General features: G+C 41.5%; 1 protein-coding gene across 1 annotated transcript; it reads left to right on the forward strand.

Annotated features, from left to right (window-relative positions):
• Positions 1-7,069: 7,069 nt before the first annotated feature.
• On the forward strand, positions 7,070-73,246 carry SLC6A2 (solute carrier family 6 member 2; the record flags this gene model as incomplete). The annotated part of the gene is made up of 14 exons (XM_082769713.1): positions 7,070-7,346; positions 27,574-27,705; positions 31,470-31,707; positions 43,796-43,934; positions 44,775-44,909; positions 49,030-49,133; positions 50,875-50,999; positions 51,724-51,836; positions 55,140-55,268; positions 57,417-57,516; positions 63,997-64,097; positions 67,487-67,654; positions 70,209-70,280; positions 71,926-73,246. The coding sequence occupies 14 exons, from the start codon at positions 7,070-7,072 to the stop codon at positions 71,947-71,949; spliced, it is 1,857 nt and encodes a 618-aa protein (XP_082625839.1). The 3' UTR covers positions 71,950-73,246.
• Between the last annotated feature and the right edge of the window lie 49,149 nt (positions 73,247-122,395).

Genomic DNA, 122,395 nt, shown 5'->3' on the forward strand with positions numbered 1-122,395 from the left:
GTTGTTTTTTGTTGTTGTTGTTGTTGTTGATTTCCTCTCCTCTTTCCCCCACTTAGAAAATATGTCCCTTTTGCAGGGCTGGGCCATTTGGTGCCCTGTCCTCTGCTCTCCCCAGCATCCCACTGCTTTGGAAACTCACAGCCAGTGCACGTACAGAGCCCAGGTGGGACTCACAGTCCCTGCCACATTTAGGACCTAAAAGTTAACTTGTTTCACCTAGACTTGCTTTTTCCCATGTCCACCTTCCTTCAATTCAGCTTCTTGCTTCTAACCTTTCAGCTTATCAGCATTGATTTATTTAATACAAAGTAGTGAGGTTACCTTAGATCAATTATACCTTTTTTCTGTGCAATTTCCAATGCTTAATACATCTGTTACTGCTCAGCCGCAGGGACAACTTGTCCAGCTGGATCCTAAATTATTTCGATCCTTAATTCAATTGTATTTTTGCCACAGCCCAGCCAATGAGCATAATTCTTTTATGGCTAAGAAGCCTCTTTAGAAATAATCCAATAGCCCATATTAAAATATAGGTCATTGTGAAAACTGCCAAGTGCCTGACTTGTCATAACTTCGAAGAGAGGCTCCGAGTCTCCTTCGGCATTGTTGATTCTTTCGGTGCTCGGAGGCTTAATTTTAAAACAATCAGCTCAACAAAAACAATTTACTTATAACTGTCCAAACTAGTCAATGTTAGCTGGGGAGCTAATCTGCTACTTGGTGCTGCGCCTGGATAAATGCTACAACTGAGGGCAACCGGAGGTTTCCGAGTACTCAATCAGTTCACAGCTCAAAGGATTTACACGGACCTGTTGCTGTAGAACTGCAAAGGCTTTGAACAGTAAAAATAAGTAAAATCCACTCAAACCTACACAAGATGGCCATGTGAAATCACCTGCAAAACCAATGTGTAAACTCACATAACGCCAAATATATAAACATTGTTTATTTATAAACATTCTTAAACATTGAGAAGAAATTGTTTTTGGCTCTTCAGCTAACACCCATGACGAGATTTGGGTCCTTTTCAGCATGTATATTTATACAGATTGACTTTGCTTTCAAAAGAAATAAAGAACTGGTCTCATTCGGGGTTTAGGAGGAGACTACCTTCAATTATCTATTGTTTTTTTCTCCTGCCTCACAGACAGGGAACCAGAACATACCAAGGAAAGCTTAAGGAAATCAGTGGCTTGTCTATGAGTACCCTTAGGAAAAAAATAAAAATAATTAAAAAAAAATGACAAAATGACAAGTGGAATTTGGATAAGTGAGGCTTTCATTTTCCAAAATCTCCACTCCAAATCCGTGCACACATTCCATTATCACCGGCCACAAAGGAAGTACTGGTTCTATACCAAAGAAAATAATTTTGTCCCAAATGTTAATATTAGGGCTAAGAGAAAGCTCCACCATCGAATAACTGAAATGTCCTCGCTGTTTGGTTGGGCTTTAGTGCAATCAGTGCAATCAGATGTTATGCGTTTGGAAAAAGAATGACCTGTCTGTCCTATTGTGCCTTCAGATACAGCTGCACGAGGACTTAAAACGAGTGAGGTTATGTAAAGACTGGCTTAGAATGCCTCCAATAATCACTGCGGTACACAATAAACTTAAGATCAGAAACCAACATTAAGGTGCCTATTTCTAATTAAGCGAGATATCAGTGCTCATTCTCAGCCTTTTTTGCAGCCTGCACGAATGGGCACATTTTACGAGCTGTACAAGCAGAGATAGCAGCGAGAGACTGGCACCAGGAGAAGGGACAGGTTCTCCCAGCACGCAAGGACAGATTGCTTCTGGGTTTTTGTTTAGTCTTCTCCACAGGAGAAAAATAATATCCAGCACCTTGTCATTACCAGTACAGTAAAAAAAACTCTAGCCTTAGGGTCAGCTGAAATTCAAGGAGTTTTCATTAGCAGGATATATTTTGGGCCACCTCTCAGTATGGCTTTGGACATTGAGCGAGGTGTCTCATCCAGGCACTGCAAGAAACTGACCTTATGATGTATTTTTATGAAAGCCTTGATTTAGGGAGATGCAATAATCTCCCAAAAATTAGGAAGGTGCACGTGGAGTTCCCGCTATTCCTACAATTAAGCGGTTAAAACCCTCTTCACATCCGCAGGCATATAAAACCAGAAGAGTTGGACAAGCAAAATGAGCTTCCCAAGGGAAGGCAGATTAATCTGGTATCTTATTCTGATAACTGCCTTTATAAAGGCAGGGAAAAGGGGGTAGATATTAATCTCTCATCAACTCAGAAAAGCAGATGCTACGGTGACACTTGTAATTGTAAACCTCAGCAGAGGAGATAGGATAAATAAAAGAATTGTTAAGACAGGAAAGGAAGTAACTAAAGAGGAAATAATAGTGTTGTACTGTAAGTATAATTATCAGCTTGGAATGAGGTTACACAGCCCGAAATATTTGCATTTATAATACGCACACATAAAAGTTAGTGTTTGCTAATGAAATGTGGAGATGATGAAGTTGGCAGGCAATATTAAAACACAGAATGGGACTCACTCAGGAAAAAAGGATGTTCTTAAATCCTTGAGATACAGAAATGGGATGGAAGTGAACAGGATAAAATGTTAAACTTGGAATGAAGCTGGGAGCGCTCCCACTTTCACCCAGCTTTGCAAATTGCTCTGACACAACCATCTCCAAGACAGAGTAAAGCAGAGGTTAAAGCAGCAGCAAGAGCTAGCCTAGAGATTCAAAACAGGTAACGACAAAGAACATCCTTGAAGGTGAGACAACTAATTCTGGTTTGAAAAGCCCTAAAGCAGATTTATAATATGAAAAAGAAAGTAAGTGCTAGTAAACTGGAAAGGGAGTGAAGTCAGGTGAAGATGGTGTGCCCATACAGTGTTGAATTGTGAGGGCTAAACCCAAAACTCCTCACCATCATCCTCTACACATGCACGTACTTTATGTGGAGGCTCCGACCACCTGATTTTGGACCCCTGTCATGGGTTTTCTCCACAGAGTCCCCACCTGGACCCAGCCAATACTTCTAAAATGAAAAAGATGCCCCAGGGTACCTTGCTCAGGTCACCCTGGTGCTCCCTTGAAGAAGGCAACCTGATGCCATGGGTAGCAGATCTCAGGTAAGCAGCTTGGGAGGCGCGTGGTGGTGCCAATCTCAAGCAGCTTGGTCAGGAGGAAACAAATACTGCCATTGTAAGAAATAGGGAGAAGAGGCCTTGTCTTCCCACAGAGCTTGGCTTTCTTGTGTGAATGGAATATCAACACATCATGGAGAGCTTTAGTAGTACCTGGTTGCAGCGTGCAGGCGGTTTGTAGCACGGCAGGCTGTCAGACTGCTGGCTTGGACCAACCTGAACGGGCCCTCTCGTGGAGATGTGTTTCTTCGGCTCTAGGGAAGAGATACTGTGAGAACAGCCTCCTAAACACAACCCAAAGCTTTAAATACTAAGTAAATGCTACATTTGGAATAGCGACGTGGTTTTAGAGATATTATAAAGCAAAACTGCCCAACTCACTCCTAACAACCCAAGGAGCTGGAGCTGACACATCTGCTGTCATCAGATGTCATCAGTCTGGTACAACACGGTGTCCTTTCCCTGCTAACCGAGAAAGATGGGCACCCCTGCCACTGCCATGTTCCTAGCACCAGGAAATTGCTTTAACATTGATTGGGCAAGAAGGCTGTCATCTACTTTGCTCCCAGTTCCTACAGCAACTGCCTGGTGCCCGAGTTTCTTTTGTCACGGACTGACCAAAGCTAACTGCCTTCAGCTTCTGCAGTCCGTGTGAAAAACACGGAGTCTTTCACTGCTGGTCAGCCCCACGGCTAAACGAGCTTAGAGCTTCTGTGGATATACCAGGATGTGAAATTACGGAGGTGGTTTATATATCCCCTGCCTCTTTTTAATCTTCTTATATGTGTTGGATTACAAGGAAGTGTTGTCCTGGGCCTTGGAGCCCAAAGCCCAGTTCTCACAGGCAACTTTACCATACAACCTCGTTTGTAAAACAACATCCTAAAGCAGCAACATCCCTCTTTAGTTCCAACCATACTCCCTGCTCTGATAGTTAGCACTCTTCTCTTTTTCCAGCTAAATTTATATTTTTTTTCGTTTGCACTTTGGTTGAATGCTGCTGTTCTGCTGTTCGTTTTCTGGTGACATTTGCCTCCCTTTATCACGCAGCCATATCCCTTCAGTCACTGTTTTGCTTGGCTCACGTGCCGAGCTCTCCCACCAGGAGCTCAGAATCAGCACTAAGCAAGACCTTTTCCAAAAGCACCAGGTTCTGCACCCTTGGACACGGTTCCCTAGGGCCCTCCTCCGCAGGTGCTTTGTAGGACGCCGGGCAGCCAGCGCCTGCAGTTCTGTGGGCCGGGTGGCAGAGGGCTGTGCTGTGCTGCTGAAGGCTGCGAACACAAGCCCTGCTGCCAGCGAGCACAGCCAGCCTTCGCACCAGCAGCTAGTGCAGGGCTGAGCTGGTGGTCTTTGGGGTTTTTTCCTTCGTAGACACTAAGGTATGAGAGTGACAATCCCAGCGTGCTACTATAGCACAGAGGGGATTCTCCCGTACCTTGCAAAGAGAGCGATAGATGTGAATTTGAGTGGTTGGTGACTAACCCAGCAACACCGGACGAGTTTCTGAAGATACTGCCTGTCTCCCAGCCAACTGTGGGACAGCACTGACGGCCTGCCATCTTGCCTGGCTCCATTGAGGTTTCGAAACACAATATTCCCTTCCCCGCCTGCCACTCTACCCGCTGTCAGGCTCCATTAGGCGTAACGAGATCCAGACAGATTCAAGATTAAGCAACTTTTTTATAAAATCCAATTGAGGACTTTCTTACCTTGAGGGTGCAGCAGATATTACATTAACCAGATTGTGCACACTTTCCATGCAAGAACTAAAGGCAAATATATATATATATATGCACAGTGATTTAATTCTCTTCGGAAATAAGCTGGGGCTTTCTAGATTCCTCCCACCACCGACATGATCAAGCTCGGCTAATTGAGACCGTTGTGGGGAAAGGGTGTTCCTTAGCGAGGCCTTATTTTCCATAAGCAATCTGTGAGCACTGCTGTCTAGCATAGGAAGTCCGTGCAGATTAAGACAGTGATAGTCACGTGGAGAGAGGGGAGCCAGGTTTAAAAAGCTCCTTAGTGCATAGGCTACAGCTTCAGCTCCCAGCGAGGCTGCAATCCCGGAGCGGTGGAAGAAGGAATCCCCCTCCAGTCACCTGCCCCTGCCCGTAGGTGCCAGGGAATGGGACAGAAACACCCCCAGTGCTACCTGGTGAGTCCCCCGGGAAGGTGGCTTTGGGGCTCGGGGCAGGGAGAGGGGCTGTCCCGGGGCCAGGCACAGTGCCCATCCTTGGTTTGCCATGCAAGCTCACTGAAAGGCAGGGGAGCGCAGGCACGCTCAAGGACACCACATGCACCTGGAAATGGTGTGTTTGTGTGTGCATTTAGGGGAGGTGACTGAGGGGTGCTGTGAGGAGCAGTCAGCAGTGCATGGGGGTAGAAACATGGGCACAGGCAAACCCCGGGTGTTCACAGAGCGCCGTGCAATGACCGTGCGCAGAAGTATTTGCAGCATGCAAGGCCTGAAGTGTCAAAGGGATACAGAAAATGGCTTTCCGTGGTGTATTTGGAGACGCATGAAACCGTGGAATGACGGAAGGAGAGCAGAAGCCACGTGTTCTGAGCATGCAATTGCTCTGAAACAGTCTAGACGCTGCTCAGATGGTTTTTCCAGACAAGGGCTTTGGGAACCAAGTTGCAGCTGAGGAGCATGAGAAACCCAGTAACGCCAAGAGCTTGTTGTGAAGGCAGAAAATCCCCAAATTATCAATAGCTGTCTCAGTAGCACCTTCACAGTCTGTGCTCTGGAGAGGAGGGGAAGGTGCTGATTTAGGAGCTTAAGTCTCAGCTGAGACTCTTCTTCACACTGCAAATCTGCAGGGGAACAGGGGATTCCTTGCAAACTCTGCCTAGCACCTTTGCACCCGTTAGGGTTATAACAGCAGAGTTTCAGTCCCAGCAGAGCGAGATCATCAGGCTGTTAAGGGACTTTTCTGCAAGCTGACCTGTTCTCCCTGATGCCGGGCAGAAGAGAAGCTATTTGGTACCGCTGGTGGGGAGCTGCCTGGTTCTGCCTTCTGTGCTCAAATTGCATTGCTTAGCGAGCAGCCAAGGGACAGTTTCTGCTCACAGCTGTAACAGGAGGGGCCCCGAAAGCCTCCTTCTGCAGCTGTATTTAGCCAGCTTTTGGCACCAGGCACTGTTGATCTGCTAGCTAATTATTTGCTCATTTTACACCTAAAAGAGCCGGGTCCCATTTGGAACAGCAGTAAATACTTAACGCCCTGCAGATACCACAACCTGACAGCTGAACGCTACCAGCCCGCTGCTTTCCAGGAAAGAAAGAAAAGAAAAAGAAAGCAAGCGCCGGGCATCCACCAGCTCTGGCGCGGGACGCCCAGCAGCGTCCAGCCCCTCCGGGTTGCGACCCCCAAAGCCAAATTGTAGCGTTTAACCCGAGGCAGGCAGGGGAGCGCAGGCTCCCTCCCGGAGCGGAGCAGGAAGGGGAGGATGAGGCAGAGCCGGGCGGCACCTGCCGGGGCTGCGCCTTGCACGGCACGGGCAGGCAGCGCTCCGAGCGCCCCGAGGGCTCCGGCAGGATGAGTGCCGGCGGGGACGGGGACAGGGATAGGGATGGGGACGGGGCCAGCAGCAGGACACGGCCAGAGGCAGGACAGGAGCGCAGTGAGCCCGGGCAGAGCCGCCCCAGGTGCGCCGCTCCCCGCGGCGGAAGGGCGCGGGCACCGCCGCTCCCCGGGGGCTCCCCGGTTCCCCCCCTTCTCCCCCGCCCCGGTCCCCCCCTTCTCCCCCGCCCCATTTGCACGGCCCCTTATTATTCCGGCTCTGCCGCCGGCCGGGCCTCGCTCCTGCCTCTCTGCAAGCGCGGAGCCGCCTCCAGCGGGCTGAGCTCTCCCCCCCCTCCTTCCTTTTTTTTTTTTTTTTTTTTTTTCCCCCCCCGATCCTCCTCTCCGTGCCCGTTCCAGGCGAGGATGAACAAACAGAGCCAGCCCGAGCGCAAAGTGTCGGTGGTGGCCCCCTTGGCGGAGCGGCCGGGGCCGCGGAAGGACGTGGAGCTGCTGCTGGTGAAGGAGCACAACGGGGTGCAGTACACGGCCAGCACCATCCTGCCCGCCGCCCCCCGCTACGGCGGCCCCGAGCGGGAGACGTGGGGCAAGAAGATCGATTTCCTCCTCTCCGTCATCGGCTTCGCCGTGGACCTGGCCAACGTCTGGAGGTTCCCCTACCTCTGCTACAAAAATGGAGGGGGTAAGCCGCCCGCCGCGCCCCGACCCCAAAAGCCGCAGCCCCCCTGCCCCAGCCCCAGCCCAGCGCCGGGCGGGTCGGGGGCTTCGCCTTCCCCTCCCTGTCCGCTCCACGGGGCTTTTCGGTGGCAAAGTGCCGTGTAGGAAAGAAAAAAAAAAAAAAAAGAAAAAGAAAAAGACAAAAAAAACTTGAGCGGTGTAAAACAGCATCTAGAAAAGTTAGCGCCGGGCTAGGGAAAGGTGGATCTGCGGTGATTGCAATGGGGGATTGGGATGCGCGCACTTCGGGGGCTCTTTCCCCTCCTTTGGGTAGGCAGGGGACTTGTTGCCGACAAAGCCTCACCCCCTGCACGCCTGGGCACCGCCGGCCACAAAAAAAAGCTGGCCCCGGATACCCAGAATTATCCCAGCTCGGGGCCCTGCGCTCCTGCAGCCCCTCAGCCCCTGCAGGCAGGGCCCCAGGGAAGGGCAGGTGCCAGGAGCAGGGGTGGGCAGGAGCCCCCCAGAGCCCCCCAAAATGGAGAGCCCCCGGTGAGCCCTGCGTGGTGCGGATGGAAGCTGCCGGGTGGCGAGCGGGTGCTGTAGGGTGGCCGGGTAGGGCTTGAGAGCGTGGTTGCCTGGTGATAAAGGCTGAGGGTTCATGCTTGTAGCATGGGAGACTTGCTGCCCAGGGAAAGAGGAGGGTGGGATGGGAAAATCCCTGGCAAGCAGGGTTACGCCGGTCCTCAACTTAACGGGGTGCGAGACGGGGCTGGTGCTGCAGCACTCGGGCTGAGCTGGGACCTCCAAACTTCTGAGGAGGGGCAGAAAATCTCTGCTCACCACCCAGACAGGCTGCAGGCGGTCAGTACCGACACAAACCCTCTCCTTAGTTCATTATGTCCAAAAATAATTCCAGCAGCTCACGGTGCAGCAGCACAACACAGCATGAAGCCGGCAGGCTTCCCTGTCAAGCACAGGTGGAGCAGGAGCATCCCTCACACAGCTCCGTGCACACACACCCCTCTGAGCTCCCTCTTGCAAAGTTTAGGGACACGGATATGGTGCCTATATAGAAGTGACGCTCACGGTGCTCAGACTTCCTATCATTCTGGGTCACTTTTAATCACAGTCCTAGCCTGCTTCCTTTGTAATCTGCTGCTAGCTCAGGCACAGGAGGTGACAGTCTGCATTTTGTCCATGCATTATGTCAGTTCAGCTAGAGAAACTGGGATATCCATATCCACTCGCCTCTTTAATCTCAACACTTCCGAAGGGAGGTGGATAGCAAGCCACCTACTTCACACCTGCAAGAGGCACCTTTCTCCTTTGCACCCATTATTCCATACTGTCAAAGGGAAATCAGGCCCTTTACTAGCAAAGGTAGAGGGGCCCTGTGCTATCAAAGTCTACACAATGACCGAGAACTGGCTATTGGTGCAGATTATAAACGCTTTCATTTAATCTGTTCGTCAACAGAGAACAAACAGCAGCAGGAAGCATCACAATCAGTACCTAGGATGTCATTCTTGAGCACACAGATAACGTAACAACACCCTTTGCTAGCACTTAAGAAGACTTTTTTCAGTATAAAATAAAAGGTGGGATAACCCTGATGGTCACAAGTCAGCAGCAACAAATGAGGTCAGGAAGACAGAATGAAGACACATTAGCTATGGCTATTTAAGGACAAACTAACTTTTACAGTTAGCTTGTGTTTGGCTTAATGAAGTTTAATCATATTGAGATTGTTTTTTCCTTTTCCTATCTATTTGATAGACCATGGCCACCACCACCTCAGTATTTAATTAGGACAATTTCCAGGCCAGACCCTGAGCTGAGAAGTAGGGAATGCAGATACAGGCAGGGTCACTGACTCCCTTCTCTCTTTACAAGACTTGTCTCTATGCTACCTTGAACGTCTCCCATCCACTGCCTCCATGCTGTAGGCATATATCAGTTTCATTTAGCAGAAACTCCTGTAGGAGATTCAGCCTTTAAAAGTGCTTTACTACATGCCATAAAAACAAAGGCACTACCAGACATGGAGAAAATTTAATTACATCGTCTTAGTACTTTTGTTAGTAAACTTTGTCAACTCAAGCTAGTCGAGGATGGGGTACAAACTTGTGTGTCTTCGACAGATTGACACAAAAAAGGCAGTGAAAAGGAAGCATCTTGTGATGCCACAAGTTCTAAACCACGAAGATATTTTAACACTTTTGTTTTCAGCATAGCTGGTGCTATCTAGTAAAAAAAAAAAAAAAAAAAAAAAAAAAAAAAAAAAAAAAGAAAGTGTTATCCTTCCAAAATCTACACCCACCGAGGTTCTACAACTGCTTTTAAATATTAAATACGAGTGTTTAAGGACACTGAAGTGGTAGAAAAGGGCATCTCCCTCTACATCTGAAAAAAGTGACATGTGGACTGCTATGTTCCTAAGACCAGCTATGATTAATTAGGGATGCCAGCAGACACACACACACTAAGGGCCTTTCTATGCTTGTAAAAATAGGTGGTTCTCAATCAAGCGTGAGAACTTGCAGGACCTCAGAAGGAAGGTATAAATACACACTGCATTCCCTCAAAGTTGAATTTTACAAGGAGATAGACGCATATACACACCCACGTCTTACTAGCCAAATCCTCGAGTTTCTTTCTTTGGTAAACTCCAGGGAAGTTTCCTGACTAAAAACTAGAGACAGAGGCTTTTGTGTTAGATCCTGAAGTCCCACACAAACAAAACTCCCATTAGTTCACTGAGTTTTACTGACACAAGGCATACACTGCCCAGTGGTACCTTTATAGACATTTTTATGGTATATAACTTCAGAGACAACGCTGGTTATGGTTAAAAATATATAAATATGTATTTGTATTTTAACAAAAACAACTGTTTGTGGCTCCCAGTAACAAAAGCTAGAGAGTAGGAAGCATCCAGCAGCAGTAACCGCTGAATGAATAGCCAGAAACATCTGTGTTTTGGGAGTTGCCTGCTGGGACACCCCAATGGGACTTGTGCACAAAGATAGATGGCAGAATGTAACCCTTCTGTGAATGACTGGGATTTTTGGAAACAGTCTTCAGCTATTAAGAAAAATAATCCCAAATCTTAAGTAAGATTTAAGAAGCTAGAGTGTTTATCCTTTGTATCAGCTACCTCCTTCCATAGGAGTTGCCTGCCTTACCGGGGCAGGCACAGATCCAGTGGCTGTACTGTAACATGAAGCCACAGGAAACTTCCAGGACAGTTTTGTATGAACCAACTGGACGAGACCTTGCCCTCACGGACTACTTGGAAGCAGGATATGCCCACTGTGTATCCTGAGAGACCTTATAAAATGACAGGGAGGCTCCGTACAGGAGGTGAATTTCTGCAAGCTCTCATTAAGCAGATAAGGGGATACTCCAGAAAGGGGGGAGAGTCTCAAACATTGCCTTGTCAGTTTGGCAGATGACCAAACACCACATCTGACACATATTCCAGCACCCCTCACAAGACAAAGGAAAAGCACCCTTTGTGGCAGATCAAGGACTTGTTGTGCAGTCCAGTCCTGAGAGTTCAGAGCAGCAGGGCATGTCGCTGGAGAAATCAGCAGCCACGGCTGTTTCTGCTGCCTGTTCTCACAAGTGCTCTTCCCTCATTATAAGTCATTTCTGGCAACAGCCCCTTTGCGGTTTGTGTGGTTTTTGTTGGTTTCAGTAACAACGACAAAAAAAAGATTCCCTAGCTCTATGAATCTGTTTGTAAGTGGACAACATAAATGCACTCAAGACAACTCCTTTATAGCATGTCCAACCTCATGAGTGTTCCCCCGATCAGTACGAGGCGATGCTGAAGCACAGAAGAAGAGCATTAAAATTAGACTCGTGGCAGTTTAGGGAAAGATTTATCTCGGTAATTTGGATTACATCTAAAACGGTACTGATGCCAAGTGAAGTTGAGTAATGCCTGGTATGATTAACTGATGTGCTCCCTGTGGGGGAGGATGATGCTCAGCCTTAGGTAACCACGCTATTGTCGATTCCATACCAGATACTCTTAGCATTAACATTCTTCATTTTCCTTCATGGTCATAAAAAAAATAATATTTCCCACTGAAATTTAGGGAAAAAGAATTTACCAACATAAAATAGTCCTTTTTGTGAGCCAAAGTATTTGCAGTCATGTTCAGACTACTCATTAGGAAGCATGTAATTGTCGGATTAGTCACCAGAGACTTATTGTATCATAAGAATCAGATTAAGCTTTTCATGAATTTACAAACAGCTGCAGATAAATATTTTAACAGTTCTCTAGCTGTCATAATATACACTTTTAATCTCCTCTGAGATGTTATTTTCTTAAACGTTTTTAGACCACATTATTTCTAGGAGAAATCGTTTGCTTCAAAGAACAGCTCACCAGCAATCAATGCACTTCAGAAGAGAGGTATCTTACAACTTATCCTAACGCTCTGTTGCTTATCCATACTTCCACAAGCTCTAGTGCGGGACTTAGCAATCCACAAGCACAGGTAGCACAGACAGCATACAACCAAATCCAAATATCCCCTACTGTACAGATTTTATATGTATATATAAATAAGTATGGCTAGTGCACCATTTGACCAAAAGCAAGATCTGATGCTGACCTGCAGCACCTTGCTTTTCAACCAGGCTCTGCTCCCTGCCTTACACCAAGTGTCTGCCAGTAAATTTAATCACTAATTTGAGAAAGAATACAATCTGGCACTTTACCTTTCAAAGGTGGCTGACCTTTGCCTTGTAATACCACTGTTTACATTACAAAATAGCATTGATGATGGTAATAAGTGAACTTTGAAGCAATCTCACAGCAAGGACTATGCCAAGAGTATGAGTCATTAATCAATCAAAGCATCGATGCAAATTGAGCGATTCTGGTTTCCTAATTCGGGTTTTCAATTCCCATTATCGCATCGAACCAGGGACCTCAGACAGGTCTTGAACTATTACACTGACCCCCATACCGTGGCTAAGAGCTTTGTGCTGCAGGGCTTCGTGTGACATTTGGGACAAACTCTGCTGTGCCATGTGACAGTCCCTTCCTCCCACATTCAGTGGCCAGCTCACAGTTGCTCTCTCCTTTTCGCACATGACTTCATCACTCCTCTTTCTTCCCCATGACAATCATTTCTCAGCTGGTACATACAGAGCATGGCTTCAGTGAGGCTCACCAGTGCCATAGCTCACATGCCAGCAGCTTCTCTGAAATTCCCTCTTCTCCCTCACTTGTCCATCAGGCTTGCTGGCTCTACAAAATAATTCTTCAAAACTGTAATTTCCCCAGGGCTACAAGCTACTGTATTTTACACCTACTGCATATGAAGCATCATGAACACTTGACAAGGAAAAACTGAGTATTTCTTACCCACATCTTTTATCAATTCTAAAATTGTGGTTTCTGGCTCTGGGGTAAGATACCGTGAACCAGCGTACAATTGGTGCACTGTATGCACCCCCAGCTAAATACCTGGCTTAACAGGAGTTCTCTGTCCCTGAGCAATTCTAACAACCCTTAGCTTGACAATTTTACAAAGGTTCTAGAGCAGGTTGCTTGTATTTAGCTTGAGGTCAGACCACATGAGGACCATCCTGTGGTTAGTGCAGGGCAAGCGTTCAGAACTGACCTAAGAGATGCTCTGATCAAACTGGTGTTCCAGCTTCGCTCCTCCTTCTGACCAAGCCGATACAAGAAGCTGGTGTGACCCAAATGAGCTGGTTTTCTGACAAAAGCAAAGCCTTTTTCTCACCACGAGGAATGAACACACTTTGATTACCACTCAGAACTATTTTACTCTGAACTAAGAGGAAGAAAAGGCATCAAGTAGCAAACTGCTATCTTAGTCCAGTTGTTTGGGAATCTAAAATCTGCTTAGGGTTTTTTCTTCCCCTCCATTTCTGGTGCCCTTCTCAATTATGCTAAGCAGCTGAAGTTGTGAAATACCCCTGGAAAGCCATTCTGCCAGGACAGGTATCCTTCCAAAACAAGTTCTCTAAGTCACGTTAGCAAGCTTTCAATGTTCCTATTAACAGATCCACGAGTTTCTTATAGTTTGCCCAGGGATACTCAATCAAGCTGAGACAGCAGGCATCCAAGCTTCATCTGTTCCTAGGCTGTTTCTCACTGACATCTTTTTAAGCTCCTTACTGACTTCACTAGAAGCAAAGGAAAACAGCAAGGCCATATCAGGAGAGCAGCAGCCAACAACCCGTCTTTACCAAAGAACCCAAAATGTCACCTGTTCGGTGAAAATGTGAATGCAGCTACAGCAGCCTAAAGAGAGTTATTTCAAGGCAGATTACTTTCCTTTCCAGACTTAAGTATGAAATATGCAACAGGATGCTAACAGAACTACTTACACGTAAGATGAGAGGGAACATACAGTTTTAGCAAGTGTTTAGATATGCTACGAGGGAAATTATGATTAAAATCAGTCCACAAATTACTGAACCTCTTGCTGTGAATTGAAATGGAAACAAATAGTTTAGGGAAATCGGAGCAGTTCTGAGCACCAACATCAAATAGCCCATGCCTGCAGTTCTGCTGTGTGTAGGGGGAGTCTCTTCAGCTGTGCTCAGCTCTGAAGCCTTTGTCCCAGGTTCACCAACCGATTAAAGTTAACTGTAGGGTGCGTCTCTATTACATTTGTACTGTGAGTTCCATAGCATTTAAATATTACAATTACTAGATGACATTGTACCTAATTGCTCTCAGCGATGTTATAAAATAATAAAGCACCACTCTATACTTAGAGATATATTTATATTAACATACTGTAATTCAGGAGGCAGGAGACAAGTTTAAATGGAGTCTTGGTGTAAGGCAGCTCCAGATCTTTTAGTCCTACCTCACTCTTTGTATTTCCCAGCTGCACTGTACATATCCATCATACAGAATATACAGAACCGTGGTACTGGGCTTCAGGGAATCTCACACTGACAAACAGCTGTTGTGATTAATTTGCAGCTAACTCTTGTCTTCTCAACTTGAAATGTGACAAGAAATTTTTATTATTATTATTGAAGTTGAAATAAGTTCATTCACAACAACTCCCCCGCCTCAATCCAGTTTCAGTGAAGATGATGTAAAGTTTCTGGGATAATCACACATACTGTAAACCTTCGGTTTCCCTTTCTCAGGACGTTTGGAGGCAAAGCATCCATGTCAGCAGCTTTACGCATATCTTGACAACCAATTATTCCCTCCTCCAACTCCTTAATCTTCCCCTTTGCTGCCTCTGAGTTGTCTTGGACATGGCACGGCAGGAGTTCATCCTAATTGTGTACATCTTGTGCACTGGTGCCCAGCTGAGAATAGTTTCCTATGAAAGGCTCTCCTGCCACTCAAAACTCTACTTCCTAAAGATGGACATCTGGGTCTGTTGGGAAACTAGCACCAAAAGTGCCCAGCCCAGCCCAGTTTTCGTGGAAGTCCTAGAGAGAGAACTGTTGTATAATTCAGCATCTCAGCTTCTGTAGGGATTCACCATACTTTGTTTAAGCCTTGCTGATTTTGAAACTTTTATTTCATAAAGGTGGGGAAAGGGGATAGTTGGAAAGGAAAGGAAACAGTTAAGGTCCTTGCACTGTGACATGTTCTTCATGATGACCATAGGAAAAACAAAACTCTAAATTACTTCTCAAGGGTATCCTTTGTTTTACTCTCACTCCTCCTTCTCCTTTCCCCTATTCTGTATTTAAACAAGTTTTGCAATCTCCCTCTAAAGCATGACAAAGGTGACAGCACTGACTCCGAGTTGAGAACTAGGATCTCCCATTCAAAACCAGAAACTGTCAGCAGGGACTCCTGGCTACACCAGCCACACGTTTCTTTGCACCCATATTCATCCACAGCAAACTCCCAAGTTTCCAGCACAGAACTCCGTGATAACCCGTTAATAAACACAACTCAGACAGGAGCGGGCAGGCAGTTGTCTCTTGCCAGTCCATAAATGCTTTCTGTGACTAGCGTCCTGACTGCTGGTACGCAGTAAAACAAGCTGCCCTTATTATACAGGAACACTTTTTATAGAAGATTGTAATTTTTCCAGTGCTCCTGCCCTTTAAGGCTTTATGAGCACCATCACTCACTTCCAAAGGCACAATTAAGTGCAGAAGCTGGGCTATTAATGTAGACATTAACTGGCTGCTATTATCTGACTATCTCTATTGTTTAAGAATACATGCTAATTTAAGCATCCAAAACAGGATCCAGTGCTATCAGACTGGTGCTGCCAGACTACGCAAATATGGAGCCTTTCTTGGTTTGTTTGGCTATGAAGTGCTTCCCTAGAACACGCGCCTCACACTGGCCTGGCAAACAGCAGCAGAGGAGCAGGGCTTGGTCCCACCCCACCGAAGTACACAGGAGTTGTGATTCCAGCAGCAGCATATCGCTCTTTCACAGTTTTATTTCAGAGCTGGAGAAAAAAAAGTGTGATTTCCAAGCACTGCAGTTAGTGACAGAGCGAGCAAAAAGCCACGTCTTGCTACAGTGCTCGTGCTAGTTGGAGAACCAGCTTTTGTGGAAGGATCAGGGCCGGGCTGTTGCATGGCATCTGCCTCTGCTGAAGGCTGCAGAAGGGTGGGAAGCGAGCAGCGGGTTTCTGGCCGCGGGCAGCAGGCAGGAGGACAGGCTGCCTGCCTGCCTCGCTGACCGTACAAACAAGCTGTTACCAAGGGCCCAGCATATGCACTGAAATACGCAGCCGAGTGCTGGGTATCTTATTTTGGGCTATTTATAATTTATTCTGCACCTTCTGAACTATGCATACTAAGTAGCACTCCTCACTGATTTAACTTTTGTTTCTCCTTCTCCCTTTCTCTCCTCTGTAATCCAACTCCTCTTGCAATGCCTGTCCTTAAGTACACCAGAGATGTCAGCCCGTTAAGATCTGCATTTCTTGAGGGAACTACCATACTGATGTCAAATTCCAGTTTAATTTTAAAAAGAGAGAGAGAGAAAGAGAGAGAAGCTGGACTTTTTCTGGCTGGACTTTTTCACTTTGCGTAGCACAATGACACAAACTTTCTTCAGACCACAAGGTGGAGCAGTAGACCCTTACAGACCTTAGTAGATCCAAACCTGCCAATTCACCTGAAGGCAACCTACTGCATTTGTAGGAAGGAAAATGACCGGAGGACCTAACAGGGTGCTTTGTGACTTTCAGATACAGAGCTGCCCAGTACCAGCAACGATCACTCCAAGCAGATCCTTCTTGGATGTCCTGATCCATTTCATTTAGCACGCAGTTAATAGGAGTGGCTTTTAGTGATGCCTGATGCACACCCAGGGGTTGCCCTGTCAGCACAGCCATGGAGATGGCAAGGAGAGTCCAAGGAGCAAGGAGAGAAATGAATGCAACATTAAAACAGAGATACTATCCATTCCCTCCCAGGAATGCTACAGGAGAAAACAATCTCTCCAAGTTTAGGGGGCTGTTTGTTCTTTGCAGTACCCCCACACGATTTAGCTTTGTAAAACCACCAGGCTCCACACAGGCTGTCACTGCAGTAAGAGCTGGTTTGGGTTTTCTGTTCTAGTATTAATGTAACACGCCTGCCAGCAGGTCTCAGTGCCTTGCCTTCTTGGTAGAAGTATTTCAATAGCAGTAACAGAAAGCACAGAACAGTATATTGGAATAACTATGATATTACAAAGTTTAAGGCCAAGCGTTAAAAAACACTTATCAAAACATCAAGATCACAGGTCAGGACTACTCAAACAGCTGCTATCAGGATGCAGGACTGTCTGTCCACTGATAACCAACGAGGCTGATGCTAGAGAAAGCTCAGAAGTTCGTGCCCCCGGCCAAGGAGCCATTCTATACGCACACGGGCATCCTATTTACTGGGTTTATCACAACACTGAGGACTAGCTCATGCTGGGGAGTGCTTTTGTCTCCTCTCTAAAGAGAAATGCAGATGTGTCAATGAGATCATGAGGCAGGTGTTGGCGAGACCAGAGACACTCCAGGATTTTGTTTTGGGGAAGAGTTTGATCATTTGCTCCTTTTCTGCAGTTTGTTTCTCATTTACGTATAGTTCCCCAGCCTTAGTTAAAATCAATAGATTTGTAAACCACAAGGGAGAAATCCTGACCCAGCTGAAGTCAATGGGTGGTTTTTTTCCATTGACGTCACCAGAGCCAGGATTTCAACCCAAATAACAGACGTCTCTCTCTTAAGGACTCCTAAGTAGACAGAATTTCCAGACTAAGAATTATGTGAGAAGAAAAACAGAGGAAAGCAATAAAAAACTATTCCAACTAAACTGATACAGGAGACTTCCACTGACCAGTAGCCGATCTGCGCTCAGTGCAGCAGTACAGCACTTCAGCAGGCATGCAGAACGTCAGGGCTTCCATAGATGATGGTCATTAATACACAAAGCAAATTTACTCTGAGACTGAGACTGTGACCTCGACATTCTCCTGCACAGTGCTCCAGCAGTAAAAATGCACTATTTTAAGAAGTGCTTTTTACTCACAGTTTCATAGAGATAAATGATTAGGCAGGAATCTTTTTCTAGCTCTTGCAGCTGAGAAGAAGAGCTGGGAAAACACAAAGCAAGCATGAGACTCTGATAGACAGAAGGCAAACAAAAGGACTGGACTAGAAGACCTTACATTTTAAGATACTTTGACCTATTCTGTAGCCTAATGCATGGTGTGGGAATTTTTTGATTACCAGCTGTAGGAATAGAACTGGCATTGGTTACTCTCTCCCTCTGCTCTTCCCTAAAACAAAGTGACAGAAAAGTGTCCAGGCTATCTTTAAATTGCAGCGTGACCCTTCACCGGTGCATATAGAAGCTGCTGACAAAATCCCTGTCTCTAACTCAAAATTAAGATATTTGGACATCTTCAAGATCACCAAGTTTCCCTCCTAAATTCTGTTTTACGATCGTGGGGTATTACGTGTTCAAAAGCTGTTTAGAAACATGAAAAAAAAATAGAGCTGTGATCCATCCAAACCACCAAACTCTGCCACGCTGATCTCTCATGAGGTCTGTGTAACCGGTGAACAAGATTGTCCCCCAGCCTGCAGTGACAAAACAAGAAGGATTTTGCTTCAAACTGTTCCTAAGCCTCTGCTTCACCTGGGCAGCGAGCTGTGATGGGTCTCAAGGTCATGCTCGCCCTCTCCCCCAGCATTTCAGCCAGGCCCACGCAGGACGGTAGTGTTGGAGTGCCCACTGCACTGCTTGGCCTGAGGGGGAAACTTACTTTGCTGCTTGGTCCTATGTCAGGAGCATAGGCCCTTAAATGAGAACCACCCTAAAGCTTACATTTCCAACTTAAATAAAAACTTTAGTATGATTGACGGCCACAGAAGAGGGAGAGTTCTGGGACAGAAAACGAAGGATGTGGCTAGCCAGTACAGCAGGACTGATGTAGCAGTGTGGTTTGGTAGTGGTTCCCTTTCAGAGCAAGGGAACATCTAGGGAAGCAGTTCCTACCATCCTCCTGTTGCAGTGATGTTACTGAAAAGCTTTGCTTTGTGCCCGCAATGCCCAGATTCTCAGAGAGGCCGCTTGCTGGCCATGCCTTGCATCTGGAGTATTACCAGCATTGCCTGAGACCAAATGCAGTGTGCTTTTTGGTTTTTCCCCCAGATGGAGAGGTTTCCCATAAAGAATGTTGTGACACAGCTTGTGTTTGTCACTGCTTACAGCAGGTACCAAGTAACGAAACCGCAGCCACTAGAGAGCCACCCTCATCTAGGCCTCCCGAAATGTTAGCGCAATCTGATAGCAACCAAAATTTTGGTAAGAGGGCAGAGGTCTTGCGTTGCTCGTGGCAATTATGCAGTAGCATCCATCACTGTAATGGTAAATATACCCAAATATTCAAAGCATCACACCCCCATAAAGGTTTACAAATAGTGATGCAGCACAGAGCTTACAAACAAAGAAATATTATTTATGGCTAGACAGCACACTGCGTCATTTCAAGGCTGGCTGTGTGAAATACACAGTTTTACACTGCATACAGCATGCCTAGTAACTATGTACCAGCAAACTGTAGGTAAAATAAACACCTCCCAGTAGTGCTGACAGAAAACATAGGTGGGTTTAAATACAACACAGAGAACAACTTTGTACTGTATGGAACTGCGTTCGCCTTCTACTTTCAAGCCCTGTGTCAATATGCATTATAAATAGTTTACAGTAAGTTATTCCGCTTCCTCTAGAGGCGTGAGGAAGAGCATTGATCCTGAAGGCTTTGTTTGTAATGGCTGAGAGTAAAGCTTGGATTGATTAGATTTCTTAGAGATAGGAACGCACAGTGCTGCTATACCTCTGCTTTATTGACAAGGAGAATTTAGCAGATTCTGTTATGCAAGAGTTCATAAAAGGTGAGATAGCACAGAAAGTATTAACAATAATAAAAAGTATTCTAAATAAATCTCTAATGAAGCCGAGAAGGAAAAGAGCACTTTGCTTTGGTCATTGTGCCCCAGCGAATTGGATTTACAACCTCAGATTGGATTAATCACTAAGCGGTACAGCAAGTTTTAAGCGTACCTCAAGATGTTTATATTTGATTCTTCTCTAGCAGAATTTTGAAGCATTTACCTCCTGTTGATTCACACATTAATCCTCTCGAAAGCTGCCTGGCACTTGTCTAGAGCTGATTTAAGATGTCTTAAGCATTTTGTTTCACCTTGGCACAGTTAGGAGTCTCATGGTGCCTAAAACAGGTACTGCATCCCCTCCAGAGGGTGCTTAACCTGGGGCTGGTTTTTATTTTGATGACTAAAGGCAACCTGCAAAAGAGAAGCAGCCTGAGAGGAACACCCCACATTTGAGGTTGTGCTATGAACCACACACTGTACTGCTACCCATGTAGAGCAAAGTACACTGAAGATACCCCATCCCACGGTGTACATCAACTACTGCTATGGCTCTAATCACCGTGGCTCTAACTAGCACACTGGAGAAGTCCTGTCACCTCCCAGCAGGCACCCAGTGCAGGTGCCATAGGCAGGAGATGAGTCTCCCTTTATACACCCCATAAAATGTACCCCAAAGCAAGCAGCTCCCACAAGGGCATTTGTTGGCTGGGTCTTGACTCCAGACTGGAAAGACCAAAGCAAGGACTAACAGCGCCTAACCGAGGGGCTGGAATCCAGCGGCTTCATCCCAGGCTCTGGAAGCAGGAGGCACATCTCAGGGATGTAATTTGGCACATGTGCAGCTCAGAAAGTGGGGAGGTAACGTGGGTACAGGTGCCCACCTAACTCTTCACCCTGTCAATACGCAAACCTGCTACACCAAGAAACACCTCTAAGTAAGGAGGGAAATTTAGACAGAAAAGCAAAACAAAAACATCCATGACATTAATTCATCAGCTTAGTTTACTCGGTCTGTTCAGACAATGAGAAGGCTGCAATGCTTGGATGCAGCACTTGCACACCTTCACAGGATGAAAACAAAGTAATTAGGTTAGATGTTAGGAAGAACTTCTTCACTGAAAGGGTTGTGAGGCATTGGAACAGGCTGCCCAGGGAAGTGGTGGAGTCACCATCCCTGGAAGTCTTCAAAAGACGTTTAGATGTAGAGCTTAGGGATATGGTTTAGTGGGGACTGCTAGCGTTAGGTCAGAGGTTGGACTCGATGATCTTGAGGACTCTTCCAACCTAGAAATTCTGTGATTCTGTAATGCAGGGCGTTTTAATTTCTCAGGGAAAGCACAGGTAGAATCAAATGTCATATATAAAATAGAAATATTATTTTATTTTTTTTAACCACCAAAGGTGAAGCAATAAAAGGATCTGCCTGGTGTCTTCCAGTCAAAACTGTACGTTTCTCTGCATGAAGGTGGCTTATGTTTTTCAGGAAGTTGTATCAAAGTACCTAACAATCCCTTCCAGAACCAAAATCGGATCCGTGGATACTGAAAACATTCATTTCAGTATACAGCACACTGAAACAAAACAAACAAAAATGAACATAGAAGTTCATCAAGGAGGGAGAAAAAACCATGACTAAGCCCGTATCTGAACCAAAGTAAAACAGTAGTTGCCAAAACCTCCCTGGCACCAAGCAAGGCCTTCCCTACACTTAAAAGAGACAGGTAAAGCTGAGGAAGTATTTCCTCTCCTGCACATGCCTGTATTCTGCACATTACAGAAAATTCAGCACGTTTCAAGGACAACTTGTCACATGGGGTTATGTTATTAGGGATTTTCCAGTGCAGGAATCAAGCAAAACCTGCTGATCTTGACCTATAAACTCACAGCAAATAGCTTCTGATGTCTTCAGTCAAAAATACTCTTAGCCAAGGATGTTCTGCTACTGATAAATCAGAGTACATTTTGACAAACACTTTGATTTTCTACATCTCGAGTACAGCCTACACCTTACAAGGGTGGTTTTGTTGATATGATTCAGTTGCAGGTGAATATATCCTTGTGTCACACCTAATAACTGCAAAGTTAGGAAAAACTGCCAGCAGTGGAAAGCCAGTAAAATGACAGATAATTTGTCTCTTGATTTAGCACCTCTTAAGCTTCTAGTCATGCCTGTTACGAAGTAGTGTCCCTCTCTAGCTGGGCATCTGCAGGCTGACCCAGCAGCTCCCCTGACCGGCACCATCTGCCCAGCCTGGGAACAAAACCCCCATGTTTGCACCTCCTGCAGTCACACTCCTGGCAGATGGCAATGGCCAAATCCTCTTCCCAAGCCAGCAGCAGTGAAGGTCAGCAGCAGAAATCCCCTCCCAGAGCCACCCTGGACCAGCCTGACTTGCACTGTCCCAGCCCCATCTTGTTTCTTTATTGATTCTTTCGCTTCCCATCCAAGAGCACAGGCCAGGGGTCTGTTCTTATACGTCCCTGTGATTATCTTTGAACTACACCCTGTTGTAAATGTGATCATTTCATTAATTTATGTAAATAGGACCTTAGCCAAGGTCTTGGGTGTAATTTATGAATGAATCATGCTGCTCTGAGTGGCTGGGTATATTTAACTCTCATTAATTTGTTCAAAATAGCTACTAATGGGTTTCTTGAGCTCATTACTCTTGTAACAGAAGCCAAAGAGATGACTGGGTTTGCATGGAATAGTGCGGGTAACCCTTTCTGTTACATCCCAGTGACCAGCTTATAAATAGACTGCACTTCAAGTTGCTTCAAGTGTTTTCAAGGCAGCAGCAGGTTAACAGCTCAAGACAAAAATAAATAAATAAATAAAAGCAGGCTTCAGTTGACATCAGCCCGTGAACAGCATTGAACCATTTCTGGAAACTATTTGTTTTCGTTTTCTTTGAGTGAAAGGAACACTATTAAAATTGGAATTATGGAAAAACTGAAGGGTCTGAGTCCAAACAGAGCAGGAATATAAATAAGATCAGATCTAGCAATGGTTTTTGTTAGAGGGAGTAGCTAAATATAAGGGCTTCAACAGAAACATGCCACTCACCATGGTATAGCTCCACTGGTTTTATGGTGCAGAAATACTTCCCATAAAAATGTTGCATACTTGAAGATTTTATATGTGCAAAGTGCTGCTGAAGTTTTTATAGCATGCCATGCGATCTGTTTTGCAGAAAATTGTTATTTTTGACTACTATCATCTACCACTGGCAGGGCTCAACATCATCATACAGCTGCTGTTAAAATCATATTCTTGGCTTTGACACAGGGGTTACGTCATGCTCCTCCGCATCTCTGGCTTCTCTCTGTTGTGCTGTGCAAACCCTTTTTGCTTTTACTCCGGTCAGTAAACACTTGGGTCTGCCTGCCCACCCCCGGGAAGAAAGGGGCAGGCAGCAGCAGCCCCCGCCAGGGCTCAGACTTCAGCTGCGACAAATCCCAGCCTGCTGCACGCTGACCTCCCCCGGGGTGCTCTCTGTGGCTGTGCTAGCCAGCTGGCAACTGGTCCCAAGACCCAGAAGTAATGTTTGTGTGCTCAGAAATGCCTACAGTTACCTTGTTTTTCCATCTCTGGTGGTCTTGTACAACCTAGATTTCGAGATCTCTGCACTGGGGACTTCCTATTTTATTCACAAGAGGCTGCACGGATTAGCTGCCACCCACCTTGATGTTGTCCAAGCAAGCTTACTGCACTGTCAGCTGTTGGCTGATGTTGTTCCAGTTCTGTTTACTTACAGGTTGAAAAAAGCAAGCGGGGTTGATACAGAGATTAGCTTGTATTTGAATTCACCAACTGGAAGATCTTTGTTTTTAGACTCTATTCTTGCAGAAATGCTGGCAACTCTCCTATCTGAAAATATACTGCGATACTTGCCCAAAGTTTGTTGTTTTAGCAGACATCCCTGCCAGTTAACGTTTTGACTCAAATATCCATGGTAACAAAGGCAGAAGGCTAATAACAGCCTGGCATGAATAGTTCAAGATTGTTTCAGCTAACCCTGGCCCGGCCTCCTTCTTGTATGGGCATCGGCAAGTCCTTTTAGGACAACAGCAGCTGTTTGAGTTACTAATGATTTAAAAAAATCATTTTGTGCTGCTTCCTTTCTGGTATTCGGGAGTGAGATGAGTCCTTGTAGGACAGAGGAGCGTTTAGGGCTGTCCTCCTCTCTGCTCACTCTTTAAGGAGGTTGCAAAGAACAGAGGGAGGAGACAAACTCTTCAGGTGGGTTCTGTTCTATCCAAATGAAGAAGTCCATTTGGCACTGAACTCAAGAATGCAAAGCCTGTCTTGTAATTTGTTAATGAAATATAATAGATTTTAAAAAAAAAAAAAAAAAAAAAAGCAAACTTGTGCAGCTTTCCACACGAAGTTTCACACTGATGGTTTTGTAGAAGTGGGGAGTTTCATCTCATCTAGTTTTGCCTGAGACATATGGTTTTCTAACTCCATATATACACTGGTACCTTATGGGAATGAAGCACATGGATCTCGTGACATCTGCTAACAGAGACGTAGCGATGTGCAGCACTCAGAGGCCCATGTGTGGCTTTTGGGCTGCACGTGACTCAGTAGCAAGTCAAATACAGCTCTCATGCCAGAGCTGTACCACAGATGTCACTTACTCCAGATTTTTAGCTGGGAGGGGAAACCAGGACCCTTTAGGGATTGCTGAGAGCAGTATTGCTTCCTGGGGTGCAGCTGTGTGCTCAGCCCCGTGCCATCACACCGTGGAGGAGTGCAATCCCCTCGAGCACTATCAGCACCTTGCTGCCAGTGCAGCAGCCCCACAGCTCTGTTCCCCCAGCTCAGAGGTAGGTAGGCAGCTCTTGGCAAGCTACTCAGCTTGTCTGAAGTGTCAGCCAAACCGTGCACCCCTCAGGAGCTCGGCCTTCTGGGCTATGCGAACCTGCCCGGCCTTGGACTCACGGAGATCAGAGCGCAGCAGTTCCCATGGCCAGGGGCACAGGCAGGGGTTGGCATCACGTCACCCTGACGTGCTTTGGCTTCACAGCCCAGGCAGGTGTTAACTCCTTTGGAGAAGTCTGGTTTGATGCCCCAATTCACAGCCGTGTACCTACAGCAGGAGACCCACCAGGACGCTGGTCTGCCTCTGCAACGCCTGCGGGATGCCAGAAACAAGCATGCAGGGTGGTACAAAGCCTCCTTTCAGAACAGTAGATGAAGTCAAATGAGAAGAGCAAATATCAAGATATTGACAAAATATCTGACTTCTGGTATTTGTTACCTAGTGAGAAGCAGCTAAACAAAAAAGGTCCAGAAATCTCTGAAACGTTTTTGAGTCGACTTATGTCAATAAGAACCCTTACTTGGGGTGCTTTTTATCTCTAATCTTTTTATCTCTAATCTATCTCAATTTCAAAATACTTCACTCACCATCCTAGTCCCCTGAAGGACAACCCCAGCTACCGACCTGTGCAACTGCTCCATGCTGAAAACTGCACCACACCTTGGTAATCCCTTCTGGGGGAGGGAAGGAAAGGCAAAAAGAAAAACCTCCTTTAACTAAAGCCCGGGATGATTTGGAGCCAAATATATGATGTTTAAGCAAGCATGCGTAAGTACAGTACACTTCACAGTTCATCACGCTATTAGTCATACTGAGAGAACACATATTTTAAACTACCATTTCATATGCGTGTCCGCTACACATCTCCACAATTATCTCATACGCAAATTTCCCTATTCAATTGGTGGCATCATTTTTTCCACGGCCTCTCGATATTAAAGCTGCTCTCTGCACCAACTCTGATACATCCCAAATGCAACATGCTAGGTTTGTGAGTCAGCTCTGCACGCTGTAATATTATTGAAGCAAGACAAGGGAGGCACTTAAAAGGCTGTCACTTACAAGACCTACAAAGTAAGCCCACCTAAAATCGTTTTTCTGGATATTGCATTTAACAAAAACAATACGGGCTCTCCCAGCTTGAATTAGCTGAGTGTTTCAACACTGACCATAGCTCAGAACAACGGAGTATCAAGTACGTTGAAAAACAAATACTTTTTCCTCTACAGTATTTAAACAGTTCAAGCAGTGCAATAATAGAAGAAGGCGTATGTGTTACACTGAAATGTTATTGAAGCACGCACCGTTTGTACTGTAGCAGCTCCTGTGGGTGCAGGTTGCAGTCACACTACGCTCCTTATAAACAGCACAAAAAAAAGAAGGTTCCTGCCCCCCTCAAATGATACAACCAATCTATTTCAGCTTTTTGACTACATTTGCCAAGTTCTATGCTACTCTTTATTTCTGGTGATACATTGCGTCACTGTTTCATGGCAAGATTTCAGCTTTCAAATACCCGAACTTCACTGAATGGTGAACTCGTCTTTACCATTAGGTTACAGGACGTTACTTTTAGAACGTGGATTTGTGGTATGAAGGGAACAGAGCTCGGTTTTGCATTCTTATTCTCCAGCGTGTACTCCACATTCCCTCTCTGAACAGTCACGCTGGGCAGCTCACACTAGGAACATCTGTGAAAAGCAGAGCTGACAGGTAGAGGAGCACCAACTGTTTGGACAGCATGGCAGTAAGTTCAGAAGTAATTTTATAATGCCATTCATTCTGCTTACTGGCCTCGTGTAGATAGCTACAGTCAAACTTAGCTTTTATAGACTACGCATACCTTCTCTAAGTTTAGAAGCAGGGCAACTTAATTTCCTTTTGCAAGGAAAGTTTTCAAATTACTAAACCACTACAGCACACTTTAAAGGTTTGCGCAGGCTCCTACTACTTGCTGCTAGGAGAAAGGGAAAGACAGCTGCTGCTGTTTCGTTTCTCTTTTTTTGATTTGTTTCTTTTGCTGAACGATTTTAACTAGGATTTACACCTAGTTTCTTTTCAATAAGTAACCCCAAGGAGACCAACCAGTCATTTACAATAACTATTCCTTCAGCTCCTCATTCATCACAACAATCCAGTCATTTTAAACAGACATGATACGTGAACTTAACTCTTCAGAACCAAGTAAACTGTAATAAAGCATAAAACTACAGTTTTGAAGAACCTTAAGACAAAGGACTGACCAAGTAACCAGTTAATCAGCACAACACCAACTGTGATAATTTCTATCATCATATACAGTCCTGCGTTTTGGGGGAGTCCTCTATCTGTGACTTGGATTGTATAAAACAGCTAAGACATTCTCAGATAATTTCTGCATTAGGTGATCCTTCTGCATTTCACTTGGCACAAGTGTTCACTAGGTTGGAGAACAGGTGTGTTGTCTAATGCATTTCATAAAAAGAAGGGAATTTATTGTACCACCAACCCAAATATGCCACAGAAGCTCCATATGGTGGACCAGCAGAGATTTATTTTCGAGCCAGAGGTGCCAGCAGACAGCTTACACAGCATGATTTAAACTGCACTTAGTGGAGCTTGCATGGCATTTTCTTCTCCATTGCTGGCCTCCATATTCTGTCCCTTTTCAACATACTGTGCTAAAAGAAATTTAACAGATTTTTTCCTTGTCCCTTTCCCTTGTAGCTCTGCAGGTGTGTTCTGCATCACTTCTTCAGTTAAGGACTCATTTTCAGGGGCAGTTTTTTTCTCTTTGTAGTCAAAATGAAGAGGGAAAATTGGGGGGAAATAGGAGGCACACTGTACAGCTTTGTTCAGGGACGCTACCTCTGTGACTTTAAAAAACGTACAGAAGGACAAGAGAACAGGGGTTCTGCTTTCCTGATATTTCCCTTCTAGCTCCCAAAAGCAGTGGCTTTGTCTTTAGCCAGTTAGAAGCAAGCAATGGATAAAACTTTACTTAGAGAAAGTAAAATATACCCAAAATCCAGCCTACAATGTCTAATCACTCTGTTTCCAGGTGCTTTCCTTATTCCCTACATCCTCTTCCTAATCATTGCTGGGATGCCCCTCTTCTATATGGAATTAGCCCTGGGACAGTACAACCGAGAAGGAGCTGCCACCGTGTGGAAAATCTGCCCGGTGTTCAAAGGTAGGTGTCACTCTGCTCGGGGGAAAGGCACCCAAAGGTAAGTGTCCCTCTGCCCAGGGGAAAGGCACCCAATACGTGCTCCTCTGCTCAGGGGAAAGGCAGAGCCAGGGTGCCACACGCCTGCACCAGCAACAGAAAGGTCTCTCTCATCTCGCCCCAGACAGCCTGGTATTTGCTGACCTTTCCCCAACCCTTGGAGTCAAGAGCCTTTTTGTTATCACACGTGGAGCAGAAAATGAGAAAAAGCCAGAGAAATCATTGTCAAGGTTATTGCTGAAGAGCACAGTGAGCAGGAGGAGCAGCTCAGCCCTGTGCCCCTTTCCCCTGCCTAACAGGGATGGGGGCAAATGGCTTTACCTAGGGGGAGGGAAGGGCTGGCAGTGCAAAGATTAGAAATATCAAATACCACCCAGGTCAGTCCTGTGCTGTCTCCCTACGACGCACAGCCACTGACCCTGTTCAGCTCATTTTGTGGAGCTTTCTCTGCCAGAGCGCGAGTTGAGGCAGGCTGAAACACTGAAACGGAGCTGTGAAGGCTTCAGTTCGGCCACTAGACCTGTGGCACTGAAGCTTGGCTTTCCTGGCTATGAAATGAGGGCAATGATTATGATAGCTTTTTTAAACTGGTTTTCAAATCCAGCAACGAGAAGCATTTATTAAAACCTGAGCATTATCGCTACCAAGTGCTTTCCTCTAGCATTAACTCCCCAGCATCACTGAAGTGATGCTGCGCAGTGCTGCCTTGTGCGCCGAGCTGCAGTTGTTGTGCAAGGAATAGCTGGGGCTAGGTGTCCGGGGGCACCGAGCTGGGGTAAAGGGATGTCTCTGGGTGAAAGAAACCGTATATGCTTTCTGTACATGAAACGTATCCTTTAAAGAGCCTCAAGATTTTTCTTAAGCATTGCTTACCAGCAGAACTCGTGAGCTACCCCTCTACCAGATCATATGTAAAATCATAAGCAAAATCTTTGACACGGAGCTCTCTGAAATAGCTGGAATGAAACCACTCAAGCTTGCCTGATCCTAGAAGCTTAAAATTCAGATCATGTTCATCCCGTGACTGACAAAAGCTGAAGAGCTTAACAATGGCAATCCAAACTTGGCCGATCCGGTGCATGGATATAGGTTACACTGAGTAAATGTTAGACTTCCTCAAAATAAAGCTTTTCTCTTCCAGGAGGCTAGCTCTGCACAACAGGAGAACTGCATTTTTTTTTCATATCAGTCAAACCCCAAAACATTAAATTAGAGATATAATAAAAGATAGATAGGCAAGCTAAAAAAAATATGTGCCCGTAAATTTACAAATGAATTCACCTAGGTTTACCTAACCCTTCTGTAATGTCTTCATGGGAGCCAAAATTCATCCCAGCTCCCAGGAACATGCAGCCCCTTGCTCAAAGCTCCTGGGGGTGTTGGTTAATACTTTTGGATAGCAACAAGGATTTTGAAAACCTAACTACAAAAATTAGACCACAAGAATCTCAAAGTGTTTGAAAAAGAAAAGCACTGTGCTCAGAAGTAGTCAGTCTGTTGACTTCAGGACTGAAAAGATGAAGAGAAAGGAGAATAAAGTGCATTGCACGTGTAGCCTTGTTGACATTCCGGCTGTGTTTTTAAGCGGACGTATTCAAGGTAGACTAAACATACCTCACTGAGAGCTTTCAATGGTCTTCAGAGGATATAGAATAGCATCAGGTATTTGACTCCTTAAGTGTTGAATCCTATCTGCATCTCAGCACTAGTATAAACTCAGTACTGTTAAAAGCTCTGGTCAAATCTGATAAATCGCAAATATGTTCTACTGCTAAATTCTACTGCTTTTGTATTTTTTCTGGTTTAATTCAAAAAGCAAGCACAGTCTACGCAAATTTGTAACACCTTCTCTAAAAGAACAGCACTGTAGTGCTAATTTTAAATATGAATATTATTGCTGTGAACTCTAAGGACTCAACTACTGCTCTCCTAATGCATGCAATTAAAAATATACCCTGTAACCTTTGCAGCAGTGTTTTCATCTCTGCGTTTTTCCAAGGCCTATTTTAGAGTGTGGGTGGTGCAGCACTACTTTAAAATAAAAGTTCATTCCTGAATATTCTTATGATTTCAAAGAAGTGACATTTAAGATACAGTTGATCCTGTATTTTTGAATCTTGATATCAAATATCCATCATTGTCCTCCTGAACAGGAAGAATTTCAGCAATACTTTCTTACACAGATCATCCAATTTCAGTGCAACATACAATATTCACACTTCATATTTTACCATTCATGTTAATATTTAAGAATTACCCTCTGGGGTGATTTTTTTTCCCTATTGTTATCTATCCCTAGAGTTTGAGTGTTACCCCACCGGCTTCATTTAACCACCAAAAATTTCAAGATACATTTTCATCTTTATTTATGCCATCTTTTCCCAATATTAGGGATGAGCAAGCTGGTGTATCTATTAAAAAACTCCCAAAGAGTTGGTGTATAGAAGTCTCTGAACCCTTTCAGGGTCAGCATCTGTTTCTTACACAAATTGCAGCCCGAGGACTAATAGACAGTGTGTGCTGTTTATTTGTTCTATTAGGGAACACAAAAGCCTAATAACACCCAACTGTTAGGCCCCCAGTGCAGTATTTCTGCATATCTAAAATGGAGAAAAACAAAAATAAAGGTTTACACTAAGGTGCCGTGACAGTGCAGGGGTGATAGCCATAAAGCAGATGTAGTCTCTACCTGTAACACCAAATACAAATAACTTTGGGACAGGATTCAGGGATCAATGCTGCTCACACATTAATAATAGAACGCATTCAGACAGGGTAAAACAAGCTTCCCCAAAAAATCTGGCAATAAACTTTTATTCTGTTCTAGCATTAGTATCAAAACTTCCTCCCAAACTATTTTAAAATGCACATTTTATGAGGAGAACGTGCACTCTCTGGGATTCTTTCACTTAAGGGGCGCTCCGAGCACACCTCACAGCATGCAAAAACACAAAGCAGATGCTCAAAGCCAATGGAGAATGCTTACGGGGGATTCACCAAGTGTGCCACCCAGCATTTACTAACCCTAAACCCATGTTTAGGGTTACATTTTGCGATTATTTCAACTCTGTAATCCTGGGGAGGCAATGAATTGATCTGAGGGTCCATGCACAGCTTAGCCCCAAGCCTGATATTCACTAGGATTTACTGGCAAGCTCCTAACCCATTGGAGCCCCTCAGTGGAACAGCAGAGGCTGTTCTGGGCATGTTTTGAACGTAGTCACAAGCTGACGGACGCCAATCTGGACACTAACAGTGGGAACGAGGCGGGAGAAGGATTGGTGCCTGTTCCAAACTAGCTCGGGGTAGGAGCATGAGGCACAGGGAAACCTCTCGTGCCTTCAGCTTTACTTTCCAAGGCAAGTTGCCAAGGACTCTGACATTATGAAGATGAAGCAAGTTTCACTCCTAACATGGGCTTGCAGTTCTGTGCATTGGAAGAAAAACAGCAACGGAGTTGTACAAGAGCAAATTTTGACATTGAGCTGCTTCATTTCTTTCTCTGGCAAACACAATTGGATTTCCTAACGGCTGCTCATTTTCCAGCCTCGTTCATGTAATTATTTGGTTTAAGGTCAATGACTCGTGTATGTAAATGACAAAAAAAAAAATGTTTTATTTGTCTGAAAACTTTGCAACTATGTGTGTGTGAGTACTCCACTAGTTGTGTTTGCATGTGCTGTTGCATGTAAAATGCAATGTATAATCTACTTCTCCTTTGTCTTTAGGTGTAGGCTACGCAGTGATACTCATAGCTCTTTACGTGGGTTTCTACTACAACGTTATCATAGCTTGGTCTCTGTATTATCTATTTTCATCATTCACATTTGAGCTCCCCTGGACGAACTGCGACAACAGCTGGAACAGCCCAAACTGTACAGATCCCAAACTCTTCAACGCATCAGTGCTCGGCAATGGCACCAAATACTCAAAGTACAAGCTCACTCCTGCTGCTGAATTTTATGAGTAAGTGTTGACTTGACTTTACTATTTATTTAAAATTCTGTGTCTCAGTGTGTTTCCTCTGGAAGGTAAAAAAGGATAGCGTCCAGCCTCTAAAACAAGCATCAGAACTAATCCACTAAGGTTAAAATGCAGCTGTAATGTTCATTTGTATTCCTGTGTGATTAAGCCCCCTGCCTCTGCAAGCTTTAGTTTCCCTGGTACAAATGCAGCATTGGCCACTGAGCAGTGTGGGGTTCCTACAGGAACCACAAATCAAGTTTGCCAGGGCAAGGAAACAGCAATATTGTGAAGACCACTGAGTGCCAAACAGAGCTGGCTCTCAGGCTTTAAAATAATGATTCATTCAATAGACTTTGCCTGGTTCTCCACTTACAAAACACCTCAGAGCAGACCTGTTTGCTCAGCTGCCTCGGCAGTTCAATGAAGTGAGATGCAGCACTGAGCAGACGGGAGAGCACCACAGTTAGAAAAAGCCAGGCTTCTTCTAAATCCTGAGTGAAAGAGCATCCTGCAATATGGGCCAAGACAGGCAAAGACACGCTCAAATCAAACATTCGAAATCAAAAGCAAAAAGGTATACGAATAAGTGTAAAACAGTAATATTCTGTGTATAAATAACTGCACTGTGGGTCCCCAGAGAAAGGCAGCATTTGGTTAGGAGAAAGAAATGAGGGTGGGCATCAGGCTAACTGAATCAGCTGTTGAATAAATCCCAATAATCACTATTTCAGTGTGGGGAATGGAAGGCTATCAGGGCACACATCTGCTGAGCAATGAGCCCTGCCTTGCAGGAACAAAGGGACACCGCTGTTACCATAAACGTGGGATTCAGCAGGGAACTTAAGGTCTGAGTTCAGAACTGTGAAACGCTTGTGGCTGCTTGCTCTTTGCTGGACACAGCACAGTCCTCAGGAGCGGGACACAACCTGTTGGCCAGGCCTTGGGTAAACTAAATTACGTGCTTTGAAAACAGTTAATAAGGGGATTTGAGTTTAAAGGAACTCCCCAGAAGGACAAATAATGACTGCTAAAAAAAGTCTACTGCCCTTACAAAGACAATGTATGTGCTCATAAACCAAATGTAAAGAGAGCACTTAGAGCAAGAGGCGGTGTTGTGTATGGACAAAGAACATGACTTTGAAGTGAATTATAAAAAATTCTTCAAAAAAGTAACTATTATTAGAGAACTTTCATGTGAATGGCTTTTTTTTTAAAAAAAAAGGTTTTCTTTACAGTTTTCTTGTGATTAAGCTTTTTTTAAAGCAAAATGCAATCCTCATTGTCTCGCTTTGCTCATTTACTCTTTAAAGTGGTTCTCTGCATTTTCAGTTATCACATCATGCTTGGGGGACAATATTGTGTTTGTACTGGGTGGGGTGGTGGTGGAAACTATGCCCAGCATTTTAAGTTCCACTGATCTGGGAACAGCCCAGTCTGGGATTCTGCCTCCGCACCAACACTTGAAATATCAGGGTTCTTTCCTTACCATGAAATAGATTCAAGGTGCAGTTTTTAGAAGGTTAAAATAAAAAGGGAGTCTGATGTTTCATTATGATTTGATCCCTGAATTTTGGGGCAGTTCTTAATTCCCTAGGCCCCATACTCATAAGCAACTAGATTACATAGCAAAAATGAGAATAAACACCCAAGTAATGCAATCTATGACATCTGCTTCCCCATCTGTAAAAACAGGGAATCACAAGGGGCATTATGCTCACTTTTCCAATATTTGGATTAGCTCATCAAGTCCAGCTGTAAAGCTCAGGTGTGGACCCAAACACGCAAAGTTTGTGTGTTCAGATCGACCCTGAGAAAGCCAGCCCAATTCAGAAAACAGCGTTTCATCTCTTCTATCAAATAACTGCACTCACTCCCGTCATCTTTTTACAAAAGGGAGAGCAGAATCTTCCCATTGCAAAGCTTCATATTACACACAACAGGGTCAGGAAGTAGGAGCGATGATGTACATGTTAAATTTGCATCAATACAGCAGGCTTACAGAACGCTGCACCATTTCTAGATGCAGTAGATAAATAACTGATCCTTCCTCAATAATACTGTGGACGTGTAAGAGGTTTTGTTTGTTTGTGTTTTAAATAACAGCATCATGAAGACACTGCTTTCTAAATCATAGAATTGTGTTTACTTTCTTAATGTCCATCCTGCTATCCAGTCTTGTAGGATGTAAGCAAGAGCAGAAACAATTACTTTGGGGGCAATAGATTTAACAAGGCAGATTTCAGAATTTGAGTTTTTAGTAGCTACATAGAGAAACAAGGAAACAGAACAGCTCCTTTTATACCAGAGGGAAATCATGACAAACTATGCCCCGTGAAACATCAGTGGGATACCTGTGGAAGCCTGGCCTCTGCCCCCACACAACACAGCACGATAGCCAGAAATACCAAAACAGGACTCAAAACCAGCAATAGCACTGGTGCCCAGAGTGAAAATGGCAGAGAAAAGGAGTGATTTTGTCCATGGGTGTGAAAATACTGGTCTGTTACTTTTCTCGGTATTACCCAGGTATATGGGAGACCCCCCAGCTGGGAGCATTCAGGGGTATGTTTTCAGCTGTAGCAAGCAGCAGAATAAGAGCACGCTGCTCTGTCTTAGAGGGATGCACCACAGCCTGTGGGAATCGATATGGAAAAATTGTTAAGGATGCTAGATGCTCAGGCACTTAAACCTTCAGCCTCAAGACTTCATGGGAAGGGGCACAGCTTGAACCTGTTTCTTTAGGTTGTGTGCTTACATCAGGAATATATGCAGAGTGATGTAAACAGGGCGATCTGAAACACTAGCCATCTATTTTGCAGTGGGAGGTCCTTCCAAAACAAGCCCCACGCAGACAGCTGGTGTGGTTTCACTTACAGGGAAACAGAGACTTGTTCTCTCTTTGGGACTTGAGTCCGTCACAACACAAAGCTGTTCTGACCGCAGAAACAGAGTAGATGACTTCCTAAAACCACGCAGCTGCCAGGGCTGTCTCTCCTTCTCTACCTCCACTGGTGCAGGAAAAAACTGTAGGAAGAGGTGGGAGTGCTGTGATACAGCGTTTCATCCAGTGCTTCAAGAAAAGCACCTCTAAGTTCAACAGGCACACGCTGATTCTCACCGCTTGTATTGAGGGAGAGAAGGGAAAACTTGCTAAGGAGCGAGGCCAGACCTCTCAGCTGTCCCGTGTTTGGCAGGGAGGGAGAGCAGGGAGAAGCCTCTAAGCCTCAGACTTGGAAGAAACCACTCCAAATTGTAATTTCCGTGTCAAGGCATGACAGAAGCACTCTGGAAAATGCGTCTGGATTTTGTTTTCAAGCCGTACGAGTTGGGCAATAATTCGGGTCGAAGCGGTTCTACCCATATGCTTTCTAGAGAGCATTTCGTTCCCCTGTCTGGTTTCAGTCACTTGGGCTCTCTCCAGGCCAAGATGCCATTGACGTCAGTGGGCAGTTGCTTCAAGCAGGAGCACAGGATGCAACAGGACCTCTCCAATACCTCATCAGGGACCGTTAAAATCAATTACAAAGTATTTGCACACTGCAAACTTAGCAAAGCAAAAACTCCAAAATCTGATAAAACCTGGTGCCCTTCTACTCATAACACTCAGTCATAACAAAGACCCAGCTAGGACCGAAATGCCAATTCCACGTTTCTTTGAGATGCACGTTAATTACTCCCCCCTTTCGTGGTTTGGAACTAAACACACACAACGCTAAAGACATCCTATCCATTCAGTACATGTTAAAGTAATTCATAAAAAAACATTTTTGGGAAAACCGAAAGCCCATCACTCAAAAAACCATTCCTCTATCTGTTCCTTATCTCTCCTGTGTAAGTATTTGATCTGAATATTGGCATACTTTATATTTGTTCTCCATTCTTGTGCCAAGGAAGATTTTGTTACCATCTTGCTTTCATGTATGCAATCAAACAACGCCAATCTGGAGGAACAAAAGCACTATTCTGCTCACGAGGCACTGTGCCTGTTAAAAACCCGTCATCTGTTGCAGGAATGAATCCGGACAGTTTCTTAAACAAAATATTAAAGTAATCACCAAATGCATTGAGCTACAGCTATTTTCCTCTGACAGGACTTTTTCTCAGCACTGTAATCCATTCCTCCTGCGTAAGAAATAAAACATTTTTATAGGGAAATTTTCCTGCCAGACTCAGTAAAGGAAATTAGCAGAACTCACAAATGTGCCCAGATGTGAGTAATTGCAAAAAAGCTATCTAAGAACAAGGAACAGACATTTAGTCACAGCAGTCGTATCATTTATAAACATTAATTTCTGGGGAGCGTGTGAACCAAGAATCCCTGCAAAGATCCGCACTGTGTCCAGCAAAGGTTACTTTTAGAGACCTTGAGCTTTGTGCTTTGGGGCACCAGTCTTCCCAGGGACCACCACCACCGGCCAGCCGTCACTCAGTGCTCCAGTGGCAGACGCAGACATCTCCCTGTATTAACTGGGGGACAACTGCTCCAAATGAGAGAAAACACCAGTTCAAGAGCAAACATAAACAATTCTGCTTAAAATAAGAACTGAATCAAGGAAGACCTAATGACAGTGGGTAGCCCTGTATCCTACTAATGATGTCTGGTAAAGAAAGACAAGCTTGTGCTAAACCTGACCAGCAATTCTCAGTGACGTACTGCTTCCCAGGACACCAAACCTCCTCTGACTACATCTGTCAGCTCCTTTAGGAGGTTTTTCAGGCAGCACCCACACCCTATAGACATGTCTGAGAGCTTCGGTAAGCAATGAGAAAGTAAGAACCTCTGCAGCCATCTAGGCTTACTCATCTTTTGAACCTTAATTGCAAGAAAAGAGTCATCAGATGTTTCTAATCTCTGAGTAGCAGTCATTTGTTTACTTTTTCTCTGAGATCACGCAATCCAAGGCTAATGATAATTCTAGCCAGGCTCTGGGCATTCACCCTCAAAAATCCCCTGAACGTAACTGAAGAGCTCCTCTGATTTCACCAGGCTTAGAATCAGTTACACGTAGGCAATACATGAGCCCATCACTAAAACAGCAATGGACAAACTACTTTAGATATTAGTGTATTAGTACTAAGTTAATTTCACAGGTATACTTAGGAGGTGTTTGAGTGCCTCGTTTATATGTCCGTAGTCTGAGACTAACACCCGTGCATCCCTGCACATCATGTATTTGCTTTTTGGCTGTAGATGTTTTTGGACTCAGCTAAGTAACTCAGCAATCTTTCTCTTTTTGACTCAGTATACAGAAATTTCTGGTGCAAGTATTTATGCAAAAAAAAGGCTTATGAAAAAAAGGCTATTCCAAAAATATTTACATGTGCAGCTTTGAAATTTGCTTTTCATGTACGCTCACATCTTCTCCATTTGTTGACCATTTACTTACACAAAGAGAAAAGAAATGAAATGTGAGAACAATGGGAGTCAATCCGTGTAAGTGTGTACACATGTTCTTAGGCTTTGGACAGCTTTATGGAAATGATTCCTAAACCACAACAAGCCTTTTTACAACAAGTCCGGAAGACTGGAGGAATAATAACTTTGCCAACTTACATTTCCAGAGAGTTTTCTTGAGATATTGCAAACGTCAGGAGCAGCACTTTGTGCTGCATGCAACCGGCTTGCTTTGTGCTAGTTTGTAGGAGGATTTCTAACAGCTCATCTGCACACAGAGAACCCGATACAGCTTGGTGGGGGTACCAGACTCTGAGCAATGGCAGCTGAGGACACTGCTGCAGCACCTCTCCCCTAGATTACCTTGCATTTGACATCCTGGCAAGCAGAGGCAGAGCCTGTGGAATATTTCCATCCCCGTGTGTGTTGCTCAAGGCAAAGGCAGCAGAGGTGTCTCCTCCAGCATCCTACATTTTGCTGTCTGTAGGGGAACAGAAATGCTGAACCTGCCAGTTAGGGACTCTGGCAGCTGGGGGAGCATGAGTGCTCTGCTTTGCCTATAACCTCAAACAACAAACATTTTTTTCAGGAGTTTTGCACTTGCTGGAGCTAGTAAGGGGTAAAATTCAAGCCTTTCCATTCTTTCTGCAAATCTTAATATAATGGGTAGGTTTTGGAAACCCCTTCTTCAGAGCACTGTGCGGACTTCAATGTGCTGAGCTGTGGCACAAACAGCAGGGGAGGTCGCTATCATTAGGTTAATGGGAGAATTAGGCAGAGTAAAGGCTTCAATGAGTGGAGATAAACATTCTCAGGGAATGAGAAGTTTAGTCCTGGTGGCCATTTATAATTTCAGAAGTATGGTGATTCAAGAAGAATCACAGTTCCATTCAGTTCGAATCACAATGGGCCAACGAGGGTTCCACTGGCAAATTATTTGTTGTAAGTGATTCCCCAAACCTAGCTTGAAGTCCACCATAAAGCTCCATTCTCCAACACAAGAGGGAGCTGAAATATCTTGAGGCTTTGCTGTTGGGCTTTGCTGACTTCACGTGGAGCCATTCAGCTCTCCCTGCACCGCACTGTAGAAGTGCAGCCCGCAAACACCCCGTGTTCAACCTGGATGAAGCCAGCTGAGGCCAGCTGAGGTTGTAGCAGAAGCTCAGCCCCACACAGCTGCAGATGTCTGCCTTGTGGATGCAAACTGCAGCAGAAACTGTACAGCTGAACTTAAGCAGTGCTGTACTTGAAGTTGTAACACCAAGAGCCTGGCTAACTTTGTGCAAAAAGAATGCCATCCAAGGCTGCTTCCGATAGCCTTCCACAGACAGAAGGAAAACCTGTATTTTATACTCTGAAGGAAACTGGCAGCAATGATGATTGAACCATGGTCGCACAAATATATAAAATGCAAGAGATGTATGTAGGAGAGCCTTCTAAATGAGCCAATTACCATGCCTCAAATTGCTTTCTAAATCGAGTATGTATTTTAATTTCTATAGATTGCACACCGTATACACTGTCAGTCCTTCTGGAATCTTCAGTCTATAAATTTGCATTAAGTTTTAAATCATTAAAACTAGCCTACCTACTGGAATAGAGAACAGAGCTCACGAGATCAGGACTGTATCTATTTATAGCTCAGCCAATTTTCTGCTATTTATTCTATGCAAGCCATTTGGGTTTGATCCCTCAAAAGTGACTGCTAGCTTGTAAAAGTACTTGGCCAACTCCCTGCGTTTTATTTTTGAAAGCTATAGCCCATTTATTTTGCATTCACAGGTGTTCATGTCCAAAATGTTCTCATCTAAAATTGTGGGCTAGCAGCCATTTCTGAGACAACCCTGCACTCAGAAATGATGTCTACAAACACTAAAACCAAAAGATTTCGTTTCTAATCAAAGTTTTCTGTTGGAAGAATCTCAGTTTGCCAGACTGTAAAGTAAATCTGTAACTTAACTTACTGATTTACTGATAAATCAATGAAGTTTTTCCAGCTAAAATCTGATACAACACATTTAGAACTTGTTTGGATGAATGACACTTCTATTGATCCCATCCAATTTATGCAAATAATTTTTACATTAACTTTAAAAAGAAAGAATGACCCTATAGAATTGTGCAATCATATTTGTATTGAAACCTAAAATTATATTTGATTTGGGATCAGAAGAAGGCTTACTCCAAGACCTTTAACTTGACCTGTTTGTATAAAACCTTTTAAATTTCCACAACAGTCATGGAAGTCTCCCCAGGGATGAATTACATAAAAGGCTCCTTAGAAAATCCTTAGAAAGAATCAATCTGACAAAGTAATGTAGGAAAATGCAACATCCAAAGCTCTTACCCTGTTTTCTGGCTATGGATTGCATGTTTTGGAGTGAACAACACAGAGGAGTTTTCAGATCAAGACCCTTAGCATTTCTTTTTCCTTTGTGTGGTTCCTTGTCGATACTTAACATTCACCATTTCCATATGGAATAAATTCTAAATTGCTGAGAGTGGAGACAAAATGAAGGATTGTTATAATCCTCATTCTATAGAAGGGAACACCAAGACATGGGGAAGAAGTGGTTTGCTCCTAGTCAGACATTATTGTAGCTATGATTCCATCAGTTACCGAGTCCCTCTGAGCAACTGCCCGCTGCCTCCTTGATGATTTGCCTTTTGTAGGGTTTATATGTGAATACCCCACAGCTGTTGGCTCTCTGGCATCTGACACCAGACTAAAGAGGAACCAAGCTCTGCACAAAGACAAAACAGAAGACAGGGATCCAGCAAACAACCTGCCATTTGCTGATTTCAGCAGAGGTGAACTACTTCCCTTTGGCTGAACGTGGTGTGAAAGGAACGCAAGAACTGGTGCCAGAGCTGTGAGCTGGCTTGGGGAGCCTTCCCAGCAGGGAGCACTGGGCAAGAGAGGACCAGAATAAATCTCCCAAAGAGAGAAGCCAGAATGCAGCTTCAATCTGAAATGCCTTCACATTCATGCTCCTCTTGCAGATAGGCAGACAGACTCTTGGGACCTATATTTACAGTGATGTACAGTCTCAAAGTCATTGCAAATGTAATTTACACTGCCTTACAGGGAAAGTGGTCTTAGCATAAATCAGGCTCCTATGCACAAATGCCTGATTAAAAATTAAAAAAAAAAAAAAGTTTGTTTCTTACTAGCTCCTCTTTTCTTTTGCTCAGCACTGTACGTCCCTGTTCTGTTTTCATCAGCTCATCTGTTAGTGGCTGTTCTCCATCCTTCCCCCTTGTAATATTTTTTGTCCTTTTTTGCATATATGTCTCATCTACTTTCATTCTTCTTCTCAACAATGAAAATCTGCAGGCAAAATACTAATTCTAGGTACCTTACTGCCTCTGTTTTTGCTTTTTCTCTGATTCAGAATTACTCTAAATTCACAGATTCTGTGAATTACGAGTTTATTTTGTTAGCAGATGTGGATAAACTCTCTACGAAACAAGAATCTTTACAGCACTGGGTAATGGCACAATCCTGCAGTAAGACAAGCTCAGTTCAGGAATGGACACTGGCCGCCTTGCACCATTCTGCTGTAATACCAAAAGGCTGAAATCTCGGGTGTTTTGAGCTCAGAGCTTCAGGAATGGAGAACCTTGCAGTATCCCTCACTGCCACTGTCCTCTTTGGGGCCAGTACAGGGGAAGTGCCTGAGTACAATCCGAAGGAGCCTGCCAGGGATCTATAACTCCACCTGCCCTAGCAGAGACAGGGCAAAAGCAGCTTCAGCTGCTCCTGAGATAAAGTACTACTTGACGTGAAACAAGAATAACTGTAGCATATCTGAGCTGCTGACTGGATTTTCTCTAACATCACTGATATCCAGTAACTGATGAACATGATGAATGCTAAGCTCTTTTCCAATTTGTCCTCCTCAAAAACAAACAAACAAAAAACCCCACTGTTTTTCAAAGAACATTACAGAGCTATCCTTCAAGCCAAGAAGGTTTAGTCTAGTAGTTTGCTGCTTCTCTCCTCAGTCTCTTCAGATGTCAGCACACCTTAACCCAAATCACAGTCCAGCACCAGACTTCTTTGCTTTATGGAGCAACTGGAACACAAATGTAGCCTCTAATGGGTAAGCACTCATGAACTACTTCCCAGCAATTCTCAAAAAAGGCAGCTTTCAGAGGTCACAAGGGAAAAAAAAAAAAAAAAAAAAAAAAAAAAAAAAAAAGGAAGAGGAAGCAAAACCTGCCAGGATTAGAGCTCAGACACAGCAATTGTTTATGAAGATTCCCTTGCTTAGCTGCTCAGTTACACAGCTGTTTTGACTGGTTACGAAAGTATTTTTCTCTTCTTTTTTTATGATCCCTTACCCTGATTACGGGAGCAGACCTCTTATTTTGGAGATTCTCCTGAAAATCCTGGGAATCCCACACTGGAAATGGCAGTTCTGGCAAGTGTTCCGAACAGCAAGACAGAGCGCTAGCTGCTTCTTGGAAAGCAAACAGAAGGAAGCAGGCTTCTTTACGAATCCAGAAAAATATTTGGGCAAGAAGAATAAAAAGCTAAATGGGCACAAAGTATGCAAGTGCAGATTCAGTTTTTCTGAGGGTACATCTACAAAGTGTAAGCCAAAGGACTTTCTTTACAACCTCCAACTGTAATAGTGATAACGGTGTGGCTGTGGTAGCAGATTGCCAAATCCCTCCGAAGACTCTGGACAAATGATCTTATGTGAGGTCTGTGAAGCTTTTCCCAGCTTCACATATTGTTGCCAGCCTGGTTAAATGTAAAATGGAATCAGGCATCTGTGCCCAGAACCCATTTACACCTCTGCATCCCCCATGAAAATACACCCTGCTAGTAGAACCACAGGTAGCTTCTGTTCATACTAAGGAAAAGCTGAGCAACGTCCACCTACTTATTTACATGTAAAGATACAGGTTTCTGGGTGAGATACCAAAAAGCCTGGCTCTCTCACTGTTTTACGGTTTCCACAGGTACCAGTTGGTGACAGCTGCAGTGTTGTACGAGTTAAACTGCTCTCATACCTTCTAACCAGGAAGGTTCTTTGACTGGATGCCGCAGACACATGGTCATTACCCTTTTAAAGCCTCACGTGTTATTAGCCTTACAATGCAACAGAAACATATCAGCTGCCTAATTTAGGAGGATGCTTTCTAAAAGCATCTCTTATTCAACTGGGGATAAATAATAGAAACAGCCCAAGAATACAGCATTCCTTATTAAATGTCAAAAACTACAGAACCAGAACTGTTACAGTTCTTAGCTGATCGTACCTTGATACCTTAGGGATGAAACAGGAATCACACACAACTACTTCATATTACTAGATGGATGGCACCAATAGGCCTTTATTTTCCTAGTGTGTTTCTACAGTTTCAGTAGTACAGAAACATTTTTGCGTTTTTCCCACTTAAGTTGACACAGGTTTGGCTCTATCTTAGAGCTCATTCAGCTCTATTTGACTCATCTCTGGCTTGGTAAGACAATTGCTTAAGTTAACTCTGAAGTACGTGGACAGCTAGTGGGGTGGGAACTCCTCAGGCTTTACTCTCTACGTGTCTGCAGTAATGCAGGGTGACTCCGTACTTCAGTTTCTCCAAACTGTAATTATCTTCATAAAATACACCGGAGTCCACTGCTGAGAAGGGAGTCTTTGACTTGTGTCGTCATAGTGCTAAGAGCAGCCAACAGAGTACAACTGTCTATTTTACCCAAGCAGTGCATGGCAAGTAAAGGTAACAGAGACAGGAGAGGAGCCAAGGTCACAATGATTTGTTCTGAATGGGCACTGAAACACTAGGGATTGCACCCCCAAGCCAACCTCAACTAGATGCCTATCAGAATTAGATTTGAATAAGCAGCAAGAAACCCTTCAAGTGCATAGAAGGGAGTTGAAGGGAGATCCACTCTAACATCCCACTCACACCCCTCAGCCTGTTGCACTCAATGTGTTTTGACATCTCTTGTAGATGTCACCAGCCCTCTGGAGAAATACTCCTTTCTACACTTCATTTCACACTTCATAGATCCCCAAAGAATTAGCCTGCCCTGGTAAGCAACAGAATTTCTTCTACTGTTGTTCCATTACCTCAGCAAACAGCACAGAGCACTAATACCAATTTTAGATTTACCAACTGTTGCTTTTCCTATCTGACCACTTCTCCCACTTGCAGCCTTACAACAGCCTATCCAAGACATTGAAAGTAACTTCAGAACTGCCCAAGGTGCAGAAAGCCAGCTGCTGCTTATCTAGAATCACAGAATATTTAGGTTGAAAGGGATCCGTAAGAGATTTCTAATACAACTCCTTACCCAAAGCAAGGTTAACTTCAAAACTGAAATTACTCTGCTCAGGGCCTTTACTGGCCAATTTCCAAGGGTGGAGAGCATCTCTTCTGCAGCCCCTCTGGGCATCTGTTTGGTGCTCAAGGAAAAAATAAAAATAAAAAACAGAACAAAAAAGAGAGTGACACTTCCAAAACGATGGTGCTAAGCAGACACTGATGTGCCAGTGATAACATAAAGGCAGCACAACACCTGGCTTCATAAAAGAGATTTCTCTAACTGCTAGCAGTGCCAGTAAGGCAGCTACTAACACAGTGCAGCAGCTATTTGCACTGCTCACAGGATGCGAGAGATAAAAGCTTTTTCCCCCAGTGACTTCGCTTTGTTTCTGTGTATCTGGTATGTAGGCGAGGAGTTCTGCACCTGCATGAAAGCCGTGGAATCCATGACCTTGGCTTGCCTCGCTGGCAACTTTCCCTCTGCCTCTTGGTGGTGGTAATCATTCTTTTCTTTAGTCTGTGGAAAGGCGTGAAGACTTCAGGAAAGGTAGAGATAACATTGTCCTTCTATCTCAACTACATTCTTTGTCTCCTTTAAGAAGTCTCCTTATTTTAGGAAGCAAGACACTAAATCACTGCATCTGAGGGATCCTCAGGAACTAAACCATGTGAGAGGCCTTGGTATATGTACAGTGTGAATACACAGTCCAGATTCAGCCTTTATTTTATCTACAAATTCTGGTTGCATGATGTTCTGACTGGGAATGTTATTAGCATGTTATTCTCAATTCAGCATTGGTGGTCTCATCTAGAAAATACTTGGGCAGACAAAGATGTTTTGCATCGTTTCTAACGTGCCTCCAATTCCTAGCCAATGTATTCTGTTATTCGTAGCTAATGGGATGTTTTGTTTGTTTAAGATGCTTTATTACATAAAATGCCGTGACCAGAAAAAAAAATATTACCTAAAGAAAGGAATTTGAAATTACTCTTTGACATCCCTCAGAAACCTCACCTCACCAGAAATTCTAGGGTTAGATAGCTGAGAGCTCTGTGTACAGTTTCATGAAAGTAGCACCTAACATCAGGCAATGACTGCATTATTTGGTAAACTAATAGATGGCTGAACAGCTAATGAGCAGTCTAACACACACTGGTAACATATAAGCACTCCAAGTCTTCTGCTAGTCAAAACCATCTCCTGCTGTAAACACAGATACGTAGACTCTTTGTTATACTTTTTGTTATATTTCCCCCAAGGCATCCTAAAAAGAGCTACTGCATAGAACTGAATGGACAAAACCAAGGAAGTCCCTGCTGTATTTTTCACTCATTCCTAAATCTTCTGTAACAGCTCATTAACCTCTGGGATCTCTGTTGTCTGCAGGTTGTGTGGATAACAGCCACTCTGCCTTATGTTGTACTATTTGTCTTGCTAATACACGGAATAACCCTGCCCGGTGCATACAACGGAATAAATGCATACCTGCACATAGATTTCAGAAGATTAAAAGAAGCCACAGTAAGTGTACTCTTCTGCTTTCGTTCCATGTTATTGTTAAACCTGTTACCCTTGTTATTAAAACTGAAATTATTAGAGCTAAGTTCTGAAGATATATAGCCACACTTACAGTTTTGCATAAGCACTAGCCCGCTGTCTCTGATAGCACAGATTTCCAATGCTCTCCATAACAGGAGTATCTCAGCCTGAACCCAGATTATCCTGATTGCTAAAAAAACTGTACGAGGGCAATGTCAGGTGTGCCAGTCCCTTAAAAAGTCCATGCTTTGACTGTGCCCCCTGTAAGTTACAGTATTGTTTGCACATGGAAATTGAGTCACATAAAAATTCAGCTCTCCAAAGGCTCAGAGTTACCTCAAGCAAAAAAAATCCTTTTTAAATCACTAAGCTAAACATTTACTTGGTAAACAAAATTCCAGGCCTATGAACACAGTAGTAAACATACTAAGCCAGGACCGTCTCCGTTCATCATTGTCCTTCATATGAACAACAATCTCAACACTATGGTGCTCTTACCTTCCTATCAAAGGCAGTGTACATTTCACCATGTCACGTAACATTGCAAGATATTCTCATGAAATCCATCCAAACCAACCCAATTTGTGGAGTACTCTGGAACTAAGGATTGAGTTATTTCATCCTTTGTAAAGCAAGACCTGTGAGTATAGGCATTACTCACAAAATCAGCAGCATTTCAGATCTACAAAGAACAGTGATGTGGTTAGTAGAGATAGATCGTACCATGGTTCTACTACAAAAACATCTCTGTCTTATAAACAACTCGTAGTATCTTTGTGGATAAGTCTCCAGACCATTCAAATAGATGCAAAACTGAAAAGCAAGGACACAGTTTTACAAGTATGACATGCATTCGTGAAAATTCGCAGCTTTCAGATATGCCTCTTTAGTCTGTACATCCTTGCACTACACGTTTCATATGCACATTCTAACTGGATCTTTCTAATTGTTCAGCAAAACCCACTTCAAACACTGGGCTGTGATCCCCCTTTGCCATAAAAGCAGCAGCCACCTCAGTTGCTCACATTTACGCACGTACATAAATAAATACAAAGACGTGAGGATGAACAAAGGAGCTGCTTAACTTTTTCTTATATGTTTTAAGTGCTGCTCAGAAAAAAACATCACATGTTCTGGACGTCCATGGAGCAGCGCCAGCTTGTATCAGCTCGGAGTCTAGGCCTCCATGCTCAGAGCTGCCTCTGGAAGGATACTTCTGTGCACTGCTGGTTCTTGGCTTAATGTTTCTGCAGCTGCTACTTGGCTGACCCTGAAGCTATTTGTTGCTAAGGCTACATTTTTCAGATTACTTTAATTTTTATTTTGTTTCTCTAGAATAATAAAAGTCAGAAGATCAATTATAAGAAGTTTCTCAACCTGCTTATCATGTCAGCCTTCCTCCTGCTCAGTACCTGGGCCACCTGCTGCTGCAATGGCTGCGTGTTTAATCTTTGTCTTCAGCCCCTACAGTTCCACGTCAGTGTCCCTGAATCTGATTTATTTCTTTCTCCCAAATGATTAATCTAACCAAAAAATGCCATAAGTCACAGTGATGACCTGCAGTGGGCTCTGCTAATGCTCTCATAAAAGGCATTAGAGCATCCTGATCAATGTGAAAGGTCCCCCATATTTTCTAAGGGCACGTACTGCACAGCTCTGAACAAGCCCTAAGGCACCTCAGTTTTCAGAGATACTCTTCCACAAAGGGTCCCTCTTCCAAAGAAGGGAGAAGGAAGGCGCTGGCTCCTTCACACGCCTTAACAAGTCTTCTGAAGATTATGTAACATCTAGGGGTGCACACGTTTCCTCTCCACACAGCGCAGAAATTCTTTAAATCTACATATGTGAGAAAGAATAGACACAGAAGATATAATGGTATAAACAGCCACTCAAAAAACCAGAAGGATTGCTGACAACAAACTGTAAAATGTTTGTTTCTTCATTTTAATGCATATAAAAAACAGTATCTAACAATATATTAGATTGTGTATTAACCAGAAGATGTTCAGCTGAAGAGAACAGAGAATATGGACGTAAACTGCAGAAGAGCCAGCCCCACTGACCATTTCCCATCGTGTTTTGTTACATCAAAGGGAATGCTTTGCATTTAATCTTAGTTCTAATGGAACTTCTGGTTTCTGCTCTTTTTTTCTTTATCTTCAACTTCCTAGGAGCTGATAAGGAAACAAATTATGAGCCAAGGCTCTTACTGAGCAGACACAGTCCAGGATCTTAGACTTAACAGATAGTTTAACATCCATGTAGCTCACTTGCTAGGCAGCAGGTGCTAAACCCTTACTTGAATCAACAGAATTTAGGCAGATACTTAACAGTGCTTGAATAGTAAGAGAGGGGAAGTATGAGTACAACTCCATTGGCAAGACACAGAAGAGCTAGAGAGCAACTAAAAACAAATGCCCTGTGATGGAAACGCACATTTATTTATAGTTCAGGCAATTTTATTTTTTTTTAAATCGTGTACTTTAGCAACACAACATAAGTTTTGTGGGTTTTGGTGGTGGTGGTCGTGGGTTTCGTTTTTTAAAGAAAAAATATAGGAGGTTTTACATTCCTCCTGAACTCTTATACATATAAAACACACTTCAGAGAGTAAAGCCCTATTTGATCTCCACTTTTGTATGGAAACAAGGATGTAGCTGGGTATAAGAGGAATGAACAAGGAACACAGTTTACAGAATTGCACTGCTATTTAGTAAAAAAAAAATCTGTGATCCTAAACTCTATTTGAACAGAAGCTTGAGAAAAAAACATATCCACCTATCCAGTGGTTTACAGTAGATTCTCTACAACTTGTTGTTCAGTTCATCTTTCAAATCATTGTCAACTCTAATAGTTCTCTCCAAATCCTGAGTTCAATAAAGAGTTCAATCTTCAGCAAGCATGAGTTGAAAGCATCTACATTGAGGAAAAATAGATCACCAGTATAAATGCTTTCATACATCATGTTAAAATGGGTTAAAACTCCCTTTCTTTGGAGTAGACCAAACACGAAAAGCTTAGCATTACCATTCCAAGGCAGGTGGAGCTTGCACCTTAGATCCCTTAGATCTAAGATCCCTTAGAGCCTCTGCTGATGCATTGGGGTCTGATTTTACAGAGATGGATGGCAATAAAATCCAATGCTTATTGTAGCCTCAAGCACTTGGGAGATTTTGCCAAAGCTGAAGATACCATTTTAAGAAAAGTTGAGGATTATTCACACCATTGACTGTTACCCTTGTGGAATTTAGAATGAAGACGTTTATTTAAATAAATACTTCTGTGTAACAACTGAATAAATGAAACCCTCATTAACCAGGGAGGACTATTTTCAGGCTTCTGATTCAGCAGACCAGCACCGTGGCATCGTTCCTGACTGCTGTCTGCACATTGTGAGTGGATGTTGGGCTGGAGAGTCACTTTAGAAAATGTTACAGCATTGAAGAAGTTTTCCCTAGTGGCCAATTCTTAAAATGACTGAGCTGCGTCTAAACTGACATTTAACAAAGTTTATCACAGGAATAACTCCTTCTCCAACTAAGGGGGAAAGAAGGTGACAAAGCTCGAATGGTTCTGTTCACAGCATGCAAGTCCTGCTTCAGCTTCTGAAGCAAGAAAGAATCGTATAAAGTGTAATTACAGTCCCATGAAGAAAGCTCTCTTATGGGAAAGAAAATGTCCTGTAACTCCTGACCTGCAAACTATTTTTAGGTTTTTGGTTGTGCATTCCAAACTAACTTGGAAAAAGAGCAAGTGGAAGTGTATTTCTGTCAGCCAGAAGAAAACTCGTGTAATCATTTCAGCACTCAACAGTTGCTCAGGAGTCCAGATCCAATCGGTATACCCCCCAGACGCAGCAGCACACATGCACTGCAGGCCTGTCCACCACTTTGGCCTTTCCCAGTTCCTGTTGAGTGATTTCAGCCCAGAAGCGTGCTCCATGCAACACTTCATGGGGGCTGCACAGCGCTTACACTCCCACAACCACGAGTACTGATCATTTATTTTCAAAAGCCAGTTTTGCCTTGTGCCATTCTCTCATTTCCCTGCTGTATCTTTTGGACTGAACTGACCCTCTGACAATGTTGGTGTCATTATGCAGGTATGGATTGATGCAGCCACTCAGATATTTTACTCCTTAGGAGCCGGGTTCGGTGTTTTAATTGCATTTGCCAGTTACAATAAGTTTGACAACAACTGCTACAGGTAAGACAGCGTAAGCTTTCATTACTGCTTCAGAATGATGCTATTTTACTCGATAAATGCAGCTGGAATAAGCAATACCTTTTTATCTTTGGTCGCTTATTAATGATGGCCAGTCTTGCGTAGACATAGCAACCAACCAAAACTTGAAACAGTCTTACTGAAATTTTGGCAACAGGAACCTGCCAAGATATCTGCTGCGCTGCAAAACAGAATGGGATTAGGCTTAGACTTTAGACAGCTGTGTAAACTCTGCTTGTGTTTGCCTTTCAAAAGTACCGTTAAGAGCAACAGTGAACATGGGATGAAAGCTTATTGGTCCAGGAACTAAAAGCAGAAGGATTCCAGTTTTTAGAACTGTTTTTGTGCTTTGGGCTTACGCTTCTGATATTTTATGTTGAGCTCCAATTTAGGAATGTATTTTAAATCAAGTTGGTTTATAACTGTTTTGCTGAATCACCGCCATGGAAATTCAACCACAGCCGCTCTGCACCTTCTGAGAACTTCCAACTTCCAGAAGGTTTGTTAACATAACGCTTTGGAATGAAAACACTTTTATTTATTTTTTTTAATTTCCCATGAAATATAAATTCAGAAAGTAAATGTAGTATAAATACATTGTGAACTGATGGATAGCAAAAATGTTCCAGTGAAAAGATGCAAGAAAACATTTAGATTTGAGCAGATTTAAATGGATCAAAAGCCAAAATCCTTGAATACTTCCTTCCACTGACTTGAGAGAACTTTGTACTCAACACAGAATGACTGCAGAGCCTCTGATTATTCACAGTAGGTGATGTTACTGGGTTTGAGAACTTAGAATGCTAACCCCAGCAATCTTCCAAAATAACATTTATTGTCTTCTGCAGATTTTGCATTAACCTGATATAGCAGCTTCCTGTATAAATGTTTCCTCAGTCTATATCCTCAGTAATTTTGCTCCAAAACGAAAAAAATACACTTGAAATCAAGAAAACGCCACAGACTATATGTGAAATGGTATTATTTAGTTCTTAGTTTACTGTATTTGTGCAGTGTTGCTTCACAAGACTTGCCCTCCCTGTAAGGCAAACTCTTCAGGGTTTTCAGATTGTGGCAGTATCCAGAGGAGGGTAAAGTTTGGCATATGGCACCTGTGGTTTTGGGTAGTAGAAACGATGAAAGGAAACATGCTTACTCTCTTTAAGCCAATTTGTCTTAAAAGGTTGTATTATGTAAAACGTGCATTTACAGTAACATTTGTAGAGACTGATAAAGTAGTATTTTTTTTTTTTCTGAAAAGCTGAGCCAGCTTCATAGATGAAGGAACCTCAGTACTGATTAATGTGTCATCCACTGCCATTACTGTGAATGGCTGCGCAGCTTGCTAAAACCACTCCTGGACCTATCTGAAAATATTCCTGAACACCTACGCATGTGAATTGCTCCTGACTAGTGTAAATACTCCTTAGTGAGGCTCTTTCTCTACAAGCCACTTCTTTGCTATGTTATGGGTACCAGGTTGATGACATCATTCCTTGATACCTTCATATAATTTTGTTCATCTTCTTTTTGAGCAGAATTTAGTTTTAAAGCAAATCAGTGAACAGAAGTAGGTCCTTTCCTAACGCGGTACGCTGATACGAGCTTTTGATCATCAGGATAACTGCAGAAATAGCATTTTCACAAGAATCTTCCTATCACTATAACAATCCCCACCATAATGCTCTTGTTTTAACCGGGCTGTTCTTCTTTACATCACTAGGGATGCTTTGCTGACTAGTACTATTAACTGTGTCACAAGCTTCATCTCAGGATTTGCAATTTTCTCCATATTGGGCTACATGGCTCATGAGCACAAAGTTAAAATTGAGGATGTAGCCACTGAAGGTAAGAAGCGAGTTTTATACTACTTTTACTCCTTTTCATTCATCATTTCCTTGCAAATATGCTTATATTTGTTTCAAACAACTGTTAAAAATTTCATGGAAGTGACCCGAATGAAATTCCTTGGAACTCAAACTACGTAAGAGGGCCCCGCTAAAATGTGAACTGTAAATTATATTGATTCATCTCAGCTCTTCTGACTCGAGATTCCCCAGCATCGTGCCCTGCACAAGTTCAGCCTCTGCAGCAAACAGGCGTTTACCACTGCCTAGTATCCTGGGGACGTGTTGCTTTTCAGTGCCATAGATAACTGTTTTGAATGCTCCTGGGGAGCCCAGCTGTAGTCCTTTCACTGGTAACAGGTGACCTGTGCTTTCAGTTCCTGTATCTCCCTTATCACATCCAAGAATTCTACTGCCAAACAGCAAAGTCCCTATCCACAGGGATCTTTCTTTACTACATAGCTGAAAAACAGCTAGAAAGATCATGAATACCATAAAAGATTATTTAAAGTGCAAAAGGATGTTATAGATTTTATATGCAAAACTTTCATGAGTACATTATTAAAGTATTTTGGGTGTATTTTTGGTATAATGCAATTTTTGTTCTAACAGCTACTCAGTGTGATGTGGACTGATGTAGGAGTCAACTTAGTCATAATCTATCTTATTAAAATACACACTTCTGTGAAACACCTTTCAGTATTACTTCTACTTTTCTATTTTAGGAGCTGGTTTAGTCTTCATCCTCTATCCAGAGGCAATTTCAACTCTTTCAGGATCTACGTTTTGGGCTGTGGTATTCTTCATCATGCTTCTTACCCTTGGCATCGACAGTTCTGTGAGTAGTTTTTCTTTCTAACTTTGACACTTTTCCTCAAGTGTTGCAAAATATAACTGGAGAAGTGTCAGCCTTAAATAAGGGTTTTGTTGCACTTCAAATAAACATTCTGTACACTCCCTGAATCTGTTTTCAGTCACAGCCAACATACCAACAGCGTTACTCCTTGCAGTGTATTTAATTAAAGACTCACAATATTTAAGAGGTTTAGGAAGAGATCAAATAATTTACAAGCCAGCAAACAATTACTCACCTCTTCTTTTTTATGACCTTAGGGAGGGGCTGTTCATCAACTTTTATTATTATTCCAAGGTATGACCCAACACCACTGCTATGAACAATTACTACTAGGAACCTGTGATAAGATTTCGGACCCAGCTTGCAAAACACAAGCCGCAGTACAGCACTCAGTAGAGGGGTTTTTAGAAGAGATTTTCACATGTGCTGAAATTCATTAATCTGTTCAAGATAATGTCTGATTATAGCCTGGCTTTTTTTCTTTTTTCCTACAGATAGTGAGAGAAAATTTCCTGTAAATTTAATTTATTAATTGCATCAGAATATTTCCATAGTCGTTTGATATTATATTACAATATAATTCCTAACTATACAAAATGAAGACTGGGAAATACTGAAACACCTCTGTTTTCACAATAAGGACGTAACAATTAAGAATGAGCAGTGCTGTGCTTCTCTCTGCAGCTAAACTCAGTATTAAGCTTGGCTTTTTGGCTGTTATTCAACACTAAAGGAGTGCATCTGGTATTTCTAGTGTGATGACTTGGTTTGTACCATGACATTCAGGATCACAGAAACTTCAGCCCTACAGAAAATATCCCAATGTCCCATAACAACACTTGCACTGCTTTGTTCTTGCCAAAGAGGTGAAGACATCCCATTATATTTAGCTTAAAAGTTTATTAATTTGGGGGAAAAACAAACAGGATCTTTGAAGAATAGTCAACAATGAACACTCATCATTTTTGATAGCGTGGGGGGTTCTGTCTAAGGCACAAAGCACTGCAGTTCTGAACATGCAGAGCTGATCTAGGAATTTACTGCTGGAAGTGACAAGTTCATTTTCAAGGACAAGAAAGGCAAAGAATGAACTCGCATGGAAAAGAGCAAAACTATGATGAGATTACAGAAGAAATCCATGATAATCATTGGCAAATAGCTGAATGAGATCTTATAAAGTGAGATCTGAGTTGTAAATGTCAGATTCCGGTCTAAATGTTTCTCAAGTGTGTGGATTTGAGAATTCCAGCTCAGGCTCAATGAAGTTTATCTTAACCTACACACTAAAATCTCCTTTCCTCTTTAAAAGTTTAAGGCAAGATTGCAGCTGGTTTTGTAGCTTGGACATTTTTCAACTATAAGCAAGCATGAAAGAAAGGAAAGCTTCAGCACAGTGGAAGGACATGAATGACCAGTAGAAACAGGGCAGTATTGAGAAAAATGCACATAAGAGTTTAGATCCAAGACTATTACCTGCACAACAGTAGTAAATTCAAGCAATGTTTAGAAACATTTGGGTGACAAAGATGAGGATTTAGATTGCAGAACACACTCTTCCTACAAGTGGAGAAAACTGTTTCTTGGGGAGATAATTAAAATACTAGATGCTGAAAACCTGTGGCCAAGTTAGCTGTGTCTTCCTAACAAACAGGTTGAGTAAAGAAGGAAGAGGAGGGATTTGCTTGTTCATACTTTGCTCTTTTTTTTTAATCATTTACCTAAGATAACTGGAGTCACGCAGTATCTGTTATGGGTGGTCTTCTCAACTCTCCCCCCACTTGACTGATCAAGCCCCTGAAGGGAAAATTAATTTTTTTAAACCTAAAAATCAAATAAGCCCAAGAGTAAAGACGAAGAATTACATACGACCACTTGTATTCATGTGCATAAACCTGCACAGGCACAGAAATGCAGACATCTATACAAAAATGTAGCTGTCCAAATGTTTAAGGAAAGAGAAATCCAATCATGTAAGCTTCAGCAAGCAACAATGAAAAGGACAGGAAATGGAAGAAATGTTTGCAAACACTTTTTGGAGTATATATCTAGCTTGACACGGGGAATTAACCAGTGGAATAAACAGTGGCACATAAAGAATTGGTTCTCAGCCAAAATTATCCAGACCATCTCTTTCCACTTCAACTTCTCCACTCTCATTAAAGTGTCAACACAGTAACAACATCTGAGCCCAGCAAGCAGTGGCTGGGCTTAACAGCACAGCGCTCCATTGTGCCCCCCATTCCCTCCCCGAGGACAGTAAGCACAAGCCCACGCTACGATTTGTGACCTTAGTTGTGAGCATTAGTTACCTTTAATAAAAAGTGCTCCACCGTCCCCAGCAACTTGGCTTTGAGTGGAATCATTCATATTCTATAGAGAAAACTCTGCTGCTGTTTGAACCAGAAATGCTCATTTCATCAGATTGTTATAGGAAACAGACACAATATGTCAGCACAGACTAACTCTCACATGGCACCAAGCACTCCAGGTTTTGCTATGATCTTTCAGCATCATGAAAAGCATTACCAAGTTTATTTACAAACAAACTTATCATGACAGGACACTGGGATTCATTCCCCCATGACTTTTTGGTTGAGAAGAATGCTTTCATTAGTAGAAAGAAATTAAAATTCATAGTAACCTATATATATATAATTCAGCAATTTCCATGGAAATTTGGAAAGTGCATTTCCTACATTAAAATACAACAAAACCAAATCAAAGCTAATATTCAGAATTGAATTCTACACAGGAACAAATTCTACAAAGAAACAAAAATTCTTTCATGCTGTCAACAGAAAAACGACATGAAGCTTGCTATGCAGTGAGGCTTCCAGGTCTGTAAAGATTTCTATCAAACTGGAGGTGGTTAACCCATGGCTAACCTGAATCTTTGTTCAGTAGATCTTCCCTGGGTGTGTGTGAAGTACGGTGTCTCTCTTTATACCTAAAGTCTCTTAGAGAGTTAAATTACTTCTGATAAGACTTCTTCCCGGATTTTATATGAATGGATGTTATCTTTCCCAACATACTGCCTTACTATCTCTCTGTCCTGGTGAGGCAGCAGAGGATACAGCAGTCAAACGACCATGGCTCTAGATGGCCAAATCCCTGCCTCAGTTCTGTACCAGGGGACAATCAGTTGTACCTCTGAACACGTACAGCTGAAATGTCAGCAGCCATGCAGTGGTTGGGAATGAATTACACAAGCTGCCTATATCCTTTGCTCTGTATGTAAAATATGTCAGCACGGTTTAACGAGAACTCCTGCCTTCCCTTCCTCAGATGGGCGGAATGGAGGCTGTCATCACTGGCTTGGCGGACGACTTCCAAATTCTGAAGCAGCACAGAAAGCTCTTCACCTTTGGTGTGTCATTTGGCACTTTCCTACTTGCCCTTTTTTGCATTACCAATGTAAGTACAACAAAAATTTCCATCACAAATACCTTTAAAATGCAGTTAACCTCATCAGCTGGAAATATCAAGGGGCTCAGGTGGCTCTTTTGGTTATAGAGAAATTTTAATTCTTAAACAACCTTATGGTCAGAATGTTACTTTCAGTCTTACCTACACGATGCTTCTCTGCTCTTTTTGGACAAGTTTATTAGCTACCATCTGAACCTACAAGCCTCTGTTTCAAAGAACTGTTTGTGTTCTTAGTGTTGGGGAAAGGTCATATTAAACAGAATTATGTTGAATACTTATTCCTCTGTGAGGAACTAAGGATTTTGCATGACCAGTCCATCAGACATCTGGCTATTTTCTTTGTGAAGCAAATAAGAAGCCTTTGCTTCAAGCGAAGGGACTTTAGAAAAATGATCTCCTCCCTCCATGTGTTTCTTAATGTTCCTAGATCTGATTTCTTATTCTGAACATCATAAAATGACACATAACTTACCCTGAACATCTAGTAAGCTGTTTTTTCACACCACCACTACCCTGAGATTTCTTCATCCTGAATGATTTGCCTCACCACGCTTTTGACAACTAACTGAAGGATGAGAACCACAGTCTACTAGGTTGGATGTCCTGCAGTAAGAGAACCTTCTGATTTTTACCAAAAAGCAAGAATTTCTGTAAGCAAAGATATCAAAACTGCCAGAGAACAAGGAAAACATGAGGTAGCCGCAATGAAAATAGATGTGCTAAACCTCTCTCCCTCCCTAGAAATGGTTTCCAGACATATTGAGGTTACTGAAATGGCATTAATTTAAGATAACAAAGCTCTACGTACACCAGAAGACTACCCCAATAATTTTACCCTCATTTTCTCAAACTGGAAAATATTGGAGACACTAAAAATACGTGCATTTCAAGTTTGTCCTTTTAAAGCCACGCCATCTCCATTGTTACCTAAAGACCTCAACATGCCCCTTCTTCATCCTCAGTTTTGATTGGAAAAAAAAATTTTTAAGCGCAATATCAGAACAACCTCAGTGGGTAAGAACCGAGGTGCCGATGGGTGCGATCCCAGTGCCTTCAGGCAGGCTGACGCGGTTCCAGCCAGCAGCCTGGCTGCAGCTTTCACATAACGGCACCTGTTTGGAATGAAGTCCCCCCGGCAGCTGGAATGCACTGAACTGCCCGCGCTCATCCAGATGTCCGGGTTCACGTGGCCGGAGAACATTTCTAATGTGCGCAAGTTACGAAGAAAGCCCCTTGTGATACCATCACATTAAATTGATTGATTTTGTGCTCTGAAAACTTGAGGCTGTATTTTCAAAACAAGTCTCTTACAAAAGCATACTTGTTGTTCGCTTCGCTAAGTTTTGATAGTGAAGGCATCCATTTAGAGCAGGTGTAGAACAAAAACAAGAGGTCAGGCCGAAATGCCATTGGATAAACAACATTTTCTTTCTCACACAACAACCCAAGTTCATTCAGTTTCCAGACAAGTCCCCACAGAATTAAAAACCTAGACAAAGCCTAAGCAGTGGTCTCTCCCATCTTGCAAATATGCACAGCTGTTTTGGAAAACCATGGTTTTAAACCAGGGAAAAAAGAAAACTGCAGAGCTTAAAACCACCTAAACAGCACACATGCTATTTATCCCATTGGGAATAGCATAGAAAAAATTCCTTTGTTCCCTCCCCTTCTGAACAGGCCTAGGCAAATTGAGTGTGGTTGTGAAAAAAAAGGATTTTAACTGAAATGTGCTGCAAATGCAAACATTTTTGTTGTTTACATGTGAAAAGCGTGGCTTGAAACACTTAATTCAGTTTCATTTTGAAACAAGTAAACAAACCATGCTTCTCCATTCCTCTGTAGCCTTCCATTGCCACAGAAAATACGGAGTGCTGAGAGCGCTCTTTAATCACACGGAGGTTTCTGTTTCCTCTTTCAGTTAGGGCAGGTGAAAAAGATTTGCCACCCTTCTGAAGAGCCTGGTTCCACTGTTTTGTGTGTACGTACAAACGTGTGTCTGCAGCACCGGTTCCGTATTAAAAGACTTGGGTAAAGCGATTTCAAGCGAAGCAGATTTCTGTTAACCTGATGCTGAACTGCTGACATGACTCCACTTCTAACTTGTTTCTGTTGCATCTCTCAACTCCCCCACGCTAGGGTGGAATTTACGTGCTCACACTGCTGGACACATTTGCAGCTGGGACGTCCATACTGTTTGCTGTTTTAATGGAGGCAATTGGAGTTTCCTGGTTTTATGGTAAGCAATTCCCTTCACACCTGCAGAGCCTTTGATACTCAGAGTGAGCTTGTGGCAGGCTCCCACATTGTCTTAAGGGGATTTAGTGCGGCACTGTATACATGAAGGCATGATAGGATGGGTTTTATGCAACAATTTTCACCTGATTTACAAATAGGGACGGGAATGCAGATGTTCAGTGGGCTAAATTTTGAAACTCCACCTAAATCCAAAGGAAATCACCTTGTGAAGGCTACTACAACAAAGTGAGAATGCAACCTCTCCTGGCAGTATTCTGTATCTGTTAAGGCAGACCATGGCTTGCAGTAGCATGCTTATATCTCATGCTTTCAAAGCAGATTAGATTAAATACAGATTCCCCCTGTTCCTGCTATCCACAATTTCCCCAGGGCCAACCCCAAGCCCCCAGGGCAATACTAACAAAGGTCGTTTGTCTTAAACTTGTAATAATTCCCACATTAGCCACTTCGGTCTGAGGCAACATTCTACTTAATTATAAAAACACCAGCAGTTTAGAAATTGTTTCTTTCACAGCATGGCATGGAATATCCAACATCCTAGAAATGGTTAAAAAAAAAAAAAATCAATGATTTATGCCACAGAAAGGGTGCGATAACTGGCTTTAACCTCAGTATGGCTGGCTCTAGGATAATTCACTTCATCTCCTGCACTAGGTTGGAATCTGTGTGTGCCAACGCTATCCGTTATCTCTTTCCAGACAAGATTTGTGAAATTATAAGGACTTCAAAAAGAGTAGCTTTTTTTTTTTTTTCCAAATAACAAAAAGGAACCTTCTAACTTGAAAAGACAAACTGTCAGCACAGCTGTCTTTGCAGCCTCACTGACCGTGTTTCCAGCCACCTTCACAGATAATGTAAGTTGTGAATACATGCTTCCAAATTATTTTCCCAAATTCAGTACTTATCTCTGACCACCAGTTACCATTAACAGCTAAGCTTATCCACTTTCAAAGCCAAATACACATTCAGGCTCCCTTTTGCAAGGCTTGCTTTTAAATTTGTTCCCTTGGTTCTACAAACTACTTTTCAGAAGACTGTTTGCTGTCAGCTCTGTCAGAGGCACTGTAAATGTTTTGGCAGTGTGATGCAGAAAAACCCCTCATCTTTTGGATGGGTAAGAGATAATCAGTTCAGCAATGCAATATTAATCACAAACCCGTGATTAGCTCAATCACCCATCTAGGGCTGAAAATCTTAGATCTTACACAAGTCACCTCACTGCAGCAGTCCAAGTTATCTTTGATATGTGAAATTGCTGGCTGCTGGATTAATCAACTTTCTTGAGCTGTTATTTTTCCTCCTGATCTCCCCTTAGTTCTCATGTCATACTTCCTGGTTTGCCACAACTCTTCATTGTTATTAGGGTTCAAAAGTCACAGTAGCCAGCATTATTTATTTTTACCCACTGAAGTCTGTATGGAAATAGCTGCCCTGATTCCCAATAAGGTTGTCTTACCCCTAAAGGACATTATCTTTCCTATTTAGAAATTATGCTTACAGCTGACATGATTCAGAAGGTTTCAGCCATCATCATCCTTACTGCCATTTACCTCCCTCAGTCAGTAATTTACCCACCCGTACTACGCCACCACATTCTTCTAGTCATTCTCTCAATTAAAAGCTAGTGATGAGCACATGAGGTGAAAGAATGTCATTCACGTGTAAAGCTGTTCAGCCTACTAAAGAAAAGGCTTTTAGCTTTAAACATCTCCATGCTGATGTTGGATGACAGAATTAGTAAGCAGCTCATATGCTGCTCTCAAAATATGTAGACGCACTAGATTTCAGAGGTTTTTAATCCCTGTAAAAGCTGAATGCAAAAGAGTTAGCTCAGCTTAGCAGCAGAGGCATGAAAGTATTCTTTGGTTAGTGAAGGCAAGTTATTATTTGCCCCTGTTAAAACAGGATTTACTGTGCTTTACAACAGCTAGGCTTTGGATGCAGTTCAGTCTAAACCAAGCTTAGCCAGACCTGAAGTGCTCCAACTACTGCCCTTCATCATCCTTTCCCTTCTCCCTCCTGCCTGCCCATAATCAAGAAACCATCTATTCATTGTCTTAAGCAGCTGACAGATGCTTCTACTGACACAGTATGACCTGCTGCTTTATAAAGAAGAACTTATTACAGCCCCAGGTGCTATTTATACTGCTTTGACTGATTCAATCTGGCATGGTCTTGCCTACCTTTTTCCTGATAGACCCCAGCTGCCTTAATGACCCAGCAGAACATTAAGCCAGCCTGAAGGCAAGCATTGACATTTTGGCACAGACCAAAAACGTGGCAGTTTTAGATTTAGTTCAAATTATGCTTATGCCCACTTACTGGGAAGTTTCTTCTTGCAAAGAAGAAACCTGAACATGCAAGGGAGGAGGGGAAGCAAGTTTGTTTTAACATATGGATCCATTTGGGTTGTGACTCACCATTTTGTCTTTATGCTACACTGACACCATTCCTCTGATGCATATTTTAAGAGAAGCCAGACACCTCTCCCTCTGACCCAAATCCAGAGGCTCTCAAAGAAAGAGCCAGGCTTTTCACTGAGGTACACAGTAGGAGAAGAGAAGACAGTGATCAAGTTGAGATTTTTTTTTCTATGTAAAGATAATTGCACACTGCAACAGATTGGTCAGAACCAGACAAAGCCATGAGAAAGCCGTTCTACACTGTGCTAGCCTTGCTTTGTGCAGGAGGTTGAACTGGAGACCTCTCAGGAACTACTCGAGCACGAACAATTCAATGATTCTGTGACTTACTGTAATTCCCATGGGCCAAAATATAGGATGGTTCAATGAAGCAATGTTACACCAACCCTTCATTTGCATGCAAACTGTGTTATCCCTTATAGTTCTGTAACTGGACAGTTACTAATATGAGGAGACAAAAGCACCATTTACACGGAAAGCGAATTTAGCTTAGAATAGGCTAAGTTGATTCAAAAGCCCTTTTTCTTACTGCTTTTTTTATTTCAGCATAGTTCACTTGATTTCTTGGATTCATTTAAATCAAATATATGGCATTCAGGGCATTATTATTAATCTTTACTTTCCAAAGTAAAAAATAATAATCCAAGCTTATGAAAGAATACTACACATCACATAGGCATACAGAGTTAAACAAGACAGGAGCGGAAAACACCAAATACAGGAAATGCCTCTAAGGCTCCAAATGGTCGTTGTAGCTATAACACTACTTTCTGGAAACATGCCCCTAAAATATTCCAGCTATGGCCAGTGAAGAGTTTCACCTCTGCAAATATGCACAGTCCTTAAGCCTGTATAGCCAAATGACTTCGAGGTCTAGCACTCAGGGAGTGCAGGAGGTACTGTCAACATGTACTCCAATTCTGTGTGAACTCAGATCTCTGCATTGCCAGGATGAAAGAAAACATCCTGTCCTAATGTTAGGAGGACATTAACAATGTTAACTTGCTTTTATAGTGAAATCTACTTTACAACTTCCACCTAATCTGAATTTTCACATTAATTCCCTTGACACCCCGATACTATGTACATGGAGAATGGGCCAAGTTTTCTACGCTGATTAGCAGGCAACTGCAGTGGAGACATTCCCAGGCAGCTACATAGTTTATTAGCTCAGAAATTACACTTAAATTCTCTTTAGTGTATTTAAGTATGGGGCCTGGTCACAAATTGTACATACATCCATCTTGTGTTTCAGTGAAAAGGCAAGGAAGTTATTTCTCTACTTGACCCCATGTCTCCAGCAAGTAATCAGGAGTTTGGTTTGTGGTACCAGTTCTGTCCTGTGACTGAAGGAATCACACCGTTTAGGTTTATTCTACTGAGTTGCCTATGTTATCCTACAGAATCACAAAAGAACACTGTTAATGCTTTCAAAAACTGCAAAAGAAAAAAAAAAAAGCCCTACAAGTACTGTCATAGATAGCTGTAGCTACATTCTACTTCACACATTGATTCTTTGAATAGTTATTTGAAGATGTATAGTACCCAAAAAGCATGCTGTTGAAAAAGCAGTCTGAGAACATGGACTATTTATCCCTTATTTTCAGTAGATATTGAACACAAAGCACTGTTTGAGCTGTGTCTGCCATCTACAAAACTTTTATTCAAAGGTTATCTAGTCCTTTGACCTTCTGCACAATGATAAATTTCACTCTCCGTATTCACAGCAGTTGAAATTCAGTCACTTTAAAGTTCACAGAAGACACAGCAAATAGAATCAGATTAAATTCAAAGAGCATTTACAGATCCTTTCTTAAATTTGGCTACTTTGCTTCACCTGTATGTAATACTGGGGGAAGAGGGAGCAGAATCAAAGTTCACATTCAAGTGTCCAGACCTTGTAAATACATTTCCTTGGCTCCATGCAAAGGGCAAACTTGAGCTGTCCTAATTATTTAAATTAAATAAACTCTACTGAATGGACCCACATGAAGAGGAACAATTCCGACAAACTATACAGCATCTCTAACAAACGTGCTGCAAAAGAGCTGCCTTTTTTGCTGTTTACCTATTGGGTTCAGGAATAAAATCAACCTTCTTGAAAACATTAAATAGAATTATCAACTACAAACCAGCAGTCTGCCCAGACAGATGGAGCTAGAGAGAAGTACTTATCTCTGAGCCGGTATCCTTAAGGCATGCAGTTAGAGACTGTTTCCTTCTTAAAAGACCACTCTGAAAAGATATTTTTCCCACTTTTTGATATCAGCAATAATCACCCCATTATAAAATCCATTGCTGCAAAGCATGGAAATGCCTTTGTAAATTACTCAAAATCTGTAGCCAGTTGAGGCTAATGCCACTCACAGAAAGCCCGCTGTACTCATGCAGTGCTAAGGTGTTCAGACATGGAGTGCAGAACACTTATGTAAACCTGTAAAACCCATACGGAGTTAGGAGGGGCTGAGTGAAATATCATTTCTTCCTTCCTCAGGACATACCCATTCTGTAACAGTGAGTAACCTAGGGTGGCAAATTTGTGGTTTTTGCTTTGGCCTGTGTTGAATGAGCTATTCCAGTTCTGAAGTCACTCTCTAGAGAGCATTTCTGAATGGGAGTCTGCAAAGTCAGGAGCTCATGTTTCTGTATTGCCTGCAGGAAGAGATTTCTACCACAGCTATTTGCATTGTATTTGTCCAAAGTAAGATTTCTGTTTACCATTCCAATTTATAGCTGTTAGTGCTTAGACTGTCAGAGGTACTAAGTGCCAACACACACGTGAAAAGTCTCAGACCATACAGATGCAAGAAACACTAAAGACTGAGAACCAGATACTTACAGCTCTTCTTCCCTCTGCTCAAGTTGCTGAGACTTTTTGTCTGGTACCTCCATTTCTCTACACTGTGGTGCAGTGAATCCCACTAGAGGTAGCTAACTTTAGTGATTTGAATGGAGTAGCATTATATAGTGTTGCTGGCAAGGAAAGCCTCATACACTATTTCTTGCATGCTTAATATACAAATGGGAATGGAAAATACAATGGAAATATTGTAGATTACTAATATCAAGGTCTTGATACTAAGCAAGCAAACAAGTCACCCCTTTTTCTAAATCCATATTATACATTTCTGGCATAATGAGCAAGACTAATTTTTGATCTCTCTTCATTTAATGATTTTCTTGGTATCCTCTGCTGCCTTAACTACTGGAATAGGTAGAAGTTCTGACTACTCATGGTTTGTACTCACACGAATAGATCATTTATCTTCTAGGGTATCCACAAAAGCTGTATGAAATTACTGAATATTTACATGCATAGAGGTAACAATTTCAGAAAATTCTAGATCATAGCGTTACTCACAAACTCACAGAGGATACTCTAAAACAGGCCAGCAGCACGTTGCTAGTTTATTTTGTACATATTTACAGTGAGCAGAAGCAGCACCTACCCCATTCCTTATATAAGTGATGAAAGATGAAATGACATTTGTCATAAATACAATGAATGTTCTGTGGTAATTAATGAAATGTGGAAAGACAAGTGAAGCATGCCAAGCAAAACAAATACAGCCGCCTTTGTAAACTTAGGAATCATATGAATCTATCTCATTATCAGAAGGAGTTTGTGTGAGTAAGGGTTTGGGTCTTCCTTTAATATACTCATAATGCTGCTGAGTAGTTAGGTTACAGTAGTCAAATATTAGAAGAACTGTACATCCAGTTTACAAATTAATTGCTAGGTATTTCTTCAGTGCCCCTACAAATTAATTGCTAGGTATGTGATTCTGTGATTCTGTATTTGTTAAGTGCCCCTTTCCAATGGTAAAGCTATTTGCAATAGATATCATGTGCTCACAGGTATTTAATTCTTGGATATAGCAATATCAAAGATGCACCTACTCATTGAAAGGAGATCAATTTTATCTTGTATTTTTTCTGATTCGGAAGTCTTTCTGAAAGAAGACCACATATTTTGGGATATGCCAGCATCTCATCAGTTTAGATTTATGCCGGTCTGATGTCCACATCCCTTCTAGGTGTGGACAGATTCAGCGAAGATATCCAACAAATGATGGGCTTCAAGCCAGGCCTCTACTGGAGATTGTGCTGGAAATTTGTTAGCCCTGCTTTTCTATTGGTAAGTGCTGATAATTATTTCATCATCAAAAGAATTCTAGCATGCCTTTCCTAGAATATGCCATCAAGTATCAAGGTATCAAGCAAGGTTGTCTTTGTTATGCCCAGTGTTGCCAGGATGACTAGAAGGCACTCCTATTTAATTCTTTTTCTCCTTCAATATCATAGGGGGGATTTTGTATAAAATATTTTGGTTGTGAAGGAGCAGCTAATTGTGGCAGAGATCATCTTCTGTTCCTTCACTTCTTCAAGATGTAAAGGAAAGCTTTTGTTAGGGAACACAAAGCATGGTTTCAGGCAGCGTCTTCCCAGCATCCTCCCAAGCATCAAACAAAAATCTTTCTGTTGGGAAAATAATCTAGCCAGGGATAAGAGTGTGCTGGAGAGAAAGGCCGAGTCTGTCTATGATTTAGCTGAACTCATCAATGGTGAAATTCCCTTACTACTAAAGCTTTGCTATCAATAGGAAATCAAATTACGTAAAGTGTATCTGAATGCATCAGGTTCACCATCCCTCACCATTCTCATTTTAACTGATATGGATTTCAGTTTAAAAACTGCCATATACTGTGGCTAACCTCATCTTTGAAACAGGAATAATACAGTAATTCAAAGAAAGTTTAATTTAGAAGGCCTTAAAACTGTACAAATAGGTTAATGAAAGTGAAAAACAAAGAAAGATTTCATGAACTAAAGGTCACCATTTTATATCAAGTCAGATCAGACACGTTATTTGGAATGCAACTCCTCACAGAACTCAAAATTACTTAATGAAATCATCATTATGTACCTGCCTTATACAAGCACACATCTTTGTTACCTAGACCTGACAACGGAAAAAAAAATAAATCACACACAGACTACATGTACCCATGTACCTGTGTAAACAGCAGACTGATCTAAAGACTTCGATCTTTACCTTGGTTACCTTGGAGCCATAAAATTATTCATTTAGAATAAATCATTAAAAGAAAAATTCACACTTAATTACAGCAACCAAATCCCAGGTCAACCTTTCCTAATTCCAGTAATTAGATGTTCTGCAGACTCCTGCTGGGGTTCCGTGGTTACAGAGAAACCACGTTCAATCCACTGCTCTGCAGTCTGGATCTGCTGCTTGTTACTGTGCATTTGATCTGCAGCTCCAAGGCTTACTCACCCTGATCTTACTAGTTGCCAAATCAAACTGTAAATAAAAGCTCTCTGCGTTTCCACAAAGACGTGCACTGGGCAGTGTTTCCAGATGCTCAGGTTGTTGAGGATTGCAGATATTTTTCTTGAAGACAACTAATACAGACTTTGCCTTCATGCACTGAATTAGCAGCATACTAGGATGGCTGACTGGTCCACATCCAACAGCATCCAGCAGATGTTTCTGCCAAGACTTGGAAGCATTTATGCAATGATTTACCCAGGAACGATTTTTTTCCCCTTTAGTACAAAATGTGAAAAGCAATTGAAAAGAATCAGTATGCGTTACATATTGTACTGTTTTTGTTTGTTTGTTTTTTTAAATCAGTCAAAAAAAAAAAAAAAAAAAAAAGCCAGAATTTCAATGTGAAAGTGAAGTGTTGGTTCCATCACTGCAATAGTACCACAGACACAACCGTATACACTTTTTTCTTCCCAACCTGATCTCTGGCTGCTGCAGGTCTTTCACTCTTCCAGTATCATACCAACAGCTCAACACCATGTGGCTGCTAATTATATCAAGCAGTTCATGAAGGCATTTTAGAAGTTACTACTTAGAACTTTAGAACTTACTACTAGATTTACCTTGTCCCTTTCTCTCAAAGCATATACTATGTATGCCACCTCTTGAGACATAACCTTTTACCTGTGTGCTTTGTCTCTGAACCCAGAAATTGCAACAACATCCTCAAGAGCATTACTTGATTAAAAATCATTGCATTTGTAACACATTTATTAGAACACACCTCCCACTAGTAATTCATTTTTTATTGGAGGACCCCAAGATGCCCAAATGGTAGAATGACAGCTTAGAGTAAGTAGCATGCAATTATACCCAGTAATTATGTGAAACACCAAACATGTATTAAATGTACCTTGTAAGCTGCCTGATCTGTAGTGAAGCACTTGTGTTTTTCATTTGGGAAAAAATCCCAAAGAGTGAGCACTGCTTTGTGTAAAGGTTAGATCCAGAACAAGACTACAGTTTTATATTGGGATCTTCTCCTACGCTTATTTGTAAATCAAAAGGTCAGGATGAATAATATGGAAATTGGACCTTGCTATGATTTTAGAAGACTTAATAGCATAAAAGCTGTGCATTCTTAAAGCAATACTTTTATACAAATAAAAATCTGATATCATTTTGTGATGTATGTAGTTTAGGATAATACAGAAAAGGCTATGCAATTGTCAGACTTCAGTATGACTATTCCTTTAACAATCCCGTATTCACCTAGCAGAGGTAGTCCTCATTTATGATGGGTGTTGTATTACAGCAGGTCCTAGCAGTAAACACAACTCTCTACAAGAAAGGCAAGTTGGGGTCATCCAGATATCTGGTGTTAGGAAACATCCCCATGAAGCTTTTCCTCTATGCTAACTGCTGCTGGGTACATCATGGCAAGATAACCTCTGAAGGAAAACAGTATTTGTCTGATGACTTCACACTGTCAATTTCCTTTAACCCACACCATTACTCTCCTTGCACACGTAGCCTTTGAAATCCTAAACTCAAAATACTACAATTTGGCATTGCTACGTGGAACAGAACATACAGGTCCAGAGAATCAAATATGGAATTCTGCAATCCATATGGAAATAGCAAGAAGCAAATAAGGTGGTACCTTACTCTTTCCTTCCTACCTCCAGTTCTAGATAGGGTAGCACCAGGAGGTAAAAAAAAAAAAAAAAAACAACTTTATTTTTCAGGCCTCAAGGCAGCACAACCTTTACTCAGTAGCTCTATTGTGCTGGAGTTTACAACATGCTTCTCATGGGGAAATGGGTATAGAACTCCTAAGGAAAGGAGGCCTAATGCCCCTGGGAAACAAAGATCCTGAATAAGTCTTTCTCAACTGCAGAATCTTTTTTTTTTTTTTTTTTTTTTTTTTTTTTTTTAATATCTCTAACACTAGTTTGAGTGAGACAGTGGCAGAAAACCACCTGAACTTCCCACCAAAATATCAAGTGCTCCATGGCCAGAGTAGCTGAAAGGAGACAGCTGTTAATACTGGTAAATGCATCAAGAACATCAACAGTTTAAGCAGTATGAGGCACACTATAAATAGGATGAAGGTAAATGGTAAAGCTGGGTTGAAATATTCCTTAGGGTGGCTGCCTAAGCAAACACACGAGATCTGTTTTCCAGCCAAGCTTCATGTCTCAAAACAATGATGCGTGTTATTTTCTCTTCCCTAGTTTGTTGTGATAGTCAGCATTATAAATTTCAAACCTCTGACCTACGATGACTACACCTTCCCTCTCTGGGCAAATCGCATTGGCTGGGGAATAGCGTTATCCTCCATGATACTCGTGCCTGCCTATATTATCTATAAATTTATGAATGTGCGTGGGACCTTTAAAGAAGTAAGTGAAATGCTAATAAAATGTCATGAAATGTTGCTATGAAATGAAACGGCTGGATCAAAGTTGGCAGTTTGCTTCTCTTGCTCCCCAAACTTATTACTTGTGAGTGACCTTTTGGATCCAACTGGCTGATGGGTTGGGGTTTTGAGGCAGAATTACTGCATCCTGTTCTACTTTCTAGAGAGAAATTAGCTTTCCAGAGAGCACCATAATCATTTTATAAACTGGTTTTTGATGCATGCAACTGATCTTATTTCTAAGATCTTGTCCTCCTTAACAAAAAACATACAAACCATGGTATCTTCATGTTCAGCTTTAACCGACAGTCTTCATGGTGCACTACCTAAACAAAGCCCCAAGTATGCTTCATCACTCTACAGGAGAGCGTTACAGACTTATGTACAAAGTTAATTCAGATCTGCTGTTGTAGCACTGCACCCATCTCTAAAAGCTACATCCAGGTGCTGGGAGGCAGGATGTGCCCCCAGCATAGCCCTGGGTTCAGGAGTGCCTTTGTTCATTTAATGAGTATCCAGCAAGGACAGAAGGAACGCTTCACTGGGTCAGAGCAATAGGTTCCATTTAGCCCAGCATTTTATCTTTAACAGCAGCCACTCAGTGTTTGAATTCCTCTGTCAAACACGTCCTTATCTATTATGGAATTACTCCAACCTTTTGCTAAGGATAGAATCAGTGCAGATCCTTCTACTGTATTCATCACTAAGACCAGAATGCTTGAAACTTTATATTCAAGAGAGACCAAAGTGCCGAAATAGATCTGAAAATCAAGAAGCACTCCTAATTCCTATAGTATGGGCACTGCCTATGGTCTCATCATCTGGACTCTTGCTTCTGTACTGCTGTAAGTGAGCCAGGGTACTAAGTAGCAGCATCCTTCGCCACATAAACCCATTTTACCCATAAAATACATGCTCTATGCACTGCATAAAGCAAAATTCCAAGGAGCAATAATTTGTGACCATCTTATTAAAAGCAGTAGTATAATAAGAAGGCAACGAATTAAAAAAAAAAAAAAAAAAAAAACTAATTCAAATGATTTTCATGACAGTAAAGAATTTGACAATGAAAGCTTAATAGTTTTTTTTAACTTCAGTTATGTTTACGTGCATTATACATTTAAAAGAAACCCTATTTCCATGTGAAAAATGCATTTATTTTTTTTTACAATTCATTCCCCCATACTTTTCTTAATTTATCAGTTCAGCATGGCATAGGACCCAGGTTCACTGATCATATCAATTTTACCATTGCTGTCATTTTAAATCCTTATCTATGGCCTTAAACCCTCTAGGCTAGAAAGTAGAACTCTTCACTGCAATACAGCATCAGTTTTTGTCTTTGTCCCCTCACAGGGCCATCATTTTATGACCCAGTCAAAGCTCAGACTTATAGCTAGCTCTAAGGCTTTCCTTTCCTATAGCTAGAGTTATGCAGTGCTGCAGCAGGACATCGAGGCTCTTAAACACCAAAACACCACTACACAGAGAATTCAGCAGAAAATAGCATCTCACCCTTTATCTGGGTAGGGCACATCCCCCTTGCATGGCCCTGACAGCCCCAAAGGGATAAGGCTTATTTCTGAAACACTACAGTCACCTCTTAATGTTCCCATCAGAAAGGCACCCCAAAGTGGGAACCCCTCTTGCCCTGCATCTCACTTACGTCACACATAATGTCTAGGTTTCATTACTGGCTATTTTATTAGCCCTTCAGTTCTTTCCATTTCTGTGTGTTTACAATTCTATTTTCTAATCATTTCTATAATATATATATAATATAAATATTTCTAATTATTCCACTGCGTAATTCATACTAGCCCAACAGGCTTTTGCCAGCTTGCACAAGCTTACTGACACCGGGATGCAGAAGCCAAAAACAGTGAAAAAAGAGCCTTCATTCATTTGGTAGTGTTCATAAATTTTTATTTTTACAGCTCTTGCAGATAGCAATTCTTCAGGCTCCTCATGAGAAATACGGCCAAAAGCTATTATATTACACCCAAGTGACTACCGTAATACCATAAGTAATACCCTAAATCACGGCTCAGAGCATGCACTTAGTCTAACGTGAAGTCCTTAGGTTAGTTGAAAGTTCCTGGTAAACCAAAATCTGCGTGTGATCCAAATGGCACAGCGGTGGGCAGATGAGGGAAATGAGCAGGGATAATACAGTCAGCACCTCCTGCCTCTCCCATGGGGCCTAGCCAACCCCATTTCAGCACTAACATCAGAAGTGTGACTTTCAGGGGATATAAGTCCTGTTTGTGGTGTTCTTTTCCATATGCTTTTGCTAAATATTTGGACTCAGTATTTGCATAAACTTTCTACTGTCGCTTCTTATATTAAATGCTAATATCAAGGGGCTTAAAAGGAGCTTGCTCTCTGTGACCGAGGTAAAGGCACGTAACAGTGATATTAAAGATTTAAGTTACTGTTTTAAATAAAGTTCACACTTCCCCGTTGTAGACTGGGGACTGCAGACATAATCCCGCTTCATACGTCTGATGTTTTCCTCTTCTTCCTCTCTGGTTTAGAGACTAGCTTACTGCATCACACCTGAAAACGAACACCAACTCGTGGCCCAAGGAAATGTCAGGCAGTTTAAGGTTTGTACTCCTTTCACCACGCTTTGTCTACTCATACCACCCCTTTCCTGCCTTCAGCAATAACTGCAGGTTTGCACTGATCTCAGAGAGGATCCCCCCAGGGCTGTGGTTCTTTATTCCTGCCAGCACGGCACCACACAGGAGGCTCAGTACTACATGCAGCAGGCTCAGGACGATGTGCGCTAACTGTGATGGAAGGCTTTGGCACCTTCCTTCCACCTCTGTAAGGGAATGACTAAGCAAAACAGACAATGCTGTACATCGCTTAAATCCGGTATCCTAGGTCATAATGTCTAATCACAGTGAGATCTCACCAAGAGATAAATGTATTTCCAGGCTATCGTGTGCATTTAAACAAGTCACATCCTCTCCCTCAGTTGTTAACAGCAATCCGAAGTCATATTTTCTACATTTCAAGTATGACAGGGTAAACAGCAACCAAAAATGTGGTGTCGGAGCTTAGACATAATAACCATAAGGAAATCCTGTGCTAGGCTGTGTGGAATAGGCTCTCCCCACAGGCCTACAGTTGACTGAAACACAGTTGGAGACTTCTTAAGCAGCCATGAAATATAAGCTACAGTTTTCCAAATGCTGCTTTCCTTTTAGCAAATAAAATGAGCTCATTGAAATAAAGTCCTTTCTGTAGAAGATAAAAAGGATGCAAATATGAAACTTGTTACTCTTATCAGCGTCCGTGCTGGACCACTTTCTGCCTTCAAAGTTGAAAGCAACTAGAATTATGCGCACCACCTCAAAACATGACCCAGATTTTATAGTGCTGGTTTGTACATTGGTATTGAAAACAGAAGTTTCCCTTTTGCTTACTCTGAAAAATACTAAGAAAAAAAAAAAAAAACTGTTTGAAGTATATATATTTTTTAATTTTAGATAAAATAATCCCAGTGCAGATTTATGGAGTGCAGAATGGAAGCAGGAAACAAGCTTCCTGTTCCATGACCACAGTTTATGTGATGTGGCCAAGATTCTGTAGTAACAAAGCACCTCTTTCTGCCTTCTCATTCCCCTATTCCTGCCCTCGGTTATCCAAAGATTTGTAATGCTGCAGCTGTAAGAAATAGTTTAATTTTTTCCAGAGTCAGATGTTCCTGTGTGACTGGGATATGCACAGCAATTCCTACATAGCACTGGTCTTCTGAACTCAAATCCATAATGGCAAAAAAGAAGCAAAACAGACGCCACTTAAATTAGAAATAAGGGCGTATATTGAAGCAAAACCCTAATGACCCCTCAAAATGTGTTAAACACAGGGCACATTATATTAATTTGTTGGTGCCTTCAGCAAGCAGCAAGAAATAGGTCTTATCACTAAAGTGTGGTTAGTGCTTTGTTATTCTTTAAGGTTGTAAGCAAAACACTGACCAAAATAACCAAGCAGGTACAAAAGTTTTCTTCACGTGTGTTTCCACAGCTCTGGATATTAAAACTAAGCTGAGGGCTGAATCAATAGCCTCTATATTCAGCGTGTTTCCCACTGCTAACTGGAATCCAATGAAATTTAGTTGTGATCTATCGGTTGTTCTGAGACCTCTTTGTAACTGAATTTGTCAAGCAATCTACTTTAAATCTCTCTAACCACCACCATCTAATTCAATGTTATTAAACTACTTCTGTTCCCTTACAGCTTCAACACTGGCTAACAATATGACAACCGACAGGTTGAGGAAAAAGCCAATAAATTAAGCTAAACTGGGAATACAGAAAAGTCAAGTTCAAAGCTCCCTCAATGACGCTTGGACCAGGCTGGCTCAGAGCTTACCTCCTGACTCTTTGAGGGAAGACATCTGCTCTCTGTTCTCAATGCCTCCCTTCTATCACTTGGCTTCAAATGATCTTTAAAGACTCCGTTTAATTTTTCTTATCTCCTTTGGTGCCATGAGACCCCTACATGACCAAAACTTGTGAGTTTTGCTATTAGCAGAAGTGGAGGAGGGGGGGAGCAGAGAAAAAAAAAAAAAAAAAAAAAAAAGCAATCAACATATGTTAAATGCTCTTTTACCATGAAGAAGCGAATTAAACTTTTCAGACAGTAATAATTACTTCTGATACTCATGCCACGACCTGCTTTAAACCAACACCACCTGAACATTCTTAGATCTAAGGAAAAAGTACATCTCAGTTATGAGGAAAGAGCAACTTTAACTATGTATTAATGTCACTAGCTTTCTTGCCATACTATCCTTTGGGATATGAGTTTGCATCCTTCTGAAATGAAGACACAGTGCTTCATTTTCAGTGGTTTGTTATTAGTTTCTTCTCTTGGTGAAGAAGGTTGTCTTTACTGTACATGTCTGCGCCATTTTCTGTCCATTTAATTCTACAAGCTGACAAGCAACAGGAACATAATTCCTGGTGTGGCTACTAAATACAGAATACGGATTATACCACACTGTGCTTACTCAAAAACATATTCCCTTCTGCCAACAACTAAAATAGCTTTATCACATGATCCATACTCTACAGACTTGTCCAGTTAATTGTAAAGAGTCACGTACCAATAGTCAGACTTTCATCTTTTTGTTATATGCCAAATAAAGAATGTACAATATATAAAATATATAGAAAATTATTTTTAGAATTATTTAATTTTCCCAGAGGCAACAAAATACCAAACTTTGGTTTTATTCTGCTATCATAAGCGTGCTATTATACTCTCACCTGGATTCACCTACCAAAACATAGTAAGATTGTGTTGAATGAATTAGACGGATGTTTTAGGCATACTCAGTTTCCTAACCCTGTTCCTGCTCTCCTCTTGGGTAGCATTATGCAAGCTACGAGATACAGAACAAACTCTGCATTTGGGTGCTGTTCTTACTCTCTGTGGTCACACACCACTCTAGTATCTTCCCAGTGATCACTAGATCTGGTAGCTTTGAGTTTTTTCCTGTAGGTATTTATCACTAGATCAATAAGAAGTAATTCTCAGAAGCAGTAGCTTCTGAGCTAAGAATCCAGCCTCGAGTTTACCTCTGGACCTTACCTCTGATTTTTTTCTTCTGTTTTCTTCTTTTTTATCTCTATATATTCAATTCAGCTCATTTTTTAAGTTTATGTAGAGCTTCTTTTTAAAGAGACCACTTACAAGGATGGGGCTTTTTATTCATAAAACAACTGTATTGTTTCCTCTTCCCTGTGTTCTCCCCCACCCACCCGCATTTTACATAATCCAATTCAAAAGTCCCAAGTGACGTTGGCCATTTTTGCTGAGCACTGCCAGAAAATTTCTTTCCTTTTTCTTCCTTTTCCTCCAGTGGAATCAATACTTCAGAACAAACCAAGTATTGTCCCATTTTCTTTAAAAGACGCTGTGACAAAGCTGTAGTTTTTATTTAAATAGGGCTTTAAACCCAAAGGACAGTCTTCTGATTATAAAGGCGGTCATATCTTCTGGTCCAGCTGATGGCCAATAGCCATTTAAACCCTGTTATTAAATATATTTCAATAGTAAAGTAGTTTCAAAGGTTACTGTTTTAGTTCTGTAATTACAGAAAAGTCCAAATGGTGACAATATGGTGAGTGTTTCAAAAAAATCCCACCAACTTTATAGCTAATCCCATTTTTATTGTTTCCATAACTACAGGAGAATCTTTTCATTGTTATAAAGCTTTTTTTTTTTTCAATAATACAGCTGCTTCAGTCACAGGTTTGGCACTGCTCAAAAGCTTCTTAGCATAGATATAATTACCAAGTTTTGAAACTCCTAGGGGCTTTTTGCTGGGGAGTTTTAACTGCTTGTCACGTTATATATTGCTTGGTTTGCTCATGTTTGTAAATGTTAGCAGCCTGCATCCACGTTCACTTATGAAACACCCCACCACCACCCGGGTAGCAAAACCCATGCAGGAAAAGGTGTTTCGTCACCACTCCGCTCTGAAATAAGGAGAAAGCTATCTTAACATGGGAGTGGAAACAGCTTTACCCAGCACATAAGGGTTTGATTGTATTTTAAATACCAACTCCCAAGGCAAAGACCCACAACATTATTTTTGTTACTGTTTAGCTTCTTAGGTTTAGTGTAATATTTATAGCTCAGGACTCCGCTGCACTTTTACCATCTTGTTCTGAGGTTTTACAGACAAAACGTGCAATCTACACAGAAGACAATTGGCAAATCAGAGATAGCAGGAATCTTATTACCAGGAATAGCCCTAATGAAAGAGATGATGCATGATTGCACAGCTGGGCTTTAAGTTCAAGACGTCGCCCAGAGGAAGTCTCCACAAAATAATATGACTTACTTCTGTCCCAGAAATGGAGAACGTGTCCTCAGTTCTCCACAGAATAAGATGCTCAACTACCTCATACCTCCTGGACGATAAATGATGCCATTAGCCTCAAATTAATGCCCTTTCAAGTAATAAAAACCCTTGTGAAGACAAGATTTTATTTCCAGTGTTATGGCATAGACAGTAATAAAAAAGCCACAGCTCTGGCACCCAGCTCCTTTTAGGCTCCCACTTTAAGCTCCCTAATGCATTTTCAGTATGGAAAATAGCAAATGCCACCAGGATCCTCATCCCCCTTCTGTTTGACCACTGCAGATAAACAGATTACCCAGTCAGGATCTTATCACCCAGGGGGTTTCTAACCTGCAAGTCTTCCTCTGTCTTGAATTTTCAGCCAAGAAGCAGCTCCCCCTTTCCCTCACCCACATCTACTGGGGGAGCAGAGCCACTCAGGGGACTGGTGCTCCCCCAGATCCCCCCTGCGATGACAACTATATGCTGACGGAGTAGACAGCCCGCTTCCAAAACCAAAAAAAATTTGGTTGCAAACTTATTCAAGATGCAGCATCATTAGCCTGCTAATTAAGTTGGCTGTTTCAGTAGCAAGCCAGTGGGGAAAATTAGGTGAAGTGATTAGGTTGCTTATTTCACAGTTCTAGAAAAACATGGTCTTGAAAGCCTTTTTTTAATCTGATAAAGGAAGCAGCTGTTGTACGTTAGCATCTCCCTTCTGGCCACCCCTACCTTCTTCTCTGTCACTGAAGACCACCTGCCTGTGACCCACGTTGTTTCATCAAGCCACAGAAAGATAACTAACACCAAAGAGAGGCTCTCCATTTTCCTTTGTACTCCCTCCGTACGCACTGCAGGAACATTATTCATCAGTTATTGTTCTATGGCTACATTACTAAAACTCCAGAGATCTATATTTCTACTGGAAAGACTAAGGGTCCTCCATGGGCAGCTGCCCAAAAAGCACTAGATGCATTTAGTGTTTGGCCTCTGTTTGAGTCAAACCTTTTCTGTTGGTCTTTCTTGTGCTCTGTCATGTCCCAAGGCACACACCCTGGCAACACTTGAAACGTATCTTACCCTAGTGAAGGAAATCCAGGATCAAACATGGTATTTTAAATAGAGATCGTAGGAGGAAAATTACGTGGCTGTTACTGTTGTACACGTCCCCTAACTGCACGTGCAATGTATGTTGTATGTAATTTTCCCAGAGGAAGTTCCCTATAATTGGCCATTTTTTCTCAGCAAAATGCCTTTTAAATGCTATTACTAAAACGTCAAGCCCAAACATCTTGTGTATACATCCACTCTCTACTCTATTGTTTTGACATGAATCAAGTTTATTTTATACTGCTAGGTTGTAGGAGGAGGGCACGTAGAAAGTTATTTTTCTTTCCATGTCTATTTTACAGTTCTTGTGATTCATACAGCAATCATTAACAGTTATTTGCTTTTGTGGGGGCAGGTAGCTGTCATTCACGTCCTGGACTGATTTCACTGAGCTTTACAAGGCATTGGCAAGCCTTAATCTCTTTCCTAAGACCCAGATTTAAACCTTCGATCAAGGATCTTGAAAGAGGCAAGACTTAAAAATAGATTCTTTGCTTCACCCAGTTAAAACTTTTTAAAACGGGCCTGAGGTCCTCAGACATAGCACAGTTATCATAGCTCAATAAGTGACAGCATGTATTAGTCTACCTGCAGGAATTGTGTGCATGTTCTGAGCCTCTCAGAGCAGTAAAATGTTTATTCCAACAGTTTTTTCAGGGCTGACATGGGTCAGCCAATGTGCAAGAGCTTGATCTCCCTACAGTAAAGGCCAACATGATGCTTCAGACTGGAACTTCGACAAACAAGCTTGGCTGTAGCAGTGGTAGACAGATCTTCTACAAAAACTTTTGGAAGCTTTCCTCAGAAAGAAAATGCTTTTTCAGCCTACCTTCCTCAGACTCACACCCATGTTCCTGTTGGGGACTGTGGCCTGACCTAGCAAAGCAGTGGCAAGCTAAGTTCTTAGATGAAGCTAAACAACTGGGAGTACACTGCAGAAGTCCAACAGGATCTTGATGTAACCTTACTAGGTTCATATCTATATACAAGCTGAGAGCTCACATACAAGCACATGAACTAGTTTAAGCAAAGCTGGCCAGATCTCACCATACAGGACTGAATTAGTGAGCTGCTTGGATGCAGGAATTGTTACAGACCTTCCTTTACCAAACTGATAGTGGTTGGTACATGAGAACAGTGTGAAATTGTTTGTATTTGCTCTGTGTCAGAAGACTAGCCAGCACATGCTAGCTTCCTTTAGGAAAAGGTTACACCCGTACAGGACATTGCAAAGCAGTCAAGAATTATTTTTTTTCAAAGTACTTGACATAAGTTAAGCAGTCAGTTAAGCCCTGTTACTTCGGTGACCTTGCATCACTGAGTTTCAGAGAGGATCAGATAAAGGAAATTGTTGTAGCTCAAGGGTCCATTTTGAGTATTTCTGTGCTATGGAAAATAGCTTTTTTGTTAAGCCATTTCAGTCCTTTTAACGCAGACTTCAACAGGAACAATTCTCCAAGCACCTGCTCCCCTCTAATTCATACTCCTGAAGGACAGTTTTTGCTGGCTGTCACCCAAGAGCACTCAATGACCAAGTAAGCACACACGCGTTCTTTAGCTGTGATTAGAAGTACAATTGCTCGTTTTTGCCTGCTTAAGCTTACCTGGGGAATGAGAAGCCCTGCACACCATGCCATGCATAGAGAAGCTTTTCCTAAGAGACAGTATTTCAGATATCTTGCACATTGTTCTAAATAAAAGTTCTATCTACCTAGGCCCAAGATCCTTAGCAGGTAATTGGTAGAGCAGTACTGTTCACTGCCTGACAACTAATTGAGATGCATCTACATGCATTGGATATTGACTGCTGCAGAGAACTAGACGGCAGGTGAGGACATGTCAGCCAGCAGAAGAATGTAACCAGCTGCATTTAGTGTCAGAATTTTATCAGTTTTCCTTTACCATCTAACACAGTACGTTTAGACAGCTTTTAACCACTGTATGATTGATCTAGTGGAAGCACATAGAGATTGAACTCTGAGTAACAGAAGTCCCAAGTACTGGGTGAAGCTGCCCTCCTTAGAGGGACGTGGAGATACCTGGATGCTAGCTTTTGGGGAGGAATGGGGTCAGGGAAAAGGAGAAACGGGCAGGGCAGGCCCACATAAAAGTTCAGCCTTCAAGTCAAGGCCCCATTACCACCAGCGGGCCTCCCCGTGCCTCAGCACCAACAGCAAGCCCAGGTGCTTTGCTCTCCTTCTTTCTAAAGGTGTTTCTTTTACTGCCATGCTGACCAAAAGTTGCTTAGTTTCCTTAACGAGGGTACAGAATAATTTCAGTGAACTAAGAAAATCACTAAGCCTTAAGCCAGCTCTCTTAAAGGTGTCATGGTTTCATGGTCACCAAGAGCCCTCCAACTTGCAGGTGACCTGCATTTGCAATGACTTACGGTGCACTCAGTGAGCTCATCTGCAAGACGTAGCCTTCATGCGCTATGTATGGATAGTGTCACTTGTAAAGGGAGAGTCTCCAACTAGTACATTTTGAAACTATCTCCTAATAGGCCTGATCAAGATTTGCCTTACAGATAAAAGCTTTATAGTGAGTGTTTACTTGGTTTACACCAGTGTTTTCCTTAATTTGTAATGCCTTTTTATAGCAGTGACTAGACGTTACCTTAGATAAGGGTATCTCTGTATAAGAAATATTTTAATATTTTTACCAGTTCTTTTTAATTTTCATAGAATATAAGTGTATATTGTAAGGCGAGAAACTCAACTTTGCTGTAACAAGGTTATCACACAGGACCTAATTCTCCATTATAGGATTTTGTAGTCAGCCAGTTTAGTTCCATAGCACATTGGCCTTTGAGTATAAATATAAACACGCAATCAAGGAGAATAAAACATTATCTACAGCTAATGCACATTGTAGCACAATATTCTCCATTGCTGCCTTAATATCATATGAACAAGTCGAATGTTTTTTTAATTTATATTGTAAAAGAAACAGAGCATCCTTTGGCTGCAATTTTGTGTTGTTAGACAACTTGACATTAAACCAAATTAGTGTCCAACAGGTCTACTTCCAAAGCAAGAGATCATATTGCAGTTTTCAGGAATAAGTTTACATAGGAGTTCAGAACTTGCCACTAGTAAAAATACTCTCCAAAGTGCCCCAGTGACCAAAAGTGTCCAAACACAGCCATGAAATTTCCACGCTCAATTCCATTAACTGTGCAATCTGCAGGTCTGTTCACCTCTTTTTTTTTCCCTGTATGTCTTTGGTTATCTGGGGAAATGGCATTTCAGTATTTTTTTTTTTATTATTATTTTTGAAAGGGAGACACCTACATGCCCATGTGTAATTAGAAACAACTACAATTCTTATAAATATGGATATGGATGTGTGTGACGTGTGCCGGTTAGCTATACTTAAAATGCTGATAAAGATGGTGAATGTAAAGTATTTGTCCTCATTCTTCTGTCTGTGATCAGTGTAAATAAGAACTGTTTTAAGCTGTGCATTAATGTAACAGATTATTCCAATATTGTGTATAAAATTATTTAAATAAAATCTGAGAAATATGCACATAAAAAAGAGTATAAAGGAAAACCTTATGTACCAAGAATTTACTTCTGGCAATCGATTAAAAGCTGAACTGAGAACTTTGCTCGTTGTCAGTCCTCCTCCCCGCTGTGATGGGCAAGATGCCCTTTGCACAACTCTAGCCCAAGCTTCCCAGCAGCTGCGGGGCACCGGTTCTGCAGCAGCCTCTGTGGAGGCAGAAGGTTGGCCTCGGAGGCCAGCAGGGCTGGAGCAGGAGACTTCGTAGCCCTGCACCAAAGGCCTCCACAAGTAAGGCTGCGCCTGGCTGTACAGCCTGGCAGCCACCTACAACCCAAAGCAGGAACTCGGTGCAGCTCTCAGCCTTCAGGAGGTGGGTCACAGCCTGGTAGTGCCCTGTGGGTAGTTTCACTTCCACAGGTGAATTCCCTTCAGGAACGTAAGTACAGCAAGGCAAATCAAAGTCTCACAACCAGACACTGGAAAGTAAAGAAAAAAAAAAAAGCCTTCAAAAAACACAAATCAGTCTAAATGCAGAGCACAACAGCTGTAATTTCCCTGAGGCTACATAGTTTCCCTTTTTCCTTCTGTTCATCCATTAACTTGCCATCACTAGCAATAGCCATAAGAGCATTATTCTTAATTTATGGATCAGCCAGGAAGAAAAAGCTACTCATCTGGCATGGAAAAAATGGATAACGATGATCTGTTGCTACAACTTAAACAATTCGCTTATTTTCCTGCATGGAACATCACAAATTGATGCGACTCTTGCAGTCAAATGGAACCTTCTCTTAAATAATCTGAATTACCTACACACAGATTTCCTAACTGTCAGGTACAGAGACTCATCTATTCCCCTCAGCTACTTTAAATACATCAGTGTTGTTAAGGTACAGCCTTCAATTGTCTATATTCCTCTATCTTTAAGCAAAAAAAAAATAAATTTAACACAGCTGAGAACTTGGAATAACAGAATTTGTACCAATTGTTAATGATGCAAAATATTTAAAACCAAAAATTAGTATTAAAATATTTCCAAGTTGCTTCATTAATATACAAGTACTTCACAATTTTTTCTTTAAACCAATTCTGCTGCTCAGCAAGTCTGTGTATGATATTTCCACTTTTGGCTACCCTGCGCCCTCACATTTACCACATTGCCATCTTGACCTCATTTCAGTCCTTTTGCAAGTCTGACTCAGCATTAGCACACTTTGGAAAATAAAATTAGGCAGGGCTCACTTAAAATAACAGAAACTTTGTCCCCTCTTCAAAGTACCATAGAAAACAAGTTTCTTGTCTGCATTTGGATAACATTAATATGAATTTTTCTAGTTATTTCTCTATTTTGCTCAAAAAAGAACCTAAATTATAGCCTTTTCCACCACACAGGAAAGCAACAGCACATCAGGTACCAATGACACTAATGGTAAAAACCACCAGGAACAGCAATACTACGCTTTCCTATCTCTGATTCTTCAACATCTGCTTTTCTTACAGCTAAACACAAGATTTCAGTTTGACCTCTTACCTGAATATTTACAACCTAAATTAACTTAAAATTCTTCTTAAAGCTTCTGCGCTTTATCTTTGGAGTGAATATTGGAGGCTGGGGAAAAGTCAGAATGCACCTAATTTTTCCTTTCAAAAGTAATAGCTACAACTAATAATCTTTTGTTTAAGGACTTTGAAGAGGAAACAATTCACCTTTATTTTTCTTAAACCACAAATATACTGCTATATTTGGGGAAGAACTAGAAACACTCACTTGCATAATCCAATGGATAATTAGAGCAATAAATCAGAAGTAATTCTTTGAGAATGGAAAGTCCCACTGCTTCCTCAGCAACAAAAACAGTGATAGTACAGCACAGCTATGGAAAGTTTTGCAAGACCTCAGAGCAGAGCAACGGCACACGCTTTGCATAAGAACTCTTCACTCAGTTATTAAAGCTCACTAAAACACCCAAAAAAGTGACTTAAAATTGCATTTAGGGAATGAGTGGCATTAAGCACAACTACCAGTTCTCTTATATCAAGATGATCTTTCATTATTTTATCATAATTTATTGCCTAACCATTTCCTCTAAAATCATCTTTAATGATTTTATTATATAAAGATAAAATGCTCTTGCTACTAAATTAACTCTTTGGTGTGGCAGAACAGGTCAGTGCCCAAGATGTTCCTTCAGAACACATGACTAACAGCACGCTGTACGTGTATGGAGATGTATGCCAGAGCAGCAGATCAATTCCAATTTTGATTACTGAAATTATTCTAGCTATATAAAATTATGTTTAACATGAGCGTTCTGAAGCATGGTTCTCCCAAAGTTCAGCTCCAAGTTCACAGTAAGCAGACAAGGAACCAACCTCCTGGCCTTATGAACAGCTCAGATTTAGCCAGCCAGCAGTGAAAGCTCTGATCCAGCACAGACCCAACAAAAGCAGCAACACCTATTCTGCTTTAGAATAAATCAAATTGTAAAGTTCACTATCATTTCAGGCAAAAATCTATGGTCAAACCATTGATTTCATTTTCAGTAAAGAGACTACATGGACAAAAATCAATTTTAACCCAAGTACATGATACCACATACATTTTCAGAAGATATCGATGCTGGTGGTTTATTACTTGTAGTCACTAAGACTGAGAAAAATGAAACACAGTTTAAGACACCTACATTAATAGTACAATAAATTGATTTCAGTTTAAGTGTTTTGTGATTTCCCTCCTTTCTGCCATAGCCATAAAATAATCAAGCAGGGTACAGTCAGACAAGACTTTTTTCCTCCTAAACTCCCGATCACAAACTGTTCACAGACTGGCCTGGAGTTCCAGTTGTCTCAGCTAATTGACACAGAATTCCAGTTCTTATGAGTTTGTGAAATTAATGCTCAGAATTTGGTTTTCAGCTTTATCCCCCCCCCCCCCGAAAAGTATTTGGTTCCAAAAATTCTAACATGAAAATTATTGCTTCTATTATTGCTTCTAGAGACATTCCTGCAAGCAACTATTTGCTACAATATTACCAAACGTGAACATAAAGGTTTGCAAACAGAGCAAAACTACAACTGACATTTTTGGTCCAAGCAGTTATTCATGAACAGTTCTGAGAAATATTTGCTCAGCTGTGCCCTGGCAGTTCACACAGCTTGGAGCATGACACCAGCCTGCTCAAAGCTTGAGTTTTGGTCCTTGTGATTGCATGCACAGTTGGGGTTGCGTTGCCAGTACCACAGAGGAGTGTTGCAGTCCCTTGAGATCTTCCACACTGCGTATGTCTGCACTTAAACGCTCCTTCACACATTTTGTAATGAAGTTGACTTTCATTACATGCTCCTTTTTTCCTCTAACACATACACTACCTTTTATTATTAAATGATTTGATGATGACTTGGTGTCCTACTCCTATCAAACCAAATACTCAGAGTTAAACCACTTCTGTAAAGTCACTTCTGCAATTCACTGATTCTGGGCAACTGAACAGCAGGGAAGGATTCAGAGTACCTTCACGTGGGGCCTTCATTCCGTGAACTCAGATGGAGACCAGGATTTTCCCAGCATCCAGCATTACTGACACGACCATCACTGTGTTCTCCAGGCCTGTTTGTAAAGAATGGAGAAGCCCAGTTGCTGCAACAATTCCTGTACACCACTCAAGAGTCTTCGAAACTGCTTACACCTCCTCTGTCTCTACATTGGTGAGCCTCAGAGAACATAAGGCAGGTAGAATTCAGGCCCCATTTGGCCTACTAGCTCCCAATTTTTCTGCTTCAAAGATTAAGAGTGGAGCGGTAACATGTTTAAACAGGTTTCCTTTTTAGCTCAGTGTAATTATTTCAGGAGAGAGAAGAGATCTATGACTGAGTTGAAGTCAGAAGGAAGGAACAGTCACAACATCAATGCTTCAATTCAGTAATTCCAACCCAGTTTGTGTGTCTTGGTAATATTTGGACATTAAAAAAGATGGATTTGCATAGAGAAGCTTGCATAAGAACCTGGCTTGCTACTTGACTCTAAAAAATAAATCCAGTTCACATCACTGCTTTGTATATTGTTTGAACAGCACAAAGGGAAAGGAGCATGTCTAAAGACGGGTTCGTAACAGCTTGCTTGTGTTACTTCCAGAAGATGATTACGCAGACGTTCATGACCCACACAAATCATTCTCTTACTGAAAGACGCACACCATCTACACGTTCACTACAATGACCTACTCGATCATTGTTCAACAAGTAAGTCATACACTTTTCTTGGCCATGAATAATAGTTCATCATATAGATGCCAGCAACGAGTGGCTTTTCATCAAGCCGTTCTCTGAAGCTGCAACAACCAATTCTGAGGTCCCAGGGGATATATAAACCTTGTGCAATAATCTGATGGCAAGACTGCTTACAAAGCTAATAGCTCTATTATGCTGCAACAGATGTTTTAACAAAAACAATCAGAATCTAAAAAGCAACAATCCTATTTGCCAAATGATCAATTAAGTTTCAGACCAGCAGTTTCATTTCCTTGCAAATACATAAGAATACCCAACACTAACATGTTTTTTTATCCAAAAACTATTTTCTGTTAAGTATACAAATCCCTTGAAAAGCAAAATCTTTAAGCACAGAGTTGAGAACACACGTGCCGTATGTCAGATGAATACTGAATCATCATGTACTGTTGTACAAGCAGTACCTCTCAATTATTTTTGATATTTAAAGTCTTACTTACCTGTTGGAAAGAGACCATGGCTTTGATACCCACAATGGACCACAACATGTGTTTGGAGCTCCAAGTTTGAGGAGTTACAGCTCTGGACACATGCCTGTGCCAAGCATTTCCACCTGGATGACAGCATTTTTGGAACCCACAAGTCCCCTACTCTTCCTCATGGATGAAATGCAGAATCCTCACTTCTGAGCAACAGAAATGAAACAGGCATCTCAAGTCTGTGCTTTGCAAAGTCTGACTTATAGGTTCTTCATTACGCCCTGTCCTTAATAATCACAGACATACCCAATACCAATACTGCACTGAACAATTATATTCCTAGGGAAGGACATGAAATATGAAACAAATTTTAAAGGTAATATACTTCCAATCCTCAAGATTTCCCCCCCCCCCCCCCCCAGATTTGTCTGAGCACCATCAAAAAGTATGCTTTAAAGGCAGCACCAAGCTATAAAGTGACCACCTTCTGAAAAAAATGCGACTATTCATCTTACTGACACCTCAGCTTGGCTCAAAGGAGACAGGGTAGAGGAAATTACCTTCTGCTGTTTCTGAGTGTGTGAGATGGGAAAAAAAGTCTGAACTCTGCGCACAGAATTCAGTGATGCTGTTGAGTTAGAAGCTCAACAGTAACTCCACATTTCTAGGTGCCAGATATTTAATCCAACAAGGTTGAGATCCCTGCAGTTCCATAAATTTAATTTCCAAAGGGATAGCTTGCTTGAGGTAGGTTTGATAAGCAGCGACAGTTGTGAACATGTGTCCAGAGCTGTCCACATTTTGTTTTCTGGATGGCATCTGGCAATCAACTGAAAGCAGATCTGACATGCACGCAAGGCACTGTTATAATGCAATCCAGAGGATAAGATTAGTGCATCAGTGGAAGAATGTACTTGGATATAGTCTAAACAACAACAGAACAGCAGTATACAACATGAAAAAGGAACGTATATCTGAAACAATATATGAGAATTATAAGTAAAACCCATGGGATGATAACATCAAGAGATGAGAAACAGGGAAATGAGAAGCATTTACCCATGTAAACAAATGCTCCTGTAATTGTAGACATGCATCTACAGTTAAACAACTCTCTACAAGTAATCTCCATATGGAAGTGAAGGTAGACACTGACATGAATGACAGTTCATATGCAGGTATATACATGGATTTAATAAAATACAAACTGGAAAAATATTGTTTTGATCCTTGAACAACAGGTTATGAGATAACAGGATTACAGTTGGATCCAAACTACACCAACCTTGTCACAGCCACTTAAGAAGCAACATTAAGGCAACCTGGTAAGAAAGATTACAAGAACAGAATTGTCACCTTCAGAAAGTTAGTAAGGAGCTTCTCACTAACTTTTCCAAATACCATAAAATAAAATTTAGGAGATCAAGGACATGAAAATAGCCTATTTAAGTGAACACAGAAAGGTAGTAAAATAGGTTAGTCATTAGTGCTTTTAGAATATTCCTTAGTTTCAGTTTTTCATGCACGTGCATACTTACAACACAAAGAACAGGCAGCCTTCCTCCCTGCAGCCAACTGATAGGCAGATGCTTAGTGCAGAATTCATTGGATCTAGCTTCAAATCCTATTCTAATTCAAGCAGACCTATTTTTATCTCACTTTCTTGCTGAAGTGGTTAGTCTAGCCATCTACAGAACATCATTCATTGTGACTCAGTGCCACAGGCTGGCTTTCAGCCCAAATATTACCATGAGCTGCTCCTGACCCTGTTCTGGTAGAGCAACTGTGCAGTTTAGGTTACTGATAATCTGTCTGTAACTTTGAGTGGAAATTCTATTTTCTTTGAAAGCTTCACCTACATCTACTCCACCAAATTGTATATTTTTTTTAATTTTGAGATTTGTTACCTTTTCCATAAACCTTTCCAGAGAGTTAAAGGAGAAATAAAGCATACAGGGAAAGCAAAATAAATAAATAAATCAAAGCTGTAATATCAAGCAAAGAAATAATACTACATTTCAAAGAAGAGGTGCTTGTCATTTCAATTTGTAGTTCATATGAAAGCAAATCTTAAGAAATTTCAGTATTTTGACATTCATCATGACTGAAAAGTCATCAGTTACAGCTACTGAATTGCTAAATTGAAAGCTTTGGAATCAATAGCACGTATTTCTTTGATTTGGAAAAGTGAAAAAAATCATAGACAAGCAAAAACTTCACAAACTAAAAAATGGTGTCTCTATTATAATCTCCATCCCCTGCAATGGATGAATTCTCTCTGACAGCCCCTTAGTGAGGGCTGCCAAGCTGAAACTGTCTGCAGAGAGGCTCAGATGCCATCACTCGACATAGAAGACATCTCCCAAAGATTCAAAAGATATAGGACAAAATATGGGACTAAATTCAACCATCTTTATAGTGTCTTCTTGCTCACAGCCTTAAATGTTTTGTATCTACCCAGACTTTACTTTGATATCTTATGGTTTGAAGAACCCTTACAAATTACAGAAGGAGATCATTCATATGTAGGATTCTATACAATAAGAACACTACCAATAATAAAAATGATATATTAACGGTCTTTTGTGCTGGTACTGTCAAAATTCTTCTCTCCCTTCTGACTGTAGGATACATGATGCTCCATTAAGCAGTGATTCTACTATTGTAACCCAAAGAGACAATTCTGTGAAACATCACAAGCCATTTGCTGTCACTTGCCATTAATACCGCCTCAGCCATCAATACCCCAAATACTATCACACAGCCTAAGCTTACTCACAGAATGGAATTATCAAGCAAGTTTTAATAATAAAAAGAACAAAACCCTACACATGGTGGCACAACCTTGCAGAAGGCTTGAAGCAGCTTACCTTCACAGGCTGCCTACTGCTGACCAAACTCAGTGTAAACCACCTATCATTCACTGTTTATCTGCATATAATTAACAATTATAATAGCTAATAATTTTAAGAACTGATTTGCAGATAGATGTGTCATTTTTGTCCTTGCCAAGCATCTTCCTTTTCTCATTAGTGCTTGCAGCTGAGCAGCTGTTGCTTATGAACAAAAGGCCACTTAAGAATATGAACTCATCTATCTTTAAACAAGCAAAACTTTACAGCTAAGGAGGCTAAACACCTGACAACAATTCTCTGGCTATTTTACTTCTGATCCTTTGCCACAACAGTTAAATAGTGATTGCCTAGGTATGAGTAGTTTAAGCATTTTTTTTTCCCCCCATCTAAAAGTCAATGCTTTTTTGCCCAAATGGTGGTTTTCGTTTTGACAGAAAGATGAAAATTCACAAAAAAAAAAAGCACAGTTTTTGCAAAAGATGTTTCGAGTCAGCAAGATGCAGTGGAAGATGCTGACAGTCTTCCAAGACAATTGTACCCATTGCCCAGTGCATATAAACACATACATGCGCATATATATGGATGGACAGAATGAACAGAAATTAGGAACTTTTACAAGGTCACGAGGTTCTAGAACATCATTATGACCATTAATCCCTCAAATCAACTTTTAAGTAATGAGCTTAACCAAAAAAATTCATCCTGTCATTTCACCCTGTGGGCAGACAGCTGACATGGAAGTAAAACCATGGTTCTTGCAAAGCTGCTACAGATGGATGAGCATCAGGCCCCACGAACTGGAATACAGCAAAGAATATTAGCTTCCTCCTAAAGAAAGGAGGTGACAAATCCAGCCCATAGGAAAGCAAGCCTTTTTCTCCAGTGCTGGTGGCTAGCTCACAAGCAAGGGGTGAGGGTCACAAACCTCCCAGGGCAGGTGGCATTTCATCAAGTGGCAAATGCAAGTGGGGAGTAAGCCAAAATTTTAAAAAATACTTTGAAATAGTGATGCTTTGTTTTTATATGGGAGAAATCAAAAAATCTGAATTAAGAACAAAGATCTCATTATGACTAGTAACCATGGTGTACAAGTCAGTCCTAGTACAAAAAAGCTACTGTTTATGGGGCAAGAATCAGGAAACCAAGAGAGGTTTGGGGCAGATCTCTAGGCACACCTGACTCGCAGGATATTCCACATGCACACAGCTGAGTTATACAGAAAGCTCATGTTCCTTCTCAATGTGAGCAATGAAATAGGGAAATCCATTCAGTATGCACTTAACAAAAGCTAATTTCTCCCTTCCCAAGAAGGGAGAAACTTAATTCAAAGCTTAAAGGAAATTTGGGTGATTTGCTGGCAACCAAACCTGTGTGTATCTAAACCATTCCCTCCTCCTTTCTAGAACACACACCGAAGAGCCACAGACCAAAATGTTTGAGCCTGAGGTGAAACAGGCACTGCAAGGTAATGGATCTTGTCCGGTGTGCAGTTCCTAGAACCAATTGATATTTCTGCCACCTGTCTTCATTAAAACTTTGGCCCACAGAGCTGAACATTAAGTCCTCCATGTTCTGCTAAGAGGTCACTCACAGCATCTATTCCCTACGCTTCTGTTTCCCAACCTTAAAGTTAATAAAACCCAATTGTAATGAGTACATTGGTTTAACTTCACAGCCTGTTCTCAGCTCTGTCACAATGCTTCCACCATCGATAATGAGAATTCTGAAGGGACAGAGGCATCATAGGGCTGCTACTGGGTGGTTTATACAGGGAAAGGACGGCCCTCTAAAGAACCTACAGCATTAGCGAAGGCCATGGCATACCTTGACCAGCACCAGTTCTGCTAGCTGACACCAATACTTACCCCAGCTGCACTGCACCATGGTACAGGTTACTGCCTCTCCTGCCATCTCCCGTTTGCTGGCTGTGCAACCTGCCTGTGGGTTTCCTAATCATCTCTACTCAAAATGCATTAAGCTGCTTACAGCATTTGTAGCTCATTTGGTTCAGGAAGGGAGCAGTCATTGACAGAAAAGTAACCTGCCGTCAGGTAAGAAGAGACCAGGAGACAGTTGTAACTGGAGAAGGATGTTTAAACTACCACAGAAAAATGCTTTTTGTTTTTACAGGTAAGATTAGTACTAAAGCTCACCTAGGACAAAAGAAAGATCACAGCATTCAAAGGTTGTGATAATTAAGCAAAAGGCGGTGAAGTGATTCTAGACTAAGAAACTCCCTGGAAATATACCAGAAGCTTGAGGAACTCAGGATCTGAAATACTGGTAATTTGAAATATTGATAATAATATTGGTAAAGCATCCCATGATCTGCAAAAGCACAGGTAAGGGTCTGCATTTGCAAACTGTAAAGCTTGAGTATTAAAAAGAGCTGGTCTGATTTTATTATGTGGTTATGAGATTTGGCTTCTGGTTTCAGTGGGCTTAGGCCCATTTCTAGTGGGATGGTAACAAGGCTGAGAACTTCAATTTCCCAGTTTTGTATGAGAACAAACTTTTTTTCATCCAGAAGAACTGCAAGAAAAGCTTGGGTGCACATTGGGTGTCAGTGCACCTCCCTAGAAAAGCCAGCAGCCCATCTCCTCACTCTAGCTTGAAAGGAACCTAGGAAGTTCCAACCCCATCTTTAAGCCACTATTTTGCTCTTTTGCTTTTTATTAAGTACGTGACAGAGCAAATAATTGAATGTATCTAGTGAGCTGACCCTACCTTCCTTGAACTACTTTGTTCTTCTTTTTTAAATCTATTTATTTAAAAGTTGAACCTGAAATATTAGTGTCCCTCCTAGGCATGTAGAATATTCTGTTATCTAAGAACAGAAAGAGCTGCTTTCTACTCCTGACTTGTTTTTGTTCTTGCAATATACCAGTTCAGTAGTTCACATTTTGCACTGACTTTTCAGTGCTTCCAAAGCCCAGATGGCATTACCCTTTAAGTACACAAGGCTGTTGTCATCCAGAAAGAGGCAGCACAAAAAGTCACTGCATACAAAGCTAAGGTACAGTGAAACAGATGAAAGAGAAGAAAGGGAAAGATCAACCAATTGTGCTCCCATTCACCCCTTCCGTGCAGAGCTATATTGGAGATATATCGGCTCTGACACAACTCACAACACAAATCAGGACAGCAGGCAAGTTCTGGGCAGAGAACCCACTTCAGGCCCTATTCTGTTCCCCTCCCCAGGAATTTCATGTGTGACAAAACTGCAGAGACACCCCACCACCTCTTACAGATGTTTTGCTTCAAGTCCTGAAGCATCTTTTCAGGCACCATCCCACAGAACTGGGACACAGTTGTTTCATGTTTTAAGGGGACACCTTTCATTTCTCTCTGCATTTGAGAAATAGCCTGCTACAAAGGAGATGTGGCTGCTTTTCATTAGCTATCATCAGCTTTCATTAGCTCTGCTCAGTAATAAATACCAGCTTAATTTCCAGGAGTATCTTCAACCCAGCTACAAGTATTGTAGGTACACCAGGATAGATTTTTTGGATTATTTTCATGTTTGTAACCTTAAACTTCGTAAAATTAAAATTAGGATTGAACAAGTGAGGGCCTTATAATTTAACAAAAACTGCTTAAGAGCTAGCTATTTTGAAAAACAAGCTGTATTCTTCGGCAATAAATTAAAGCTTTTGTCAAGAGAACTAAGTTAACCCTCCCGAAGTTGTTTCATTTATTTTATTTTATACAAAGCAAGAGACAGTTTACTGCTTTGTTTCACATCATTTTGCTGCAATTTCAGCAAAAAAAACATTTTATATGTATTTTACATATATCTGTTAGGGACATACAGAAGGTGGCTTTTAAGACCAGAAAAAACATTATACAGAGTAAACACGGATAATAGATGGAAAAAGTGATTTCATTGACAAGCTCCTGCATTCCTTCACTGATGCTACATTCCCATTTCTGAGCTTAAAATGAAATTGTGACTAATTAAATTTTTTATTAAATTGCAAATACAAAAGAAACTTTTCCATCTGGATTTTGATCCTGTACAGATCAGCAAGAATTTATTACTATTACACTTCACTGATTTTTCCACTATTTGTACACGTTTCAAACAACTCTGGAGTCACTCTGGGTTTGGACCATCCTTAAGGCAGATACAGAGATTTAAGTATTTGTCACTTGACTTAAAATGGAAGTAAGAGTTCCAGAGAAACTGTCAGACATTCCCATGAATTTCCTTCCTTTCTCTTTCTGCAGGATGTTATTTAACAGTTTTAGTATGCAAGCAGAGTAAGTAGTTATTAGCTAGGACAAAAGCATCAGGAGTACATCAAAGTATTCAGAGTAGCAGTTACCACCCACTATTTCTTAATTTTTTATTGCATGTTGTAAGTGAAGCCCTGCAAATTGTCAGGAACTAAGCACTAAAAATTAAAAAAAAAAAAAAAAAAAAAAAAAAAAAAAAAAAAACACTTTGGGAGTTTTCAAAGATTTTCTGCAGTTTTAATATAATCCATCTTCAATAATGATTATATGCTTGAGAAAATCTGACATTTCTTTAGCCAGTTGGTTTCCTTCCAAGCTCCTGCTGCTATCTGATGTTACAAAAGGTCAAACTTACAAAATTCCTTAAAATTTATTTAAATAAGAGTCAGTAAACTGGCCACAAACCACCACATAATTGCTGTGACTACAACAGTTTAATCCAATTCAGGAGGAAAAAAAATTTTTGTTAGCTGTCTGGTATCAAACACATTCAGACAATTTCAACTCTAATCTAATTCACAAAGCATTAATCTGTCTGGTTCCTGATCTAAAAGCTACAATTCTTAAAAATTTACATCTGATCTGATTTGAATGTTTTTGAACCGTGTAAAAACTGCCAAGCATCTTCCAGCAGGAAAAAGTTTGAGCAAACACTCATGTTTTCAATCTTGTACAAGCTTTCAGAAACATGCTCTGTGATTTTTAAACGTTAAATGTTAAGTAACATCCAAAACTTGAGGTAGATAGGAGATCTACCAAAATGCAAAGTAACTCCTGAAGCTGAAGTTCCTGCACTATTTCTTCTATATATAAATATCATCTACGCTATACATGTATATAGCTATCATTTATATTACAAATTTTGCAAATATTTATACAACAAAAAAAATATAATTGTCTGATGTTACGCAATGCCACGTGCCAATGTAGAAAAAGCTTCATTACCAGAGAATTTCCACAAAGCAATTTTGGAAAAGAAAAAACAACAACACATCACAGCCTCAGCTCCTGGTCCAGCTTTCGCCGTATCTCAGAACAGTCTATTCCAATCCTGTCCCTAGTACAACTCAAGTATGCAGAGCTACAGATTCCTTCTTATTTCTTGTTTATGTACTGTGTGTGCCTACCCAGTGGCAACTAGATTGATGCATGTTTACTCCGAGCGCAAATTCTTATATTAGACCTGGCTACAATAAACAAGAAGCTCATCCACTGGCCAGAATTAGGGTAATCCCTAGAGAAGGGACTTTCATTATTTTCTAAAATTTCCACAGCAGCAATACTTGCATGAAATAGCCACCCAGAAATATACCCAGACTGAACTGTGTGAACTAGCCCGTATCTGTCTTGCAAAAAGCCTCCAAAAATCTGCAGAGAATTCTGCTGTTTGGTGGATGACCAAGCTTGAATCTCCTCGGAAGTGTTTACAGACAAAACAGAGGACAGAGGAAATACAGGGGAACGCCTTGTATGTCCATATATTGGAATGCAACATGAAATTTTGAAGTGACAAGTCTCTGCAAACATGAAGAGGTTTTGCTTAAAACCCGAAAGCAGCTCCTGAGGGGCTGAATTCCATTCTGCCAGTAACACATGAAGCTCTTACAGAATAATTTATGACCACAAAGCTGTGCAACCAACAAGCTTAGATGACCATGTAGCTTTTCTTTGTTGTGTCATGTTTTACTTCAAAGCCATAGGAAAAAGATGTCTATTACTGAAAATGGTAATCAAGACCTTCTGGAGGCATGACCACAGAAGGTAACGTGCTGGAGACTGCGCCAAGATTGTTCCATGCAAGCCAAAATGTGAGGCCGTGTGTGTTAAAAGCACAGTCCTGACCTGAATTTAAATACTAATGTAAACACATATTTAGTCTTCCTCCACAACCAGAAAAAAAAGGCATCACCAAAGACCATTAAAGAATCAGATCTTTAAAGGACTCAATTGCTCTCTGGAATCTGTGTCTTTGCTCTTCATCAAGAAGTGTCTACAGAGCGAAGATCCTTTAATTATGAGCCTCAGTTAGGGTACGATGGGTTCACAGTTTATATGGAATAACATCCTGTTAACACCACGGTACAATCCCCCATGAAAGAGCTGGATGTGCAGGCAAGCACTGCTTCCAGGCACCACTGGATTTTAGACTTAGTTGTGTGTAGATTGGTTGTGGGTTGTTTTTTGTTTTTGTTTGTTTGTTTTGTTTTGTTTTTTAAAAGACTTCTGAATTATAAAACAGGTTTTACACAAATATGTGAAAGAGCAATCAATTCAAGAACACAACAATGAATTTCTGAACACTTAGTCTGGAACCACAGTTGCTCCTACAATTCCAGGCTAAGTGTGCCTGTATTCTGCAGTATTTTAACGTAAGCAAGCTTACATTGCTAGCTTGTCAGTTGAGGTAGTGGAACATCTGTAATTTATTCCATCCTTCAGTCAACTTCTGTACAGGCCTTGGAAGATAAGTGCACGAAAACGTTCTCCAAACATTCCTAAAGAATCACGGACCCTGTCTTCATTCCCTGAAGGAGACAGGACAATGCCCTTTCTCTGAGAAAAAACAACTGGGCTCTTGTGATCTCACAAACCAGAGAAAAAGCATACATAAGTTGCCAGAAAAAAGGCTTCTGGCACTTGCACAAGCATCAGGATGTTGACATGTAGTTGTGGTACCACGCAGACAAAAAAGTTCATCATAATTCTGGCAACAAGTAATTAAAAACCAATAATTTGGAAGAGCATTATTAGTATTCTAAAAGGGAGCTTTCCTTTCCCCATCTGAGTCATGTTAGACTGTGTTCTCTACTAAGAAAAAAATTGGTCATTTATAAATATTATTTACTACAGGGTATGCAATACAACTCCTATAAATAGTACTTTTCTTGTCAAATATCTATCAAAATACATTACCGAAGCATTATTAATCGTTCCCAAGTCACCAGATTAAAATATTTAAAGGGTTTAGAAACAGAGGAGGAAACGGTGCTCCTGCTATACATGGGCAAAGAATTCTAGACTTCTGTGACCTGGCAGGCCAACGTCTAAAGCACCAGAAAAGCTCCAACCTGTAAACCCAAGTGACCACTCCCTCCTGAATAAATACGACTTGTGTGCAGATGTAAGGACGACCACGTTACCAAGGGCTGTGCTGAGCTTTGCAGGCCTGTTAAGTAGCAAGGAAGGTTTTCCTGCCCCAAAAAGAAGCACTGGCAGTGTCTGTAAGATGGGTCACCATCACAAGTGGGGTGTAACTGACCTGGACCAAGACAGAAGCAGCGATCCCAGAGCCCTACAACCCCTACACACACAGCACTGTGTGATGTGCAAGATACGCAAGCATCGCGACTTGGGTCTCCCAGCACTGAGCACAGGTCCCTAAGAAGCACGCACACAAAAATAGCTCACGCTGTGCAATTCTGCTTCAGCTCCTACATCCCTTTCCCCAGGCCTTGCCAACTTCAAGCCAGCCACGTGTCATTTCCTACGCAGCAGGGTTTTTCAAAGTTGCAAGTGAACCAGAGGAGGGTTCCCAACTTTAGCGAGTCATTGCCAGAGAAGCTGGTATTTTTCCTAGAGGCAAGCAGATACACACATGCTTTTGGAACATAACATGACCATAAACAAAGCTCGCTCTATATATTTTCTGACTCACAGACCAGTACCATGCAATTAAATCATGTCAAATTAACTCGCATAGCAACTCCGAGGAGTTTTCACGTATTTGGAAAACAGAGCAATTGTTGTCTGTTACTAATTATTTAAGGCTGACTCATTTTCAGGGTTTCTTAGCACCATAGGGCTCCAAAGCGTTTTTGTCACTGCTTGGCTTTCATGAAGATAACACCAGAGAAAACTTAGGGACAGTGATGATAAACAAGCCTGGTGTGACTTAGTGGGGGTTAGTACAGAAACTATTTAGACAGTATGTAAAGGCAGAGGGGAACGCTTGAGAAACAGAGTATTACTTCTGAGCCTCAGGAAGCACGGAGTACTTTGCTTTTATAGCTTATCCCACCCATACCTAAATTTGGGGTTAGGAAAGAATAAAGATTATGAAATTTTAAATGCACATCTTATATCAAGTCTCTACATCACCAAGCTCCACAATATTACCCGATGGCTCATTCAGACCCACAGCATAAGTTCAGGTACCCCTGCCATGCCTTACTCCTTCCCTATCAGGGGAATGCTGTTGGTATTAAATTCCACCACAGAGCTGAGCTTACTTGTACAGGTTCTGTGAGCCCTCCAAAGGAAAAACAGTCGAAGTAATACACCCATGCAGCTCTTCTGGTTAACATACTATATACACAGTTGTGACTGTTCATACTGCACATTTCAGCTGTAGCCCTCTACTTGGGTAATATTGCTTCTCCCTCCCATATAAACTACCAAAGGCAACAACAAACATTACTATTTTCCATATCATTAACAAGCTTGGATTGCAAATATCTAATTTTTTTCCTGATGTAAGCCTACAAGATAGAGCCTAGCTCTACCTTCAGCACAACCACAGAAACACCAGCTAGCTCCAGAATTACAGAAATAAAACCAAAAAGCAGAATTAGGTCTAATGAAACCATACTCAGAAGCAATTAAATATATTAAGAAGTAGGTTTTACTTAACTATAATGCAAATAAAATAATAATATGTAATATTAATAATAATAAAACAATATATGTATATATTATATGCAATATATCCATAATGTAAAATGCCAATGTATAAACACATGAAATACACATTTAGCACTCCAGGAAAAACTTAGAAATAATCCAGATGTACACCATATTTTTTCCATGTGGAACAAGCTGATAACTACACAACTTCCAATAAGAAATAATTATTATGACTAATAGCTAATACTTTCTGAAAGCCAGTGGTGCTCATCTTCTGCAATTCCATCTGTGATCGATCCAGCTTGAGAACTACGCCTCAGATTCAGAGATTAAAAAGGAACAAAACACACAAAGCTTGAAGTCTCTGGATTTAGAGGAGTTCCATACAGGGTCAATGAATTTATATCCCACCCAAATCTAACAGACCTCTAGCACATCATAGCTGCTTCTCAATCACTTAGTATTTTCCCTTAGTAGGCTTCCAATGGAGTAGAATTATTTACTTAAAACCATAAACCATCATGCTTGCAGCAATTCAGACATATCCCTTAAGTTATAAATGAGGTCCAAGATGCGTATGCATGCACAAATAAATCATTCTTTCATTGAAAGTTGCCATAGAGGCACACAATTTAACTGTTGACTAGGATGGCAGCTTCTGTAAAAGTAAACAAGACAGAAGACTAGAAGATAACAGACCCTTAAATGCAAAAGCTACATCCCATTAATCTAGGCCTTTAATAAAACTCGTTAGTTACATAGGGAATAATTCAGGACTGAATAATCCTATGGGCTATCGTAACTCAGATTTCAATGGAGTTAGCTCGGGGATGAATTTGCCTCTCAGTTGTACTGAGGCTTTCAGTTCCTGACAAAGCTTATCTGCCACCATGCTGCTGACCAGGAGGACTGGGTCAATACCAAGCTATCTCCTAACTTAAACTGGAGTAGCAGCTCTCCTGGACTAAATGAGAATCCTCAGCAAAAGGTGTCAGAATGCTTCACTGTCAGAGCTGCTGGAAAAAGTAGGGACAGTTGTTAGAACTCATGAGTTCTATACAAAAGCCATTTTAATCACTCCTTGCAATTCAGCAGATGATTTTATACGTATGTATATATATACGCACTCATACAGCCTGTTACAGGCTTTAACTCCTAACTTTCAGTTCCTCACAAGTTCTTTGTTAGCTTTGCCAATAGCCTACATCTCTGTTCACGCTTCAGAGTGTTCTCGTGTTATCAATGCCTTCCCTCCTGGTGGATTCTTCAGAAGCCTTCCTCTGCCTGGCATTTCTGACACTATTTGGCTACAAAGCCAGCATCTTGAGGAAAACAAGACTAGATCAAGATCATTCTATTCAAAATAAAATCCACTCCCTCTAATAATGCAAGTGAGAAGCAAAAGCAAAAAGCAGAAAGCTAATTCACCGTCAGCTCAAAATCTACAGGTTTGATTCAGACTAGTAGGAGTCCTCATTTTAGTAAGGCATATGCTGATCATATCCAAGCCACAAAGAGGAGTTTCCTGCATGATTCTAGATAAACTTATTACAGAAGGAACACGCAACTTCAGAACAAAGTAGTATTTATCATCAGGCAGGTCACAACTTACCAGCTGGGTGAGAATAATGGTAGGACACCCTGGTCTTTCATACACATTAGGAAATTAACATATAAACAATGAAATAGGAGAGCGGGGACTAATCTGAACACCTATGGATCTACCACATCTCACTTCTGTTTTTTTTTCTGCTGCAGTGTTAGAAAGCAAGCCACCCTCCTCGGTATTTTTATACCAGGATAGCTGAGCCTTGAAAGCAAGGGAGAATCAAAGCGTGCATGTAACTAAGTCATTGTCTGCTTCCTTTTCCTTTCTGCACATCTATTCACTACCAGGGCAAATAGCATTAAGAGAATACCAGACAAGCATCAACATACTTCGCAGAAAATAGCCGTGACAGGACATCAAGCAAAGTTTCTCAGAACTCAGACACTGCTGAAAGAATCCACCTCCTCTGCCAACATTTGAAGGCCTTCTGAAGGTAGATGACTAAAGCAGCGGTTGATATAAAACAAATTTATTTTATTGTGTTGCTAACAGAAAAAAGCTGCCATAGCACCTCTAATACAAATAGAATTTCATTCTGAAAAATAACTGAACAGCCATGTCCATAAAGCATGACAACAAAATATGATTGAGTGCTGTCATAAGATTTGCAAAGACATTAAAAATGGACAATCCATATCCTTCAGATCTTTTGTAATACTTTTTGAATAAAGAAAGCTTTATTTGCTCTTATATTCTGATTTTAGTATGGAAATTACCATTACCAAAGCAATATTGCTATAATGCACAGAAAGCTAAGCAAAAACGTTGCTACTTCAGGCTGACTCTATCCAAACTGAAGTCAGAAGAATGAATAATGCAGGAAGATATGGGTTTAAACATCAGAAGTGCACCCTGAAATGGGAAGTTTTTCCAACATTCAGTCCTAGTGTGTTCAAACTTGCTTCAGTTTTAGGAGTCTGCGTAAACAGAGCTTGCTGAGTACTACATAGCAGCCAGAGCTGTAACTGGTAGTTCCCCCTTCTGAAAAAAGTCATTTATATGGTTATCTGTTAAACCACAGACTGTAAATAGTTTTGCTAGGGAAAGCCATTCTAGGGCAGTTTAAAAACACAGTAAGGTTTGTGACTAGTTCTTCCTGTCCTAGTAGATCATGGAGGTGTAAACATCATCAGGAGCTTGGCTTCAAGTGTCTTTGCTCCATTTCTAGATCTTACAACCAAAGACAAAACAAGTAAATAGGCATGTGTGACGCACTAGAGCTACAACAATAACCTTCCAACGTTAACTCCTTACTGAAAACCACACCACATCCGAGAGATGACCATAAAAGGCCATCTTTTTAGCCCCTAGGCATCACTGAGAAATCATGGCACTATTTACAGGATCCCGCAGGAAGATAATAGCTCATTAAATACAAAAAGAAGCTGGAGAACAACCTTATCTACCAGTTCCAAAAGTCATCGTGGGGCATGTGAGGTCAGTTTATAGCCTTATGTCATGTGTCTCGCAGCATTAATCTTTCCATGACACACGGAGACTAAAGCTGCTGGGAAAACCTGCAGGCACCACAGCGTCTCCAGCAGCGTTTCAAGGCCACTGACATGGCACAATTAATCAGTGTGTGCATAAGTGTGTGCCATAGGAGCTATTCTTCTCCATCTTTTACCTTATTTGTTCCCTTTATAACCACAAGACACCCACATCTACGATGCAGCACTGCTGTACTGGCTTCCAGACTGTTTGGAAAGGTGAGGAATAGCTGTATGAAGGGAGACACAGCATGAAGCAGATGCACAGCTACAGTTTTTCCTTTGAGAAATGGCCCTGAATGCCCTTCCTCCCAGGACACTGCACATGCACACTGCCCCTTGCTCACACACCAGCCTCTCTGCAGACTGCACAGAGGGCATGCCACAAGCTTTTCTTTCCTCCTCTTTTCCCTTCAAGAAGCACAGACTAGTTGAATTTGCTGCAAAGATACATAGCTCCCATTTCAAGAATCCTATGGTCAGTTATTTAATATTTCAAACAGAACTGCAAGAACTGTGACATGGCACCAGAACGTTGTGATCTCTAAATCTAAAATAGCCCCTTAAAAAGCTGTAGAGACAGAAACCACAGCACCACACTGTATATAAGAGGGAGGACACCAACTCAGCTCCCTTCTCTTGCAAAGGAATTAAAGGGTTGTTGTCAGGATTTGCTTCTGATCCTTTCCACCGATCTCATGCAGAGAAGTAGCTCACAGATGGCCAAGTCAGTCACCTGCCACACTCCTCTACTGCTCAATGCAGGTTCTCCCAACTGCCTCCTCTGGAGCACCCAGAACACTTGCCTCACCTCATTTTTCCTCACACACCTTTCAATTCAATTGTCTGGTGCAATATATAGTATGCCAGAGAACATAAAGGATTTCTAATCCTTTAGTTCATGGAATTGGAGATAGCTCACCTGGGCCCTTTATTAAATAGCATTCATCTCAGACAGAAAATAAATCTCAACTTTTAACTTCATGGGAAATATTCTGAAGGCTGAAATGTTTTAAGATCCAAGCTGAGCACAGTTCAAGAACTTCAGACTCCTCTCTGTAGGCATGGATGCTGGCAATTCCTCACCATACATTCTACTGAAAGAAAATCAGTGTATTTGGCAGCATCACTTCCACAAAGACTCCAAAAGCCTTAGAAAGCACTGGAAAAAAAAAACCTCTAGAATTGTAACAAAACAGAAAATCTCCATACCACATCCAAAAAAAACCATACTTTTAAGAAAAAAATAAGCCACTACATTTATATAAACTATAAACAGAATCTATTTGGGTTCTTCAACTATTTTTATAATCAAGAATTTTAACCAAGTAAATATATTTTTATAAGATTCACAGCTGACAACATCTCAGCTTTTGTTTAGCTGCAGTGCTGAATTTTGGGATTAAAACAGCAGTAGGCAATCTGTTTTCAGTTCATCACTATGGTATAGGGTCACAACGTTTTTATAATTAGCAGTAATAGCTTATGGTGTGGCTTATGATTAAAGCCAAGAATAAGATGACTAACATACACATACACTATGCATTGACTGCAATTTCTCATCCTACAGACAGAGCTGAAACACAGCAAATTTCACTAGAATAAGTATACTTTGGCAAGCTTCAAGTGCAGTTTGCTTCAGCCAAAAGGCATTCAATTGAACTTAGCTTCAATTCTCCATATAAAAGGGAGAATTTTGATTCCTTTTACTGTGCACGTGGTGCAGATTGTATGAAACTTCGTGGAACAAATCCCTGTACTGGGCTTTTTACTTTGGGCTAAAATAGGCACGCAGGTGCTCGTAAGATCTATACTGCAGAAACTGGACTAGAAGTGTATGTAAGGCAAGTATGTGTGCAGGGAGTGAGAATACCATGGAATGAATTGTTTTGCTATGCTGCTTTTTCCAGCATCTTCCTGGCAAAAGTGTTAGTTCAATGTCATTTATGGTCAACATTCAAGCAGAAAAAAGCTCTCTGTAAGCCCTTCGTTAGTGGCCATAAAACACTGAATAACTGAGCATAGATTCCTAGCCCTCTATAGGGAAACCACAACTGTCATGTCCTAAAAGAGTTGAAGATGCTATATTCTCTACAAATGTCACAGAAACCACTTCCTAACACTAACCTCGGTATGATTGTTTTAAAAAACCATCATCATCATCCAACCTCTTACACCTTAGAAACCAAGGCACAGAGGGATGGGATTTGCAAAAGCCACCCAACCTTCCAAATTCTAGGAGGAACAAGGTTTGCCAAGGCCCAGTCTAGTTTTGATCCTTAAAAATTCCAATACACATCAATTTTCAAGAAATTAGCATTCCACCTCTTGAATTTCTCTTCCTGCCATGAGCAAAATGCAAGTGCCAGAAGTAGGAAACAAGTGCTCATTTTTATGACTGACCTTCTTTGAAGGGCTGTCACCATCAAAACCAGGGGCTCTGGTTCCCCAATAGCTGTAGTCCCAGAAGAGGCTGCCACCTTTCAAAGATGCCCAGCCTGACAATAATTTGCCAAAAGAATTTAAGCGAAGCATTTAAAACAAACAAAAGCTCCAGTGGTCACTATTAAAATGTCAGAACTCTACAGTAAATGCTGAAACTATTGACATTTTAAATGTCAACTATTTTATATTTGCAACACTACAGCAGTAACCCTTTTAAATATAAAGGCATTGTTCATTTTCTAAAATCAAATTCCACAGGCATGAAGCTTAAATTTTCATTAGTTCATTCAAGAAAGCATTATGTACAGTTTAATTCAAGCACGTCTAAATCTCGATTATTTTATTTATTTTTCCCTTTTGTGGTAGTCAGACATAATTCAGGCAAAGTCCATCAGGTACTATTTATTACAGCATCACTTACCTTTTGTCTGTCTAGACAGCATCGTTTCTATAGTGCAGAACGACAAGTGGGCACAGCTACTGCCAAGCTGGTAGTAATCTCTCCAACAGCAATGTGAGAGGGCAGTGATATTTCTAAAGTGATTCATTCCAAACTTCACCTGTTTTCCTTCAGTTCATTGCAGCGGGATGAACAGGACAATACTGATCATGTTTGTGAAGTGCACCTCAGTGATTTGGGAAATATCAACAACCACTAAAGCCCCCTGCTTAGAAACACTACATAAATTAATCCTTGTAGTCATAAAGGCTCCAAACCTGGGAAGTGCTCTGCACAAGCTGCTTGCCTTGCATGTGTTCCATGGAATGGACACGCACAGGCCTCCAAGGAGAAGACTGCTTAAGCTATCTATAATATTAGCCAAAAATAAGGATATTTGCTTATCCTAAAAATAAAAACAATCCCCAAACCACTTTCATATGTGAAGGGAGGTAGATAGAGGAAAATACAATAAAAACTTGCCCTCAAAGCATTCTCAGAGGGGTTCATCTCAACAGCTCTTGGGTCTCAAGTGAAGGCTCAGTAACAAATGGTTGGGAGTTCAGAAGTGCCTTTGCCATGGATGTGCAGCCCCACAGAGCACCCAGTGACAGCCAGCTGCATTAAAGCTCTAAAGTTTTTTTCTTAAGGGTTAGAAGAGCTTGTCATACATTTAGTTAAGCACCTGAGGGGACCTGCAGCTGGGGAAAAGGAGAACTAGTCCTTTAAGGCGCCCTGAAACAGACCTGTAGGTTTCAGGAAACAGAATTCAAAAGATCCCTTTAGGCATGTCACAAGGCACTTAATACTTGTCACCTGCAACAAGTGACAATGAGCAATTCCCAAGCAGCACTCTGTGGGAAGGCAACACAAGTATAGATCTTCCATCCTTTGACAGATCTGTTTGGAAATGCCCTCAAACCGCTCTGATGTTAACCAGTTCCATTACACATAGCATGCAGACACACAGGATTCTTGATTATTTTTGCATGGTTCTTCCAACAAAACTTAAGTTTTGCTTAACTATCAGAATCTCAGTAAAAACTTTTGGATTAAGTCAAGCAAGTGAACAGTACTCATGCCTTTGTTTCTCAGGAATCTGTATTACCTATTGGCTACAGAATCAGTCATTAAACCACCTCTACCTCTGGTCTCAAATGAAATCCAACACAAACCTCGAGCGAGACCAAGCAAGCACAGTCTGACCACCTTTGGTAATGCACATGACAAGGTTTTAAGTGAGTGGAAGAGTATATTAGCTAGTCTGCAGGGCTGGGCTGGCACCAAAGCTAGGAAACAGGCTCTGGCCTCCTGTCAACCATCTACTCCATGACCATAGAAAGGTGATAAAAGATGAGGTTTCCAGAAGGTTAGCTACCATTTAGACAGCATTATAAGAGAGCAAGTTTTCAAGCAGCCTTAAACATGATCAGATACTGGCTCCAAATCTCTGGTTGTTGATATGCATGCTTAAAATTCAAGTGTTTCATCTCACTGCCAGGTCTGGTCTGTCATAACGCTTCATGCTGTAAACTTCAGAGACTCTTGTTGTGCATTTGTAGCTTTGCACAGTGCAATGAGCTAAGATTTATTAGAACCTCTAGCCATTATACGCAGAAAACTAAGAAAGCCTCTAAAGAAAATTCCCTTTCTCCCCTTCAAGTGGCTGCTTTACTTCACTCACTGACAATACAACCCCAGGAGAGAGGTAATAGACAAAGGAGAACAAACACACAAAAATATTTGCCTTACTTTTTCAAAGCAGTAACCAATGTCCCACTGTTTTCATAATCTTTGCTGTGTCAAAGGCCACTTATGTTTAACTAATTAAAAATAAAGCCAAGAAAGAACAAACCAGCAGGGTAAAAGAAAATGAGAAAAATAAAATAGATTTGGGAAGTACAAACAAAATGGAGTAAATGTGAAAAAGAAAAGGACTAACATGACTCAACAGCACAACTCTCAGATGACCTAGAGAGACATTTTTGGATATAAACGTATGAATGAAATCACATTAAACAAATATTACCCTTGACATTTTTCACTCATCATTTTACACCTTTTCCTGGAATTTTCCATAGCAGCTACGCTTCAGTCTGCAGCCAGTATTCATCAACCATTTGAAGCAAATATTTGAAATTTTTTAGTAGTAAAATATATCCCTGTTGAGAGTAAATAATTGCCCAAATTATTGCTTTCAGTAATGTCATTTCTAAGTTACTGTCACCTCTGTAAGTCTAAATGTGAATTTCAGATGAATATTTAATACGTTAGAAGGGCATTTAAAGTTTGGGAGATGTTTCAAAGAGCTACCAACCCTGTAGCAGATCACAAACAATATTAGAATTATATTGGAATTACTGGAATTATATTGGAACACTGGAATTATTGATACCACATACAGAGAGAAAGAGTGGAGAAAGTGAGAGGTGCCCACATTGATCAATGAAAATATCTTCCAATTGAAATGGTGACCAGCACAGTGAGCGGTGTAACAAACTGCTGCGTAGTAACATCAAACGGCAGATACTGAAGAGGAAAGCTATTACTGTGAAAAATCTCAGTGTAGCAGAACAGCCAGCACATGTAATTCAAGATACCCCAGCAACCTAACCAATGGCGAGTCACAGGAAAATATGGGCAGTTGTGGGATTTGTTCCTTCCCACCAACCTATATCATCGACTCAATTCTTTCTGCTGCAAGACTTCTGTCTTCTTGTATCCACCTAATTTAGCATCCCTGAGCATATTACAATTCAGATAAACCTTTAGCTCTAAACAAAACCAACTTCTACACCTTATTTCATTGAGTTCCACAAATTAATTGAGAATTAAGCCTCTCATTTAAACCATTTGAGGGGTTAAACCCTTTGAGGCTTGTAGCCATGCCTTCTTACTGTAGTTGCAGCCAGAATAAGGACAATCTTACTCAGTGCCTTAGAAGAAACGAAAAAACACAATATTGTAAGCATCTCCTTCAGAGCACAGTGGGGAATCTAGGCCACATTCCAGGATTTGTTATTTCTGTAAAGCAGGCTTGCAGGTCATTGTCTCACGCATCCTCCACAAATTGCAGCCCTCCAAAGATTTCATTTTTGTTTAACCCTGATCACGTTAGTGATCTGGCTTCAAGAGTGTTCCCAGAAAAATATCCTCAATGGAAAATGAAGGCAGTGGTGAAAGGCAGTGGTGGGAACTCGCAGCATGCTGGGGGTGGGGGCACAGCAACATTTCATAAGCTAGTTTCCTAAACTATTTGAGTTACCACATCAACGGAACAGGAATTTGTGGAAAAAAAATCAGTCCAAGCCAACATAAGATACTTCTGTGATACTTCTGATTAATCTGGTCGCTCTGGAAATAACTTTAAAGCACCAAGGATAACACAGCATATCACAAACTACTTCATGTAAGCTTTTGATAGCTCACAGCTCATTTGTGAAGCCATATAACTTCATGTTCGAGGTGAGCTTATCAGGGATTGTTCTGCCATAACAAATGGCATGTAGAGGTTGACTCTGAGCTTGATTATTCAAAGCGTGAAAGGTTTTTATTGCAAGTACCAAAGATATCAACAGTAAATATTAAAAGACACTAACACCAGCATTGGCTAAGCAGAAGGGCCCACTGACAACTCAAGGACTACAACCTGTGCACTGTGAAACAGAACGTGGGGGTACCAAATGAAAGTTTCCAATCTATCACTTGCAGAAATTCCCTCCAAAGAGGTTCTTCTAGAACTAAGCCTGGAGCCTCACCATCACCCCTGCAATTACAAAAATTAACACTGGGCTATACAGCTAGTTAACAGTCCCACTCTGTCCTTTTCTCCCACCCACCTGATTTTGCTCTACATTTTTGTCCAACTGTCCTTTCTGCCTCACCTCTTTGCTCAACCTTCAGTCCAACAACACTGCACAGAGGACAGCTTACCTGACTCTTGCTGAGGAGTGACAAGGAGAGGTACCAACACGCCAGCCAAATGAGGGAGCCAGCTTCAGCCCCAGACACCACTCACTTCTCAAGTGCAAGCCAAAAGCATTCATCCGCGAATGATGATAGCTGCTATCACAGCCTTAACGCTTTCACTTTGGGCTGGTTCATTTTTCCTGAACAGAATACTAATCAACTCAATCATAAACCAGCAAGAAATATCTTCAGCAAAGGAACTAAGCCTGATGAAGTCTCGTTTCTTAAGATCCTGGAGCACAATTAATGGTTCTGCATCACGGTTGCACCTTGTTCTTTAAGGCATTTTATTTCATCAAAACTAACCCACCACTGCCTTACTTACACTCAGCTGCAAACAGTTGAGGGGAAGAGAAAGTCTCTAGATTGCCACCAACAGATGAGAAAGAAGTGGGTTCGTTTTTAAGTATGCCAGCTCTGGTCCTGCATCTCTCTCCAAACCAGAGTGTCCATAAAGAATTCTAACTTTGCTTTTCAGCAGTGTCCAACCTCCTAATCCCTGTATTGATGATTCCTGCCTAGAGGATTTAGGAGGAATCTCATTATTTTCAACTGCAGCATCTAATATGTTCCCTAATTTCATTCTTTTTCTTGTATGTAAACAAAGTTACATTTAACAATAAGTGAGTGCATTAAAGAGATCGGTTTGGTTTTGAGCAATGGAACACCAAGATAAAATGAAACACCACCATGAGACTGTACTAAAGTGGCTCATTTCCTTTGTCCCAACACAATGACCTGAAATAAACATCCATTTTCTCTAGACAAAGAAAGCACCGTTAGAGAATCGTAGAAAATCCAGAAGTGGAAGGGACCCACAAGAATCATGGAGCCCAACTCCAACCATTTCAAATTTATTTTGAAGTAGCTGTTCTTTAAAAAAGAAGACATCTGCAGCTTCTGACAGTAAGATACCTACATGACATTATGAAGTTTCACAAGATCCTCTACCAAGATACCTTCATAAGTACATTTTGAGGCAATGCAACACTTATCTTAGCAAATGAAATATCTCCGTGTCATTTGAAGAGAGGAAAATCATGTTTTCTGTATTATCTACTTTTTCACTGAAGCTGAAAAAGTATGAATCTAATGTCCAGTATACAGCAAAACTGGTAAATAGCACATTATGTAACAGGGAATAAGATTTGATGGCTTCCAACATTCTCCAATAGTATTAAAATAAAAAAAAAAATGGAGGAAAAACAACTTGCCATGGCAAATTCACTTCACTTTCTAATTTGTAGAGGTGAGCATCAAAGTTCCGAACCTGACTTAACACAAGCTTGAACTTTTGGCTGCTTTCTGAACAACTTAAAACCGCAGGAGAGCAGGCATTTTCACGAGCTAACATCTGGGGCAGTGGTTGTGGGAAGAGAACAAAAAAGAAAAATAACCTCTTTTATTGTCACAGCTATGGATCTCCAAGCCTGGATGCGGTCTAGAAGAGAAACTGAACACTGGAATGAACATAGTTAAAAAGGAAAAAGAGTATTTTAAAAGCTTTTAATGTCTGTTTAGTGAGGTCTGGCCAGAAAACAAGAATTCCACAAACCAAAAAGCATTGTGGTTTCTGCAATTTTTTTCCTGCATTCAAACACAAAATGAAAACTTTCAAAGTAAATTTTATAAAACAGCACAATTAAAGAAGCCAAACCTAACTGAGCAGCTACTACCCAGCAGTAGGGCACTCATCTTACAGACTCATTTCCTTGTTGCAAATCTAGAAATGCAGAAATTTGAATCCATGTCCACGGTAAAAAATAAAAATAAAAAAATAGTGCTAGATAATGTGGAAACATATTTTAAAATTGTCTCTGCAGTCTTCGGAAATGGAGCCTCAATTTATTTCCATTTTATTTCTTCCAGTCTATATAGTACATGAGTAACTCAAGCTCTTATAGGGATTCAAAACATTCCCAACTACAACAACATTACAACTCCGGTCTGCTTACACTTACGTCTATTTGAGAAGCACTACATATGCATCTTTGAGGGTATGCATCTTTTGGAACCCTAATTAGTTCCCTGACAGAGCTTTTGGTAGAAAACTGCGTTTTAATTAAGTTTGGGACTATTTGGGGGTAAAGGTCTTCCTCGAAACTTTTTAATGCATCAGAAATGTTGACTTCTTTAAATTGGTCAGTCTTCTGCTGCTGTTTTTCTGATTTTACTTTGGTTGGAACTGCTACCGGCTGCCTTGCTAGAGTTTCTTCTCAAGTTAGAATAGGTTATGGTATTCTCCTTTCTTGCGTCTAGTGAGGGTCCATTCAAGCCACACCTATTCTTTAGGTATCTCTTCAGGAAAATACTGCAATTGAAGTACCCACCTGCCAATACGTTTCTAGGTCATTCCACTTCCAAAACATGCCACCAAACAAGCATTACTTAACCAGGTACATTACATTTTTCCTTCTTCTACATGTGATGTCAGTAACTTCCTTTTTAGAAGGCTGCAGAAGAACTAACATGACACAAGACTCTTCTTGTAGCCAGGTAGTTCAGCTTTTGTATGTCAACAACTGAAGGTTGCAAATGAACATTCTGGGAAACTTCCCACTTCCAGCTAGAGAAAAGCTTATTTCAAAGAAAATATTTTGCTTTGACTTCCCAGCACTTGTCATTGTCAGCTTAGCATACTTGATGACTTCTCCAGTTACCTTGTGTGGAGCAGGAGAGCCAAGAGGCAGATTAATTTGAATGAAAGCTTGCACAGAAGATAATGGTTCACAACAGTAATGAAAACACCTCCAGCCATATGGAAAGAATAGAAGTTTAAGCGCAGACCTCCAGGACCCACAGCACAACTCTGGTAGAAGGATCAGAAATCCAATCCTCTAGCCTAATACCCAGCACAGGGCTTTCTCTACTAGACTGCTTAGCCCTGCTGCATGACTCACAGATCAATACTGTGTTCTATAGCCACATTTTCTAAGCAAGTTCTAGTAAAACAGCACATACGTCCAACCATAAAGTCTGTTTCATCTCCTAATCACTTCCATCCATTTCTTTCACATATTGCTCTCCACTGGTTTTTGTACTGAAGGCATATCCATGAAAAGGTGTTGCTAAATATTTCAAAATTGAAGGGAGCAGCAAACAACTTAGCTTATAAAACAAACCGGACAGAAGAGTTGTTATACACAGAGCTCCTGAGGTAAGCTTATAGTTTGGAAAGTACTGGCAGCCAAGGTTAATACTGTTAGTGGAGAAAAACAGCTTTTGGAGAAACAAGCAGAAAAGTAAATAATGAAATGCCAAATTTTGAAAGTTAAAGTCTTAGTAACAGTTACTACTTTTCTAATAAAATCCTTATGTGATGTGAGGCAGGAGTCAACACTATGCTTGACCAACACATTGCCATTCTTGAAAAGAAAGTCAAGGACAAAGTACCTTCTGACCATTTAGGAAGACATAGCAGGTTAGTTTCAAACCATGTTACCAGCTTGGCAGTTGCAATCTGTCTCCATACTTAGTAATTACCATACAACCAATTCTCAGAGCAACAAAAACAGTACTTTCTTACATTAAAAGCATATAAACCATTCTATGATGAACATCGACTTAACATGACCAAAAGTATATCCAAAAACAAATGGCATTCTCCCAACAATATGGTGCATGTAGCTTTTCAGAAAAAAATACATGAGAACTATGCCACCCTTAAAACTGTTTCTGCAGTCTCAGCTGCAGGTGTGTCATGTGTTGCCATCCCTCCATGCATGACACCCCCCCAAGCATATGTTTTCAGCTTACCTTGATGACGTGATCATTTTAAGACGTTCTGATTCCATCAGGTCATAGGCTTGAACAACGTGGAACAGGGGTAATTCTATCATGGTCTCAGCAGTAAAGCTAAAAAAAAGTTAAAAACTCTTTAGAAGTCATTTTTAGCAAACAGCATCTTACATAAAAAGGCAAGTTCAACACTTCCCATGTAATCACAAAAATTGAAACAATACAACTCTGCAATTGTAACTTTTAACTTTTGACCATAATTACGTAGCATGTTAATGTTCTCATTATATGAATTCAAATGAATGGGGAGGAGCAGTACCAGCCCACTAGGAATGCTATATAACCACAGTGTCCCACCTTTTTAAGTTTCCTTGTTCCACCTTCAATCAGATGGACTTAGAAAACTTCCGCAGATAGTACACCATCAATTAACACTAACTCCCCAAAGAATATGATATTTTCTAAATGACGAGAACTTAAGTAAAACAGGTTAAAAAAAAACTTCAGGAACTCATGAGCAAGTCTGAAGAGCTGTCAGCAAGCTTTCTTGTACAATACCACCTGCAAGAGCAGCAGCTCAGATGCACTGATCCCTCCACTGCATCATTTAGTACAGAAGATTAACATATTACATACACAACAGGTTTTGAATGTTCTGCAGTAGATACAGCATTGCCGAAAGGTGTACTATATGCCACACAGAAATAGAAAGGCCTTTATTACTACAAAGAAGTGTTGAGGATTATATAAAGCCAAACAGTGAAAGAACCTATATACTACTTCCTTTTGATATCCGAACATACAAGAACAGCAGATTAGGTCACTTCTTGAGCATAGGCATCTCCAAGCAAAGAGGCTAATCTGCTACAAAGGACTCCCATAACTAAGCTTCAGCTATGTTTTGAGAAAAGATTACTTAAAAGGAATATAAAATCAACATGACATTTGTCAGTCAGTAGACTGATTCATATAGCAGCACGCTGTCATAAAAGTCTTATTACATAGATTTTGTTACAATCGTTCTCTAGCATGAAATTAGGTGAGTTCACCAGAAAACATTTACGTTTTCATTGAACTTTTATAATTATACATCTAGAGCAAAGATACAGACCGCTGCCATTAATGCTGTGCGCTTCCTCAGAGATCAGACTGGGGACAAGGCCGTCAGGGAGATTTGCTGATGCATGAGGATTACTAGGCCAAGATAGCTCTTTTACTAATCTTTGCCTATTAAGTAGATCAGAACAAAGCTCTTTTTCTCGTTCTTCAAAAAGCAGCAAAAGGATGAATTCCCACTGCAGATTTCACAATCCAGAACAGAAGCCTCTTGGTTCCTGCCCTTTGGAGAAGCTTCAAAGGGACAAGGACCGCACAGACTGCCCTGCGATATTTGGGCTGTAGCCACTTGTAAACAACAGGAGATGAATTCCAAGTGCAACAGATCAGTTTCTTAGCCCAGGTCCTAATCCCAATTCCTCATCTATTAAAGGTAACCTCATCTATATATAACTTGCTAATTAGAAAGAAACAAGGGGCTTTTTCTGTGGGTAGGAGTTGGATAAGAAAAAAAAAAAAAAAGCTACTCAGTCTGTCTCAAAAAACGTCTCTTGGCTCATTGCAACAGAAAATAATTGAAGTAGTCCTAAAAAATACAAATAAAGTTTTATACAGTCACAGAGTTATCCAGCTAAATTTGATGGGCAGTTGAGCCAGGGCTAATTTGTGACCAAATCCAACAGTAGGCCCTCACTCCGGGCTATAGTTTGGAGCCTGGATTCCAGTACTAAGCGCTCACCACTTTTGTGCACACAAATATACCTGAGGCCCTAGTTTTGGGCGAGATATTTGTTCAGAGCTCAAGCCATCACCTTAATCTTTCTGAAGGGTTTGGCCACCACAGCAGCATGGTGCAGTTTTGAGGAAAACGCTTGATGAAACAAACACACAGGTGGGCCCACGGCAAGCTGCATGGCACCTCACAAGACAGCTGGAGTTGCAGTGAGCAGCTGTACCTGAAATTATACCTACTAAAAGAGGAAAGAGTGGCAACTTCATGAGGTATTGCAGTCACGCATCAACTCTATTTCTTTTGTCCTGAAGGGACAAAGGCAAAAGCGTGCTGCCGCCTGAAGCTGAAGTGATTTTACCGTAGTTTGAACTTGGCTGTGCCTTTTTCTGTCTCTGCGGGGCAGACCTGGCAGCCTCCCGGAGCACACCCGCGGTTTCCCGACCCCCAGGGCCGCAGGCAGGCTCCCGCTCTGCCCTGAGGCGCCCCCAGCCCGCACCGCCCCTCTCTGCCATCCAGTACCCAAAGCCGGCCGCTTATTTTCGGGGCAGGAGCAGGGCTCGGCGAGAAAGTTTGGGGCTCCGCCATCTCGGCAGCCTCCTCTGAGGAGAGCCCCGCGGCGCTGCCGCCTTCGCGCCCTTTCCTGAGGGGAGCGCCCGGCCCCAGCGGCCGCCGCCATTTCGCTTCTCCTCAGGCGGCTGCCCCTGAAGGCGGTCGGGCTCCCTTCAACCAGCTCCCCCACCCCAGGAGTGGGCCGTGACCGAACTGAGGTACCTGTAAGCGGTATGCTATAGTTAAGTGAAAATAATAATGTTGAATTCGGTACTATTTTGCTTCTCCCCACTGCTCTGGCACAGCAGCACACCATGGATGCATGCCTGTTATAGTCCCCACTAACCCCAGCAGGTTGACTCCAAGTGTTCGTGTCCTGCAGGACTGCCCTGCTGGGATAACAAGGCCTGTGCATCAGCTCTGAGCTAAGGTAAGATCAGCAGAAAGCTAAATGCTCATTTAAATGTCAGAGTTGATGGAAAGATAGTCACCCAGCAGACACCCAAGGAAGGACAGCCTCCAAGGACCTCACTTACAGTGACAGAAATTTACTTGTATACAAGTGAATTTTAGCCAGTTCAGAGGCATGTGACAGGCTTTTCCCCATCCTCTGAAGCTGCCTTAGATGAGGAAGGTCCCACACATGACAACTAAAAGACTGCAGTTCTTCAATTTTGAGTGTTTTAACGGATCTTTGTGTAAACAGCATCTAGGTCCTCCCTCCCACCAGCTGTAAAGAGCAAGAGACAGGATGAAAGAAGAGGATGACAAGTTCAAATCCAGGTCCTAGTGTTGTTTTCTTAACCATTCCTGTCTAACTAGGTGCCATACATAACTAAAAGTCAATGACCATCATCCATTTAAATACCTGGAAAATAACACGCCTAAATCAGATGCCTTTTTGTCAGCATACAGAAAAACTGAAGAACTGTAGGGGTGACTTCTTTCTCTTCAGTGCTTGCAGGCGTGCCTTGGGTTTCAGCTGTAAGAGTGTCCACTCAGTAGCATTTAGTGCTGAGGGCAAGATGATAAATAGCCACTTAGTACTGGAAATCCATCAGTAACAGTAGTCCAATTGTCTAATTTGGTAAGCTTCTGGTCAAACATCAGCAGAACTAGAATGACTGTTTTCCCCTTACTAATCAGATTTCTGAAATGATTTTATGCTGGAAAACACCAGTAGTACAATTTTTCAGAAAAATGTTTTTACTAATTGAGTCATAATCAAGCAATCAGTAAAGCATAATCCATTATTTAGAAAACTGGAAAATTACTTATGCCTTTCTATGCAAACAATTCAAATTAAGGTGGCCTTCACACTTGCTGCTTGCATTGTCTTGTCTCAAAGTATATTTTGTGCTACAATATTACAAGTCTTGGCCTCAAAGAATAAGTGTTGCAAGAGAAATTAACTTTATATTCACTCTTACACCAGTACCTTCTAATATGATTTCTCTTTAGACAAACCTTTAGGAAAGCCTGCAGCCACCAGAACTGTGCCTACACACAAGCTATGAGAACATAGGCCTAGTTCCATGCTCCGAGAGCACCATTTCCATGGTGCACATGAATAATCCTTTTCACAGGGATGTAAACATTGAGTATAGCTTGAGCAGGCAATACTTCCAATTCAGTTAAAGAAAATAAAACCTCACTCGCTGAGCTCACTTTCTGAGTGGCATCTACCCTGACAGCTTGTTGTCTGTTCATAAACTAGAGAAAAGTTTGCTCTCGCCTGCCTCAATATGAAATGCCTTGTCTAAAGAGTAAGGAGCAGAAGCTTTGGTTGTGGTCTGTAGTTATGCACCCTCATTCAAGAGCGCATGGCTTACCATTTTTATTAATCTATATTGTGAAGTTTTCTGAGTGCTAGAAAGTTTCATACAGTAAGTGTAATTATTAAGCTGTTCTGAGGTTGCTTAAAATTTATGTTCAGTTGATAAGACCTATTATGTATCAGGGGTTAGAAAAAAAATAACTCTCCTTAGCTCACTGCAACATGAGGAAATAGATTGTGAGAGAAAGTAATGCCAAGTTATAGCAGATATATAATATAGTTCATCCTTTTCTTATAGGCTGTGCAGCATGTTGAAAAGCTTGAGTCTTCTGAAATAGATGCCTTCTGTTTGTGTCTAGACTTTCAGCTGAATGATTTAAGTTAGTGCAGTTACACTCTCAATCACATTCACAAGAAACAAGCAAGTCTGTACAGTTTGCCCAGTGTTGGAAAAGCAATCGAGGCATGCTTGTTGTTGTAGAGTTGTTTAAGACAGGCTAGAACTTGAGTATTTAGCCAGAGCTCACCACCTTTTACTTCCTTTGTGTTGCACAGAGTCTAACATGGGAATAGATTATGAAATAAGTGTTTGGAGGTTAGTCAAGCAAAGGACTGCTGGTTACTACACTGTCGAATGATAGAGTCTATTGTAGGAAAGAAAAGTTATTTCCAGTTCTCCATTTTAGTGTCCCTGCAGAACAGCTATGTACAGTAAATCTTCAGTGACACAGCAGCTATTTCTTGTGATCCTGGCAACACAATAAGGCATGAAAAACTCAGCTAGATAAATGAGATAGCACATCCTTAAGTAAAAGTTGCCAGCTGAAGCTTGTCAGCAGGCTGGGCAGATTGCTCTAGTCCCATCAGATAGGCAGAAAGATAACCTGCAGGCTCCCTACTTTTAGGTGGTCATTGCTATCTCACCAGGAATGGAGGAATGCATACCCCTGTTGTTCCTATAACCACTGAATGGCAGAAGGAACATTCAATTCCAGAAGCTTCATCTTAAATCCTTTGTAATTCCCTTATGGCTCATCAAACCTCTTTCATAAATCTCAGCAGAACAGCAGCAACTGCAAGACCAAGACAGAATCGCAGAGAAAAATGGACAACGCACGCTGCTGAGAAGGCTCACCAGCACCATGATCAGATGGATATTCCTTACTGCTTTTCCATACTGAAGTGCTAGGTCAAGTGTTAGTGCCAAACACCAGGTCAACTTCGCAAATTGTTGCTAAGATGTGGGTAAAGTCAGTCTTTGCGTTTTTACCAGTATTTTTATCTCTTCTTAAGCTGATGCACACCATGAACTCTCTTCTACAGAGTTCTTGTACTCTCTTCTCTCTTCCTTTGCCAGCCTAGGAAAAACAGTCGAATTAAAGCTAAACAATGGTTCTCTTGTCATCTGCAAATATTAACAGGAACAAAAACACTAGTGAGGGCGAAGAGTTGTTTAAGCTAAAGGGCAATTTTGTTATGAGATCAAGTGGCTATAAACCAAGAATAAATCTAGGTTAGAGATTAGAAGGCTGGGAAAGTGTTCCTGAGCAAGACCTCATATCTCAGTTAATGACTGAGATAGGAAAAAAAGAAAAGACACAAGGTTTTTGCAAGTTAAACCTCAAGTTTTAAAGGAACACATCTTATTTTCTCCACACTCACAGAACGATTAAATTTAATTTGGTTCTACCATCAGCTGTAGCGTACTAACTTCAGGGCAGACCAATATGCTTGGTGCTCTAAACTCAATTTATGAGCCACTTACTTCATATTTCTGGTGCTCTGAGAACTGAGGCTATTCCCCAGCTAAAGGGAGTCGGTCATTGCAAGTCTAGAATCCCAGAGACTGCATCTCTGCCATTTCAGGGCATGAGCTGCGAGGTAATCCCAGTGGAATATGAAGACTCCTGCGAGGACAAGAAATAGCTTATTTTGCTAGTAACACTAATATAGAAAAGGACAAACATACATATGTGCAAACATACATATGTGCTGATGGAAAGCCTCATTCCATGAAGTTCTTCAGACACTGCTCTGGATTTTGTCCTTTAGTGCTCCCCCAGGACTCTCCACTGTTCTGTAGGGCACAAAGTTCCTAAAGGCAGGGAAGGACAGTGCTTTATCTTACCTACTTCTCCCATCATCTCATTAGCACTGAGGTTAGTATAGCAGTGTATCCTGGACAGGTAATAGTACTGTTACCTGAACATCACAGATGGGCTAAGCCTGAACAGAAGTCACTGTGGTTGACAAAAAGTACTCCTGGGAATATTTGGATACTTCAGGAAAAGGGTGGAGCAAGCATAGTCTGAGAATTGGTGAAATCTGTCATGCAGTAAAGAATCCTTTTGTACAGGGAAGTGTAGTACAGGCACTCAGAACAAACCTACAAGCCTCCTGGAGGCAACTTGGTGCTCAAGCAAAACATGAGGGTGCTTAGTGCTGCCTCCTGCTCCACCAGAAGCCAGGCTAGTTTCACATTTCTGACTTACATCATGATTTCTTAGGAAAGAAGCAAGCTCCGTAAGTGAGAGACAGGAGGTTATAAATCCACGTTCACTGCAAGCTTGCAGTTAATACAATCTTCATCCCATCCCTCCCTTTGTTGGGAAAAAACACTCCTCACCCCTCAACACAGAGGTAATGAGATGAAAATAAACACTACACAACTACACAGAAATGCAGCCCTGCTTTCCCCTCCACACCCTACATAACCATCATTTAGTTCCAGGTTGTAGGCAGCAGCAGAATTGGGAGTTATCCACACTCGGCAGAAGCACGTTCCCTGCTGGTCACATTCTGACTGTAGCCCACTGACAATAGGCTCAGTAGCTCTCAGCTGGGCTAAGATACTGAAAAGATAGGCTGCTTTTGTAAAAGGGAGAGCAGAATTTGTCTTCCACCTTCCTTTAGCTCTTTGATTTAATACCTTTAATTGAATGACATTAGTAATTATATCCCCACCTTGTTAACCACACAGGTGTCAGACATTCACTCTTCCCAAGACCGAAGTACTACCAGCTCCAGGACTGTGAGTTTTGCCTCTCATCCAGCTCTTGTTATGGTACTCACACTCCTAAACGCATCACAAACATGTATTTTGGAAGAGTGGTAGTTTTACCCCACCAAGTGTAAAGAAGACATAATCCTGCTGGCTTGGAATATCCCAACTCCACTTTCAATTCACTGCTCTTACTGTTCAGCTATAAAATTATTTTTTCCTATTAATCGGACTGCAGAGAGATGTCCAGATTTACTTCACTCATACACAACACTTTGTCCTGCAGGTGTCCTTCTAGGGAAGAAAGAAAAAAACACAGACACGCTTAAAGTTCTCTGAAGAATTAACTGCCACGGACAGAAGTCCATGCTGCAGGTAAGGCTTTTTCTTTAAGGAGAGCAGAAGCAGCCAGGAGGGGGCACCACTGCTGGTAGCTCACGGATCTGTGACAGCCTTCATGCCGCTCTGAACTAGCTTGCATGCCTCGTGTTGCCAAAGAGGAGCTGCTCCTCCAGGCTGTAACCACCAGCTAGCTATTTGCTTGCCAAATCTTTTATGCAGGGCAACCAAAGAATACTTCAGTAAAAGCTCTGCATATGCACCATTTGTCTCTGCATATCCCTGCCTGCACTGCAGAACAGGTGTACAGCTCTAAGATCATTGTGACGTGCTGAGAGAAAGGACATTCCCCATGCTTTTTTTTTTTTTTTTTTAAATGGAAAACGAAGCTGGGTAGGAGCCTTTCCCCGTATACTAGCAACCCTTCCTGCTTACTTCTAGCTGCAAATGGCTACTGCAACAGCTCCTGATTGAAGGGCACAGGAATGCAGGGTGATTCTAGCTGGGGACTGCTTTTTCATGAGCTGCAATTACTGTGTGAGTCTTGCTGAAGTCCTCTCGTATAAACAAAAAGAAGACGAGCTCTGGCTGCATGAGAAGAGTAGGTGACAGCAAAAGGAATCCTGCCTCCCCATGCAACACAAGTAGTATTGTTATTGGTACAGAGAAAAAGGGAAAGCAAAGCAGACTGATCATTTGGCAGTTATCAGAGGTAATAGCCTGCAAGTTGTCAAATGGGGTCCAATTCTAGAAACAGATTATTTCAAAGTAACTTTATACAAGACCATGTACAATACTCTCAGGGAGAGAGAAGACAGGAGCTTCTTTCTTCTCTCTTCTGAGCTGTCTACAACAGCACAGTCAAACCTTGGATTTCATACAGGTTATCTATAGCACCATTTCAAGACCACTGTGGCAGGCCAGTGTTTCTGCTCAGTAGTTACACCTTGTTTACATATAATATCTGCATTCTTGACTAGTCAGATTCATTGTCTCCAGTATGTACTCCAGAAAGGAAAATCTGCCCACAATAAAGGCTTTCTGTTAGCACACTGTTGCTAGTAAACAGTGCAGATATCTGTTCTCATAACCTCAGAAGATTTAGGAACTGATCCTCTAGAGAGCGTCACTGCATCAGAGAAGTCCTTCCAACATTTAATCAGTTGTCTCTAAGATAGTCCCTTCACATAAAGATAAAAATCTCTTTTACCCTGAAAGACTCATAAGAGTGCATAGTCTCTGGAACTCCTAGGGAGATGGTGCTGAGGAGGGCTGGTCAGCAACATGCTATCTCCTTGCCCAAAAGCAGTCTTATTAGTAGGCTGCAAACACTGAGCAAGGGAAGGGTAAAGAGAACAGGTACTTTGTTTACAGTAGTCAGCAAATCTCACCAAAGCTTTCAAGACTTAGTATCTTCACAATCAAGACTACCCAGGAGACGTGCATTGGCACTGAGATTAAGTGACCAGTTTTACAAGTTAAAAGGCTCAAAGATAATAATAACAAATCAAAATAACAAGTAACTGCAGCAGATTATTAGGACTGCTACCTACCAGAGAAAGGCTAATCCAAATCCCAAATCACGCTACCCACAAGCCTTCCAAGCACCAGAGAAGTTAACGCAGTGAGAAGTAGGGTTTGTTTTCTCAAGGAACAGCAATAGAGACAGTTCTTTGCAAGCCCCAGACCATAACCAGTACTTCCAAAGACAAAGCAGCAGAATATGCTCACCACCTGAAAGCAGATGGAGCTACTATGCTGCTAGCATACTGCTCCCAAGAATCTCAGTACCAGGGCAGAAACAGCTACATGAGACTCCATTTTAACCAAGACAAAAGCCCCTACCTGGTACACTGTAGTTAACACAAGGCAGAAACTCCAAAAACACAGCTAAAACCTTGAGAAAAGGAGGCTCTTCCTCCCTCAGGTGCTATTAATACTCATTAGAAGCTCTGCAGATGCGAGTGGCTGTCACTGCTGGCCACATTGCTAATGTAAAAGGTGTGAGCACACCTGCATGTGGGAGTGAGGCTCAGTAATACCAATCTGTGGCCAGGGAGGCAGGTAGTGATTTTAGGTGTTTTTCAGGTCATTCTCTTGTTTCTTTGTTAACACAGGTGAAAGGAAGACCAGGCAGATTACAATAATATGTGTTCTAGTCTGAGAAACAGGTAAAAGCATCAGGTTCCCATAGCTTGATGCACCAGCGTGTTTGCTCCTGCTGGTTTGCAGTTATAGATGCTGTCCTCTGGCAGAAGGAATTCTGCGTTACCTGTGGTGCCCCCCTGTACCCTCTCTGGGTACTCAGGACTCGTTTCTGGATCACTGATAATAACCTAGCGATGAGTTTTGTTACCCTCATGGTCCAAAACATCCGGAGTAGCTGGGAGCTACAGCCAAGCAGTATGCTAAGGGCAACCTGAAGGCCAGACTGTAAAAGCCTTTGTCTCAAAGTGTGTGTACACACAATGTGGAGGAGGTACTGGAGGGGAAACACTGAAGGCCCAAAAAGGGAAAATGTGAAGTAGAGGAGGATCTGTCTCTTACAGAATAGAATCCTTTTCTTAACATCATGCTGGCTGGGCAGAGAGCTAAATGTAATTAAGTCAAACTGGGGCATCCAGGCCCATAACAACGTTACGGAGTGGCAATCCTGAATCCATCTGTTCACATTTGATCACAGCAGTATGTTGAGCATGAGGCAAGTTCTGTTTAAAAGATCTTTCATTAGAAATGTACCAATTCTGGGGAAAAAAAGCTTCTTCCTGAAAGCACATGTTCAGTTTGAAACTGCATGGAGGTTTCAGCGAGCACACAAATACCACATTTTAAAATGAGGAAGAATAAGCGACATAAAATTACATAATTCCAGTTGTGAACAAGAAATTGCATAAACTTCCAGAGCTCCTATTCCTACTGCATGTCCTGAGAAGCATGAAGTCAGCATATTGAGCACATCCACATTCTCTCAGAATTCAGTAGGCTCTCAGAAGTATCTAAAAGCTGCTGAAGATAAGTCATACCTGCAGAGATAGGACATGCAGGATGTCACTTTCCCAGTGACAGTAACAGAAGTGGTGTCTATTCACACCATTTGTAACGTTTATTAGAAAAAACAGCAACAACTGAAAAGCATGGGGATTTTCCCCACTGCTAAGCCTGGCTTATGTCTCATATTCCTGCTGACTGAAATAGAATTTGGATTTTTATATTGCTCTCCTGTTTGTTTTGCAGTGTTAAATCAAACAGTATGTAGAATTGTGCATTTGTGCTAGTAATCGAGTAATGCAACTCAAATGTAATTCTGCTGGCAAGAGGAGTTCCATATGAGAAAAGCTCTAGCCTCTTCTCTTGGCTTAGCAGAGCTGCCTGAGCCTAGTTAAGGTTTCTTTTTAGCTTTTTCTGTGGTACTTGAGTAACCTGTAGAGATTCCCGAGCCAGAAGCATGTTCATCCAAATTCCATTTTAATCCGGCGCCTCAGACCCACAGTATTGCACTTGGTGGAATTTCTGATTTCAAACTGAACACCAAGAGTTCCTTTAAAACTCCCAAATTAAACCCCAGCACGATGACATCTGAGGCTTTCTTCCTGAGGACTTCCACAACTTCTGAGAGCTCTGCTGTCTCCCAGGAATTTGCAGATGTCACAGGCCAGATACCCTACTGCAGCAGGCTGGGGGTGTCTTTATGAGTGTTAGACACAAGCTTGTTTGATTATAGCAATGTCTAAAACAACTTGGGCATTTGAGTTTGAAGCAAGTTTAATTCTTCAGTTACAAAGGTGAGATCGATTTCTTGGCCTCTTTCGGTATCTGTGAGATACCCCATAAAGGAAGAGAAATGTCAGCATCAAGAGAAGATCAACTTTGCCAAGTATGTACACATTTTCCTCTAAACCTCTTATCTGTGGGACTATTGACTCTAAAAAGAAAATGTTTTTCTAATTTGCCTTCTCCGCTTCTTAGAAAGTCTGCCACTTTTTGCCCAATTGAAAGACATCGAGTTTCCCTAAAAATACTGACAGGCAAGTTGTAGTACCCAGGCTTCATTGTGGAAATATGGTTAGTAACTGGATTCTAATTAGATTTTGATACTTAAGCCTGGTGTGAGAAGGGTCAGGCTCTTAATCGTGTTAGACTTTGAAGAGATTACAGGAGTAACTTTTCCCTCCTCGCAGACTTTGCACTAAGAGCCACCTCTCTTTAACTGGATTGAACCACTACATGTAACTTGATAAAATGCTGGTATATTGTGCTCTATTAGCTATAAAATCACATACACAAATTTATTCATTTTGCAATGCCTGCAGCACTGAATTGCAGTGTGAAAAAGGGCACCCCACACATACTTCTACTAGACTCTTGGCATAATCACAGATGTCCAATTAGACAAATGCTGTGAATTCTAACAGGATTTTTCCTCTCTGCAGACTTCGCTGACAGAGGTGAACAAACACAGGAGTAAGACTGCTTCTGTGTTCAGCCTCCCAGTGAGTTTTCTTTGACTTACCGTCGCTGCGTAGGTCAGAAATAATAGTTAAGAGCATCTGTGTCGCTTCTACTGTCATTTTTGTTCTGAACTCATACACAATGAGGGTTTCAGGAGAATGACCACTCCTGTTATCAAGGAAAAGCTAAAGCCAGGGGTTGAGGAATAATGCACAGGGATATTAAACCATGGAGGTTATGTAGCCTAGAACTGATGATTTGATGTTCTCCTTTCACACACCTGTCCTTCCACCTCCTTCCCAGCAAGTACTAGTCCTTACAGCTTGAGACACATTTCAAGTAATTAGTTCTGTCTTCCACAGTTTTCAGCAGCATTTTTTAATATAAATTAAAAATTGACATGTGCTTTAGAGCAGAGGTTGAACTTGGAATTCATCTCCCTGATTTTGCGTATAAGTTTACATCCATGGGATCAAGGAGCCTTCAGAAATAAAGACAACCTCTAACTCTCACTGAAATAACCCATTTTCTCCAAAGATGTCATTCTGGGCTGCTGTTTTTCCCAGCGGCAGTTCCCAATGGCTCTTCCCAGTGTACAGACTATCCAGGAAGGCAGAAATAATACTGCACGAGGCAGCAGAAGATGCTGTTGTGGTTTAACATCAGAACCAGATTTAGCCATATTAGGATGTAGCCATACTGACTTTCAAGACCATGTTTTGTGCGCACAATATGCATTCTTAAGATGTACGGCCTGATTTTACGGAGCCTGAGCTCCCTCAGTTATGTGCGTTTTATGCCAGTTTCCATTCATTACTGACATAACAGCTAGCAGGCAGAAAAAAGTAGATGAAGGGTGTGTTCTGTCCCCAGGCGCGAGGAGTAAAACATGCCTGTTTAAAAAGAGATGTTTTTAAAAATCTAAGAAAAAAAATACATTGTATTAACCATGCAGCACTCTGGAGACAACTTTACTGCTAAGCTGTGGTCACTGCAGGACGCTGCACAGCTTTAGCTTAAGTGTGTTTAAAAACAGGGCATGAGAGCTGAACTGAATCCACCTAAGGGACAGGGTGGAGGCAGGAGAAAATGTAAAGCTCATCTGCTTTTCATTTTCAGTCTGTTCATTTTAGTTGGCTGGCATGGCTGACCACTTCAATAAACTCTTCTGAGGTGAGAAATATCTCCATAAATGCAAGCAAGTTGTAGCAAATGG

This window comes from Aythya marila, assembly GCF_965140915.1.
Source record: "Aythya marila genome assembly, chromosome: 12".
Lineage (NCBI taxonomy): Eukaryota > Metazoa > Chordata > Aves > Anseriformes > Anatidae > Aythya > Aythya marila.